The sequence below is a fragment of the Ornithorhynchus anatinus genome, chromosome 1, assembly GCF_004115215.2.
Source record: "Ornithorhynchus anatinus isolate Pmale09 chromosome 1, mOrnAna1.pri.v4, whole genome shotgun sequence".
Classification (NCBI taxonomy): Eukaryota; Metazoa; Chordata; class Mammalia; order Monotremata; family Ornithorhynchidae; genus Ornithorhynchus; species Ornithorhynchus anatinus.
In genome coordinates, this window is record NC_041728.1 from 70,831,004 (window position 1) to 70,975,182 (window position 144,179).

Sequence of the window (144,179 nt, forward strand, 5' to 3'; positions counted from 1 at the left end):
CAAATCAGACAGACTACCACTCTCTCCATTTTCAAAGGTCTACTAAAATCACATCTCCTTCTAGAGTCTTCCCTGACTAACCTCTCATTTTTCTACCTTATCTTCCCTCCTTTCTGTGTCATCTGGGTATTTGCATCTGCATCTCTTTAGCACTCTGTTACTAACTTCATCTTATGCAATACACTCTGCTGCTGCCTCTTTCTATAATTTATTTTAATGTCTGTATTCCCCACTAGACTGTAAGCTCCCTGAGGGCAGGAACTGTGTCTCGCAACTTCACAGCATTGTGCTTTCCCAAATGCTTAGTACAGTGCTCTGCACACAGCAAGTACTTGACAAATACCACTGATGGATCAAATTCTTGACTGTCCCACACAGAACTCACAGTCTAAGAGAGGATACAGGTTTCTTATCCCCATTTTTGCAGATGATGAAACTGAAGTATAGGGAAGTTAAATGACTTGCCCAACGTCATGGCAGGATGTGGTGGAGATCCCAGGTTCTTAAACTCCAAAACCTGTGCTCTTTACATTAGGCCACACTACTCTTCAGCGCTCCTTCCCTATCAATTATAAAATCCTGCTTATTTCTCCTATTTTTTATGATATCTATCAAGCACTTACTATGTGCCGGGCACTGTACTTTGTGTTGGCATGGATTCAAGATAATCGAGTTGGACAGTCCCTGGTTCACATGGGGCTCACAGTCCTGATCCCCATTTTACAGATGAGGTAACAGAGAAGTTAAATGACTTGCCCAGAGTTCTTGGATCAGTTGTCAGGTTCTCTTCTTCACTCCACCTCCCCAAAAGAAGGAAGGAACACTGGAAGGCCTCAAGCTACAACATGCTAGCATTAAACAGAACACATTATTCTAAAATTCTTGGCTGAACAGACTAGTTAGTTTTTATCTCCTGGAGATAAGGAATCTGTTTGACTCTCCTTGCTTCAATTCCTCATCTTAGAAGCTAGGATGACCACCAGGAAGGAACTGACTCTTCGACGGCTCTCTCCATTCTCTTCCCTCAGCTTTCGAACTATCTCCCTATCTGCCAGCCTCTCCCTTTAGATTAAAAGCTCAATAAGAGCAGAGGCTCTATCTTTCACTCTTACTGTTCTCTCCCAAGTGCTTAGTACAGTGCACCACACTCAGTGGGCACTCAATAATTATTATTAGCTAGTTGATTGTTTGGCCCTTTCTCTGCTGCCCTATCATTTTACTATATTGAAAGACCAAGCCCAAATCATATTTGAAAAAACCCAGTACTAATGTGAAATAGAAGCAGGCTAGGGTAAAAACTTTACCCACTCCAATTTAGAATTTTGGGACCCCAATATAAACTTAGGACTCCAGTACAAAATGCAGACAGGCAGGCAGATCCAGTGTCCTGGAGACAATATTATCATCAATAACCCCTCAGCACTGTACTCGTCCGCTCAACTGTATATATTTCCATTACCCTATTTATTTTGTTAATGAAATGTACATCGCCTTGATTCTATTTAGTTGCCATTGTTTTTACAAGATGTTCTTCCCCTTGACTCTATTTATTGCCATTGTTCTTGTTTGTCCGTCTCCCCCGATTAGACTGTAAGCCCATCAAACGGCAGGGACTGTCTCTGTTGCCGACTTGTTCATTCCAAGCGCTTAGTACAGTGCTCTGCACATAGTAAGCGCTCAATAAATACTATTGAATGAATGAATGAAAATAGGGCTAAAACCCTTCCTAAACTATAGTGAGGCAAATTCCTTACTCTTTTCTATTCTTACAGACTCATCTGAAGCAGCAAGCCAGAGGCAGCATGGACTAATGGATAAAGCACAGGCCTGGGAATGTTAGGACTTGAGTTCTAATTTCAAGTCTGGCACTTTTCTGTTGTGTGACCTTTGGCTAGTCACTTAACTTCTTTGGGTTTCAGTTACCTCATCTGAAAAATGGGAATTAAGATACATGGGACATGGACCACATCCAACTTGATTAGCTTGTATCTACCCCGGGCTTTCATCTCTTAGAGTCGCACCTGGAGAGTTTCCAGTACTCTACTAGTCTTGACTATGGGAGGGAGAGTCAAGCATAGGCCAACCCATTCCATTACTGGCTTGGCCAGTGGCTAGCGAGTGGAAGGCAATCTGCTATGAGTCAAAACTCACCTGTGTGGGGCAGCAGTGGCATGAGAGAGAGTTGAGGGTGGAGACTCAGGTTAACTGCACAGGAGGCAATGGTAAACCACTTCGCTATTTTTACTAAGAAAAGTCTACGGATCCACTACCAAAACAATTGCAGATGGAGAGCAGGGATTTCTGGGAGAGATGTGTCCATGGCGACGCTATGGGTTGGACACGACTCGAGAGCATAAGCCAACAAACCCCAGCTTTTAGGACAGTGCCTGGAATATAGTGTTTTGTGGCATCACCTGAAAGGCAGACATCTCTGATCCGTGGCTGTCTGCTTGCTTTCTGCCCCTGGCCCGCTGGAGCTGGTTGAGGACTGGTTGAGGATGAGGATAGCATGAAATGGTGCTCCTACATCCCTCATTTTCCTTTCGTTTTGATAGCTGGGGGGAGAGGAGACAGAAATCTAACAGGCTCTCCTTGCTCCCCATATAGGTGGGAAATTGAGGAAAAAGGATTGTAATTATAACAACTGTGGTATTTGTTAAGCACTTACTATATGCTAAACACTGTTCTAAGCAGTGGGATTTATTCAGGATAATCAGGTCGGACCCAATCCCTGTCCCACACAGGGCCCATAGTCTAAGTAGGAAGAAGAACAGGGATTAATCTCCATTTTCAGATAAGGAAACGGAGGCACAGAGAAGTCAAGTGACTTGCCCAAGTTCACACAACAGGCAGGTGGCATCAGTGAGTTTTCAGACTGAGACAGGGATGGTTTGGGATTTCTTTAGGAGTCTTTGAGTGTGATAGGATTTCCAGGCTAAGCCGAATAGTAGTAATTGTGATATTTGCTAAGTACTTACTATGTGCCAAGCACTGTATTAGGCACTGGGTTAGATATAAGATAATCAGTCTAAGTAGGAGAGAGAACAGGTATGGAATGCCCAATTAGCAGATGAGGGAACTGAGGCACAATGAAGTTAAATGATTTGCCCAAGGCCACACAGTAGACAAGTGGTGGAGTAGAGATTAGCAGCCAGGTCCTGTGACTCCTAGGTCTGGGCTCTTTCCATGAAGTCACCCTGCTTCCCATAGCTGAAGCTGGGGAAACACTTCCAGATTTTCTGCCCTTAAAATGGTGGCCACCCAGTGCCATAGAAGAACAGTGTGCTCTTGCAGGGAGTGAAGACTACATGCTGAATGGATAACTTGGCAGCGTGAGCTGCTGAAGGTCAAGTGAGAGCCACTAAAGTCACAGCTCAGTGGCCCTCTTGCTCCTGCTGAAAAAAAATCTATCAGTGGCATTTACTGACTGTTTACTGTATGCAGAGCACGGTACTAAGTGGTTGGGAGAGTGTAATAAAACAGCATCAATAGACATATTCCCTACCCACAACAAGCTTACAGTCTAGATGGGGAGACAGACATTAATAAAAATAAATGTATTACAGATAGGTCCAAAAGTGCTGTGGGGCTGAGGGAGTCTGGCAAAGTTCCCTTGATGCATCCTGTTCTTTGGCTGAGGTTTTCATTATAGAATGGGCATGGAACTTACAGCTGGAGCTTTCATTTCAAAGACAAAGGGCCACCTTAGTGACTGACCCCACTGGGCTGCTGGCCAACGGTTTGGTCTTGAGCTGGAATTGGATAATTTGCAGCATTTCTCATGTCCTCCCTGCTCCTCACCAGGCCCCCTCTCAGCAGCCCGTTACTTATGGCTCTTTGGCTCAACGGGAAGCAGCTGTTACCTCAGTTTCAGGCTCTGCCCCTGTTCTGAACGCTTTGCTGGGATGAGCTCTCACTCGGAAGGGAGCCTCTCCCTTGGTGTAAGCACTGAATGATCCTTTGAATGATAATAATGATAATAATAATAATAATGGTACTTGTTAAGCACTTACTATAGGCCAAACACTGTACTAAGTGCTTGGGTAGAAACAAGTTAATTAGGTTGAGCACAATCCCTGTCCCACATGGGACTCACAGTATAAATAGGAGGGAGAATCCCAATTTTGCAGATGAGAGAACTGAGGCACAGAGGAGGTGAGTGACTTGCCCAAGGTCACACAGCAGACAAGTTGCAGACCCGGAATTAGAACCCAGGTCCTCTGACTCACAGGCCCTGCTTTATCCACTAGGCTAGGCTGCTTCTCTTAAAATCACTAGTGATCTAGTCCTTGGACTTTGCGTAGACCGCATCTGTAAAATGGGGATTAAGACTGTGAGCCCTATGTGAGACAGGGACTGTGTCCAACCCGATTATCTTGTACTTAACCCTAGTGCTTAGTATGGTGCCTGGCAAGTAATAAGTGCTTAGCAAGTACTATTCAACACACACATGCACGCACACACACATGTATAAATATGCTGAATGGGAATTTCATTCATTGCTCTTGATCACATTATCAGTTTTTTGCCTGATTTTTGAAACAAACCAGAGAGGACCTTGCAGGGTTTATTGAGAACGTATGGCGATCAATAACACCACACACAGAGAAAATGAAAAATCGAAAAGCAACATCCCAACCAGTCAGTACAAAAATAGGCCCGTCCGTGGGCTGCCTGGCTATACTGCGGGTGGGGGCAGTGAGTGTAGCTACCACTGCTGATCAAGATCTACTGGGCCGGCAGTCAAGCGGGAAGCCACCCAGGTAGAGGCCGGGGACTGTGATGTTGGCAGAGGAAGTTGGGCATTTCCCTCCTCACACGTGGCCTGGGTAGCTCCCCACAGTAGGTTCTGAGTAGCACTGCTCCTTGGGTGATATCCAGGTGATAGATAATTCTGTGTCCGTGCCCCAGCTGATGGTAGGGGCGATACCCCAGACATGAGACATATACCCACATATATTGGTCCTTATTTAAAGATCAGGCTGTTGACGGTGGACTATGAGTACATGTCTGGCCGAAAAGGACCACTGTGGGATCACACTGCCATACCGGGCACACAAAAAGGTTGTCCCTCCTTGTATTGTTTTGCTGTTGAGAAAGGCCCAGGAGCACTGTAATCCCCCAAGAAGCAGCATGACCCAGTAGGAAGCAGCATGGCGTAGCGGATAGAACACGGGCCTGGAAGTCAGAAGATCATGGGTTCTAATCCTGGCTCCACCACTTGTCTTCTGTGTGGCCTTGGGCAAGTCACTTCTGTAAAGTGGGGATTGAGAGTGAAAGCCCCAAATGGGATAGGAATTGTGTCCAACCTGATTTGCTTGTATTCACCTCAGCAGTAAGTACAGTGCCTGGTACTTACTAAGTTCTTAACAAATACCACAATTATTATTATAGATCCTGGGCCCGGAGTCTGAGGACCAGGGTTCTAATTCTGACTCCTCCAACTGCTTGCTGGGTGACCTGGGGCAAGTTGCTTAATTCTCTTTGCCTCCGTTCTCCTGTTCTCCCTCCTACTTAGGCTGGGAGCCCATGCAGGTCAGGGACTGTGTCTAACCCAATTAACTTGCTTCTAGTGCAGTGGATAGAGCATGGGTCTGGGAGTCAGAAAGTCATGGGTTTGAATCCCAGGTCCACCTTTTGCCTGCTGTTTGACCTTGGGCAAGTCACTTCACTTCTCTACGACTCTGTTACCTCATCTGTAAAATGGGGATTGAAACTGAGAGCCCCATGTGGGACAGGGAATGTGTTCAACCTGATTTCCTTGTATCTACTCCAGTGCTTAGAACAGTGCTTGGCACAAAGTAAGCACTTACCAAATACCATTATTATTATTATTATTATTACCCCAGTGCTTAGAACAGTATTTGACACATACTAAGCACTTAACAAATACCAGAAGAAGAAAAAAGGGTTGTGTAGGAGAGATAGTTGCTGGAATTTTATTCCTCCCTTGAAGAAGCATCATCCTGCAGGTTTCTGTATGCTACATCCTGCCTCGGCCTTGCCCCCATGCATGGAAAAAAAATAAATTTTCTTAGGGGCTCTGGCTAGACAAAAATCTTTGTGGGACTCTGGAGGGGTGGGATAGAAGAAAAAACAACTTCTCTCTCCCCTGCACTAGTGGGAAAACAGTTGCAAAGACAAAGCAGTGGGAAATTCCTTGGACGCTGCAGAATCCATTTCCAAGCGGCAGCCACGAGGACTGAATACGAGAGTACCTACAGACCAGAGCATCAATCAGCCAGGGCAGACCGCAGTACTTTTCAAAGGAAATACTGGGGGCAGGGAAGCAGGGAAGCATTCCTGTTTAGAAATAATGAACCGAATGAACTCTTGAACCCGTGAATGCGGGCTCTGGTTTCTGCTGTTACCCCAAAAGGATTTGCTCTGATTTTCTGGGCAATTTATGTGGAAAAGGCAAGGGGCATTATTACCAAGAAGCTGAGATCTTTCTAGAGCCAGGCAACGCATAGGAGCCCTGAGGAGTCCAAAGGTTAATATCGGTCATTTGGAAGATCACCCCAAAGGCAGTCTAAGAGATTGGCTTGAAAGGATGGGATTGTGTTTGGGATAGAACTGTAAAAATCACGTTTGAGAGCTGAAATCCAAGGGAAGAGGTTTAACGAAGGTAGGGGATAACTCACCTGAAATTTGAGCAGAAATTAATGTGTGGTCTCTTAGACCCTGAGCCCCAGGCGGGACAGGGACTGTGCCTGAGCTGATTGCATGCACCAACCCCAGTTCTTGGCACAGTGCTTGGCATAGTGTTTAACAAACACCTCAAAATTAGTACTATTAGTATTAGTAGTATTAGTACTATTATTATTTAGTAGTTCTCTGCACATAGTAAACAATAAATTCAACCGATTGATAAATAAATGTTGGTATTTGTTAAGTGCTTACTATGTGCCAAGCACTGTTCTAAGCACTGGGGTAGATACAAGGTAATTAGGTTGTCCCACATAGGGCTCACAGTCTTCATCCTTATTTTACAGATGAAGGAACTGGGGCACAGAGAAGTTAAGTGACTTGCCCAAGGTCACACAGCTGACAAGTGGCAAAGCCGGGATTAGAACCCATGACCTCTGATACCCAAAGCCGTGCTCTTTCCACTGAGCCGGCTTGATTGATTGGATTGCTAGGAGCACTGAACTGAGAAGTCAACCACTCCAGATTTCTAGGATTCATGGTTCTTGGATGTTTCTTTGGGAGAGTCACCTAAATTCTCTGTGCCCCAGCTTCCTTTTTAACAAAATAGAAATAACCACCTCACCCCTGAGTCTGTTAGGAGGTAAAGTGAAACCTGAATAATTTGGGGATGAAAGGCAGCTCTAAAATTCAAGGGGTCCCTCTCAGTCCTCTCCTATCACCTCCCCATGGGGCCTAGCCCCATTGGACCCTCTAATCGGGGAGGGCTAAGAGCCTTCTCCTTGGGCCTCCTGGTTGTCACTAGCCACTGGGTGGTGAGAAGGGCCTTGTAAGCGCCATGCAATTCTTACCCAGTTCAGAGTTCTTCTCTTCCCTCAGGTAATCTTTCACGTCCACCAGTTAAATATTAGCCAACTTCAACAGAAATTCTGAAGACATAATGAAAATCAAATCTGTTCGACCATTCCGCCTGCCATAAATAGCTATTTGACTGGGATTGTTTGAAGGGCCACAAACAGTTTAGCCCATCCAGTTTTACTGGGAGAATGTTTCAGGAAGTTTTATTGATTGGGTCATTGCCTCCTGTGAGAATGAAAACCAGAAAGGTGGGGCAATAGGGATAAAGCAACCATATTTTTCGGAATATGGGCCGAGGATAGGACTTTGGAGGGGTGAGGCTTAATGGCGCGGGATGGAGATTAGAGGGTAGAAAAAAGCAGGAAAGAAAAACAGAAAGAGAGTTAGATAGGCAAGAGAGGAAAAGAGACAGAAAGAGGGTCAAGGGAGAGGTATAGGGGGAGGAAGAGACAAAGGCAGATAGGAAAGTGCATGATCTAGTGGAAAGAGCATGGGTCTGGGAAACAGGGGACCTGGGCTCTAATCCTGGCTCTGCCACTTGTCTGCTCTGTCATGTACTTCTCTGGGCCTCAGTTCTCTCATTTGCAAAATGGGGGATTCAATACCTGTGCTCCCTCCTATTTAAAACATAAACGCCATGTGGGATTTGATTATCTTTTATCTAGCCCAGTGATAGTACATAGTAAGCACTTAAAAATTCCACAATAATTATTTGATAGAGGCAGGGCCAGAGCAGAGAAAAGACAGAGAAGGGAGCAGAGGTTGACAGAGAGAAGGGGTGGCAGGTAATAATAATAATAATGGTATTTATTAAGCCCTTACTAAGAACCAAATGCTGTGCTGAGCATTGGGGTTGTACAAAACTATCAAATCAAGCATAGTCCCTGACTCAAACAAAGCTCCCAGTGTAAGAAGGTGGGAGGACAAGTATTTAATCCTCATTTTACAGATGAGGAAGCTGAAGCACACAGAGGTTAAGTAAACTGGCCAAAGTCACAAAGCAGACAAGTGGAGGAGCTAGGATTAAAACTCCAGTCTCCTGAATCCCAGTCCCATGCTCTTTCCAGGGCTTAGTACAGTGTCTGGCACATAGTAAGAGCTTAACAAATACCACAGTTATTATTATTATTTCCACTAGGTCACACACTACACATAAACACACACACACACACACACTCTCTCTCTCTCTCTCTCTCTCTCACACACACACACAGATAGCCACAGCTAAAGGATTTGTCTTGCTTCTGACTGTCTAAAGGAAGACCCTTAATAAACTGTTAGAGCCCAGGACAGAACCCCCCACACTGGGATAGTACCACCCAAATCAGGACTTCTGGTCACATTACCCATGAAGGATTTAGGGGAAGCAGAGAAAATGGAGGGAGAAGGGGCTGGAAGCGAAAATGGAAGAATACAAAATAGAAATTGAGCATCAGTCATGGCTGCCGCTACCACCTTTGCCAGCTTTACAGAGCCCTGTTCAGATCCTGAGTGGTCCTGCCCAGGCTCAGTAGGTTTTATCCTGAGGTAGGGCCATTCCGGGATCGAGCTGGATCCAGTGCAGGAAGGGAGAGCTGAAGGGATGGAGGGAGGGTAAGGACTCCTATGTCTTAAAAATTTCTGGGACATGTAGACATGTAACCCTGTCCAGAGAAAAGACAGAGTTTCTGATCAGTCGGTCAGTAGTATTTATTGAGCACTTACTGTGTGCAAAGCACTGTACTAAGAGCTTGGGAGAGTACAGTATAACAATATAACAGACACATTCCCTGCTCACAGTGAGCTTATAGTCTAAAGGGGGAGACTCCCCATTCTAGAAACACACAGAGCTGAGCCCCAACATTTTATTACAAAAGCAAAAATATTTGAGTTGGTAGAGCTCTGTGTCCCAAGACTCACGCCTCCTTGGGTTCACCTGATAATAACTTGGCTCTGCCTACTTCACAGGAATGTTGTGTGAACAAAAGGAGATAAGTATATTAAAGCTTGTTGGAAAAAAATAAAAAGGCTATACAAATCTAAAGTATTATTTTGACACTAGCCTGGATCCCAAAGAGCTGTCTGGCTTAGAAATAGTAACCCTGATCGACAATATTATGACTTTTGGCATAGTGGAAAGAGTACGGGTCTGGGAGTCAGTAGACCTGGGTTCTAATCCTGGCTCTGCCACTTGCCTGCTATGTGACTGTGGGGGAGTCAGTCATCCAGTCAATCGTATTTATTGAACACTTACTGTGTGCAGAGCACGGTACTAAGCACTTGGGAGAGTACAATATAATAACAGACACATTCCCTCCCCACAATGCACTTACAGTCTAGAGGGGGAAACAGATATTAATATAAATGAATAAAATTACAGATATGTACCTAGGCGCTGTGGGGCTGGGAGGGGGATGAATAAAGGGAGCAAGTCAGGGTGACATAGAAAGGAGTGGCAGAAAAAGGAAAGAGGGCTTAGTCAGGGAAGGCCTCTTGGAGGAGATGTACCTTAAATAAGGCTTTGAAGGTGGGCAGAGTCTTTCGGATATGAAAAGGGAGGGAATTCTAAGGTAAGAGGTCAGTGGCTAGGTAGACAAGATCGAGGGACAGTGAGATGGGTTAGCATTAGGAGAGAGAAATTTTTGGGCTGGGTTGTAGTAGGAGAGTAGCAAGGTGATGTAGGAGGGGGCAAGGTGATGGAGTGTTTTAAAACTGATGGTAAGGAGTTTCTGTTTGTTGTGGAGGTGGATGGGCAACCACTGGAAGTTCTTGAAGACTGGGGAAACGTGGACTGAATGTTTTGTAGAAAAATGATCTGAGCAGCAGATTGAAGTATGGCCTGGGGTGGGGAGAGACAGGAGGCTGGGAGGTCAGCAAAGAGGCTGATAAAATAATCAAGGTAAGTGTTTGCATTAGTGAGGTAGCAGGTTGTACGGAGAAGAAGGGGCAGATTTTGGTGATGCTATGAAAGTAGAACTGACAAGATTCTACTGACAAGATTCTACTGACAAGACAATAGTGATGAATTAAAAATGTGGGTTGAATGAGTCACTTCTCTGTTTCTCAGTTTCCTCACCTGCAAAATGGAGACTCAATGCCTGTCTTCCCTCCTACTTAGACTGTGCGCTTCATGGGGCACCTGTTGATCTTATATCTATTTCAGCGCTTAGTATAGGTCTTGGCACATAGTAAGTGCTTAACAAATACCACAATTATTATCACTATTATACGTTGGGACAAGAATAAGTTACAATGGCCACCCCAAGTTAAAATCGTCAACAGTAAAAACACCTGGATATCGGTTGACCAAATGGATGTCATCAGTTCATCATCAGCCAAAAGTGCCACAGTCCCAGGGAGATTTTTTTCCGTAGAGCTCTGGGAGTTGGATTTTCCATCAAAATCAGATAATCTGCAAGGTCAGGGCAGTAAGTAAATGGGTACACCTGCATGTGTGTCCTCCAGCAGCCTCTGCCAAATGGCATTAATCAATCAATCGTATTTATTGAGCACTCACTGTTCCCAGAACACTGTACTAAGTGCTTGGGAGAGTACAATGTAACAGATTGGGTAGACACATTCCCTGCTCAAAATGAGCTAAACAGTTTCTTGACTCCCGAGCCACTAGGCCAAACTGCCTAAAGGCAGACCGCATAAACTAGAAATTTTGAGACTGCATTAGGCAGGCCCATCAAAAATCCTCTCTGTTAGGGCTTCAGCAGCTTCTAACCTCAAATTAGCAGTTGTTGGAAAATCTTACTGCTGCTGCATTCTGTTGTGCGGTGGATCAGCCGACTTAATCAGCCTCATATGCTTCCTCCCAAATAAAGTCACACATTAGAGCAACTGGGGAAGGGAAGGATGGGTTCGGACAGCTATTGTGAAATATTGGTTAGGGTTGTTTCAACTTCAACCTATCAATGAGGCATAGGATTTCCCTGGGGATCTTCTGCTCTTGTCACCACTGGAACCTGGGAGGTTTTATTTTCAGTTCATCATCACTGTGGTATTTGATCAGTGCTTACTACTACTAATAATAATGTTGGTATTTGTTAAGCGCTTACTATGTGCAGAGCACTGTTCTAAGCGTTGGGGTAGACACAGGGGAATCAGGTTGTCCCACGTGGGGCTCACAGTCTTAATCCCCATTTTCCAGATGAGGTAACTGAGGCCCAGAGAAGTTAAGTGACTTGCCCACAGTCACACAGCCGACAAGTGGCAGAGCTGGGATTCGAACTCATGACCCCTGACTCCAAAGCCCGTGCTCTTTCCACTGAGCCACGCTGCTTCTCATGCAAAGCACTGTACTAAGGGCCGGGGCAGATACAAGGTAATCACTTTAGACCCAATCCCTGTCCCCCCTGGGGCACACAGTCTAACTGGGGAGAGAGAAGAGTTTTTTCTGCCTGTGAGAGAGGTAGGCTTTTCAAATAGGCCAGCTCCAATTCACATCCGGATCTATCCTGGCAGAGACTGGAAGCTTGTTGTGGGCAGGGAATTTGTTTATTGTTATATTGTACTTTCCCAAGCAATTAGTACTGTGCTTTGCACACAGTAAGTGCTCAAAAAATATGATTGAATAAATGAATGAATGAGCCTGCAGACAAGGCTCCAGGCAGGGAAAGGCTCAGAAGCAGCATGGCCTAATGAGTGGAAAGAGCACGGGCCTGGGAGTCAGAGGACCTGGGTTCTAATCACAACTCTACCAATTTCTTGCTGTGTGACACTGAGCAAGTCCTCGAGTTTCTCTGGGAATCAGTTCTCTCATCTGCAAAATAGGGATTCAATGCCGCTCACCCACATCCTGCCTCTGGCCTTGAATGTCCTCCGTCCTCATATCCGACAGACAATAACTCTCCCCCCTTTCAAAGCCTTATTGAGGGCCCATCTCCTCACAGAGGCTGACTAAGCCCTCATTTCTTCTCCTACCACTCCCTTCTGCATTGCCACTTCACTGGGATTTGGACTGTTTAGTCACCCTTCCCTCCGTCACACAGCACCAACATACATATCCATAATTTAGTTATTTATATTCGTGTCTATCTACCCCTCTAGACTGTAAGCTCTCTGTAGACAGGGAATGTGTCTACCATTTCTGTTATATTGTACTCTTCCAAACTGTTAGTACAATGATCTGCTTGCAGTAAGTGCTCAATAAGTACCATTGATTGATTGATTGGTTGGTTTTGTGGAAAAATGATACAGGCAGTAGAGTGAAGTATTTCGAATGGGGATAGGAGGCAGGGAGGTCAACGAGGAGGCTGATGCAATAATCAAGGTGGAGTAGGATAAATGCTTGGATTAATGCGGTAGCAGTTTGGGTGGAGAGGAAAATGTGGATTTTGGAGCTGTGAAGGTTGAACTGACAGGATGTGGTGACAGACTGGCTCTGTGGGTTGAATGAGAGGGAGGAGTCAAAGATTACTGGCTTCTGAGGAGGATGGTGGTGCTGTCTATAGTGATGGGAATGTCATGGGGAGGACAGGGTTTGGAGTGGTCATGTTTGGGACATGTTAAGTTTGAGTTGTCAGCGAGACATCCAAGTAGAGGTGTTCTGAATGCAGGAGGAAATGTGAGACTGCAGAGAAGGAGAAGGATCAGGGCTGGAGATGAAGATTTAGGAGTCATCCTTATATAGACGAAGCCACGGGAGCAAATAAATTCACCAAGGGAGTCGCTACAGATGGAGAATAGAAGGGGACCCAGAACTCAGCCTAACTATGGGAGTGGGAGGTAGAGGAGGAGCCCACAAAAGAGATTGAGAAAAAGTGGTCAGCTACACAGGAAGAAAATCAGGAGGTGTCAGTGAAGCTGAGGTTGGATAATGTTTCTAGGAGAAAGGGGTGTTCCACTTTATTGAGGCAGTTGAGAGATGGAGGAAGATTAGGATAGAGAAGAGGCCCTTGCATTTGGCAAGAAGATCATTTGTAGCCTCTCAGAGGGTTGTGGATTGAAGGGGACAGAAGCTGGATTGGATGGGGATGGGGATAGAATTGGAGGATCAGAAGTGGTGGCAGCGGGCTTAGACAACTCGCTCAAGGAGTTTGGAGAGGAATGACTGGAGGGAGATGGAGCTATAACAAGGATCGCCCACTTGACAAGCATGGATTCCAACTGTTTTCTATTTAACCAAGTTCCCTAATATCATCATCACCATCATCGTCATTTCAACTGCTCACTTTGGGACCTCGCACCACTGTGTTTCTGGCTGATTTTTTCTGAGGCCTCTCGGGGCCTCTCTCCACAGTGGGGCAGCCCTGTGGTTTCACGCCATCGCCTAGTAACCGTGGGAAATAGATTGGGTCTCACTTATCCAGCAGGGATTCCCGGTGCTTCCCAGAAAGCATTCGGGAGAAATGAGTCTGAGGGAGGAAGGGGATGGGCGGCAAGTCAACCCAGCACAGGAGTGACTGATTCATACCGGTAGCCACTCCTTGATCCTGGCCCGGTTCTCCATCCAGCAGAGGCTACGGTGGGTCTTGAACATGGGAGCTGGGGAGGCTACCAAGCCAAAACTCATGTACATATCTGTAATTATTTGTATTAATATCTGTATCCCCCTCTGGACTGTAAGCTCATTGTGGACAGGGAATGTTTCTGTTTACTGTTATATTGTACTCTCCCAAGTGCTTAATACAGTGCTTTGCGCACAGTAAGTGCTCAATAAATACAATTGAATGAATGAATGACAAACTTGGATCATCTTCTCCCTGCCCTCTTGGGTCTGCCTAGAAGCTGCATTGGCAAGTGGAAAGGGCAAGGATCTGGGAGTCAGAAGACCAAGGCTTTTGTCTTGGCTTTGCCCTGGCCCATTTGGGTGACCTCAGGCAAATCGCCTAACCCCTCTGGGCCCCAGTTCTCTCATCCTTACAAAGCAGATACTTATATCTGCGTCTCACAGTGATGACTAATTGTGGTCAATAATAAAAATTAAAGATTCAAAGCATTATTATTACTTTAAAAGGGATAAGTAGTGTGAGGGAGGCAGGGGCAGGGTGGATGGGAAGAAGAGATGGGTCTTATTGAGTCATTGAGGGCTTTTTACCTTCCTCAGGAAGAAGGGTTTTTCCTGGTTTTCAGTAGCCTCCTTCCTGGCTTCTTCATACTGGCCTCAGGGCTTGAAATATCATATTTAACCTCATACAGGGCATTGTTTCCCAGCCATATATAACATAGAAGGCACCTACTAATGCTGAATCAGTGGGACAGAAAATTACTTAATAACTGTGGTATTTGTTACATGCTTATTAGGTGCCAGATTCTGCACTAAGCACTTGGGTAGATACATTATAAAGTTGGACACATGTTCTATGTGGGCCTCAGAGCCAAAGGGGAGGGAGAACAGGCATTTTAATCCCCATTTTACCAATGAGGAAACTGTGGCAGAGTGAAGGGATTTACCCAAGGTCCTGTAGCAGACAAGTAGATTTGAATTTGCTCCTTCCCCCCGACCCCGTCCCTCAGCCCCCCTCACTTATGTACGTATCCATAATTTATTTATATAATAATAATGTTGGTATTTGTTAAGCGCTTACTATGTGCAGAGCACTGTTCCAAGCGCTGGGGTAGATACAGGCTAATCAGGTTGTCCCACGTGAGGCTCACAGTTAATCCCCATTTTACAGATGAGGTAACAGAGGCACAAAGAAGTGACTTGCCCACAGTCTCACAGCTGACAAGTGGCAGAGCTGGGATTCAAACCCATGACCTCTGACTCCCAAGCTTGGGCTCTTTCCACTGAGCTACGTTGCTTCTCATCAATGTCTACCTCCCCTTTATAGTGTAAGCTCACTGTGGGCTGGAAATGTTTCTACCAACGGTTATACTGTACTCTCCCTAGTGTTTAGTACAATGCTCTGTGCACGGTAAGAGATCAATAAATATGATCAATTAATTGAAGTGGTGGAATCAGAATTAGAACCCAGCTCCCTTGACTCCCAAGACCATGTTTCTTCCAGAACAGGCATCTGACATCATCAAATTGCAAACCTTCCAGTCTTCCAGAGGACAAGTGGGAAGTGGAGATTAATTCCCTAAACTTGGAGACATAGGAAATGTTGAGAGAGACAAGAAAGGCAATATGATGCCAAGGGTTCCTGGCTTCATCACCTCCCCGTTGTTGGGTAAGGATTGTCTCTATTGTTGCTGAACTGTACTTTCCAAGCGCTTAGTACAGTGCTCTGCACACAGTAAGAGCTCAAAAAATACAACTGAATGAATGACACAACATTGAGCACTAACCAGTCTCTGGAGAACCATGCTAGTCAGCCCCTGCATTAGATTTCCCTACTCCAGGTTTGGGCTGCTGGAAAATTTCTGGAAACACACTTCTCCATTACTGTTTTCCCTGCTCCTCATGTCTCTGGACTTCACTTTGGACTTGTTGAGGTTTCTCATTCCTTAGGTCAGGCCTCTCACATCCCGCCAGGAAGATCACAAGGCTTCTGCTTCCTTTCTTTTCAGCCCTGGCCAGGAGCCCTGGTCACTGCTGACCCTATGACCAGGCATCTCTGGCTCCAGGTGAGATGGCCCCAATGTCCAGCAGCTAGGCTACCACTCCCAGCACATGCTACCCACTGCTGGAAAGCAGCACGGCCTAGTAGAAAGAACACTGACTTAAGTTCTAATCCTGACTCCATCCCTTGTCTGGGTGACTTTGGGCAAGTCATTCAAATTCTCTGGGCCTCGGTTTCCTCATCTGTAAAATGGAGATTAAATCCTATACCCTCCTAGTTAGACTGTGAGCCCCATGTGAGAGACGGACTCTGTTGTATCTACCCTTATGCTTAGTACAGTACTTGGCATATAGTCAGCGCTTACCAAGAAACATAATTATTTTTATCCTGGCTCCTGGCAGCATGCTAAGAAAAATCTACAGCCATAGCAAGGTGGGAACTTATTTTTTACCATAACAGATTCGAGTGAAATCAAGGAAAACACTGCTCTAGGCCACCCTTCTTGAGAGGGAAGCTGTTGGGGTGAAGGGCCCCTGAATCTGCGTGTTCAGATAGAGCACCATGTCATGGAAAAGTAGGACTGCATCATGAGACTTGTCTGCTTGGTTCCTCTGGGCCACTGTCCCCAGAAGCAGTCCCAAGAGCTTCACTATATGTCCCGGGAGCACGACCTCTGACGGGGAGTCCTAGGAGTCAGGCCTGGGGGGAGCCCCGGGAGTCCGGTCTTGGGTGTTGGTGGTGCAGGGTTGGGGGGAGAAGGTGGAAGTCCCAAGCGTCTGGCCTTGGAGGTTGGGGGGGCGATCCCGGGAGCCCAACCTCGTCTCTTGCCTCCGGTGGCCTGGCAACTATAGCTGCCACTCAACCAGTCACTGATTCATCTCCCTCAGAGACCACCCCTATGACAACAGCACTGACTATGGACTCCCTGGCCTCACAGGAGAGACCTCTCCCTGTCTGGCTGGAGTTGGTTACCCCTATCTCTGGCCTGGGCCCTCACTCTCTGCAGCCACAGGTTTTCAAGGAAACTAGAATAATGGTAAATGAAGGGGATTGGGCAAATAAACACTTTAGACACAAACAATAAATAGGACTTTTAGGGCAAACAGGAATATTGGATGCAATATACTTCAGATGATGAAGTCACAGATCATTTGTATTGTGGGTTATCCAGGCCCTTCCTACTGCAGAGAGTGGGTGTGGTAGGAAGAACTTTTCTACCGCAACAGGACAGTGGACCAGGTGACACATCAGAGCCAGGAGGTTACCGGCTTGCAGGGAGGTGCCGTGCGGTTTGCCGGAGGTTGAGCCTGAATCTTGGCAGGGCCGGCAGTGATCAGTTGGACCCATGGGTCCCCCCTGGGTGACCCTGAGCACAACCCTGGGGATTTGGTGGCAGGGGAGTTATTATTTGGGAGTTGGCCTGGCGGCCTCAGGGCTCCAGCTTGGCAGGGAGAAGGGAAGGGGAAAATGAAGATCACAGCAGGGCTGGAGGCCCAAGGTTCTATTCAACTTGGTAACTAATGGGCCCCCAGGGACAGGTTTCTTACTTCCGGCAGCTTCCGCTTCCACAGCCAGGAAGGGAACCTATAATCCTCTAGCTAGCCAACGAACCTGCTCCCCTGATACCACACTACAGAGTCTGCTTGGGCCCTCACCCTTTACCCCCTCCCTGGGGTCTTGGTGGCCCTAATTGGCCAAATAATCCGAGAGAAGGAAGACCACCCAGATCGGCTCCTTGCTTGGAGGTTGGGTTATCATGTTGGAAACCTCTTTCCATTCCCTATCACAAGTCACTCTCCTTCTGGACCACAGTGCCACTGTACTTTTGGGATCCAAGCGTGGAAGAGATCCTCTTTCCAAAGACACTCCCCGACGCAGTCTCAGAGCCTGCAGTGTCCTCTTGGAACCAAAGGGCTACTCTTAGAATTGCGGAATTTGTTAAATGCTTACTATGTGCCAAGCCCTGGCTACATACAAGATCATCAGGTCCCACGTGGGGCTCACAGTCTAAGTAGGAGTGTGAATAGGCATTGAAACTCAATTCTGCAGATGAGGAAACAGAGGCACAGAGAAGTTAAGTGACTTGCCACAGCAGATAAGTGATGGAGCCAGGACTGGAACCTACAACCTCTGACACCCAGGCCAGGGGCTCTTTCCACTAGGCCACACTGCTTCTCTACTACCACTATGGAACCCACTCCTGGATGAAGTTCTAGACCTTCGGTTGCATTCTGTCAACGGGTACTTTCCCAAGCACTTAGTACAGTGCTCTGTAAGCGCTCAATAAATACTACTGATTGACTAATCCCTTGGAAATACTCTCTCCAGGTGTGAGTGCTCCTTCTAGTCGAGATCTCTCCTGTTTATGTTTGCCTTGCCTTTAACCTACCATGATTTACTCTTTAGCTTATCCGTTTCCAGCGCTTCAGCCACCCCCAAGTTCACCTATGGTTGGTGGTGGATTTTATATTCCAGCAAGGCTTACTCATTGAATGAGTATTCACAGATGGCTAGCTTCAGGGTGTGACAAAGATCTCCTTTGGGGACTCCACCGTAGACAGACGCAGAGGAGACCAAAGCACAGATAATCAAAAATGTTTTAATGATTAATGTTTGACACTGTTTGACAATGTGTGTGTGTGTATACGTGGACACATATATACACACACGCATATATATCCAGATGAGCTATGGATTTCCAGCACACTTATCACTATTTTGAATATTACAGCTGCTCTACTGAAATATGTAAAGACTTTGCAAACTGGTACCTAGAAATGAAGTCAAATACTAAAAACACACGTACACACACACGCGCACGCTCACACGCACGCACACATCCCCAAACGTCTAGCTTGGATAGGATAAATGTAAACAGACGCTGTGTCTCCTTCCGAAGAAGAGTAAAGCAAACCCACACGATTAATAAGAGAACTGAACAGTTCCCTAAATACAGATGTGCAAAACTGAAGCATGATCAACTTGATAGACACAAATACCAAAAGCAACGGTTAGTCTACACACTTAGATCAGTAATGACTAAGACATTGTGAGTGGTTCAATGGACTCAGAATTCAATGAATAAAGTATTCATTAGATATACTTCAACACTATAAATGACATATTAGCTCTTACCTGTTTTACCACTGACTCAAGTGTGAGGCAAGGGTTCTATTGATTAAATGGTATATAATTTTAAATGAGCAGTTCTAAACAAACTGTTATATACCAAGCAGAAAAATGGCGATAGTTCTAGAAGACTTACACTAAATAATCATCTTCATCAAATTTCAAAGCTCTCATACTGCAGCTATCTGTTTAATTTTACCTTATTATTCATAATCATTTTTAAGTTTGGAAAGGTTTGTTTTTGGTACACTAGGCACATTTTTAAAAGCAATTCTGCATCTGAACAGAGAGCAATATAGAAACTAACCTAAACACGACCCTTGTGTTAAATGTCACAGAATAACTCTTTAACTCTATCTACAGGAACTATGCTAAATCAAAAGTATCTAGTCGGCTTTCGAAAATGCAGGCCTCCTACCCAAGATGCTCAGAATGAAGCTGGCACTGTCCCCGACTATGAAAACACCTTAGCATGTAGAGAGAGATTTGGAAATTACAGATGGTGGATCTACTCTGGATGCTCAATAACCTTTAGAGAGAAAGAAGCTATATTTAAGTCTTATCAAGACTGATTTAACACCAATTTTATTTTACGTTAACAACGGCACTCAAAATAAAAAAATAAGATTTGCTAAAAAGGTCAACCAACTCTTCCAACAGGACTGCGTTTGCTCAAAGCCAATATTACTAAAGTGGAAAGTGGCCATTTCTGCTTCCCCTTGAGTGTGTACTAGCCACTGGATTTACTCATTTTAACCATCATGATCTGAGATTTCTCTAAATGAAACTTTTTAAAACAAACAAAAAACCCGAACCTATAAACACAGTCTACTTTTAAATTAACAAGAAGCTTTGGGCCCTGCTTTTTAAATCTTAAGGCATGTGTGTTTATCTCTACTGAAACGTCATACAAATTTACATTTATAATCACATGCTTAATCTACAGTAAAAAATATGAGTTTGGATTACAGTGTTTTGAAATTGTGAATCACAATTCAGCACCTATCATATTGACTAATAAGGCAACAGCAGTGTCATATACTACAATACTACTCCCTTCCACAGTCTCTAGCAGGGTCAACGAGAGCCCATAATTATTAAAATCTTTAGCCTACTTTTGTTATCTTTTATACATGTTCTAGGGTGTTTGCACTGGTTAAGTCCTACAGAAAAATCGCACTATTGTAGGCAGGAATAGTTACAGTAGCTGTTAGAGTATCAGTGCACAACTCATATTGTGCTTACAATCAGATGATTTTTGTTTTCAGGGATTGCAAAAAGCTCTGTCTTCAATCCTTCCTTTGTTTTCTCGGCTTCACGTTGTTCTCATGGGAAGAAAAGCTGTTTGTGTGCCCATTCACGACTAGAGCAGAGCCATTCTGATAGTCTTTCCTTCGGGCAGATGCCTTGTTGTACGTCTGAAAAGAACACAGAACCTCATTTGGGGTGATTGGATCTCTTTACGTGGCAGTAATGTGAGATCTGATTAAGGGAATGGAATCACTTCCCTACAGAAACCGGGGTTGCTGTTAAAACAAAAGAAAAAAACAAAACGCAAAAAACAACCCACCACTAAAAAAAAACTACTCAGCTTTTGGTCGATAATAGGCTAGTTCCTAAAGAAACCTTTGCACGGGTGGGGGTGTGAACATCTGATTTAATAACCTCTAGCCCCAATTTTCCCTCTAGTTTTCAAGCTCCTTGTGGTCATGGAATGTCTACCAACTGGGTTGTATTGTAGTCTCCCAGGAGCTAAGTATGGTGACCATGACCAAAACTGAGCTCCTCATCTTCTCTCCCAAGCCCGGTCCTCTCCCTGACTTCCCAATCACCGTGGATGGTACAGCCATCCTTCCTGTCTCTCAGGCCCGCAACCTCGGTGTCATCTTTGACTCGGCTCTCTCGTTCACCCCACACATCCGATCCGTCACCAAAACCTGCCGGTCTCACCTTTATAATATCGTCAAGATCCGCCCTTTCCTCTCCACCCAAATGGCTATCTTACTGGTACAGGCTCTTGTAATATTCCAGCTAGATTACTGTGTCAGCCTGCTCTCTGATTTCCCTTCCTCCTCTCCCCGCTCCAGTCTATTCTTCACTCCGCTGCCCGGCTCATCTTCCTGCAGAAACGCTCTGGGCATGTCACTTCCCTTTTTAAAAACCTCCAGTGGTTGCCTATCAACCTCCGCACAAAACAAAAACTTCTCACTCTAGGCTTCGAGACTCTCCATCACCTTGCCCCTTCCTACCTCTCCTCCCTTCTCTCTTTCCACTGCCCACCCCGCACGCTCCGCTCCTCTGCTGCCCACCTCCTCACCGTCCCTCGGTCTCGCCTATCCCGCCGTCGACTTCTGGGCCACATCCTCCCACGGTCCTGGCACACCCTCCCTCCTCACCTCTGCCAAACTAACTCTCTTCCCCTCTCCAAAACCCTACTTAAAGCTCACCTCCTCCAAGAGGCCTTCCCAGACTGAGCTCCCTTTTTCCCTCTGCTCCCTCTACCCCCCCTTTCTTCTCCGCAGCTAAACCCTCTTCTCCCCTCTTTCCCTCTGCTCCTCCCCCTCTCCCGTCCCATCTCCTCAGCACTGTACTCGTCCGCTCAACTGTATATTTCTTCATTACCCTATTTATTTTGTTAATGAGATGTACATCACCTTGATTCTATTTGCTATTGTTTTAATGAGATGTTCTTCCCCTCGATTCTATTTATTGCCATTGTTCTCGTCTGTCCGTCTCCCCCGATTAGACTGTAAGCCCGTCAAAGGGCAGGGACTGTCTCTATCTGTTACCGATTTGTACATTCCAAGCGCTTAGTACAGTGCTCTGCACATAGTAAGCTCTCAATAAATACTATTGAATGAATGAATGGTGCTCTGTCCATAGTAAGTGCTCAAGAAATACCAAGGATTGAATAGCCTTGTTCTTTTCCCCAGCTCTTAGCCTTAGCCCAAAGCAAAAACTCAAGTGCCACTAGAACTGATGAGACGAGCACTGGTTTCTGACAAACTGAAAGCTGATTTCTCACCATTAACAGTGTAAAGGCACATGCAATCTGGAAAACTTATCCAAGGCATTTTACGCTATTCCCAAACCTATACAAGTAGACAAGAGATTTGAAGAAAGAATTGAGAGAACAAATCTCTAGCCTCTTTAAGGCATCTTCTAATTAAATGAAGGTGAAATCTGTCTTTAGTCTATAAAGAGGGGAAAAGAGAGAGCAAGGGTATAAAATGTATTACTTTTGAATAGTGCTGTCTGAAGTTCCTGACAAGACTCTGAGTAATTCTTAATACTTTATATGAATTTCACCCTCAAACATATATTTCAGAGCACATAATCAAACCAGAGCAAAAGGAAGACTTCCACTCCTCAGTAGGCCACAGAATAATCTCCCACCCCTCACTAAACCACACAAAAACTGGCAGGATCAATGAAATCGGGATTATTTATAGAACACTGACTGTGCAAGGGCATTGTTCTAAGTGGCTGGGAGAATACAGCAGAAATTGGGAGACATGAGACTTGCATTCTGATCTTGGCTCTGCCACTATCTGCTGGGTGACCTTGGGCAAATCACTTAATTTCTCTGTGCCTCAGTTTTTTCATCTGTAATATGGGGATTAAATACCTGTTCTTCCTTCCTACCTCCCTTTAAAGTGAGTCTCATGAGGGACAGAGACTTTGTCTGATTTGATTATGTCTACCCCAGACCTCAGAACTTAGTAAATACTTCAATACTTCCCTGTCCTCGAGGACTTTTACAATCTGGGGGAACAGGGCCATAACATGGCAACAAGGACATCACAGCACCAAGAACATCTTTTTTTGCAATACTGATGGAGGGTCTCTATAGATAACAGGTCTCTGTTGAGGCCCCACCTTAGTTCACCTTGATCAACCTATTTTAAAACTGGCATGGTTTTGAGGGATAGTTCAGTTTGGGGCACAGGGGCTGAAACTGATTACATAAAATGCTGCCACACGATCATAGATGTATGGTCAACAAGGTAAACCTCCACCTTATATAGTGGTCCTGGTTTATAGGAAGGAGGGAGAGGGGGGGAGAGAGAGACAGAGAGAGAGAGAGAGAGGGAGAGAGTGTGTGTGTGTGTGTGTTGGGGGGAAAGGTTGCAAGAGTAAGGAATGAATGAGTTAGAGATTTTATCTCAGCTCCCAAGCTCTCCCACAGATACTTAGAAATACATTTTGACCGGGTTCTAATGGCCAACTGACAGGTGGATAGGAGAAGATAGGATTTTTACCTGGATGTAGAAGTTTGTGAACAGGGTAATGAGAGAAATCATGTAGCAAATCTGGAAGTATAGCCAACCCATTGGAAAGGAACAGGGCCACACAACACCGCAGCTGGTCTGAACGATTGTCAACACGAACTGGACCTGGAAAGAGAGTCATAGAGGAGTCACCACGAGAGCCAGATGCCACCACATGACTGGAGTTGGGTCAGTCACAAATATGTCCTGTCCATACATTTAAGCTTCTGAGTCGACCTGAGTTCTCTAAATCTCTCCTTAGATATGCACACAAAAAGATCACGACTTTGCTAAGGAAGCATCATGCGCTCTTCTAAACTAATTTAGAATGCCTGCATCAACCCCTTAGTGGTCATTTCTGGGCTTTGCCAAAGGCGTCTCTGAGTGCAGAAACACAGGCTGGTTTACAGGAGGAAGGAAAGAGGAGGATGGATGTGGGTAGGTACAACGAGGTGTCAAGGCAGCGAGACCCCATTTTTTTCCCCTCATATTTGCAGCCTTTGTTTTAATATCACACTTTGGCTAGAACATTTTATGGGGAAGTTCAGATAATCGAGGCTTACAGGGTTAGGGTGAAAACTGAAGAAAAAAAACAAAACCACACAACGGTTACCGGAAACAGTTCAAATACCTTTGGGACTGCCTAAAAGACTCTTATTTGGGTAGGCTGCTAGCAGTAGGTAGGAGTGGAACTAACTCAAGAGTTATCACGCTTTTGAGCATTATTTTTAAGATGAGTGTTTTGGTTATGATACAATCACTCAGGCGAATTCTTAAAATAAAGGTAGGGTCCAGGGGTGCCACTTCCTGCCCAAATGGAGCTCAAATTCTTGCAGCTGCCTGATTTCCTGCCTGTAAACTTGAAACCTGTGAATTTCAATTCTGGTTCTGCCAGGAGAATATGCTGTGTGACCTTTTACAAACCAGTGTCTCTCTGTTCTGTATTCCCAATGGCTGTAATACGACGATGAACACTGACCACTTCAGAAGGAGATTAAGAGGAAAAAACCAGTAAGGATTCAAAAACAGGGGACTCCAGACGTTACCGACACTAATCCTACAAACTGAAATCATTTCGAACCTGAAAAAAGCCCTAAGCAATAACTTAATACGCACTTACAAGGTGTGAAATGTGTAGGGGGCAAAAAAAAGTAATTCTAGAAGTGTTATGCTTCTCCTATTCCTGACCCCACATATATCGTGCATGAAGATTCCTCTTGCTTCCCAGGCCTTAGTTATCTTAGTTATCTTTAGAACAGTGCTTGGCACATAGTAAGCGCTTAACTAATACATTATTACTATTATCTGTTAACAAAAGCTTTACAGCCACCTACTTTCTTACAATATGGTGCAAATGGGAGAACGACAGAAACATAATCACCAACTGAGAAACTGTCTCTGGAAGTCTGATCATTACTCATCAATCCACAGTCTGCTGCCTTCATCTCGTGTTTATATACACCGTACACCCACATCTACCTCTCCCTTGTGGGCAAAGATGATGGTAAGATTTATATTCACGTTTGTGACTGAAGAGATCAATGAAAATTCTTTCCACACCAGGGCCCCAGAAAGATCATCTCTGCTGTGGCATTGCATTTTCTCTTTGCAAGACTGGGGGCTGTTTTCAGTGCTGCCTGTTGTGAATCAGATCGGTTAAGTGCCCCCCCACCTAATTTCTGACAGCTGTCTGAGCTGTCGAGTCTCAACCACCCACATACTTGTCTGCACTGTTTGAGTTTCTGCTTCTCTGTGCCTTTAAAATGGTTTATCTGCCTTCCTTGCCTGATGAGTGCCCCCCTGCATGAGCCATCTGCTTTCATCCATTCTCCTCAGATGCCCGCTCCCCAGAGTTAGATTGCTCTGAGCACTGCTTCAGTGCTGGTCGACTGACTGCATTTCAGGACCTGGTTATTTGAGGTCTTGCCTTCCAGATGGGCGATGCTGAAGGAAACGACATCATTATGACAACGCTTAGTAAATCTTGATTTTGCTCACCACACCACCCCAGCACTCCGTTTAAGCGGCATCGTGATTCTGGGACTGCACTGTATCGCTCTTCTCCACCTGTGAGGATTCTGTCCACAGGAAGATTGGTTCTATGCCATGACGGTTGACACGAACAGCTCTCGTATTTAACCTTGAGGCCCCGGGACTTCAAAGATGCCAACATTCCTTTGGGGGCTACTTCCCCATATGCTGAAGACAGAAAGTACTTTGCCAGTGGTTGAGGAGTAAATGCCCTCTCTGCTGGTCGTTCTCTAAAAAAAGATACACTAGGAGAGCTTTACTGTATTATAGCTCTGTCTCACCTGGTGAATCCCTAGGAATTCATTCCCTAAGTTGGAATGAAGGCCACATCTTTGCCAGCTGGCAGGTCCACTGTATTTAGTAGCATCTCGACAACAGATGAGAACCAGTGTAGCCCAATGAACAGAGCACAGGGCTGGGAGTCAGGAGATCTGGTTCTAACCTTGGTTCTGCCACTCGCTTGCTGTGTGATCCTGGGCAAATTACAAATTGTCTCTTTGCCTTAGCAAAACAGTTCAATACCAGTTTCCCCTGCCCCTTGGACTCTGAGCCCCATGTGGGACAGGGATTTTGCCTGATCTGATGATCTTGTATCTATCCCAGTGCTTAGGAGAATGCTTGGCACATAGTAAGTGTTAAAAAATACTGCTATTATTATTATTATGATTATTGTTATTAATGGGGAGGGGTACTCAAAAATGGCTAAACTCTTGTTGCCACTTTCACTGGATGCATTCCTTGTCCACAGCCAAGGCAGAAGTAGCTGCATCCTTCAGTAGAACTCTGGTAGAGCACAAAAGTCGGAAAAGCTTCTTCCAAAACACAGACAATTCCTTTGCTTGCTAGCAGTCTGTCTGTAAAGCCCCTTAACATCTCACCACTGGACACAAATGTACCTTACGTTGAGCTGTGTGACAAGATGCAACTTCGCTTTTGTTAATATCATGAGCTTTAGGGTTGAAGAAGCATCAATGTTTAGCCACAAGTAGCTATTTGATTTCAGAGCCCTTTTCGTGGACCACATCAATTAATGAGACCCATGATCATAATGGCGACCTATAGACTGTGTCTCAGAGAGGCAGGCACTGTTCTAAGTTGGGGGTAGATCAAGGTAATCAGGTTGGACACAGTCCTTATCCCACATGGGTTCACAGCCTTCATCCCCCTTTTAGAGATGAGGGAACTAAAGCACAGAGAAAGGAAGGTACTTGTCCAAAGTCACACAGCAGACAAGTAGTAGAGCTCAGATTAGAACCCGTGCTCTATCCACTAGGCCACGCTGCTTCTCAAGAGTTGCTCACTGTTCACGATGGTCTTTTCTTACAGGGGATTTTGGTCCAGGGCTACTAGCAGAACTCTTGGACATTAAGCCAAAAAATAGGTGTGGATATCACTTTTCCCTGCCTTAGCACAAGGAAATTCTTGCCCAGCTGCAGTAATCCAAACAGCCTTCAAGTTCCCACTGCCAAAACACTGCATAACCTCGACAGACATCTGTCTCGCCCACGGATGGAGCCATGGCATTTTTCTCTGAATCGGCAGAGGAAGTCAATGCCAGCGACGACTGGTTGATGCGTGGAATCTTTGCCGAACAGGCGCTCTGGCCGATGGTTTAAGTAGGGAAGATGGAGTTAGGTGGGGCAACCTACAGACAGTCGAAAACCGAGTCAGCAGTATGCGCCTTGGAGCCGGCCGGCTACCGGGAAGAAACAGGGGGCAGGAGAAATCAATGATTTACAGAGCTTCGACGCCATGGCCCTGAAAGAAAGGAAATCAAAAACTCACCAGCTGTCCCTGGGTGATGTACTTCTTCCACCACAGATAGGGACGCATGGCTGGAATAGCGGACAGGCCATAGTAGGAATACATAAGGACGTGAATGAAGCTGTTCAGTGTGGCTCCAAAGTATGCTACATGAAGAGAAGCGGACCAGAGAGGAGAGGAGAGGCACGTTAATGACTTTGTATTCTGCCATCCCTGAAAGTTCAAGCTGCTTTTTCCCCCGTTAAATTTGAATGCAATGCTGAATCTGGAAAATAAACCCATCAGGCCCCGTAAGCAAGAACAGCTGAAACATGCCACTAGAAATCCATTTCCACTTAGGCGGCCTGCCACCACTGAACTAATTCTCTGGAAGTGCCAGGATGGGCGGGTGCCCCATCAGCTCATTTGGCACACTCCCCAAGCTCCTGACAACATTCCCCTCACCCATTCCATGCTCCACCCCTTTGTGACCGGCATCTGTTATGACCAGTGCCACAACTGCAAGTGTCATGTGGTGCCACGAAGAGCCTGGGAAACGATAACTGCTTTTAATAATGTTTTGGTTCCAAGTGTCTCTTCTCTTTTGGGAGGGCACGCTGCCACTTTTCGGCAGGAGCAGAGGGCTATCCTTAGGATGGAGAGGTTGATTCCAAAGGGACCATTCTGGCTCTACGTTAGACACCCAGGAGTCACGGGATCAGTGCAAAACCAGTCGCCTGAAAATCATATTTTAGTAACTCTGTGACGTTCTCTTAGTCCCTCACGCTGGAACAGAAGAATTAAGCTTTTGCATATTTAGGAAAGCTGAGCCAGCTAAATAAAGAGCAGGGGTAATTAAGGGTGAGGTGACTCAAGGTCTAGCTACCTAAGGAGGCAATCAGAATTCCAAAGGAAAAGGAGGAGCACAAAAGGAAGGCTAAAATAAGTCTTGCACTCACTTCGCATTCCCGGCCGCAGCATTTGCAAACATTACTCTAAGAGTTCGTCCTGTGGGAACTGGAGAGCTAATCTTGGATTTTCGGGGCTGAGGAGGAGAGCCAAACAAATTGGGAAGCGAGCATCCCATTTGGTGCTTGGGAATGATGGTTTCTAAGGAGTTTGTTTTTGGGGAGGTGGGTTGTAGAACCAGCCTTGCAGATGGTGGGTGGTGGGGAAGGGCAGGGGGCTCCTCTTGCCTCTAAGGGACCACCAAAGTAGTTGCTTGACTCACCTGGGAGAGAAAAAGATGGCCTCAGAGGGCCCAAGTGTCTGTGTGGAACAACTCTGGGGAATGCCCTGCATTCAACCCTCTCCACCAACAGATAATCCCTCCGCCCACCCACACCATTCCAGCCTTCAAGCCTGAAGGCTCTGGGTCCAAGGTCTTCTACCACTTCCTAGTTTCAAGTTCTCTACTCCACCAATGTCAACTATCACATTCATCCCCACCCACCAAAGGATTTTCTAGCCCTCGCTCTCCCCGAGCCTCACAGTCTGCAATTTGCACTGCATGCTATCAAGATCTAAAGGGATAAAAATGATGCTCTCGACTCCTGGCTTGTCTTCCATTCTTACTGACCCTAAGCACATGAAGACTGTCCCACCCAGCGAGAAAGTCTCACTCCTGAAGAGCTCACTCAGGGGATTCAGTGTCTTTTCCAAACACACTTTACACACGGACCCCTCTTTCCCCCCGACCTCCGAACTACTTACAATGACCACAAGGCACCCAATTCATGACAAACCACCAGATATTCAGCATCGAGGCGTGATGGTAGACATGCAGAACGGTGATCTGGTGGTTATTCTTTCGTAAAATGAAGAAGAAGGTGTCCATGAATTCAATGAGCTTTGAAAAGTAGTACCACCAGAGGACTCGGATGATCTGATGGGAGAGGGAGAAAGACTTGAATTACCGGTGCGGTGTTTCTGGAGATGGCTCTCTAATGGCTGTCACACTTGCTACTAAGAAGGTAATTTGGTTTCATGAAAGCCGGGAAAGATCAGTGAGCAAGGAGACTGGCTTTCTCTGACACTTACATGCTGTGTCTTCAGATGAGTCCTTTCACCTGTCTATGACTCACTGTCTTCTAGTATAATGGAGATAACAATACCTTCCTCACAGATCACGTGAGGACAAAAGGAGATCACAATATCAACCCGTCAATGATATATATTGAGAGCTTACTGGGAGCACTGTACTAAACACTTGGGAGAGTGCAACACAATAAAGTTGGTACAACATGATTCCTGCCCACAAGGAGCTTACAATCCAGAGAGGATTTAGATATTAAAATAAATTATAGAGTATAATTGATTACAAAATATTCAAACACAGTATTTTCAAATACTGGGAGTAGTAGGAAAAACAATGGAAGTGCTTTGGAAAACATAAAAAAAGTTCTGTGAAAATTCACATTTTATTGAGATGGCTAATTTTTCAGACAACCAGGTAAAATTCCTCTGCAGGTTTAAAGACACACAAAGTGCCAGGTGTGCCAGGATGGGATCTAAACTATGGCATCAAAAGGAGGTCAAACCACCCAGCAAGCACTGCTTTAAAGAAATTTTATTTAAAGCTTTAAATAAAAGACTCAACAGAGACAGTTTTAATGGGGCCAGGAAAGTCAGAGTGCACATCAGAAACCCGGAGGCTGACACCACTCTCCCTGCCTGATATCTCCAGAAGTAAGTCTGAGCAGGAACAACTGGGTTGTGAAACTCCCCATTAAAGAGACGTTTGATTTCAGTGTGAGCCTTGGATCACAGGAAGCAGCCGAGAAGGGGACCCACCAAAAAAAAAAAAAAGAGAGAGACCTGAATTTCAGATTCAGGGAGTCTTTTCGGCCGAGCAAACATCAAATGTCTTTCTCGCAAGACAGCCTATCAAACTGGGCTTCGACTAGCATGGCACTGATTAATATCCGAAGGCTTCTCCCACAGAAAACTTTAAATTGGTATCGAGACTCCCTCTGCTCCCCTATGACCTTTACATGGCAGCAACTTAGGCAAGTTACTCAAGGCTCCAGAACAAGGGAGGGTCATTACCTTCATGTCTGCATCACCGCCACTGTGCGTATCCTGGCAGTAGAAGTTGTAACCGCCTTCCCACACTCCTGTCACCAGCTAAGTAGAGGAGAGAAAGCAAGTCATCAGTGTTTGAGGGCCCGGCCACATTGAACACCGCACGGTCAAAGTAGTGATCCAGTTGGCGATCCTAGATTCCAGAAGGCGAGAAGAAATCGGAGGAGCTTGGGTGTCCGCCAAGTTTCCAGGTATAACTTGGGTGTCGTGATGTCTACTGAGCTCTGGGTCCAGATTTGAGATGTCAGAAAGACAGGGTTGTTGTCACTGTGGTTCTACATTGCTCTCCATCCTCCCCTCTCTCTGACCCAGGTTCGCTGTTTTCCTCCTGCATGGAGCTCCCTTCCTCCAGCTCAAATAATGATAATAATTGTGGTATTTGTTTAGCACTTACTATGACCCAGGCACTGCACTAAGAGATGGGGTAGAAAAAAGCAAACCGGGTTGGATGCAGTCCCTGTCCCATGTGGGGCTCACGGTCTCAATCCCCACTTTACAGATGAAGTCCCTGAGGCCCAGAGAAGTGAAGTGTCTTGCCCAAGGTCACACAGCAGACAATGGTGGAGCCGGGATTAGAACCTATCACCTTCTGACTCCCAGGCCTGGGCTCTATCCACTATCCTGTGCCACTTCTCAAATCCACTAAACCATCCCTCTTCCCACCTTCAAAGGGCTCCTAACAAATCACTTCCCTAGGAAGCATTCCCTGATTAACCCCCTCCTTCAGGGCTACGTTATCTGGGTGTTTTGGACTAGACTCGTTTATTATATGTTGAATTGCTTGCTTTCATTTTCACAGTTTGTAATGAAAACGATCATGGTAGTATTTGTTAAGTGCTCATTTTATGTCAAGCACTTTGTACTCCACAGTGGGGTAGATACAAGGATCAGGTTGGACACAGTCTCTGTCTCACAAGGGGATCACAGTCTAAGTAGAAGGGAGGAGAGGTATTGAATCTCCATTTTACAGAAGAGGAAACTGAGGCCTGGAAAAGTGAAGTGACTTGCCCAAGGTCACCCAGCAGGCAAGTAGCAGAGCCAGGATTAGAACCCAGGTCCTCTGCCTCCCAGGCCCAGGCTCTATTCACTATTGTATTCTATTTCCTGATTCTTTGCATTTTCCATTTTATCATATTAATTGGAGAAAAAGAATAAACATATTAAACTGAAAGAAAAATTAAAACCTTTTACTGAGTGACCATGGAATTGTGCACTTTTTCAGAATCAGGCGGCTGCATGCGAGCAAGTAGGTTAAGCAATTTCTTCTCATTGCAACTTCTCATTGCATCTCTCACAGCACTTATGTCCATATCCATGGCCAAGCCTAGAGGATATAGCATGGGCCTGGGAGTCAGAAGGATCTGGGTTCAAATCCCAGTTCTAGAACTTGTCTGTTGCGTGACCTTGGGCAAGTTATTTAACTTCTCTGGGCTTCAGTTCCCTCATCTATAAAATGGGGATTAAGACTGTTTAGCCCCATGTGGGACAGGGACTGTATCCAACCTGATTAGCTTGTATCTACCCCAGCACTTAGAACAGTGCTTGGCACAGTAAGCACTTAACAAATACTATCATTATTATTATTAGTTATTTAAATTAATATGTTTCCCCCTTTAGACTGTAAGTTCCTTGTGGGCAGAGAGCATGTCTACCAACTCTGTTACATTGAACGCTCCCAAGTGCTTAGCACAGTGCTCTGCACATAGTAAGCACTCAATAAATATGATTGATTAGCTGATTGTTTGCTCTCTTTCTCGACGTCTGCCCATGTCCCTGTGCTGGCTTGGCACAGGTAACAGTCGGGGAGGGGTTCTGATGTGGGATTCTCCTGCTCCATTCCTCCTGTCAAATGGAGAATAGTGGAGCCAGATCACTTCACCACAGAGGGGTCACACACGGAGGGGAATGGAAAAGAGAGAGAAACAATACTACATCAGCCTCCTTGCCGACCTTCCTGCCTCCAGCCTCTCTCCACCCACCCCAGGACACACTTTACAGATCATTTTCTTATAAAAACCATTCTCCACACATCACCCCACTTCCCAAAAACTTTCAATGGTTGCCCATCCACCTCCACAACAAGCAGAAACTCCTCTCCATCGGATATAGGGCACTTGATAAGCTCTCTTCCTCCTATCTCTGTCCACGCTCATCTTCCATCTCCCACTACAATCAAGCCCGCATACATCAATCAATCGATTTTATTTATTGAGCACTTATTATGGTTGCCCATCCACCTCCACAACAAGCAGAAACTCCTCTCCAACGGATATAGGGCACTTGATATGCTCTCTTCCTCCTATCTCTGTTCACGCTCATCTTCCATCTCCCACTACAATCAAGCCCGCATACATCAATCAATCGATTTTATTTATTGAGCACTTATTATGTTACTATGTGCAGATCACTGTACTAAGCACTTGGGAGAGTACAATACAAAGGAGTTGGAAGACACGTTCCTTGCCCAAAACGGGCAAGAAAATGGAAGCCACTGGTAGTAGACTACTTCATTGAGGTTCTACCAAGTGAGTGAAGGCTTTGTGGTTTCTGCTGATTTAAGGACTCAGAGACCTTCCCTGCCTGGACTAGCCTTAAAACCATCTCCCTATCAGACACTTCCCAATGAATGTTGCTGGGACTGGGGTGGGGGAAAGGAAGAGGCGGGAGGGGCAGGTGGGAGAGACTGACGTCTCGACATAGACCAAAACCTACTTAGAATGGGTCCGACCTGATTATCTTGTATCTACTCCAGTACTTAGTTCAGTTAACAAATAACAGTTATTATTGTTATTATTATTACTAACAATAACTCATGAACTGTTGCCAGTGGGAGATTTCCCCTCTTAACCACCAGTGCCAGAGCCATGCTCAATCAAATGGCAGGGCAAGGCCAGAGATGGGGCATTACTGCATTTTTGTGGACTCGGTGCCTAAGTCAGAGGACGTGAGTTCTAATGCCGGCTCCACCACTTGCCTGCTATGTGACCCTGGGGAAGTCGCAATTTCTCTGTGCTTGTTATCTGTAAAATGAGGATTAAGACTGCAAGCCCTGTGTGGGATATAAACTATTCCAGTGCATAGTACAGTACTTGTCACACAGTAAGCGTTTAAAAAGCACCATTACATAAAAAGTCATTCTCTCTCAAGGACATCCTCATTCCCAGATGCCGGGGATATCTGAGACATCGCCGACAGCTTCATCCGTGAACCAAAGGGCAACTCTACAACTACCACCGGAGTTGCTTTTTTTGGCTTTCTCCCTGAGTCGGGCAAAGCAACTGGTCTCACAACTCTATTCTTTGATGATAAGGGTGCATCTTTTCATTTTTCAGAGTTCCCTGCACCTGGTGTCAAAGAGTCAAACTGTTGTACATTTCAGAGACTGTTTTACACACTCTACTTACAAAACTGCTCAGGTTTTCTTCGACTGATTTTTTTGAGCACCACCTGGAACATCACTGAAACCGTCGGCCTACAAAAGCATCCATGTGTCTGCTCGCATTGAGAGCTGCCTCTACTCCAGCTGTCTGCTGCTAGTGGGGTAATAATAATAATGATAATGATGGCATTTGTTAAACGCTTACTATGTGCCGAGCATGGGAGTAGCTACCAAAACCCCTCCATGTTCCTACTTTCTCAAGTCTTATTAATGATGATGACAATAATAATAATTATAGTATTTGGTAAGAACTTACTGTGTGCCATGCCCTCTACTAAATTCTGGGGTAGACACAAAATAATTGAGTTCGACAGAGTCTCTGGTCCCAAATGGGACTCATAGCCGCAGTAGGAGGTAGAATAGGAATTAAATCCCCATTTTACAGATGAGAGAACTGAGGCCCAGAGAGGCTAAGTAACTCACCCAAGGTCACCAGCAGGCAAGTTAAAAGCAGTGTAACCTAGTGGAAATAGCACAGGCCTGGGAGTCAGAGGACCTGGGTTCTAATCTAAGCTCTGCCACTTGTCTGCTGTGTGACTGTGGGCAAGCTACTTCACTTCTCTGAACCTCAGTTTCCTCATCTGTAAAGTAGGGTTTAAGACTGTGAGCCCCATATGGGACAGAAACTGTGTTCACCCCTTTTGTCTTGCATCTACCTTAGCACTCAGTATAGTTATTAAGTGCCAATGAGTCGTTTCCGATTCAAAGCGACTCCATGGATATACTTTCTCCAGGGTGTCCTGTCCTCTGCCATAATCTGCACCCTTTTTAATGGTTCTTCCGTTATTCTTATGGTTTCTACCCAAGTAGCTGCCGATCTGCCTCTTCCATGTTTCTCCTGGACTTTTCCTAGCATTAGTGTCTTCTCCAGAGAATTAGTCCTCCTGATGATGTGTCCAAAATATGCTAATCTAAGTCGAGTAATTTGGCCTAGCAAAGACCACTTTGGTTTAATTTGCTCTAAAATCCATTTGTTTGGTTTTCGGGCAGCCCAGGGTATTTGCAAAAGCCTTCTCCAACACCACATTTCAAAAGAATCAATGTTCTTTCTATTTTTTCACTGTCCAGTTTTCGGATCTATACATTGTCACTGGATGCTTGACCCTTAAGTGCTTAACAAATACTATTATTATTTTTATTATTATCATTTATGATTATGTGGCAGAGCCAGGATTATAACTCAGGTCTCTGACTCCCAGGCCTTCTGCTTCTCAGCTTGGATCCACCTTGTTCTAGGGACTCTATCCCTTGGGAACTCTTTCACCCTTTGCAGGTCTCTGTCATCCCCAGTACATGTTTTTTCTATTCAGGTAGGTCCTGTCTCTCCCAACAGATTGTAAACTCCTTGAAACTGGGACTGAATCTTCTCCATCCTGCCACCCCCGAGCACTACATTGGTGCCCTGTAAAGAGTGGGCAATCAATCACTGCCTCCTAGGGTTTCCCCTCCAGATGCCCAAGATGAGTTCTAGGACAGACAGGCTCATCTACAGGGAGGGGCATGTCTGCTCTGGGTGGTCCCAGCTGCTTTTTGTGGAAGAGCCAAGGAGCGTTCCCACCTAGGTCCATTTATCTTGGCTCCCCTTTCATCTGTGGTTTGAGGATTAGGGAGGCGAAGCAGAACAGAGCACTCTGGGATAAATGTTTGAGGGCGTCGGGGCAGAAATTGCTTCCTCACAGTACTTCCACCCACCTCACACCTACTCAAGGTTCAGAGGTGGACTGGTACCCAGAAGCGTGATGAGGCAGAGCTTTCCGTTTTGCTAAAATATTCTTCACCTGTGGTCTCTTTTCACACAACTCTTCCCCTACATCCTAAACCTCTAAAAACAGGTGTTACACAGTTAGGAAAGGGTCCTTCATTTTATAGACTCATATGAAGAGCGACAGTCATGAGCTGAAGGGTGACTAAGGCTTAAAAGGACTCCCTTAAATGGCACCTAATTTCAGATCAATCAAGAGTATTTATTGAGTGCTTACTATGCGCAGAACACTGTACTAAGTGCTCAGGAGAGCACAATTTTACAGAGTTGGTAGATTTATCTCCTGCCTATGAAGAGTTTAAAGTCTAGAGAGGGCAACAGACATTAAAATAAATACATTTCCAAAAGGAAATCTCTCCCTTCGGAAGAGAGATTTTGGAAAAGTGTAATAAGCAATTCCCAAGGGCCGCAGGGAATACAGTCTTCACTTATCATGGGTCCTTAGTAGCCAGAGCATGAAGAGGTGAGGAAATCTCCCCTGCCCATGGCATACCGTAATAATAATACCAATAATAATAACAATTATGGAATTTGTTAGGCACTCACTATACGCCAAGCACTGTTCTAAGCGCTGGAGTAGATACAAGGTAATCATGTTGGTCCCGGTCCAATTCCCCACAAGGGGCTCACAATCTTAACCCCATTTTACAGATGAGGTAATTTAGGCCCAGAAAAACTAAGTGACTTGTCCAAGTTCACACAGCAGAGAAGTGGTGGAGCCGGAATTAGAACCCAGATCCTTTTGACTCCCAGGCCCATGCTCTATCCACTAGGACATGCTGCTACCCTAGTGACAGAGAACCCTGAACAAAAATACACTATGTGATATTTCCAAGGATCAGTCTGCCCTCAACTTCTGAAATAAATCCTTACTTAATCTCCATGCCGGGACAAGGGCTGGCAAAAATAGATGGCACCAAATTGAAATGACTGTCCGGGGAGGACTTTTTTTTCTACTCTAATTTGACCTCGATCTTTCCGTTTTCATCTTAAATACCCTCAAAGACCCTTACTTTTAATAAACATGACTTCACGAGGCCACAGAGCCGAGTCCATACAGCAATGTATAGGACATCCCAAATACAAAATGGGCAATTCATAGAAGCTGCACTAAACAGTCTTACAGATTGACTCATCCTGTTTGGCAATCTCTAATACCGAAAGGGATATAATCTTCCATCTTATTAACACCCTCTTCCAGAAGGCAGGACCAGACTCGTGCTTCTCGAGGTGACATACCAAACTTCTCCAAGGGGGATATCATGATAAATAAATGGTCGCGAAACCAAAGAGAAGGAGAGTTGATGCCTTCAGAGGGGCTCACTGGGTGGGAGAGGTAAGATATCTGCGACAGGATGAGCTAGGTGTGACCCTCCTCTTGTGGCATGACAGAGGCCAGTACCTCCAATCCCAGCCGTGCTCATTAAGTTCCACACAGCAGTGGTGTCTCACTCCCTTTGTTCACTCATTCACTCACTAGGTTTTATTAATAGGAGAGATGGGATGACACAAAAACTCAGAACCTAAAAAACCAACTGGAGAGTACATATGCTCAAATCCTCCTATAATACAGGAGATGCATTCATGCAAAACCTCTTTCATTAATCAATCAATCATACTTATTGAGCACTTGCTGTATGCAGAGCACTGTACTAAGCATTTGGAAGAGTACTATAGAACGATATAAGGAAAACTCACCCTGAGGTACTCCCCCATACCAAAGCCAGGAGCCTGTCAGCAAGCAGCTTGTTCAATACCGCGTTATGGCGAGCCCAAATAAGATCTCGTGGCCAGACCATTCCCTACTTGCCTAATCGTGCTCTAGCCAGAATGTCTATTAAAGACTGGAAGCTCTTTGTGGATAGGGAATACACCTACGAACTTTGTTGTACTGTACTTTTCCAAGTGCTTCGTACAGTGGTCTGAACACAGTAAGCATTCAATATATACCACTGATTGATTAGAAACACATTATGGCAAACTGAATGTACATGTAATTCTTGGGGGAAAAGCATGTCAAAAAGGGAAGAGAAGGGAGATGGAGTAAATAGTAAATAGTAATAGTAAATGGAGTAAATAGAGGTGGGATTGGAAGGAGATGGGAATAGATGCGTAGCAGAAAATACTCAGCATGGATGTGCTCCCTTTACTTCACCCATTCCTCAGCTCCTCAGCACTTATGTACCTATCCATAAATTCTTAACAATAATGTCTTTAGTGCAGTGCTTTGCACACAGTAAGCGCTCAATAAGTATGATTGAATGAATGAATGAATGAATGATGTGGGGTTAACCCAATCGCAGGAACCCTGGTGGGACCATCCCATCCCACCGCCTCCCCTAGAGCCCCTTGAGGGCAGGAATTGCAACCACCAACTCTATTGTATTCTATTTTCCCAAGTGCTCAGTACAGTGCTCACCCAGAATGGTTGATTGATCCCAGCAGCATGGATAGAGCACAGCCTTGGGAGTCAGAAATAATAATGTTGGTATTAAGCGCTTACTATGTGCCGAGCACTGTTCTAAGCACTGGGGTAGACACAGGGGAATCAGGATGTCCCATGTGGGGCTCACAGTCTTAATCCCCATTTTACAGATGAGGTAACTGAGGCACAGAGAAGTTAAGTGACTTGCCCACAGTCACACAGCTGACAAGTGGCAGAGCTGGGATTCGAACTCATGACCTCTGACTCCAAAGCCCGTGCTCTTTCCACTGAGCCATGCTGCTTCTCCAGAAAGTTATGGGTTCATTCATTCATTCATTCAATAGTATTTATTGAGCGCTTACTATGTGCAGAGCACTGTACTAAGCGCTTGGGATGAACAAGTCGGCAACAGATAGAGACAGTCCCTGCCGTTTGACGGGCTTACAGTCTAATCGGGGGAGACGGACAGACAAGAACGATGGCACTAAACAGCGTCAAGGGGAAGAACATCTCGTAAAAACAATGGCAACTAAATAGAATCGAGGCGATGTACAATTCATTAACAAAATAAATAGGGTAACGAAAATATATACAGTTGAGCGGACAAGTACAGTGCTGTGGGGAGGGGAAGGGAGAGGTGGAGGAGCAGAGGGAAAAGGGGAAAATGAGGCTTTAGCTGCGGAGAGGTAAAGGGGGGATGGCAGAGGGAGTAGGGGGGGAAGAGGAGCTCAGTCTGGGAAGGCCTCTTGGAGGAGGTGATTTTTAAGTAAGGTTTTGAAGAGGGAAAGAGAATCAGTTTGGCGGAGGTGAGGAGGGAGGGCGTTCCAGGACCGCGGGAGGACGTGACCCAGGGGTCGACGGCGGGATAGGCGAGACCGAGGGACGGCGAGGAGGTGGGCGGCAGAGGAGCGGAGCGTGCGGGGTGGGCGGTAGAAAGAGAGAAGGGAGGAGAGGTAGGAAGGGGCAAGGTGATGGAGAGCCTTGAAGCCTAGAGTGAGGAGTTTTTGTTTGGAGCGGAGGTCGATAGGCAACCACTGGAGTTGTTTAAGAAGGGGAGTGACATGCCCAGATCGTTTCTGCAGGAAGATGAGCCGGGCAGCGGAGTGAAGAATAGACCGGAGCGGGGCGAGAGAGGAGGAAGGGAGGTCAGAGAGAAAGGAAGGGAGGTCAGTCCTTGTCTGCTGTGAGATCTTGGGCAAGTCACTTCACTTCTCTGTGCCTCAGTTCCCTCATCTGTAAAATGGGGATTGAGACTGTGAGCCCCACGTGAGTCAGGGACTGTGTCCAACTCGATTTGCTTGTATCCATCCTAGCACTTACGATGGTGCCTAGTACATAGTAAGCATTTAAATACCACAATTATTATTATTATTATTTATCTTTCGAGATAACAGCATTCCCCAGGAAGGGGTTCCCCCTCACCTCTACCCTGTTCAAACCCTGCGGCCCCTCCTGGGAGGCAGAAAAGTGACATCGAGAGCCCTTCTTTACAAACTGAGAAACTGAGGGCTGAAGTCAATTGATTAATCACATTTATTGAGAGTTTACTAACACAAAATTAACCTGAGCTCCATGGGTGAAGCTGGAACAAAAACTCTTGACTCTCTCAAGCCAGACCACCTGATTTCCCTGACCTTCTATCCCCATAAGGTTCAGAGAAATCTCATTTCATTCTCACAGGGTGTGAAGGAGGATACATGCCCTATTCTCCTATTTGTCATTTCTGCTTCCAGAGTGCCTTAAACAAAAGAGACATTAATTTCATACCAAACAATTATTCTGTTCTTCCCCAGCGCCTAGTACAATATATTGCATCATTCATTCATTCATTCATTCATTCATTCATTCATTCATTCAATCGCATCTACTGAGCACTTACTGTGTGCAGAGCACTTTACTAAGCACTTGGGAAAGTACAATAGAGCAATTAAGTGAGACAATCCCTGCTCACAATGGGCTTACAGTCTAGAAGGGAGAAGACAGACATTAAAATTGAACAGGCACTCAATAAATATTATTACTACTAATTCTACCTGACTCTCAGAAATGCTTAGAATTTATGTTCTTTATGCACACAGTAAGTGCTCAATAATAATGATGGTATTTATTAAGTGCTATGTGCCAGGCACTGTACTAAGCGCTACGGTGGATACATGCAAATCGAGTTAGACAGAGTCCTTGCTTTTTGTGGGACTTACAGTCTAAATCCCATTTTACAGATGAGGTAAAGCCCAGAGAAGTGAAGTGACTTGCCCAAGGTCACACAGCAGACAAGTGGCGCCTGGATTAGAACCCATGACATTCTGATTCCCAGACTTGTGCTCAATTCACTTCACTATACTGTTTCCTCTGATAAATACTATAGATTGATTTGAGGCTAGTAAAGAGCCGGTAAGCTCTAAAGGGTAAACCAAGTCACGGCACTGTATCTGGGTCAGCTGTCATAGAAGGCGACCTGGGTGCTATTCTCCCGATGGCCGGGCCCTGCAGAAGAAGGCAACAGCATCATTTGAGCCCAGTGGCTGGCATCACAAGGCTGGCACATTTGGGAGGAGCCTAGAGTGAAGGGAGTGGCATTCATGCCCCAACAGGGCAAGGAGGAAATACTTCTGAGGAGGTGTGCCGCGCAGCTTGTCCTCATACATGCTAGATGGCATGTTTTCAGCCAGTCAGTCAATCTTATTTACTGAGCTTTTACTGTGTGCAGAGCACTGTACTAAGTGCTTGAGAGAATAAAATATAACAATAAACACATTCCCTGCCCACAACAAGCTTACGGTCATCATCAATGGCATTTACTGAGAGCTTACTATGTGCACAGCACTGTACTAACTACTCGGGAGAGTTCGATACAGGAGTCAGCATGCGGTGGGAGCCCGTCAGTCTCAGTCAGTCAGTCAATCGTATTTATTGAATGCTTACTATGTGCACAGCACTGTACTAAACGTGAGCCAGGGTGGGCAGCTTTCCCTGACAGATAGGCCTCCCAACGGTTTCTCCGGCAACTCAACACCAGGCAGGAACACCTCTGACACCGACAGCCCTCAACAAACTTAAGGAACTGGAAGCACGGAAGGGAATTTCAGGGCATTTTTACCCTTCCATGAGCACCCCTCAGCTGCTTCACTTCTTTTAGGGACCGATCGGCAACTATTCAGAGTTTCCCAGAATCCTAAAAATAAAATAAATAAATGGGAGTTTGCTGCTTATACGACAGATCTTCTAAATGATGAAAATTAGTCTGTCATTACTACTTACACCCTATTCTTCATTCTCCTCAGTTTTGTCTTATGCTGTTGAGTCATTTCAGACCCATAGTGACACCAGGGGCACATCTCTCCCAGGACGCCCCGCTCTCTAGCCATAGAGTTTTCTTAGTAAAAATACGGAAGTGGTTTACCGTTGCCTCCTTCCGCAAGGCAAACTTAAGTCTCCACCCTGACTCTCTCCCATGCTACTGCTGCCTGGCATGGGTGAGTTTTGACTTGTAGCAGATTGCCTTCCACTCCCTAACCACTGCCCAAGCTAGGAATGGAATGGGTAGGCCTCTGTTTGACTCTCCCTCCTGTAACCGAGACTGGTAGTTTACTGGAAACTCTCCAGGTGCGACCTTGAGAGGGGCTTCTCAGAGTAGTTTGTTCCTAATTATAACTCTAACTACCCTTAATATTAAACCTGGCATCAAGTTTTCTCTCCTGAGGTGACAAATTAAGTACACAAGGATGTGTGCGTTCAGGAATCAACCAGTTGTATTTACTGAGCACTTACTGTGTACAGAGAGCACTATACTAAGTGCTTGGAACAGCACAATATAACAGGATTAGTAGACATGTTCCCAGTCCACATAGAGGTGACAGTCTATGGGAACAATAACTACAACATCTAATCCAACATTTAATTAGAGAAGCAGCGTGGGTTAGTAGAAAGAGTACAGGCATGGGAGTCAGAAGTCGTGGGTTCTAATTCCGGCTCCATAATTGATCAGCTGTATGACTCTGGGTGTGTCACTTAATTTCTCTGTGCCTCAATTAGCTCATCTGTAAAATGGGATTAAGTCTGTGAGCCCCAGGTGGGGCAACCTGATTACCTTATATAATGTTAATAATAATAATGTTGGTATTTGTTAAGCGCTTACTATGTGCCGAGCACTGTTCTAAGCGCTGGGGTAGACACAGGGGACTCAGGTTGTCCCACATGGGGCTCACAGTCTTAATCCCCATTTTACAGATGAGGGAACTGAGGCACCGAGAAGTGAAGTGACTTGCCCAAAGTCACACAGCTGACAAGTGGCAGAGCCGGGGTTTGAACCCATGACCTCTGACTCCAAAGCCTGTGCTCTTTTCCACTGAGCCACGCTGCTTCTCTATCTACCCCAGCGCTTAGAACAGTGCTTGGCACATAGTAAGTGCCTAACAAAGAGCATCATCGTCATCATCTGATCTGGAACCACCTCAAGAGAACAGTCCAATGTGTCAGGTCAATGCCTGTACTGAAGAAACTAGGCTTGAACACACTAGAATTTCTTCTGCTCAAAACAATCACATAGAGGTTTGCTCTTAATTTCTCTGAGTCCACCTGGCCAGGGGCTAGCCACCATCACTGCTGCAGCAGGAGGGCCTAGTAGATAGAATTTGGGCTCTGCCACTAGTCTGCTGTGTGACCATGGGCAAGTCACTTTACTTCTCTGTGCCTCAGCTACCTCATTTGTAAAATGGAGATTAAGACTGTGAGCCCCCTATGCGACAGGGACTATGTCCAACTGATTAGGTTGTATTTACCACAGCGCTTAGTACTTGACATAGAGTAAGCGTTAACAAACACCACCATTATTATTATCATTTCCCAAATATCGCAAGTTTCTTTGGGGCCAAGGTCGGTTTCAAAATTGAGATTAAAAAAAAAAAAGAAATTTACCTGAGCCAAGAATTTCCATTCTAACGGATAGTGGTGGGGCAATCTGACTGCCCACCTCTACTCTCCAAACCAAAAGGCTGCTGGGGCCACTTGATGAGGGCTACTGAAAGGAAGCAGTGTGGAAAGAGCATGGGCCTGGGAGTCACATAATATGGTTTCTAATCCTGGCTGTGCCATGTGTCTATTGCATGACCTTGGGCAAGTCACTTCACTTCTCTGTGCCTCAGGATTAAGACTGTGAGCCTCTTGATGGCATGGACTGTGTCCAACCTCATTAGCTTGTATGTACCCCAGCACTTAGTATAGTGCCTGGCATATAGTAAGCAATTAAATACCATTAAATAAAAAAAGAGAGAAACAATGAAAGCAAAGTGGGGGCAAAACCCAGATGAACAACGTAGGGGCCTGAGCTGCTGTACTAGAAGCCCAGGAAAATTTTGTTTCTCTTTTAGAGCCCAAGCAGGTACAGATCAGACACGCCTTGTGTTTTCAACTGGAAACATGCGGCTTTCTACAGCCACTCTAGCTCGATCTCCCCTGGTATGGCCATGGCCTCTGCCCCCTCCCAAGCCCCTTGATTACAGTTGAGGGGTGTCACAAATTTCGATAGTCTCGGGCTCCATGTACTTTCAGCATAAATCTTGCCTGAAACAAGATCAGTAGCCCCAAGATAACGGTGTCCATTTCCTTCTGAAATACAATTGTCTAGGGCCAACTGACCGTGGCAACACATCACACGAACAGGGTCAGGTAAGAGCTGGTGGTTTCTAGTTACGAGTGGAGCCTGCCCAGAGAACAAGGATATACATAAAAATCATTTGGCAGCAGTGACCCCCAAGAGTTCTTTTTTTTTTTTGCTGCCGTTACCAGGAACTGCTCTCCCTAGTTAGCCTGCTCACAGTAGTTTCTTGCAAGAAGTGAGGACAGATTTTGTTTAAGACAGGAGAGGGCAAAGAACAAAGAAATGGCCTCTCCCAACCCCAGGCTGAATCAGATATATCTGGCACAGGCCCTGGGTGGCTAAGGCTATCCCATAAAGCTTGCACCAGCTCCTTTCCTACTTTTTGTATTTACTAAGCATTTACTGTGTGCTAAGAATTGTGGCATTTTCAGGGTTAGCAGACTGTACACAGTACCTTTACCATCCAGGACTCACTCACTGAAGTGGCAAGGCCTAGTGGATAGAGAATAGGCCTTGGAGTCAGAAGGATGTGGGTTCTAATCGCAGATCCGCCACCTGTCTGATGTGGGACCTTGGGCAAGTCGTTTCATTTCTCCAGGCCTCAGTTACCTCATCTATAAAACGAGGGTTAAGACTCTGAACCTGATTTGCTTGTATCCAACCCAGAGCTTAGGACATTGCCTGGCACTTAATAAGCACTTAGCAAATACTACCATTACTATTATTATTATTATCTATTCCATGTCCATTTTACATTTTCCTCATTTTACAGATGTGGAAACTGAGTTCAGATGGCCAATGGCAGAGCTGGGACTCAAACCCAGTTCTCCCGACTCCCAACCTGATGCTCTTGACCCTTGGCCACACGGTCAGCTCTTTTGCCATCTTCTAGGCCCCTCTCCTCAGGTAAAGTTCTTACAGATGGCTGCATTCATTTGCATACTTGCCCCACCCCGGTTTTTGAGGAGATAAAAGATTGGTTTCATAACTGGAAGTGGCAATAGTTATGTGATGGGGTAGGAGGGGGATCAGAGAGTGAGAATGGAACAACATTGGTGAGGTATTTAATTCATCAAGACTACCAGGGTCTCGGTAGGAGGGGCAGACTGGTGAGAACACACAGCATTCAGCTAATTCATTGAGAGTCTACTGTATGCAGCACTTGGGAGAAGGCTAGAGCAGTAAGAAAAGTAGTCTCCTGTACCCTTTTTCCTTCTCCCCTCCTTTCTTTGATCTTTTTTTCTCCTTTGTACTTACTGCTTGACTTAATTCCCCGAGTAACAGTCTACTTTGGAGTTACAAAAATTATGAAAAATAGTTGAGCAATTATATGAATAAATAAGATATTGGAGATATACTTTTGTAGCCAGGAATCTGACAGGGGGTGGATCAACAATGGGGATGGGTCAGAAGAGAAAGACAGCAGGAAAGTGCCCGTTCCCAACTCTGAAGGATCTGAGTCCAGACCGCAGGCGGACGAGACAACTGACCCATTCGGAGACAGTTCCTGAAACAATCCTGGAACTGACCTGGAAGTGCTCTACTCTGCCTTCTGATGTCGCCTGGGTATGTGACAAGCTAACAAGTGTACATGGATTCAGAGATCCAGGGCTTGAAAGACATCTAACTTGGCTTCAAAGATATTGGGCTGGAGGGGCAAAAAGAATTCAAAAAAGAAATGGTGCTCACTGACAGAATTAGCCTTCTTCAGTCAATGGCGAGCCTGGGAAGAGCTGAGGAAATATTACCAGTTAACTTAAACCAGCCATTCAGATAGGTTTTAAAGTTATCACTCCTGTCCCTGGCGGTCACCCGTTCATTTGGAGTACAGAAACTAAAACAGAGCAGGAATTTCAGAGGGTGGGACATGATGTGGATTGGGATGGGACAGGTTTCAAAGAGATAAGAGGGGCAGAAGGCCTCTTTTCAGCCCCTATTGAAAGCTCTCAGGTTTTGTTAGACTTTGGAATGAGCAAGCTGGGTGTCTAGTTCAAAAAGCTGGGGAAGGAAAGGGTGGAATTGCCATATATGACTCTTTTAATGAATTAACATCTGAACTGCTACTCTATGCTGCTACTCTAAAAGCAATCATGCTTCTGCCCACAATGCCTTGGGGGGGGAACAGAAAGGGGTGGAAATCTTTTAACTTATCTTTGCCTCCATTTGGTTTGTTAAAAAAAAAAAAAGGGGTTCGCCACTTTCAACCTACAGTTGGGATTAAACCAGCTGTCAAGTCAATGCAAAATCCACAGTCATTTAAAAATAAAAACAAGGGAAAAAGAACCAACTTCTTTCAGTGATCCAGATGGAATTCTAGAATAACCCCCCTCAAATCAGGAACAACCCAATCAGATGCTGAAGAGTTTTCAAAGTTACTTTAGTTTTAGTTGTGCAAACCACTATCACCATATTCAATTCCTTCTTGCAGGTAGGTACTCGAGGTTCACCTGTCCTTCTCGACAGGAGACTCCATCAGCATTTTTTAGCTAGCAGCTTTCAAAACATGCAGTCAAAGGAAAGCCTGGTAAATTCGAGCCCTCCTGATATCTCTTTCTCAGGCTCGTCTCCCTTGCGCCTTCTTTGGTGGTACCTCAAGGTTCAGTTCTGAGCTCCCTTCTAGTCTCCATCTATGTCCACTTCCTTAGAGAACTCATTTGCTCCCACAGCTTCAGCTCCCATTTCTATGCAGATGATTCTCAAATCTACCACTCCAGCCCTGACCTCTCTCCTCTGCAGTCTTGCATTTCCTCCAGCCTTTAGGTCATCTCTACTTGGATATCCTGCTGACACCTCTATCAGGCCCAAAACAGAACTTTTCAACTTCCCACCCAAATACCGTCATTCCCCCGATTTTCCCATCAACACAGACAACTCCATCATCCTGTCTCACAAGCAACATTACCTTGCATTATCCTTAACCCATCTCTCTCATTCAACTCACATATTCAATCTGTAACAAAATGTCACTTCTACCTTCACAACGTTTCTAGAATATGCCCTTTCCTCTATCTCCCAACTTGTACCACGCCAATCTAAGTACTTATCCTATCCCACCTGGACTGCTGCATCAGCCACATCAACATGTCACTGTGCTGACTGGATCATTTTTCTGAAGGACCATGGCCAAGTAAGAAGAACACCAGCCTGGGAGTTAGAAGGACCTGCGTTCTAATCCTGGCTCCACCACTCATCTGTTGTGACCTTGGAACAAGTCAACCTCTCTGGGCCTCAGTTACCTCAACTGTAAAATGGGGATTAAGACTGTAAGCCCTATGTGGGACAGGGACTAGGTCCAATCTGATTAGCTTGTATCTACCCCAGAGCTTAGTCTCTGCTCACGGGGAGTTTGCCGTCTAAAGGGGGAGGCGGGCATCAGTACGTATGTGCCGTGGGTGGTAGAGAAGCAGCGTGGCTCAGTGGAAAGAGCACGGGCTTTGGAGTCAGGGCTCATGAGTTCGAATCCCAGCTCTGCCACTTGTCAGCTGTGTGACTGTGGGCAAGTCACTTAACTTCTCCGTGCCTCAGTTCCCTCATCTGTAAAATGGGGATTAAGACTGTGAGCCCCACGTGGGACAACCTGATTCCCCTATGTCTACCCCAGCGCTTAGAACAGTGCTTGGCACATAGTAAGCGCTTAACAAATACCAACATTATTATTATTATAGTGCCTGGCATGTAGTGTTTACCATAAAGCATTAAAAAAAAATTCAGTCCTTATTCCTCCACTCCTCAAAAACCTCCAGTAGTTACCCATCCACCTAATCAACATCAACTTTAAGGCCCTCAATCAGTTCTCTCCCTCCAATCATACACTATTCACCTATGACAACCCAGCTCACATACTCGTTTCTGTAATGTCAACTTTAGCTCAATCTCATATGCCTTACCAGTGATTACCTGCCCACATTCTCCTCCTGACATGAAACTCTGACCCACTTCCTATATGATAGAGCACCACTCTCCCCACCTTCAAAACCTCATTAAAATCATATCTCTTCCAAGAGATCTTCCCTATCTAAGCCCTCATTTCCACTATTTGCTCTCCCTTCTGCATCAACCTATGCACTTGATATTCACCCTACTCTCAGCCCCACAACACTTCTGTACATATTCCTATAACTTGCTATTTCCCCTACCTGTAATTTATTCCAATGTCTGTCTTCCCCTTTAGACTGAAAACTCCTTGTACACAGGGATCATATCTATCAACTCCATTGTATTGTATTCTCTAACAAGTGCTTAATGCAGCGCTCTGCACACAGTAAGTGTTCAATAAACACCATCGATTGATTTGACACTTTATGACTATTTTTTTCCTACAGTTTTAGAGAGGAACAGATTTAACTGCAGAGTAATGCCATAAATTATGCATGCCAATAAGTATTCTAATTTTATCTAGATTTACAACAAAAACCTGCGGATATACTTTGGGAGATTCAGATAGTGGTGACTAATCTCTTGACCCACAACTCACAGGTGTATGGGCACTAAAGTGGTCATGAACAATACTTTCAAACATTTTAAAATGTTAAAATATTTAGATGCTTCATTTGAGTACATACTGTTCTTAAGACTTAAGAGCAAAAGCAAAAAAACCTACCAAAACCCCCCCAAAACCAGTGCTTTCTGCCATGACTCATATGGGTAGTCTGAAAAACTAGAAAAAAATGTACTGAACCTCACTGACAGTGATGAGAAATGACTGATTGATTAAATTAATATTTGCTGCCTACATTTTTTTAATCTAAAAACTCTACTTTGCAACCTTGGCTCCAACTTTGACCTCATTGTTGGACAAACTCTTCACTAACAATGGAGGGCAAGAAGTTTTTTCTGTCATTTGAATTATTTCAACCCTGCAAATATGCACAACTTACCTTCAACTACAGACAAAATTCACATAGTGCTTTAAACCAAGTCTTTATAAGTTTTCAGTTGAAAGCGGTAGAGTGATAGGGTAATGCTTGGGAGCATGCCCATTTCATATTTTTAAAAGTTTTTTTATTTTTTACATTGTTGAGAGCTAACTAAATGTCAGGCACTGTACTAAGTGGCGGGGAAGATAGATGCAAACCAATCTGGACACTGTCCGTGCCTGACAGGGGCTCACATCTTAATCCCCATTTTGCAGATGCGGTAACTGAGGCACAAATAAGTTAAGTGACTTGCCCAATGTCACACAGCAGACAAGTGGCGGAGATCCTTTTGACTCCCAGGCCCGAGCTCTTTCCACTAGCCATGCTGCTTCTCTATAGAAGGTTTGTGGATGTTCCATAAAACCCATATTGTCATCTAGTGCTTATTCTTTTGTACTTACAAGGTTTAAATGTTGTCAGAATTTACTAGCTGCCTCCTCCTTCTACATCACTTCTATCTCCAGCTCAGCACTCCTGGATATGCCTTCAACACACCACTGGGAGTCTGCTTTTCTGGTTGAAATCAAGGGCCCTTTCCTATTTTTGAGAGTGATTTATGTTAACTTAGAAAAATTTATTGCTAATAATAATAACAATAATAATTATGGTGGTATTTATTAAGTGCTTACTATGTGCCAGGCGCTCTACTAAGCACTGGGATGGATACAAGCAAATCAGTTTGGACACATTTTAGAGAAGTAGCAAGGCCTAGTGGCTATAGCATAGGCCTGGGAGCCAGAAGGATCTGGGTTCTAGTCCTGACTCTGTGACTTGCTTGCTGTGTGACTTTGGGTAAGTCACTTCACTTCTCTGGGCCTCAGTTTACCTTATCTGTAAAATGGGGATTACGGCTGTGAGCCCCATGTGGGACATGGACTGTAACCAACCTGATTACCTTGTATCTGCCCCAGCACTTAGAGAAATGCCTGGCACATAGTAAGTGCTTAACAAATACCATTTTAAAAAAAAGTGTGTTCATGAACCCAAATTTAGTAAAGAAACAATTCACGACTATTAAGTTAATTTTTCAAATGCTATCTGCACATGGAGCACATCAGAGAAATAAGCATTAAAAAAGTGCATTATGTAGCCTGGTGCACCATGGTAAACAGAGAGTATTGGCTGAGTATTTCAACAGTTAACACTGAACATGAGTTGGATTATCTGTCAAAGCCTGAGAATCAAGAGACAATGAAAGTAACTGTGATCTCCTCAGCTTCTGAGCTGTTTTCCAAAATCCTTCATTAACTACCCACACTCTAACGATAAAAATCAGAAAACTGTTTTCTAGGATTTGACAGTGAAGTGAGGCCTATGAGTCAGAGGACTTGAGATGCAATCCCAGCTCTGCTGAGTGCTTGCTGTGGGACCTTGGGCAAATCACTTCACTTCTCTGTGCCTCAGTTTCCTCATCTGTAAAAAAGGGACTAAATACCTGTTCTCCCTCCCCCTTAGACTGTGAGCCCCATGTGAGTCAGGGACTGTGTCCAAGCTGATTAATCTGTACCTTCCCCAGAGCTTAGAACAGTGCTTGACATGTAGTAAGCACTTAATAAATGCCTTATTAAATATTAACAGAACACTGGGGAAAAAAGCCATAGAATCTATAGTGCTTCTAGCAATTTATGTCACTTTGGCACGGAGGGTTGAAAATCATTATATTGGGCTTGGTGTACTTTTGTCTGTGCCTGCGGGCCTCCTCCTTGGTCCAGAGGCCTCTTCCTTGGTCCAGAGTCTGTCTGAGGGACAGGAACTGCCCAGGAAAACTGGGGAGGAGGGGGGAAAGAGAAGGAGGGGAGGGTTTGCACTGCCCTTCTCTCTTCTTTGTCAGCCTGGATAGGTCCACCCTGAGGCTGTTTAGGGCTACAATAGGATTCGGGAGAGGGCAAGGTCTGTTAATCAGGTGACTGAGCCACTATGTCCACATTCTTGGGACCAGGGAGGGGAAAAGATCAGTGGTACTTGGCTCCTGGAATGTTTGTCTACACTGAACAATCCCTTCTAAAGTCTACACTGAACAATCCCTTCTGAAGTCTACACTGAACAATCCCTTCTAAAGTTGAGTTAGTATATAATGCTCAGTATTCTGAGTGCAGTAAGCAATCAATTAGTAGATATGATTCAGTCTCCCCCTGTTTTGTATTCCCTACGGGCCCTGCTAAAAAACTTTTAAAACTAAATGTTTTCGAACATGCAGCGTGAAGCAGCATGGCCCTGTGGAAAGACCAAAGGCCTGGGAGTCGGAGGATGTGGGTTCTAATCCAAACTTTGTGGACAGGAGGTTGGGGGTTGGAGGCTGATGCAATAATCTAGGAGGGATAGATATGAGTGATTGTATTAACTTGGTAGCAGTTTGGATGGAGGTGCTGTGAAGGTGTCAACTGTCAGCTCCTTGAGGGCAGGGAACGTGCCTATCTACTCTGCTGTACTGTGCTCTCCCAAGCATTTAGTAGAGTGCTCTGCACACAGTAAGAGCTCAATACATAGGTTGGCTCCACATATGCCTGTGGTCTGGAATCCCCTCCTTCCCTTGGCACCCCAAATAATATTTGCCATTTAAGCACCAACTGGTTAAATTCCAGCTGAGTTGCGGAAGTGACGGAGACTGGCACCTGCCCTCCTCCCTCATACCACATCCACTGCAAGCACCACTCTTTCTGCACCCTTGGCATGGCAAACGCTTTAAAGCTTGGCTTTTTTAAGTTGGCAGAAAACCTTACAGACCGCAAAAATCTTGCTGACAAAGAGCAGTGTTGTACCTGGATTTTTTTTTATAAACTGAACAGACCTAGTTTTTTTTGTGTTTTTTTTAAAGCACGAGTCACAGAATTGAGGAGAATTTATCTTTGGCAAGATGTTGATTTTTCAATCAGATCTAGTCTCAAGGACACCAAGAACTTGATTCTGACACATCCTGCTTCTTGGCCCCACCTTAAAAAACTGATCCTACACCACAACAAGGAATCTATTCAGATAACCACAGAAGCACATGGACACGTTTAATTCTTAGGGTTTCTGGGTGACGATCTACTTTCATACTTTTAGAAACCAAACTACCCCACCTGTGTTCATCCAGAGGAGCAAATACTAACAATGATTTTAGCCAAATACGGATGACTTCTCCAAAGCACTCAAAATCTATAGCTCCTTACAAGTGCTCTTTCCACTAAGGGAAACAGCACAGGCCTGGGAGCTGGAGAACCTGGGTTCTAATCCTAACTCTGCCACTTACTTGCTCTGAGATCTTGGGCAAGTCACTTAACGTCTTGGTTTCTCAGTTCCCTCATCTGCCTAAAGGGGATTCAATACTTGTTCTCCCTCCACTTACACTGACTGCCCCGTTTGGGACCTGATGATCTTGTATCTACCCCAGTGCTTGGTTACAGTGCTTGGCATGTAATAAGCATTTAATAAATATCATAGTTATCATCATCATTATTATTACTATTTAAAGTCAGTTCTGCTATAATACAGGTTTTCATTTTGCTATATGGCTAAAACACGATGGAAGAATTAGGGAGCGTTCTTCCCACAGAACGAGACTACATGAAATGTTTCACATGTTGGTGCAACTGATTTCTGTAAAGGTAAAATCAGTTGTGTGCATGTATTTGGCATCTTTCAAAGTGCAATGCTCTTTGCTTCCCAGATTCTGCTTCAGATTTACGGTACTTTGTGTTTTTTGCAAGCTTACAGTATTTCAGTAAACTAAATTACAAACGGCTAAAACAGTCTGTTAGTGGTGGACAACATCAGGAATCTGCATTGAAAACTGTCAGTTAAACCAACTACCCCCATAATCTACTAATCCCCGCAGAGTAAATGGTCCCTAAATGAGATCTTCCCAAAACCCAAGGTTCTTCAAGAACACAAATACCCTGTTACAGTAGAAATTATTTTACCTGCTACTTATCTGAACTTTAAAAACCATTCTGAGATTCTTAAAGGGAAATGAGTGATGAGTAACTATAATTACAGGATAACTTTTTAAAAAAATCTTGCTTCATAACTTTCAAAATAAAATGGACCAATGCTTTCAAAGAGCTTGTGAACGTTTCATTTGAGATAATTATTGTGAAAGTGCTTTGGAAAATAAAAACATCTTATATGCCTACAGTGGTAGGTTTGTTTTGTTTTTACTAAATTGTCTCTATATTCGACTCAAAATGATTCATTTGCAAGATATGACAGTGAAATGAAGTGATTCTGTAAGTTATTTCTATACCACTAATATCATTTTAAAAAGTGTCTTCAATAAAAGCAACAAGAAAAAACCTTTTTCTCTGTCCTGTCAGCTCTTAATTCTGTAACTTCCTGGTGTTTTGACAAAACCTTTCAAAGACACGATTACTTCTTTCTGCAAAAACAGCGTGAGAACAGCTAGGACATATGGGCTACAGTCAACATACACAATGCACCCCTTTTTAATGTAAGTGAAAGAGGAATTAAAGTAGTGGTGAAGAATAAAAAATAAGTCTCAAATAGTTTCCTACCTCATAAAACATATAGAAAGACAGCAGCGTAAGTCCAAGGTTATAAACCACTAGAATTCCCCTGCAAGAATATGGCTGTTTATTCTGCATGTATTTTGGTCCCATCCATACTATTAGCAAGTATAGGACAGAGAAGATGAAGGTAGGCATATAATTATCCAGAAGAAGCCATCCTTTTACTCTGGGATCTGAAACAGAATGAAAGCACAAAAAAAGGGACACTTTGTTAATACATTCTTTCTGCAGGCATTCACCTAATTCTATCAGTATTAGATAGCCAGTAAGGAAGGAAGGTTTTCCCCTCAGCCCTCATAAAATTTTTTTAGGAGGTCTCAGGAACCGGGCAGTTAAGGAGGCAAGACCCGTCAATGAGGTCTGCCGGAAGTATTTTGGGTAGGTCCCAAACGCAGACTGTCCTGCTGTCCCACGTCCTCCCTCTGGCCTGGAATGCCCTCCCTCCTCAAATCCGCCAAACTAGCTCTCTTCCCCCCTTCAAAGCCCTACTGAAGGCTCACCTCCTCCAGGAGGTCTATTTATTTATCTTGATGCTACTGATGCCTGTCTACTTGTTTTGATGTCTATCTCCTTGTTCTAGAGTAAGCCTGTTGTGGGCAGGGATTGTCTCTATTGCTGAATTGGACTTTCCAAGAGCTAAGTACACTGCTCTTGGCTTCAAGGTTCTCCATCACCTCACCTCCCTTCTCTCTTTCTACTGTCCACCCCGCATGCTCCGCTCCTCTGCCGCTCACCTCCTCACCGTCCACTGTTCATGCCTATCCCACCATCGACCTCTGGTCCACGTCCTACCGCTTTCCTGGAATGCCCTCCCTCTTCACCTCCGCCAAACTCTCTTCCCCTCTTCAAGGCTCTACTGAGAGCTCACCTCCTCCAAGAGGCCTTCCCAGAATGAGCTTCCCTCTGCTCCCTCTCTGCCCCCACTTCAGCTCTCCTCAGCTAAGTCCCCTTTCCCCCCTTTCCCTCTGCTCCTCCCCCCTCCCTTCCCCTCCCCTCAGCACTGTGCTCATTTGTACATATTTTTATTACCCTTTTTATTTTGTTAATGAGGTGTACAACCCCTTGATTCTATTTATTGCGATTAAGTTGTCTTGTTTTTGTCCGTCTGTCTCCCCCGATTAGACTGTAAGCCCATCATTGGGCAGGGATTGTCTCTATCTGTTGCCAAACTGTACATTCCAAGCGCTTAGTACAGTGCTCTGCACATAGTAAGCGCTCAATAAATACTATTGAATGAATGAATGAATGCTCTGCACACAGTAATTGCCCAATAAATGACTGAATGAATGAACGAATGAGATGTGGAGGGAAGATTTATTTATGCTCCACTGCTAAAAACGGCAGCATAACCTCTTCCCCAAAACAAGTGTTTCTTTCAGAAATGCTTCTAAGAAGTAGATAGAGAAGTTGAAGCTCCCTTTCCAGACCAGGTGTTTAGAATTATACCTGAGTTGAAGACAAGCTTGTTGTAGGCAGGGAATGTGTCCATTTATTGTGGTATTACACTCCCCCAAATGCTTAATGCAGTGCTCTGCACATGGTAAGTGCTCAATAAATGTGACTGAATGAATGAATGATATCCCAAGCTGCCATGAGAAACCCACGGACTGCACTCTACCTGACCTATGGGTACCCACGGCAATGTGCTGCCATGGCTTGCCAACATGAAGAAGATTTTTACATTGGGTCAAGCAAGGTTATGGGCACTAAGTGGCTTCTAGCTGCCACCTTTTCAATCCTGAGGCCCCACCTAGTTGCTCCATATTTGAACAACACGACCCACACCTGAAAGGGAGAGGTATCTATTAATCACTTACCATGTGCCAAACACTGGGCTAAGTGCTGGGGTAAACACAAAATAAATTAAAATTGGGCACAGTCCCTGTCCACATGGAGCTCACAGTCTAAGGAGGAGGACAAGTATTTTCCTATTTTACAGATGAGGTCATTGTAGCACAAGGAAGTTAAGGGGCTTACCCAAGGTGTCACAGCAGCCAAATGGCAGAGTCGGGATTAGAAGCAGGCTTTCCTATTTATTGATAGTAGTGCGATTAAGCCAATCACTATATGAAACAGAAAGGCAGTGCTGGTGGCTGAGAGGCTGAATGAGGTAGAAACTCGGTAACGGAAGCTGAAGCCATGTGCTCAGGGTGGAGGGAAGGGACAGAAAAGGAGATGCAGGGATCACCAGGGCCTAGCAAACCTCTCTGGCTCTTTCCAGCCTGGAGGTAATAAAAATGATTAGGATTAGAACCTCTGACTTCCAGGCCTGGGCTCTTTCCATTAGGCCATGCTGCTTCCCATTTGAGGCCTGCTCTGTTCACACTCTGTTTACGATTATTCTACTTTCCCTAAAGAGGGAAAAGGAAGAATAGGGCCCTCAGGGGATAATATCCTTCCACTAACAACTGGTATTGCCTTCCGCCTGGGCAGCATATTCCAATAGATAGAGCATGGATCGAAGAAACAACGAAGAAGATTTTGGTCCTTGCCCTGCTGTGATACCTCAGGTAAAACACTTAACCTCTCGGTGCCTCAGTTTCCTTATTTGAAAAATAGGCATAATAATACTTGTCTCTTCCTACCTCACAGGAATGTTGTCGGGCTAAAGTGAAAAAAAAACAACTGATAAGGGCTTTGGAAAAGTGTTCTAAATTTCAAGATATTGTTATTACCTCCATCCTTAATTTTCTCCTAAATTTTTAATAAAAATACAGTGCACCCAGTTCTTCCATGAAATTAAAGAGTGTTCTTTGAACAAAACACATCCGCCTGGAGAGAATGAAAATGATGCTGGAAAAAATGGTTGTGTGTGGGATCAGTCAAGGGAAGCAATGTGGACTAATGGATAGAGTGGTGACCAGGGAGCCAGAGGGGCTGCGTTCTAATCTCGCTTTGCCACTTGCCTGCTGTGTGACCTTGGGCAAATCCCTTGACTCCTCTGTGCCTCAGTTTTCTCTTCAAAATGATTATTTGATATTCATTCTCCCTCCTACTTAGACTGAACCCCATGTGGGACAGGGACTGCATCTGGCCTGATTAACTCATACCCACCCTGGCGCTTAGAACGTCCTCAACATATAGTAAGCACTGAACAAATACCGTAAAAAAGTGGAGTGCATACTAGAACATGAAGTTTCATTAAGGTAGAGTTCAAAGGGAGCCTTAAGTTATAGGAGAACTGAGTGCCCCGCAGATCATAGAAATACCAGCCTTTTTCTGACAAAATGTATGGTTATGCCCAATTGAAAGTAGGTTCCTTATAAATTGGCTTCCTCTGTCCATTAGCACTGTCTTGGGAGTCAGAGGACATGGGTTCTCATCCCAGCTCCACCACTTGTCTGCAGTGTGACCTTGGGCAAGTCACTTCACTTCTCTGCACCTCATTTACTTCATCTGTAAAATGGGGATTAAAAGCATGAGCCCCAGGTGGGACAACCTGATTACCCTCTATCTACCACAGTGTTTAGAACACTCCTTGACATATTAAGCGATTAACAAATACCATAATTATTATTATTATTATTAGCATATGAGCTCCTTCTAAGGCAGGGAACATGTCACTTCCTCATTTGGCATGTCCGACTGACACACAATAAACACTACTGCTCTGTCTTATCGAACAGTCATCCTGGTCCATCCATTTATATAAATATTTAAATCCCAGAGAGTGCCTGGTAGTCATAACTGCCCAAAGTTAGCCAACAGATAGATGACAGAGAAGAAGCTACCGGCGGTGACCAGTGCCCTTGGGATGAACTGGCTCTCGCTCTGGGCCTTCTTACCCCTCCACTCACCAAAGAAGAAGTGAGAAAAGAGCATGTGACATAACTGGCAATTTGGAAGAAAAATACATGAGATGGTGTGGAACACATGGGATGGTTTTTCATGGTGTGGAACGGTCACGTGAAAGGCCAGCGCTCTTTGCAGCTCAGCTTGCACAGCCTGAGAGAGAAGACGCGGCATGGTCTAGTGGATAGCATGGGCCTGGGAGACTCAAAGACCTAGGTTCTAATCCTGGCTCCACCACTTGTCCACTGTGTGACCTTGGGCAAGTCGCTTCACTGCTCTGGGCCTCGGTTATCTCATCTAAAATGGGGATTAAGACTGTGAGCCCCATGTGGGGACTGTGTAAAACTAGATTAGCTTGTATCTACCTCTGTGCTTAAGACAGTTCCTGGCATGTAGTAAGCGCTTAACAAATACCATTGATCAACAAAAAAAAAGAAACGGGCAGGGACCATTCCTGCTAGGAAGGTCGGGGGGGGAAACTAACTGGTCTCCTTCTTGTTAAAGACCCTGAATGACAGCCTCATTCTCCATCAGATCTGCGCTTTAGTACCATCAAGCATAGAAGCAGTGTGGTCTAGTAGAACGAGCATGCCTAGTGGAATGCGCAGGGGTGTGGGAATAAGAGGACCTGGGTTCTAATTCTAGCTCCTCCATTTATCCACTGTGTGACCTGGGGTAAGTCACTTAACTTCACTGTGTCTGAAATACCTCATCTGTAAAATAGGGATTAAGACTAATCCCCATGTAGGATATGGGCTGTGTTCAACTTGATTAGTTTGTATCTACCCTGGCAATCAATGCAGTGCCTGGCACATAGTAAGTGCTTAATAGATATCATAAAAAAAATCTTAAACAAAGCACATGCATGCATCACCTTACCTCTTGGTCCAAGCAGAATCTCCGAATAACTATTGATGGTTGCATCCAGGAACTCCATTTTAAAATCTATTAAGAAAAAAATCCACATTCCATTAGATTGTACTTGTAACAGAAGTCTTTCCCCTGCCAGAAAAAAATTTATTTACAAAATACCATATAGTCAAAGTGAAACCACCTGCTTGTTGCTTTTTCAATGCCCTCCAAATTCACAAGGTTAAATCCTTGAGGATGAGCCTGCTAAAGAGAAGCAGCATGGCTTACAGTGCTCTGCACATAGTAAGCGCTCAATAAATACTATTGAATGAATGAATAATGGAAAGAGCCCAGGCTTGGGAAGCAGTGTGGCTCAGTGTAAAGAGCCCGGGCTTGGGAATCAGAGGTCATGGGTTCGAATCCTGGCTCTGCCACTTGTCAGCTGTGTGACTGTGGGCAAGTCACTTCACTTCTCTGGGCCTCAGTTATCTCATCTGTAAAATGCGGATTAACTGTGAGCCTCATGTGGGACGACCTGATTACCCTGGATCTACCCCAGCGCTTAGAACACTGCTCTGCACATAGCCAGTGCTTAACAAATACCAACATTATTATTATTATTATTAATCCTGGCTTCACCGCCTGTCAGCTGTGTGACCTTGGGCAAGTCATTTAACTTCTCTGTGTCTCAGTGACCTCATCTGCAAAATGGGGATGAAGACTCCCAAAATGGGCTTGGGGGTCAGAGGTCGCAGGTTCTAATCCCAGCTCCACCACTTGTTAGCTGTGTGACTTTGGGCAAGCCACTTAACTTCTCTGTGCCTCAGTTACCTCATCTGTAAAACGGGGATTAAGACTGTGAGTCCCACGTGGGACTGATTACTTCGTATTGACCCCAGCGCTTAGAACAGTGCTTGGCACATAGTAAGTGCTTAACAAATACCAACATTATTATCATTATTATTATTACTATTAAAATATCAGCTTCCCAAAATGTGCTCTGCAGCACAGCCCAGTGTGTGAAGTAGCATGGCCTAGTGGAAAGAGCATGGAGCTGGGAGTCATGTCATGGGTTCTAATCCCAAATCCATCACTTGTCCGCTGAGTCACCTTGGGCAAGTCCCTTCACATCTGTAAAATGAGGACTGAGACTGTGAGCCCCATATGGGATAGGAACTGTGTCCAACCCAATTTGCCCATATCTAACCCAGCCCTTTATAAAGTGCCTGGCACATAGTAAGTGCTTCAAAAATACCACAATTATTATTATTATTATTAGTCCAACACTCTTTCTCTGAAGCTGTCAGTGAGTGACTCGGTTCAGTAAGAGGAGCACTCACCAAAGCACCAGAAGTGAAGCTCGGGAGAAATGAAAGGAGACAAAACTGCACCACAAAATGGGTCATACTGAGGGGGAGGGTAAGGGAAACAAAATACTTTTACTTCAAAGCCTAGAACACATCCCCTCACTTGCTAAACATGTCAGGGTACTGAATGCTTTAAAAACCAATGGCAGTTCTGCTGCTCACAGGTGGTTATTTTAAAAAGGTGATGAATGAAGGTTGAGGTTTGCCTCACCTCCAAAGTCGCCACATAACCCTTTTCAAATAAGGATCACACCGGCAGCAGCATCATCTTTAAAAACAACTTACTGCCAGTTCCACTACAATATATATAGATAAAAATGACTACCTACCATTACTCATTTTGTGGTTTTTACCACAAAATTTTTCAGGGTTAGCAGATATCAGACACCAAGTTTCTTAAAGCACCCCACCAAAAGCTCTTACAAAGCAATTTTCTGCAGTTGAGAAGTTTTGAAGTGTAACCTTCAGTGCACACCCCTCTCCAACCCAAAGGTCTTCAAAGTGTAGGGTGTGAGCCTCAACCCCAGGAACTTGACACTTTGTTGGTGTATCGATCAATCAATGGCATTTACTGAGCACCTACTATGTTTGGAGCACTGTACTAAGCACTTGGGAAGTACAATATAACAGAATACAGGTGAGTCTACCACCCTCCAACCATATTGGGCTGTTCTTCCCCTGTGTATGGGCTTCCAGGGACTTTATTTTGCTTCACTGGAGGCTACCAATTATATTTATTGAGCACTTACTTAGGACAGAGCACTGTCCTAAATCCTTGAGAGAATGGTATAACAGAACTGGTATATACCTTCTCTGCCCAGAAAGAGTTTACAGTCTAGATGAAGAGATTAAAGGAAACCACTCGTCCCTCCCCTCTTCACTATCCCACGAGCCCCCTCCCTTATTAGAGCCATGAAGAGCGGTCTCGGAAGAGCCAAACCCCAGGTGGACAACGGTGCACCCCATTAAGGCGTGTTAATAAAGTGGAGGGACCAGAGTAGAGCGGCAGTGATGGGGTTTGCCAAGGGAATCGCTGAGGGCATGTGCCTGCCATCCAACTCCTGGCGGTGCCCCATATGGTACTCAAAAAGGCCTCGGCTTCACTTGTAAATGGTGGGGGCACCCAGCAGGGCTGGCGGAACCACCAACCTACCCCGGGGCTTTCTTTCTACAGCCGGGGCTGGGCAAGAGGCAGAGTGAGCAGCTGCTTACCTAGAATGCTTTCTGGCAAACCAGGCAGGTGGGCTGGCCAAAGTACCAGCAGTCACTGTCGTCTGTGGTACGCAATCCCATTTACAGTTTGGTTTGCTCTTTGAAAATCCTGGGGAGAGCAGGAAGGGGAAGGGGGGGGTGGATTTTCTTCCCCATATGCCTTTCAAAAATAAATCTGTCCAATGTTTTGAACCTCTGATCCACAGTAATCACCTGACTCTTCCAAAGATGATGGTGGAAAAAAGATCAAACGAGAGATCAAACAAGGTTGTCTCGTCATTTAGACTGTAAGCTCGTTGTGGGCAGGAAATGAGTCTACCAACTTTGTTATATTGTTATACTGTACTCTCCCAAGCAGTTAGAACATTGCTCAGCACACAGTAAACACTAAATAAATATGATTCATTGTTTGAGCAGGCAAGAAAATGGAGAATTCTGTTGGGTCAATTACAACTGGTGCTTTTTTTATACGATGGCAGAATTAGGAAATGTTTTTCTTACGCAGGAAGTCTGTTTTGTGGATATGCACAATCCACAAGTTGACACAAGCAGAATCAGTGCAGGAAGAGAAGGCTGCACGCCCAGCATGGGTCAAGATGTAATCCGTCTACACTTCCCTGTCTCTGCACTAACCTTGCTAGTACCTTGTGATTTTGCAACTTTTCAGTATTTAAAACACTAAAATAATAAGTAGCAAGCATAAGAAGAACATTCTGCAAGCGGTGGAAGATAACTCAATTGCTACAGAAAAATGAAATGGCATTGAAATAGAAAAACAGAAATGGCAGCATCTTTGAATCATCTACCCCTGAACTCATTAATTCCGCTTGAATCAAAGATTACAGAACGCGATTTTGCCATAACCCAAGCTTCTTCAATAACAAAATTACTGCATTTTGGCAGAAATAATTGCACTTAAAAAAAGTGGAGCCCATTCAAATCAACAAGGCTGAGGACACATATTCTATCATACTATCCTATCCTTCCCAGACTGAGTTCCCCTTTTCCTCTGCTCCTCCTCCCCTCCCCATTGCCCCACCTCCCTCCCTCTGCTCTACTCCCCCTCTCCGCCCCACAGCACTTGTGTATATGTATATATTATCTATTTTGTTTTATTAATGATGTGTATACATCTACAATTCTATCTATTTATATTGATGCTATTGAGGCCTGTCTACTTGTTTTGTTATCTGTCTCTCCCTTTCTAGACTTTGAGCTCATTGTTGGGTAGGGATTGTCTCTGTTGCTGAATTGTATTTTCCAAGCGCTTAATACAGTGCTCTGCACACAGTAAGCACTCAATAAATATGATTGAATGAATGACTATCCTAAGATGGTTTGACATTGGTAGCCATTTTCTGTCTTATATTTAGCTTGTGGATCACTATCCATCCAGATCTCTGCCAAATTAGACTGGGAGAGAGAAGAAGTCAGAAAATGAAGTGAGTTTCCCTTAAAAAAAAAAAGTGTGATGAGATAGGGATTGATTCTGGTCATTGCAAACCGGTCTTCTTAATACCAGACATGAGGAGACAGTAAAGCAAATCAAACAATCAAATGCAGTCTCTGGCATGGTCTAGTGGATAGACCACAAGCCTGGGAGTCAGAAGGACCTGGGTTCTAATCATGCCTCTGCCACTTGTCTTCTGTGTGATCTTGGGCAAGTCACTTCACTTTTCCGGGCCTCAGTTACTTCATCTGGAAAATGGGGATTAATATCATGACCCTATGTGGGACAGAGACCGTATCCAACTCAATTACCTTGTATCTACCCCAGTGCTTAGTCTAATCCTGGTTCCGCCACTTGTCTGCTTTGTGACCTTGGGCAAGTCACTTCATTTCTTTGGGCCTGAGTTACCTCATCTGTAAAATGAGGATTAAGTCTGTTAGCCCCACATGGGACATCCTGACTACTTTGTATCTACCCCGGCGCTTAGAACACTGCTTGGCACATAATAAGTCCTTAACAAATACCACAGTTATTATTATTTCAGTGCCTCGCACACAGTGAGTGCTTAACAAATACCACAGTTATTATTACAATTATTATCAACAGCAGATCCACCAAATATGCCATGCCAGACAACTTTAATTTCCTTATATGAGGGAGAGTGTAGATAAGAGGGAAGCAACAGATGTAATCTGTCTGAGCTACAGAGCTACAGAAGATATTGGATGCACAGACTGACAAAGTAGAAAACAAAATCGAATCCATCCTATGTTACATTTCAGGGCCTCCAGGACACAGTGGACAGAAGTGGGGTCCCCAGCAGCCACAAAGGGAGGTCCCCAAGCCCACCCTGAAAGTGCCCTGCCTGCTCTGTCCTGAGGGGTTGCAGAGGGCAGGACCTGGAGAGCAACTACTCCCACTTCTCCTTCGGCAAGGGGGGGTTGCATTCTTGCTGAACCCCACACTGTGGAAAAGTTGCCCAGAAGTACTCACTCAGGGTCGGACGAAGTGCGCACACATACATGGACGCTTCTTCCAACACCATGTCGCGCTATGCCCAGGCGGAGGCCTGTGCAGAAGGTTTGCTAATTCCCAAACAGCATCCTATCCACCATACACGGTGAAAATATGCAACTGGACAGAACCGACTGTGTTAGTTGCTCCCTTTATTAAGGTTACAGAATTCAGACCACGTGTATCAGGCATGGTGGGGCCGCAGGGCAAAAACAATCACGACTGAGAGATCTTATAAACCAGAGAAATAAAAATGACCCAACACCAGTAGGATCAGGTGCTAAAAGGATAAGTGAAGGGTGCTACATTTAACCACATAGAAACCCTATTTATAATATACAAACTGGGAGAAAAAGTTGGTATGGGGCAAGTGATATGAGAAGCAGTGGGTCTCCTGGAAAGAAGCTGGGAGTCGGTTCTGGGTTCTAATCCCAATTCTTTCATTTGCCTGCTGGGTAAACTTGGGCAAGTCACTTAACTTCTCTGTGCCTCGATTTCCTCACCGTAAAACAGGGATTCGATCCCTGTTCTCCCTCCCTCTTAGACCGAAAGCCAACCCCAAGTTGGAGATGAACTTGTCTGCCCTGATTATGTTGTATCCCGACCAGCCCTTAGTACATTTTTGGTGAATGCTTAACAAATAAAATTATTATAATTTGGAAGAAAGGGATCTGGATGGATAGTGATTCACAAGCTAAATCTAAGGCAAAAAATGTACTTAAAATTTCAGCTCATTTGAAAACCAATAGATAATCTTTTCTTAATACTACTGATTTTTTATGGAATTTGTTATGTGCTTCCCATGTGCCAGTACCTACAAGCTAATCTACATTCCACCTGGGGTTCACAGCCTTAATCCCCATTTTACAGATGAGGCAACTGAGGCACAAAGAAGTGAAATTACTTGCCCCAAGTCACCCACAGCAGACAAGTGGTGGAGCTGGGATTAGAACCCAGGTCCTTCTGACTCCCAGGCCCGTGCTCTATCCCCTAGGCCATGCTGCTTCTCTTGATCATTATCACCCTTATTCTTCTCCTTAAAAAGAAACAAAAGCTTGCAAGTCCGATCAAATCCCGAGGCGGGTACTCACGGATGCCAGGCGTGCTGTGACCTGAGGGTTCTGAAAGGAGCAGGCAAAGAAGCTACTGCAGAGTCTGGTGAGTTACACGGATCTGAAGGGAGAAGGGGAGACGTCATGAGATAAGCCGAGGCGGGACCTGGAGGAGGTGACGTTCCCTCAAGTATGCAATATCCCGTGAGCCAACCCCGACTCCGAGAGGCTTCTGATACCATATCCCATAGATAAGGGACTCAGCAGAAGCCTGTCTCACATTGGCATGGAGGACCTCACTAATGCCATCCAAGCAGCATGGCGTACTGAGCATGCTGACAGAAGATGCATGCTGTCTCCTAGAGCACAGGCCTGGGAGACAGAAGATCATGGGTTCTAATCCCCCTTCTGCCTCTTGTCTGCTGAGTGAGTTTGGGCAAGTGACTTTACTTCTCTGGGCCTCAGTGACTTCATCTGGAAAATAGGGACTGACATTGTGAGCCCCCATGTGGGACAGAGACTGTGTCCAACCTGATTAGCTTGTATTCACCCCAGTGCTTAGTACAGCACAAAGCACTTAACAAATACCATCATTATCATCATTATTACTATGAAGGATAGTGTTTACTGCACACTTATTCTGCGCAGATCACTGGCCCCATGTATCCCAGAACGGTGCAGGTGGAAGCGGAGGTGAGAGATGGAGAAGGTCAAAAAAGAAAAAGAAAGCAGAGTCCACCTCGAGTTTTTCGATCTCTGCTGCTGTCTGCAAAACATCCAGAGTTACACTCCTGGAACGTTTCCTAAACTGGTTTTCGGAACTGGGTCAGAAGAAGTCAACAAATTACAAGGGCCCAGATTATATTTCTTCCACAAATCACGAGTACTGCTTAAGTTTCGGGAATAAGAACTCACAGTTCCCCATGGGAATGGAACAATGTACAAGTGTAGCAACTATCACGGTGACCAAAAAATAATAAAAAAATTAGTTGATGCCTTTCTCATGCAAGGACAATAGGCATGACAGTGCAACAATGTTCTTACTGGTTAAATGCGCAGTCACTCTACCTTCCTCAAAATCCACTGTACTATATAACAGAGAGAGAATGGCACTGTGGGAATCCAGGAAATCTGGGTTCTAGACCCAGTTCTGGCCTACTGGGTGACCTTGGGCAAATCACTTAACTTCTCCGGGCCTCGGATTCCTCTTCTGTAAAATGAGAGCCCTGTTTGAGAGACAGGGACTGTGTTTGACCTGATCATTGGAATCAATATAAAAGTCTTTATAAATACAGTAACTGTATATTAAAATGGAGGGACAGAGCCCGATTAATGGCAAGAATCTTTGCAAAGGAGGAAATGGGGACTCTTGTAGTACTTAAAAGGATGAAAACTTGGTTTCCAGAAGACAACCAGCTGAAAACTGGAAAACTGAAGGGTCCTCCAAGGGATTTATTCCAGGGGCTTCCTGTCTCTGCAGCTGCAGGGTATATGTTCACTTTGATCTAAGAAAGGTTGCACATCATGCATCTTGGGTGGCCTCCCTCGGTCAGCAAGAATAAGAACAAAGATCAAGGGGAACTGCAAACGGCATTAATAAAGGGCCTCCATGAAATGGGGAATTACGTAGTTTAGAGACAATTCTAGAAGCAGAATAACTACATAAAACAGGCACATAATAGCAACTGAAGACATTTCCAAAGACAGACGTGAAAACCAGAGAGCTAAGCATAAGGGTGCATGCATTCACATGCATCTGCTTATCCATTCTCTCTCTCATATGAATGCAGATCACAGAATTTTATTTATTTAAATATATATGTACACACGTTTGTATGTGTGTTTGTGGGTGCATGCCAGAGCTTACGATATCCTTTTAATAACCTTTGACTCTGAATAATTTAATATTGGAGAAAAATTAATAATAACTAAGGTTCTCCCTCCTACTTAGACTGTGAGCCCCATGTGGGTCAGGGACTGCATTCAACCTTAATTAACCCGCATCTACTCCGGCGCTCAGAACAGTGCATGGCACATAGTAAGCGCTTAACAAGTACCATAATTACTATTATTTGTTAAGTGCTTACTATGTGCCAAGCACTATGCTAAGCACTGGGGTACTGTACTCTCCCAAGTGCTTAGTAGAGTGTTCTGCGCATAGTGAGCACAATAAATACTACTGATGATTGATAGTGTACCTGAAGGAAAAGCGAGTTGGTAAAGTCCTGCCCAGCTGATCTAAGTTTTGTTCTCTTGAGCAAGGCTCTTCAATCAGTGCCCCTGGGAGGAAAATCTCCTCATCACAAAGCCAATGGATTTGGTGCAAAAGCGGTTGTCAGTTAATAATAATAACAATAATAACAATAATGGTATTTGTTATGCGTTGACTATGTGCCAGGCACCATACTAAGTGCTGGGGTGGATACAAGCAAATAGGGTTGGACACAGTCTGTGATCCATGTGGGGCTCACTGTCTCGATCCCCATTTTACAGATGAGGGAACTGACGCAGAGACATGAAGTGACTTGCCTAAGGTCACATAGCAGACAAGTGGTGGAGCCGGGATAAGAATCCATGACCTTCTGACTCCCAATCCCATCATCTATCCATTACACCATGACGCTTCTCTGCAGCAGCCTCCCAGAGCCTAGGTTAACTGCCAGACGATACCCTTTCCCATCCCCCAAACAACCCGTGCCCCCCCAACCTCGTTCTGTTTCTCTTCCTGTTCTTGCCCACAGCTAAGCCAGCTCCCAGACCAAGAATTTCGGGCAGTGTGGGCGGCATAAACTGGCACAAGGGAGGCAGGTGGAGAGGCTGGGTTTCTCCCCTTCCTTTTCCCCACCATACAAATTAAATCCCTTTCAAACAATCTGCTCTTGTTTCCCAGGGCCATGGGAACATTCTTCAAGTTTGCTGCCAATAACTCTCCCAAAATCAAATGCTACTGGGATTCTACAGTCGTAACACGGAGTCCTCATTTTCAAAAAGCAGTTTGCTACCAAGTCAGGAAAGGCAGCTCCCAAGAAGAGAGGAGACAGGAAAAAAAAATTCCCAAGTTCTTTGTGGGATTGCAAAAAGCATGTTTCCAAGCAAAGGAATTTCAATGATGGAATAGCAATTAACCTCTAATTACTAGCACATTATTCAGATACAGGGTGCATAAAGAGATCAAAGTAAGAATGGAGGCTTTTTGCACTGCTGTGTTTCAGATACAGAACAGCAAATCTGAATCCTATCACTGCCCTGGGAAAGAAAGTGCTTGAGAGGAAGAAGAATCACTACTTTTTGATGGGCACACACCATGACACAGCAGAGTTTTACGTTCTCTAAACATGTAGCATGTTTTCCCACACACTCATGTTTATAAATTAGGATCTGTTCCAGAACCCCAACAGTATGATCAAATTAGCACCTTAGGTAAGGTTATCCCTCCTTGCCCCTCACCTCCCGGCAACCTGCCCCCTTCCCCTCCCCTGTGGCTTTTCTTTCCTTTTTTTTATTAACACACACCCACACCAACAAAAAAAAAAAAAAACCAACCCAAAAAACAAACAAACCCAAAACCACAACAACAAAGAAACAAAACAGCTTGGTTGGCACTGGCAGCTCACCATTCTACCACTTCCCCTCATTCGGGCTTTTTTCTGTTTTAAAACCAATTGTACAAAATTTAGTAGTGGAGGCCCCCAACTTCTCTTTCTTCTGTTTAATAATGTTGGTATTTGTTAAGCGCTTACTATGTGCCGAGCACTGTTCTAAGCGCTGGGGTAGACACAGGGGAATCAGGATGTCCCACGTGGGGCTCACAGTCTTAATCCCCATTTTACAGATGAGGTAACTGAGGCACAGAGAAGTTAAGTGACTTGCCCACAGTCACACAGCTGACAAGTGGCAGAGCTGGGATTCGAACTCATGACCTCTGACTCCAAAGCCCATGCTCTTTCCACTGAGCCACGTTGCTTCTCTTCTTTGTGGTGGCGATAAGGACGGATTGGTTGTGGAAGGAGGGGAGATACCAGGGTTGGGGGGAGAGTTTGGCCCAACAGCTATGGATAGGGATGGAAGCAACATAGATAAGTTAAAAAATTAAAGTTTAAAATTTTAAAACTGCTGAGAAGGTTCTAGGGGCTTGGTTTCCCCCAGTTCACATGAGAGCCATGAGGATCCTAAGAGGGCAGGGGGAGGATCTGTTTGGTTCAGTTCCAGGTGGGCAAATCAATCCATTAGACTTTGACAAAGAAACGGAGGCAGAAGAAGAACTGTAGGGCTCAGTAATTTGACATATACATTAGTTGAAAGAATTAATGGTATTTATTGAGTGCTGACTGTGTGCAGAGCAGTGTACCAAGTGTTTGGGAGAGCATAATATATGTCAGAAGACATGTTCCGGTAGACATGTTCCCTGCCCATAATGAGCTTACAGTCTAAAAGAGGAGACAGATATTAATATAAATACATTATGGATGTGTACACAAGTGCTGAGGGGCTTGAGGGTGAGTAAATAAAGGGAACAGATCCAAGTGCACAGTTAATGTTGGTATTTGTTAAGCGCTTACTATGTGCCGAGCACTGTTCTAAGCGCTGGGGTAGACATAGGGGAATCAGGTTGTCCCACGTGGGGCTCACAGTTTTCATCCCCATTTTACAGATGAGGGAACTGAGGCACAGAGAAGTTAAGTGACTTGCCCACAGTCACACAGCTGACAAGTGGCAGAGCTGGGATTCGAACTCATGAGCCCTGACTCCAAAGCCCGTGCTCTTTCCACTGAGCCACGCTGCTTCTCATGCATCTCACAGTTGATGCAGAAGGGACAGGAAGTCAGGAAAAAGAGGGCTTAATCGGGGAAGGCTTCATGGAGGAGATGTGATCTTAAATAAGGCTTCGAAGATGGGGAGAGTGGTGGTTTGGCATATATGGATGGTGGCGGGGGAGGACATGGAAAAAGTGTCGGCGGTGAGATAGACAAGTTCGCAATGAGCAAGCTGGCACTAGAGGAGTGACTTATGCAGGCTGGGCTATGGTAGAAAATCAGTGAGGTAAGGTGTGAGGGAACAAGCTGATTGAGTGTTTTAAAGCTGATGGCGAGGTGTTACTGTTTGATGCAGGGATGGACGGACAACTACTGGAGGTTCCTGAGGAGTGGGGAGATGTGGGCTGAACTTTTTTTTTAGAAAGACAGCATAAAACAACATAAAAGAGAAGTATGGCCTAGTAGAAAGAGCATGGGCCTGGGAGTTAGAGGATCTGGGATCTAATCTCTCCTGTGTGACTTTGGGCAAGTCACTTCACTTCTCCATGCCCCAGTTCTTTCATCTGTAAAGTGGGGATTCCCTAGCTATTCTCCCTCCTACTTAGACTATAAGCCCCATGTGAGACAGGGAATATGTCCAACCTTGTTAATTTATATCTACCCCAGTGGTTAGAACAGTGGGTGACACTCAGTATTGCTTAACAAATACTAACATTATTATCATTATCATCATTAAAACTGAAGCGGCTCCAAGGATAGACATTATAATGTGAAGTTGGCATAATCTGCCGAAGAGGTCAGCTGCCAATTCAACTAAGAAACTGAATTTTCACCCACTGTCCCTGAGCATTTTTTCAATTTTGTGCTAGGATCTTTGGTACATCGGTAACTTTTTATAGCAGTTCCGGGGACTTCTCAGTCAGTGCTGGAGGGAGAGACTTAGAACTGCTAAAGGACAAAAAAGTGACACTTTCAGGATTCTGGTTTTCTACAGACCTATTTGGAACAATTATTATTATATTTGTTAAGTGCTTACTATGTGACAAGCACTGTTCTAAGCACTGGGGTAGATACAAAGTCATCAGGTTGTCCCACGTGGGGCTCACAGTCTTATTTCCCATCTTACAGATGAGGTAACTGAGGCACAGATAAGTTTAGTGGCTTACCCAAGGCCACACAGCAGACGAGTGGCAGAGCCAGTATTAGAACTCAGGTCTTCTGACTCCAAGCCATCCTCTTTCCACTAAGCCATGCTGCTTCTCTAACTATGTTTCCTAAGAGGTTAAAGATTTGACCAGAAACATATGCCTTCAGGCCCGCAACCTTGGTGTCATCCTTGCCTCTGTTCTCTCGTTCACCCCACACATCCAATCCATCACCAAAACCTGCCGGTCTCACCTTCACAACAACAGTCTCACCTTCACAGCATTGTCAAGATTCACCCTTTCCTCTCCATCCAAACTGCTACCTTGCTGGTACAAGCTCTCGTAATATCCCAACTGTAGTATTGTGTCAGCCTCCTCTCTGATGTCCCAACCTCCTGTCTCTCCCCGCTTCAGTCTATACTTCACTCTGCTGCCCAGATTATCCTTCTACAGAAACGCTCGGGGCACATCATCCCCCTCCTCAAAAACCTCCAGTGGTTGCCTTTCAACTTCTGCATGAAACAAAAACTCCTCACTCTTGGCTTCAAAGCTCTCCATCACCTGGCCCCCTCCTACCTCACCTCCCTTCTCTTCTTCTACAGCCCACCCCGTATGCTCCGCTCCTCTGCTGCCGCTATCCTCCTCACTGGGCCTCGTTCTCGCCTGCCCCACTGTCGACCCCTAGCCCGTGTCCTACTGCTGTCCTGGAATGCCCTCCCTCCTCACATCCGCCAAACTAACTCTCTGCCCCACTGCCCCTCCTCTCCTCCACATTCCCCCTATTCCCTCCCTCTGCTCTACCTCCTTCCCCTCCCCATAGCACTTGGGCATATTTGTATATATTATTTATTACTCTATTTTATTAATGATGTGTACATATCTATGATTCTATTTATCACATGGGACAACCTCATGACTTTGTATCTACCCCAGCGCTAGAATAGCGCTTGTCACATAGTAAGCACTTAACAAATATAATAATAATAATTGTTCCAAATAGGTCTGTAGAAAACCAGAATCCTGAAAGTGTCACTTTTTTGTCCTTTAGCAGTTCTGAGTCTCTCTCTCCAGCACTGACTGAGAAGTCCCCGGAACTGCTATAAAAAGTTACCGATGTACCAAAGATCCTAGCACAAAACTGAAAAAATGCTCAGGGACAGTGGGTGAAAATTCAGTTTCTTAGTTGAATTGGCAGCTGACTTCTTCGGCAGATTATGCCAACTTCAGATTATAATGTCTATGCTTGGAACCGCTTCAGTTTTAATGATAATGATAATAATGGTGGTATTTATTAAGCAATTACTGAGTGTCACACACTGTTCTAAGCACTGGGGAGATATAAGTTAACAACGTTGGACATAGTCCCTGTCCCACATGGGGCTCATAGTCTAAGTAGGAGGGAGAATAGGAGGGAGAGGGAAGAGAGTTAGTTTGACCAGTTGTTTTGTTTTGTTGTCGCTGCCCCCCTTTTAGACTGAGTCCGTTGCTGGGCAGGGTTTGTCTTTATCTGTTGCCAAATTGTACATTCCAAGCACTTAGTACTGTGCTCTGCACATAGTAAGCGTTCAATAAATACAATTGAATAAATGAACGAACGAGCATGTGGGAAGGTGTCATTGGTCAAGAGCTCAGAGGCTCAGGCTTGGACATTTTGGGAGAAGCACTCTTTATGATTTAATTTGCTTGACATATTTACTGACAAAAAAAAAAGGCTGGATGGTGGTACCAGCCTTGGGTTCTACTGTTAAATGTCTGGATAATCAGCAGCAGTAGACAGGCAGTGCTAGATGGACAAGACCAGATGGAGCCTCTCGGCAGAGACAGGGTTGGGAGCTTTAAGGCCACAGAGTCCAGGGGTAGAACGGTTCAAAAATTAATCATTTCTGATGGGAAATGAAGTGGAAACAGAGGTTGCCAGCCCCTGGGCACGACTTCAAGATCACTGAGTTCCTAGAATGGAGACTCTAAAAAAGTTTTTTAAACGAGCAACGAATGGCCAAGAGGAGCCAACCTCTTATTCTTCCAAATTGTAAATTTAAGGTCCAAGGTAAGGGGATCAGATTTGTCCCCATTTGGACAGCTGGGCTGATGGGAGGGGAGATGTGGAGCAGGGAATAAGGAGACTGGCCTGAATTTCGAGGTCCAGTGCCTCTGAGGAGCCATGAGATTGGTGCACCACAGCTCTGGGTTGGCTAGCCACTAGTCAGCCCAATACAGTCATGGAAACAATCGAGGAAGCTTCTCATCATACCCCACCAAAACAACACCCTTTCACTCACCCCTTCTCCAACCACTTCTCCCCTCACCCTTCCAACCTCACCCCCTTTCTAGAGACTGCATCCCCTTAACCCTAAATTCAGACTTTGCTGGGGGCCTACCCGCCCCAGTTCTCCTCCTCCTTCCACTCTTAGAGCTATATATATATACACAATATATGTATTATATATATAACTTATTAATAAAAATTCCAGAATATGTATGTTCTCTCTCTCCTCGCTCTCCCCCACCGCCCCCTCGCACACACACACATCTTATGCCCTGGGGAGAAATTAATTGAGTCTTCCAGACTATAAGCTTGTCTTCTAGACTGTAAGGTCGTTATGGGCAAGGAACATGTCCACTAATTCTGCTGCATTATATGCTCCCAATCATTCAATCATACTTATTAAGCGATTACTGTGTGCAAAGCACTGAACTAAGTGCTTGGAAGAGTACAATACAACAGACACATTCCCTGACCACAATGAGCACTTAGTACAGTGCTTTGCACATAGAAAGCACTCAATAAATACCACTGATTGATTGACTGGTCCATTAGATAGTAGGATTCCTTAGAGAAGCAGCGTGGCTCAGTGGAAAGAGCCTGGACTTGGAGTCAGAGGTCATGGGTTCGAATCCTGGCTCGGCCACTTGTCAGCTGTGTGACTTTGGGCAAGTCACTTAACTTCTCGGAGCCTCAGTTACCTCATCTGTAAAATGGGGATTAAGACTGTGAGCCCCACGTGGGACAACCTGATTCCCTTGAGTCTACCCCAGCGCTTAGAACAGTGCTCGGCACATTGTAAGCGCTTAACAAATACCAACATTATTATTATGATTCACTTCTCTGGGCCTCAGTTTCCTCATCTGTAAAATGGGGATGAAGACTGTGAGCGTCACGTGGGACAACCTGATGACCCTGTATCTCCCCCAGCGCTTAGAACAGTGCTCTGCACATAGTAAGCGCTTAACAAATACCAATATCATCATCATTCCATTTTAGGGAATAATAATAATAATAAATGATTGTAGTACTTGATAAGAACTTACTATGGGCCAAGCACTGTACTAAGTGCTGGGGTAGATAACAAGACATTCAGGCCAGACATAGTCCCTGCTCCATATGGAGTTCATGGGGAAGGAAAACAGGTTTATTTCTCCATTTTAAAAATGAGGAAACCAAGGCACAGAGGAGTTAAGTGAGTTGCCCAAAGTCACCCAGCAGGTAAATGACAGGGGCAGGATTAGAACCTAGACCCCGAGATCGTTTCACTAGGCCACAGTGCTTCTTTAGGCAGGATCCGATCAAGTTTTAAGAACTTTGCACTGACTCAGATTGTGAGTTTCCCGATGGACAGGGATCATGGCTAATTCTCACCTGTGTATCCTCTCCCAGTGCTTAGTACAGAGCTCTGCACATAGGAAGTACTTTATATTAGTACTACTACTATTACTAGTACTGTTATTGACTCTACTGGAGGGTGGCTCCAAATGGGGGCACTGTTCAGACCCCTTCTAGAGGATAGGGAGAGGACTGGAACTCTTTGTAGGCAGGGAATGTGTCTGTTTTATTGTTGGGTTTTACTCTCCCAAGAGCTTAGTACAGTGCACTGCACACAGTAAATGCTCTATAAATACGACTGATTGATTGATTGATTGATTGATTTGTCAGGGTAGTCCAGCCCACCTCACACATCACCAAATATGGGGGTGGGGGGTGGAGGGTGGGAGGTGGGAGGGCTGGAAGAGGGCTGGAAAGGTAACGAGAAGTCTTAAGTAACTTACTACTGTAAATCAGTCTTCCAAATCTTAGCAAGAAGATTTCCCAAGTAAGTCTCCAATTCCTCCTGATTAAGGTCCTCATTTCCTTTCCTTTACTAGTACTCCCTTTTACTCCACCACCCCCACCCGCCTTCCTGACTGTGAGCCCGTTGTGGGCAGGGATTGTCTCTGTTGTTGAATTGCACTTTCCAAGTGCTTAGTATAGTGCTCTGCACACAGTTAGTGCTCAATAAATATGATTGAATGAATGAATCATCCTTGCACTTACTAGGCTTTGCACCCTTTATTCACCCGTCCCTCGGCCCCAAAGCACTTATGTAGATTACTTATGATTACGCTGTGAGTTCGTCAATGGGCAGAGATTGTCTTTATCTGTTGCCGAATTGTACATTCCAAGTGCTTAGTACAGTGCTCTGCAGATAGTAAGCGCTCAATAAATACTATTGAATGAATTGAATGAATGTAAATATCCATAATTTACTTACTTAATGTCTGTCTCCTCCTCTAAACGACAAGCTCCTTTTGGGCAGGGAATGTGTCTGCCAACTCTATTATATTGTTCTCTCCCAAGGGCTTAGTATAGTGCTCTGCACACCATAAGCACTCAATAAATACAACTGAGTGATTCCTTCCTCCCATTCTCAAAGTCTCATCAGTCACCACCGTCATCATCAGTGATATTCATTGAGTGCTCACTGTATGCAGACCACTGTACTAAGCATTTGGGAGGTTCGATACACAGAGTTGCAGCCACATTCCCTGTCCACAATAAGCTTACAGCTTCAAGGGGATGACGGGAACAAGAAAAGCCACCCTAGGCCATGGATCCGTGCAGAGGATACCCTGTGCAGGGTCTGTCCCATGTTTGCGAAGGGCTAATCATCATTGCCCCTCGGTCCAGTGGGGTCCAGCTTGCTCCCAAGGGACAGCTAGTGGTGATCCAGTCACCCTCCCCCGGTAGCCGCAGCCTGACCTTCTGAACTTTTTGCTATGCTCTTCAACTCTGGATGCTTTAGACTGAGACTGAAAGCTTCTTGAAGGCAGGGATCATATTTACCAACTCGACTGTACTCTCCCAAACACTTAGCAGTGCTCTGCATATAGCAGCTGTTCAATAAATGCCACTGATTGGCTGACTGAATGTGGGCCCCTAGGCCTGAGGACAGTGCTATAAAAAATAAAAAATAAATGGTGGTATTTGTTAAGCACTTACTATGTGCAAAGCACTGTTCTAAGTGCTGGGGGATACAAGGTGATCAGGTAGTCCCACGTGGGGTTCACAGTTTTAATCCCCGTTTTACAGATGAGGTAACTGAGACACAGAGAAGTTAAGTGTCTTGCCCAAAGTCACACAGCTGGCAAGCAGCAGAGCTGGGATTAATAATAATAATAATGTTGGTATTTGTTAAGCGCTATGTGCAGAGCACTGTTCTAAGTGCTGGGGGAGACACAGGGGAATCAGGTTGTTCCACATGGGGCTCACAGTCTTAATCCTCATTTTACAGATGAGGTAACTGAGGCCCAGAGAAGTTAAGTGACTTGCCCACAGTCACACAGCTGACAAGTGGCAGAGCTGGGATTCAAACTCATGACCTCTGACTCCAAAGCCCATGCTCTTTCCACTGAGCCACGCTGCTTCTCTATTGCGTGGCCTAGAGGAAGGAGCACAGGCCTGGGAGTTAGAGGTCCCGGGCTTTAATCCTGGCTCTGCCACTGTACCTGCTGTCTGACCTTGGGTAAATCACTTCAGTTCTCTATGCCTCAATTCCCTCATCTGCAAAATGGGGACTTAATACCTGTTCTCCCTCCTACTTAGACTGTGAGCTCCATGTGGAACCTGATTATGTCGAATTCACCCTAGCGCTTAGCATGGTGCTTGGCACAGAGTAAGCGCTTACAAATATCACAATTATTACACAACCCGATGGTGCTCATAAATATTTCCGAACGGCCCACAGGTCTGACGAGCGCTGGTTGAAAGTAGACCGGCTCCAGTGGGCAGCTCACTCTTAGCCAACCACCAGCTAACAGTGAATGGTCCCCTGGCCAAGAAAATGCCAACCCTTCCACAAGGCCCTCAGAGGGTGATAATACTTCCAAGACTGTGCCAGCTGGACTTGGAACTCAGCACTCCCCAGGATTTGACAAACAAATACTAACGAACCCTCCAACGGCTGTGGGGAGAAAGTCTGGAAAGGCCCGGGCGGCCCTGGCACCAGTTTACTTCTACAGTGAACACAAGCACCTTCGGGTCAACTTCAGCATCAGTGGGGTCGTCTTCAAATCGGAAGGGTGGGTCTACACAGAAAGCTCTCGAATTTCCAGCTTGAGCATCCTGGAAGGGAGTGGAAAAAGCTGGAAAGACTCTCTTCACATGGTGAAGGTTTCCCAATTTGGCTGGGTAGCCCAGGTGGCCAGACCCTGTGACACCCTGGAGCCGAAAGGTTGCCAGCAGCTTCTTCGGCAGGAGCCGTGGCATCGGGCAATCTATCAATGGTATTTATTGGGTGCTTACTGTGTGCAGAGCACTTTACTAAGCTCTTGGGAAAGTACAATACAGTGGGTTGCTATGTTCTCCTGCCCACAAGGAGGTTATAGTCTTAAAAGGGAAGACAGATCTTAAAATAAATTGTGGTTATGTACATAAGAGCTGTGGGGTGACTCTCAAGGGCTTTTAAGGGTACCCTAGCCAACAAAGAAGGGAGAGGGAGTAGGGGAAATGAGGGCTCAGTCGAGGAAGGCTTCATGGAGGAGATGTAATTTTAATAAAGTTGGGAAGGTGGGGAGAGTGGTGATCTATCATATATTCATTCATTCAATCGTATTTATTGAGTGCTTACTGTGTGCAGAGCACTGTACTAAGCTCTTGGAAAGTACAGTTCGGCAACGGATAGAGACAATCCCTACCCCAAAACGGGCTCACAGTCTAGAATGGGGAGACAGATAACAAAACAAAACAAGTAGAAAGGCAACAATAGCATTAAAATATATGGAAGGGGAGGGAGTTCCCGGCCAGAGAGAGGATGCAGGCAAGGATTCAGAGGCAAGATAGATGAGATGGAGGGACGATGAGTAAGCTGGCATTAGAGGTGCAAAGTGTGCAGGTCGGGTTGTAGAAGGAAACCAGTGAGGAGAGATAGGAGAGGGAGAGCAGGCTGAATGCTTTGAAGCCGATGACAGGGAGTTTTTGTTTGATGTGAAGGTGGACGAGAGAATACTGGAGGTTCTTGGACAGTTCTGTATTGTACTCTCCCAAGGAGCCCGAGGAACCCGAAGCGCAGATAAGTTAAGTGACCTGTCCAAGATCATAGAGCAGGTAAGTGGTGGAGTTGGGATTAGAATTCAGATCCTCTGACTCCCAGAACCATTTCCCCCTGGTTCTCATGTGCACAACGCCCTCAGGACCCCAATGCCCCCAGAGCTGGTACCATAAAGGGTGCTAGCATCCTCAGGTCGAAACCATCGCGTTACAAGCTGAAACAGGGTGCCCATTTTGAAATATAGAGTGCCACTTGCCATAAAGGGAAAAGTCTTTAGGCAAGGACTGCCTGCGGTTCATTTACGGAGTGAAACAGACAGAGGAAGAGGCTTTGGTGATACCGCGTTGAATGTAAAATTAGCAAGGTCACTTTGACTCTGGAGTGCAAATTCAGGTGGGAATAAATAAGTGTGCGGTTGGGTGAGTTGGAAAATGAAATCTTTCACTATACTCAGAAGTAGCCAGGACTTCGATAGAAGCACGACACCCCATTTTCATCCTCCAATGGGGAAAAAATGAACAAGAATCCAGAGAAAAGACAGTAAAAAGGCAGCAGGAGTGAAATGGAACACAAGAGGAAAAGAGAAAAAGGGTCAAAGTGATTTCAAGACATGGCAGTCATTTTCACTCCACCCCTCCATCCAGCAACTGAAGGGCAGTTAAAAACAGTGTGGTTAGGCAACTGTTTGCCCTCTTCAAAAACAAATAAAAATGATAACATGGAGCTCAGGACAAGTTGGCCTACACGGACTGTGGTCGAGGTGGGAATTAGCTAATAAGGAGCAGAACCACTTAGGAGTGCAGGACTGCATTTCCACAAATTACCCTCCTCTCATTTGCCCTCTTAAGGGGAGGCCGGGGTAACAGTTTTCTTAAACACCACTGGCCCATTAAGACCTCTCCTTCGATTGACATTTAATCTTCAGACGACTAAAACATTACCCTAAACAACATGACCTACGGCATACATTAGTAAATTCTGAGCTATTTCTTTACCCTCAACACCCTTTGGGAGATCAAGGGTTTTTTGTTAATGCAATCTAAGTGGCCAAGACAAACCCCGCAGATTCCTCCTCTATGAAGCAGCTAAATCGTTGCTAATCTCCCCATGCAACATCTAGGCTGAGTTGCCAAAGGGCAACTCACAGCTAGACAAGACCTTGGCTTTTTTTAAAAAACAAGAATAGCCAGGAGTGGCAGGATTAAGCAGCCTTTTCAGACTGAAAGCTTTCATTAGCGAGATATTCTACCAGAGCAGTAAAGTGGTAGGTGAGAAATCTTAGGAGACTCTCATCGGCTGCTCTGAGAAGAATTTAGCTAAGTACAGCCACGCAGCATTTCTACCAGAACCTTTCACATCCCCATGGACTCTTGGGGGTCTTGCAGGGGCGGGAGGGGATGGACAAGTGATCACTAGCTTGAACCTACTGCTCTCCTAGACCCTAAGTTCCTTGTGGGGAAGCAACTGTGTCCCATCTGATTATCTGGGACCGACCCCAACCTTGAGCACAGTGCTTAGCACTTAACTGGCATTTAAGTGTTTACTATATGCCAAGCACTGTTCTAGGCGCTGGGGCAATTTGGTAATCAGGTCAGATACAGTCCCTGTCCCACAAGGGGCTCACAGTCTTAATCCCCATTTTATAGGTGAGATAACTGAGGCACAGAGAGGTTTAGTGACTGGCCCAAGGACACGCAGCAGATATATGGTGGAGCCGGGATTAGAAACCACATCATCTGACTTCCAGGCCCATGCTCTTATATATACCATGATTACACGTTGGAAGAGAAGACACAAGATCAGCCTTAAATGGGGATTATGACTGTGAGCCCCTTGTAGGACAGGGACTGTGTCCAATTCATTCATTCAATCGTATTTATGGAGCACTTACTGTGTGGAGAGCACTGTACTAAGTGCTTGGAAACTACAATTCAGCAACAGATAGAGACAATCCCTACCCAACAACGGGTCCAATTTAACTTGCATCTACCCCAGTGCTTAGTACAGTGCCTGGCAAAAAGTGCTTAACAAATACCTCTCCCACCCCCTGCTCCCCACCCCAAAAAACGGTCTGTTATCTGCTAATGAATTTCGGTTACAGGGAAATCAACTATTCCAGGACTTTTCAATTGTCCTTTTTAGTAGGGGCTTGTTTCAACTAATAATGATAATAATACTATCTAAACTGCAAGCTTCTTGTAGGCAGGAACGTGTCTACTAACTCTGTTGTATTGTGCCCTCCCAAGTGCTTAGTACAGACCTCTGCATACAGTAAGTGCTCAATAAATATCACTGATTGAATGTTGAGCATTTACTAGGTGCCAAGCACTGAAGTAATCACTGGGGTAGATAGAATTTGATCAAGTTGGATACAGTTCTTCTCACACATGGGGTTCAGAGTCTAAGCAGGAGAGACAACAGGTACTGAATACCCATTTTACAGATGAGCATTCTGAGGCAAAGAGAGGATAATAATTACGGTTTTTGTTAAGCGCTTACTAAGTGCCAAGCAGTATTCTAAGCGCTGGGGTAGATGCAAAGTAATCAGGTTGTCCCATGTGAGGCTCACAGTCAATCCCCATTTTACAGATGAGGTAACTGAGGCACAGAGAAGTTAAGTGACTTGCCCAGAGTCACACAGCTGATAAGTGGCGGTGCCAGGATTAGAACCCACGACCTCTGACTCCCAAGCCTGTGCTCTTCCCACTAAGCCATGCTGCTTCTCAAATGACTTGCCCAAGGTCACCCAATAAGCAAGTGGTAAGTAAGCAAGTGGCAGAGCTGAGAATAGAACCCAGTCCCCAGGTTCCCAGGTCTATGCTCTTTCCTCTGGGCCATACTGATTCCCCATAATGGTTTTGCTTTTTTTATACAAATTATCCAGGAGTCCGGGAAACCTTGGACCTTCCAAGTCTCCTATAGTATAGTTTGAACTAGGGAGACAGAAAAATACCATGAAATCCAGTGAAGAACTCACTCCAACTGATCTGAATCTTAAGTGTCCTCTTCCCCCTCCCACCTCTCTACATTTCAGTCCCCTATGGAAACATCTGAGGCCAATAGCTTTGGATATTTTCAAATGTTTCCACCTTTCTTCAAACCCTGTTTAGGAAAGGGAACGATGAAAAACCTGCTTAAATAATGCAGTTTCTAGGTCGATGCTGTTTGATGCACTCAGTATTATTTGTCTTCATTCTGTCACAGACAGTGAAAAGAGGTGATATTTAGAAAGCGATTTCACCCTCAAGGCTGGCCACCCCACCACTGGACTGGTTTAATGAGTAAAAAATTACTTGGGCCTGACAAATTGGCTTTATACCTGGCCCATTTGTTGTCTACAGAGGGATCGTGTCCAACTTGTGCTGATTCAACAGGTCAAAGTGCGGCTGGGTGTTTTCCAGGGGTCTGGGACCTAGACTCTTTGTTCTGTTAATGCTAATCTTCTCACTGTACCTTGATCTAGTCTGTCTTGTCACCGACCTCTCAGCCACGTCCTGCCTCTGGCCTGGAATGCCCTCCTCATATCTAATAGACAATTACTCTCCCCCCCCCCCCATTCGAAGCCTTATTGAAGGCACATCTTCCCTGATTAAACCCTCCCTTCCTCTTCTCTCACTTCCTTCTGCGTCACCCTGACTTGCTCCCTTTAATAATAATAATAATGTTGGTATTTGTTAAGCACTTACTATATGCAGAGTACTGTTCTAAACTCTGGGGAGATACAGGGTAATCAGGTTGTCCCACGTGAGGCTCACAGTCTTAATCCCCATTTTACAGATGAGGTACCTGAGGCACAGAGAAGCTAAGTGACTTACCCATAGTCACACAGCTGACAAGTGGCAGAGCTGGGATTCAAACCCATGACCTCTGACTCCCAAGCCCAGGCTCTTTCCACTCACCCTCCCAGTCCCACAGCACTTATGTACATATCTGTAACTTATTTATTTATATTAATGTCTGTCTCCCTCTCTAGACTGTAAATTCACTGTGGGCAGGGACTGTGCTGATTATATTGTTATACTGTACTCTCTCAAGTGCCTAGTGAAGTGCTCTACACACAGTATGTGCTTGATAAATACGATTGAGTGAACAGTTTTTTAAGTCACGATCAGACAAGGTCACGTCCACGAGCCATTATAAAGTGCCGGTGACATCAAACCAGCCTGCTCTCCCATACAAAAGTAGCTACTCTTGACTTCACACTCAGATGCCTTGAAAGATGCAGATCATTGCTTTGACAAGAGCCTGAATGGCCACTTTAAAAATCACGGCTTTCAAGGAAGGCATTCAGTGGAACTGCAAATTATTTGAGCAAATTCAGATAAAATGTAATCTAGTGGGCAGGCTGGTTACAGTGGCAGGTTCGGGTAGTAAGTGAAAAAGCTGAGAGATGGGGAGGGGCTTTGGAAGGGCAAAATGTCCAATCCTCTGCCTCCAGGCAAGCCTGGGATAAGCCACTCCTAGAATGACAGACTGATGGTCACTCTTTCCTTCACTGAAGCTCCACCACTCAGTTCCTGCCCTCCAACACCCCCCAAATCAGGGCATTATTCACAATTAGCTCATCATGCGTGGGGAACGTGTCTGCCAACTCTTACTCTCCCATGCGCTTAGTACAATGTTCCTCACATAGTAAGCACTGAATAAACACCATTGAAGATGAATGACACAGCGAGCTGGGAAAGCACATAGGTAAGCGGAAAATGCCATGACCCAGAAGAACCCAATCCAGGGAAAGTAAGCAGTGTTGCCCAATGGGAAGAGCATGAGTCTGGGAATCAGAGGACCTGTTTTGTTTTGAAATGGTATTTGTTAAGGGCTTATTATATGCCAGGCACTGTAGTAAGAGCTGGGATAGATACAGGGAAATCGGGTTGGTCACAGTCCATATCCCACATGGGGCTCACAGTCTTAATAATCCTCATTTCACAGATGAGGCAACTGAGGCATAGAGAAGTTATGCGACTTGCCCAAGGTGACCCAGCAGACCAGAGTTGGAGTCAGGAACCCAGATGCTTCTGGCTCCCACATCCATGCTCTATCCAGTAGACCACACTGCTTCCAAGACCTGGGTTCTAATCCCAGCTCTACCACTTGTCTGTTGTGTGACCTTGGGCAATTCACTTAGTTTTCTGTGACTTGGTTACCTCATCTACCTTATCTGTAAAATGAGGATTAAGATTGTGAGCCCCTTATAGGACATGAATTGTGTTTAACCTGATTATCTTGTACAAACCCTGGAACACAGAAAGCACTTAATATAATAAAAAAGTGAAAAAAGAGAAAAACAAATGCTTAAATGGTGGCCAGACTGTTTCTAAGGATTCGAGTTGATTTACCTGTTCAAGGGACATTTAGAGAATTAGCTCACAGCTCAGATAAGAGAAGTTGGGCCAAATTAAACAGATGTCCATGTCATAGCAGGCATGATTACAGGTAATGATAAAAGCTTATTTAGCTGTCATCGTTCAGTCTGGGAACATGTCTGCCAACTCTGTTATATCGCACTCCCCCAAGAGTTCTGCACATAGTGAGCACTCAATAAATACCACTGATTCACTGTTGACTTGATGAAGTAGCCCTAGATTTGCCATCTCACCCAGATCACAGTCTCTAGCCCAACAATGAACCACATGAAAGCCGATATTCACGAAAGACTAATGGAATCTAACTGTGATCACATTTTCAGAGTATGGTGTAATGACACAGTACATTTTACTTCAATAAACTTCTTACAAGGACATCGCTGGGATCTAGATTTCACAATAAGGTCAATATTGATCATTCAGTGAGATCAATGACTCATCTCTAATCTCTTCCTCGTAGAGACTGAGGTTTCCTCACTGTGGAACTCACGATGAGAGAAGTACCCCAAGGAAATGGACAGTCATGGGATCTGTGTCAGTTTCTCTGAAGAAGACGATGAGAAAAAAAAGGATTAATAGACATATCCTTCATCTGAGCACTTTACTCCACATACAGGACCAGAAGAACAGGATCAAAAGGTGGGCAGTGAATGTGTCAACTACCTCTGTTGTACTGTACTCTCCAAGCGCTTAGTACAGTGCTTCATGTCAAGTGATTAGCAAAAGGGCCTGGCCTGTAGGCTCTTATTAAAGGCTCATAAAGTTGCCTTTCCTAATCCAGGAAATCTACTTTAAGAAAATGTGACTTTATAGAAAAAGGTTCTTACCAGAGATAATAGTTAACTGGATGGATTGTGGATGGACAGATGGATCCTGCCTCATGAATCGGTAAAGAGGTCAGTCGAATTCAGATTCCATAGTTATCAGCTTCCATATAAAGTAGCAGGAGATAGCTCGATGTTTCCATTCCCAGGCGGGAATCGGAGAACGAGTCGGTTGAAAAAAAACCCTAATATTTTGACTTGCATCCTGAGAAATTTTGCGTGGGTGTCACAGGGAATAAAAGGGTAACGGCACAACATCTTTGTAGCTAAACCATTTCCCCATCGGCACACTTGGAACCAAATGAAGTGACTAAAGCACAAGGCAGTGTGGGATTAAGTCAACACCTACTTATGCTTTAATAGCAACACGGATGGCGATTTGGCAGACAACTCCAAATTTCAATTAATTCAGGCTCGCTTAACTGGGCAGCAACTTCAAATGCATCAGTGGGAGCCGAACAACTGTTGGGAGGCTGGAAAAATCCTTCTGAGGCTCTGATTGGCTGATCCTACATCGACATTATTGAGTGTACTGGCTAAGGCAAGCCAGAGAGAAAGCGATAATAGAATAAGATGGATTTTAACTCTTCACTAGCTAGCTAGCGCACTCAAGGACTTGGTGGATGCTTTTGCTGAGTGTTTAACAATTTTGGGGGGTGGGGGTTGGAGTGGTAAGAGCAGAAGGAAGGGGAAGATAAAATTTATGGAAAATTGAAAAAAGAAAATGAAAGGCACCTGAATTACAGATCATTCAGTTCAATTCTGGTACATGGTAAGATACTACAATTAACCAACAATGTTTTTTTGTTTGTTTTTATGGTATTTGTTAAAAACTCACTGTTGCCAGGGACTGTGTACTAAGAGCTGGGGTAGATACAAGATAATCACGCTGAAGACAATCCATGACCCAAAAGGGGCCCACAGTCTTAATCCCCATTTTACAGATGAGGTAATTGAGGCACAGACACTTAGCCAAGATCACAAAGAAAACAAGTGGCAGAGCTGGGATTGAGTCCTGGGCAGGAATTGTCTCCATCTGTTGCTGAATTGTCCATTCCAAGCGCTTACTACAGTGCTCTGAACATAGTAAGTGCTCAATAAATACTATTGAATGATTGAATGAACCCAGATCCTTCTGAATCCCAGATCTCTACTCTACCTGCTAGGCCACGACTGCTTCTGCAAAAACCTATAAGAGCTTAAGGTACCGAGTGAAAAGCTACTCATGTAATAATTCAGTTTCTTCCTACAATAAGAGTGACACGAATGACATAACGAATCTGGGCTTCGATAAACCTGGATGTCACGCTACGGCACACTCATTATAAACTAGGAAGACAGGTTCTCTACTACTATTGGCCGGAGCAAGTTGGAGGATTAAACCGCCCAATGGGTAGTGATAACTCTAAGTACAAATGAGTGGGGTGTTATCATCTTTGCCGATGTCATGGAGGGGTGGAATGCAAATGGTGTCCGTTTTCTTCATTTGCAGAACTGCTAATACCTCAAATAACAACAGAGAGACAACTCCCGACAGAAAAACAGTCTGTGAAAAACGGGTGTGAAATCCAATCAGGGCCAGGTGTCAGTTGAAATGTCAAAGGAAATGCACTGAAACAAAATGGAAAATGACCGAGTGAGCAGAAGCAGAAGAGATCAGAGGGGAGAGTGATTTGAAAGGTGAATCAGAGTCAGGCACTGAAGTGCTATTGCTACAAAAACCTTACGAGACACAAGAATGGAAGGATAAATGTGGAGCGCTTAGTGTGATTGGCTAATCACTCTAACCCTCGATCCCTTGCTCACACTCTCCCCCAAGCCTGGATTCCCTCCTCCTTCACAACCAACAGACCATTACCCTTCCCTGACTAAGCCCTCATTTCCTTCTTTACCATTCTCTCCTCTGTTGACCTGATTTGCTTACTGTATTCACCCCTCCTTTAGCCCAACGGCACTTATGTACATAGCTGTACTTAATTTATATTAATGTCTGTCTCCCCTTCTAGACTGTGAGCTCGTTGTGGGCTAGGAATGTGTCTACCAACTTTGTTTCATTGTACTCTCCCAAGTGCTAAGTGCAATGCTCTGTGCATAGTAAGTGCTCAATAAATGACTGACTGTTTGATCTTTACAGCCCTTCAAAAAGCACCGTGGCCTAGTGGGAAAAGCACAGGCTTAGGAGTCAGAGGACCTGGGTTCTAAACTTGACTTTGCCGCTTACCTGCTGTGTGACCTTGGGCAAGTCATTTAACTTCTCTGCACCTCAGTTTCCTCAACTGTAAAATGGAGATTTGAAACTTAGACCGGGAGCATCATATGGACCAGGGACTGAATACAACCTGATTATCTTGTGTCTTACCCCAGGACTTCGAAAAGCACTTGACTCACACAGTAAGCACTTAAAAAAATCATTGAAAAACCAAAAACAAAGCACCTCCAGGAAGTCTTCCCTGAACCAACTCTCATCTCCCCCATCTTATTTTCCCCTCTCTACTGCATCACCCACACACTTGAGTCCATGCACCATAAACACTTAGGTACTCACTCACCCCTTCTTCTCCACAACCCTAGCCCTGCTAGAGGGAGTGACAGACATTAAAGTAAATTACACATATGCACATAAGCCCTGTGGGGGCCGAGGGAGTGGTGAATAAAGGGTACAAATCCAAGGGCAAGGGCACGCAGAAGGGAGAGGGAGTAGGTGAAATGAGGGCTTAGTAGGGAAAGGCATCTTGGAGGAATGTGATTTGAATCCAGTTAATGCACTGCACTCAGTTCAACTGGGAAGGGGAAGTGTAGAAAACGAGACGATAAAAGGGCCGGAAGATTGAAGAGAGGAAAAAGGTATCTTCAAAAAGGAATATAGTCAAGTCACCTTAAACCCATTTCCAAAGCATCTGTGCTTGCATATATGTGTTGATGTTTATGACAAGAAATACTAGGATAAAAGCCTGGGTGTAATGTGCCTTATTTAGTCATGTTAATGTCTGTCTTCCCCTCTAGACTATAAGTTTCTTATAGACAGGGAATACGCCTGCTAATTCTGTTGTATTGTACTCTCCCAAGCACTTAATATATTGCTCTGCACATAGTAAGTGATCAATAAATACCACCGATTGATTGATATAGCACTGGGAGGCAGAGAAAAATTGAGATATGAACTCTAATTGCTAGCTCCTTTTGGGTAGGGAACATGCCTACCAACTCTATTAAGCTATACTCTTCCAAGAGCTTAGTTTGGTGTCCGGCACAGAGTAAGTGCTCAATAAATACCACTGATTGATAAGACACCCAGCAAAAAAGAGCAAAGCAAGAAATCAAGCAAATAGGCCAGAGAGCCCACACAGAGGCAGAGGGTTCTTGTTTTGACTGCTACTGCTGATGATTAATGTAGAAGTAAATGGCCATGTTGAGTTATCTACTCATGAAATATGAATCAGCTGCTGAAAGTCTGTTTTTCAAAACTTAAAATGTGAAATGCTCAAATCAAGAAAGACTCAGTTTGAGTTAAGCTACAAAATAGGAGAAAGTGAAATGTGAAACTCAAGCGGGTAATATCTCAGAAGATTCTTCTGATTCTGATCAAATGAGCCCCCATAAAGAAGTCTTTTGGCACAAAGCCCAAAAGAAATCAAGTCAGGCATAATTGAGGGAATACAGGAGACTTAGCTGAGTCGTGTATTTATTTAGTACTGCCTGCAAACTGTGTGAAAAGCACTGCCCTGGGCACTTGGAAGAGTACAATAAAAGTATAAGACATGGTCTGGTCCTCAAGGAGTTAATAAAGTCTCCTCTCACTTGCTTTTTGGTGAGATCCTCAGCACCTGTGTGCAGTAAACTCCAGCTGAAGAACAAAATCTCACCCCAGAAACCAGCAGAAAAAGGCATGGCAGTCTGAATTTTGATAAAAATAGATGGAGGGGCAATGGAATATTTTCACCAGTATTGCACAAGTGGGCAGATTCATCCACTCGGGGCCCATCTTTAAGGTTGATAAGAAGGTACTGAACTTTCTCTACCAGTTAAGAAAGGACATTGAGTACTTAGCTAATCTTTTATTTCTATATAAATGTCTCCATTGGTAAGCTGACTGGCCCGGTGCCCCTGCAGAGTGCTGAGAAGTGAAAAAAAAATCCTTAGGAAATGACATTCGCTTATAAAAGTCAAAGCCATGGGAACTGGCTTTGGTTTGGGTCCAGGCCTAGATCACTTAGTCTATTGTATTTATTGAGTGCTTATTGTGTGCAGAACACTGTACTAAGCACTTGAGAGAGTACAATATAACAAAGCCCACAATGAGCTTACGGTTAGAGGGGGAGAGAGACATTAATATAAATATATAAATTACAGATATGTACACCAGTGCTGTGGGGCTGGGAGGGGGAGTGAATGAAGGAAGCAAGTCAAGGTGGCACAGAAGGGAGAGGGAGAAGAGGAAAGGAGGGCCTAGTCAGGGAGGGCCTCTTGGAGGAGACGTACCTTCAATAAGGCTTTGAAGGAGGGGAGAGTAATTGTCAGATTTGAGAAGGGAGGGTGTTCCAGGTCAGAGGCAGGACAAGAGGTCAGCAGGAAGATAATTGAGATCAAGGTACTGTGAGAAGGTTAGTATTAGGGGAACAAAGTTTGCAGGATGGGTTGCAGTAGAAGAGTATCGTGGTGGGATAGGAGGAGGCAAGGTGATTGAGTGTTTCAAAGCCCATTTTGAGGAGTTTCTGTTTGATGTGGAGGTGGATGGGCAAGCACTGGAGATTCTTTTAGAGTGGGGAAATATGTCCTGAGCATTTTTGTAGAAAAATGATTCGGGCAGCAGAATGAAGTATGGACTGGAGTGGGGAGAGACAGAAGTGTGGGAGGTCAGCAAGGAGGCTGATACAGTAATCAAGGTGGGATAGGATAAGTGATTGGATCGATCCTTTTGCTCAACTACCTGACATAGGATAACACTCCTCAGCCCCAGAAAAGGAGTACCACAGCTTATGGTAAATGAAACTAACTGTTAAGTTTTTTCAAGCCAGTAACCAACAATGTTCCCTGACCAGTCCTGAACTTCGGCAGACTGCTTTCAGGCTGTCCTTTTAATGATAGTGTCCTATCAAATTTTGTTTCCTTTGATGAGCAGAGCTTTTCTGACACAAAAGTTGATACCTCAAAAAAGGTGATTCTGTCAGGAGCAATCACCATCAGCTAGTGGCTGTCAGTGGTCCAGTAAACACGTTTCTCATCCGTTCAACCCCTGCCCCCAAAACATCAGGCAGTGATGCTTATGACAACAAATATTAGGGTATAAGCCTATGGCATAGGGCACCCAAAAGGTCCCCTTGGACAGCAGGCACCTCAGTTCAGCTTCAGCATCAGGCAGAATTAAACCCTGACTCACCTACCTGCCTTTCTCGGTGAGTGGGGCTGACTGCACGTCACTAATACCACAGAGCCAGCGGGAGGCTGGCTGGGCTCTGTTGACTGTAAAACCTCACAGGGTTCACGTGATGGCAGCTCTCTTTGGAGGAGAATGGGACCTCCTCAAAAAGTGAGCTCCCTGAAGCCATCACCCCATTTGCCTCACTTGCTTCTCAGTATCAGATTTGACCCTGAAAATCTGCACTTTGGGCAGTGCTTGGTGACTGAAACTGGTCTGTGAGTGTGTAGAGTGTCTTACAAGAAGCAGCATGGCCTAGTGGAAAGAGCACAGACCTGGGAGTCAGAAGACCTGGATTCTAATCCTGGCTCCACCACTTGTCTGCTGTGTGACAGTGGGCAAGTTAATTCACTTCTCTGGGCCTCAGTTACCTCATCTGTGAAATGGGGATTAAGACTGTGAGCCCCATGTGGGGCAGGGACTGTGTTGAACCCAATGATCTTGTATCTACCCCAGGGCTTAGTATAATACCTAGTAGATACTAAGCATTTAACAAGTATCACAATTATTATTGTTATTATTATTACTACTACTAGTAGTTTCTTTGCATCACCTTGCATCACCCCTATGGAGATGCCTGTAGCCAGGACACAGACAAGTGCCATACATGGGCAGAGCAGGGAGGGGATGGAAAAAAAAAATTACAGCTGGAAACCATTCTCTGAAACAAATAGAACTGTCTTACTTTGGTAAAGTTACGGTACTGCCTTTGGCTAGCAAACGAAATACCAGCTTTCAGCTTGAAGTTAACACTGAACTTCAGTTCCAACATGGGGCAGTGCGGATCCACAGCCGGGGGCCAGAAGTAGTTTTGGAGAAGACATTTCTAGTGGAAAACTCCTTGTGATTGGAATCAGGGAGGTGACCCATCACGCAACAGCTAAAACTTGTAAACTGCAGCCAGATTCCAAGTTTTGCTGTTTCCAAAAAATCAAAGTACACTGAAAAACAACATAAGGTCTGGAGTTAGGGCAAGGGATGGGGAGGAGATCTACGACTGGACTGTCAACAGTTGACCTTTAAGTGTTTGATTTTTGCCAAATTGTTCACTGACTTTAATTCCACCTAATCCTGAAGCTAAACTGAGGTGCCTGCTGTCCAAGGGGATCTCTTGGGGGTCCTATGCCATTACCAGGGTAACTTCCCAGGCTTTGCCACCCTGCTGAATCACCAGGCCAAATTCAGCCTCCACACCTAGGCTGGCTGGAAGGGGTGACAGAACCCTTTCTGGAGTCACCAATACTTATTCAAGTGTGCTCAAACAGGAACAATTAATGGTATTTAATGAGTGCTTACTATGTGCAGAGTGCTGTACCATGCACCTGGGAGAGTACAACAGAGTTGGTAGACCTGCTCCCTAACTGCAAGGAGCTTACAGTCTATAGGGGAACACCAATCACTTGGTCAGAAAATCCACATCTGCTCAGGCTCAATGGGCAAGAGTGACTGTCTTTTTTTAGTCTGAGTGAAAGGTCAGCAGGGTGTATTGGCTTTTTTTTGGGGAGGTTTGAGAATTTTTCAGAAATGATGAATGTGGTATTTCTCGGTGTGGAAGAGGCCAGTGAGTCTTTCTTGGCAAATTTTTTTTTTGTCTCTGAATTTTTGTTCCAGGAGAGGCACTGACTGGCTGAACTGAGGACAAATTGACTTTCTGAGCTTGTGCTCTCTCTTTCTCTCTCTCCTCACCACCCCAAGTAACCTTAGGCAAGTCACTTCACTTCTCTGTGCCTCATTCACTTCATCTGTAAAATGGGGATTAAGACTGTGAGTACCATATGGAACATGGACTGGGTCCAACCTGATTAGCCATATGTACCCCAGCGCTTAGTGGAGTGCCTTGAATGTGGTAAGTGCTTAAACACCATAAAATAAACAAAAAGGCTTAGGAGACTCAGAATAAAACATTTCATTCATTCATTCATGGAATCATATTTATTAATCACTTACTGTGTGCAGAGCACTGTACTAAGCGCTTGGGAAAGCACACTATAACAGACACATCCCTGCCCACAATGAGCTTACAGTCTAGAGGGGGAGACAGGCATTAATATAAATAAATTACAGATATGTACATAAGTCCTGTGGGCCGGGGAGGGGGGATGAATAAAGGGAGCAGGTCAGGGTGATGCAGAATGGAGACGTGGAAGAGGAAATGAAGGTTTGCTCAGGGAAGGCCTCTTGAAACAGATGTGCCTTCAATAAGGCTTTGAAGTGGGGGAGAGTAATTTGCCTTGTGCCACAGCTGAAGTGTTCTTAATTTCTTGCTTGTGGGGTATGTGGATAAGGGAATTCCAAGGCAAAATATCCCCATGGTAAACCCTTTGCCTCTACTCTCCTCACACTCAAACTTGGAATAATTTGGCTGGACAAATTCCATGGGGGGGAGGGCAATTACAGCAACCCAAAAACATAAGGATGAAAATCATATTGCACACTGTAAAATGGGGACTTTAGAATGGACCGAGGTTTTGCCTTCTTATTCTGGGCTGGCAAATGCTTCTCAGTAGCCCTGCACAAGAACAGTGAACAGCAGGGATTCATTTACGCTAACAGATTTTTTTGTTCTCCTTTTATCTTCCCCTCCCACATAACTTATTCTCTGAAAATAAAGTCCATCCATTTCCTAACTGTGTAAAAGAGCTATTTAAGCTAAGTTCATTTTTTAAATTGGTAATATATTCCTGACAGGGATGAGTGAGAAAGGAATCAGGGAAAATCATCCTATTGGCTGCATCATCAGGAAAAAAAAGGTAAAACAAGAGAAAACAAAAACCAAAGAACATTTTATGATCAGTTCCTATGTGATGGCTCTGCCCTTCTCATTAGTAGTACAGACACCAAGCTGTGTCCTCTAGGAACTTCTAATCAAAAAAAGGCAGAATAAAGGCTTGAGGAAAATCATCCTATTGGCTGCATCTTCAGGAAAAAAAAAAAGGTAAAACAAGAGAAAACAAAAACCAAAGAACATTTTATGATCAGTTCCTATGTGATGGCTCTGCCCTTCTCATTAGTAGTACAGACACCAAGCTGTGTCCTCTAGGAACTTCTAATCAAAAAAAGGCAGAATAAAGGCTTGAGGAAAATCATCCTATTGGCTGCATCTTCAGGAAAAAAAGGTAAAACAAGAGAAAACAAAAAACAAAGAACATTTTATGATCAGTTCCTATGTGATGGCTCTGCCCTTCTCATTAGTAGTACAGACACCAAGCTGTGTCCTCAAGGAACTTCTAATCGAAAAAAGGCAGAATAAAGGCTTGTTAGCAAGTGTGAACATAAACATATGGGCCTCATGAGTTGGATTATAAACATATGAATGAGAATCCCTGGAGCTAGGAAAATATGCCTGATTGTCTCTTAAATAAAACTTTCCCTCATTAGCCTTAGAAGAGAATCCCTTTTGGAATCAGGCTTGTGAGCATATAACTGCCTTGCTCTTAGCCTCTACCTGCTTTCGGAGCCCTGGGTGGGGATGGGGCAAGCTACCTTGAATACCTCTCACTTGTTGCAAAAAGCTGGCCAGCAGGTTGCTGTCACCGGAAGTGCCAGCAGAAGCTCAGTTGTGGACAGGAAATGTGTCTACTAGCTCTGTTGTATTGTGTTCTCCCAAGGGCTTAGTACAGAGCTCTGCATACAGGAAGCGCTCAATAAATACCACTGATGAAACCAACACCTCCCTTGGCTTTCTAAAATACCCCATTTACTGGCTTCTGCATTTCCCTGTGCTGGTTAACATTTTCTCTCTGCCCTCATCCCCATTGGTGATTCTAACTTGAGAATGGTCAACTACCTTCCTTACTGGATGCTTTATGCATGGTAAGCATTCAATCAATACCACACTGACTGATAAGGAAACAGTATTATGTGAAGAGGTGCTGATTCTCTTTGGAGAACTTGCAGCTGGAAGCCAGGAGATCTGGGGTCCAGAATGTGGGCAAGTCGTTTAACCCTTTTGAGTCTTGGCCTCCTCATCTGTAAAATGGGGGTAAGATACTTGTTCTCCCATCCTCTTAGATTGTGAGTCTTGAGTGGAACAGGGAACTGTGGCAAACCTGATTGTCTCGACTATGGAAGGGAAGAGTCGAGCAGAGGCTTACCCATTCCATTCCTAGCTTGGGCAGTGGCTAGCGAGTGGAAGGCAATCTGCTCCAAGTCAAAGCTCAACTGTGCTGGGCAGCAGCGGCATGGGAGAGAATCAAGGGTGGGTACTCAAGTTTACTGCAAGGAAGGAGGTAATGGTAAACCCCTTCTGCATTTTTACCAAAAAACTCTATGGATACACTACCACAACGACTGCAGATGGAGTTGGGGCATTCTGGGAGAAATGTGCCCATGGCACTCTTATGGGTCACAGACAACTTGACAGCATAAGACAAGTCAAGATTGTCTTTTAACTCCCCCATTCCCTAAGCACAGAGTAAGAGCTTAATACCAAAACTCATTCATTCAATCATATTCATTTAGTGTTTACTGTGTGCAGGGCACTGTACTAAGCACTTGGGAGAGTACAATATAACAATAAAAAGACATTTCCTGCCCACAATGAGCTTACAGTCTAGAGTGGGAGACAGACATTAAGGTACATAAATACATTACAGATATGTACATAAGTGCTGTGGGGCTTGGGGGGGGGGGAGGGGTGGTGAACCAGGGGAGCAAGTCAGGGTGATGGAGAAGGGAGTGGGAAAAGAGGAAATGAGGGCTTCTTAGTCACGGAAAACCCGTGCCTTTGATAAGGTTTTAAAGGGTGAAAGAGTAATAAGAGTAATTGTCGGTTGGATATGAAAAGAGAGGGCGTTCCAGGGCAGAGGCAGGATGTGGGTGAGAGGTCTGCGGTGAGTTAGACGCCAATGAGGTACAGTGAATAGACTGGCATTAGAGACGCAAAGTACGTGGGCTGGGTTGTAATAGGAGAGTAGCAAGGTGAGGTAGGAAAGGCAAGGTGATGGAGTGCCGATGGTAAGGAGTTTCAGTTTAACACAGAGGTGGATGGGCAACCATTGAAGATTCTTGGAGGGTGAGGAAACATGTCTCCCTCTACTCCCTCTGCCATCCCCCCTTTACCTCTCCGCAGCTAAACCCTCTTTTTCCCCTTTTCCCTCTGCTCCTCCACCTCTCCCTTCCCATCCCCACAGCACTGTACTCGTCCGCTCAACTGTATATATTTTCGTTACCCTATTTATTTTGTTAATGAATTGTACATCGCCTCGATTCTATTTAGATGCCATTGTTTTTACGAGATGTTCTTCCCCTTGACTCTTTTTATTGCCATTGTTCTTGTCTGTCCGTCTCCCCCGATTAGACTGTAAGCCCGTCAAACGGCAGGGACTGTCTCTATCTGTTGCCCATTTGTTCATCCCAAGCACTTAGTACAGTGCTCTGCACATAGTAAGCGCTCAATAAATACTATTGAATGAATGAATGAATGAACATGAACTGATCTTTTTTTGTAGAAAAATGATTCGGGCAGCAGAATGAAGTATGGACTGGAGAGGGGAGAGGCAGGGAAGTCACCAAGGAGGCTGACACAGTAATCCAGGCGGGATAGGACAAGTGCTTGGATTAACACAGTAGCAGTTTGGATAGAGGACAGATTTTAGTGATGTTGTGATGGATGAACCAACAGGATTTAGTGATAGAATGAATATGTGATTTGAATGAGAAAGAGGAGTCAAAGATAATTCCAAGATTACAACCCCTTAAGACAGGATGGACGGTGGAGCTATCTACAGTGATGGGAAAGTCATGGGGAGGACAGAGTTTGAATGTTTTGGATATGTTAAGTTTGAGGTAATGTCAGGACATCTTGAAGGCAGGAGGAAATGTTAGAGAGCAGAAAGGAGAGAGATCAGGTCTGGAGATGTAGATTTGGGAATCATCAGCATAAAGGTGGTAGCTGAAGCCACGTGAAAGAGTTCTCCATAGGGAGACTAGAAGGGGATCCAGAACTGAACCTAGAGGGACCCCCACAGTTAGGGGGTGGGAGGCAGAAGAGGAACCTGCGAAAGAGACTGAGAACAAGGGGACAAGGAGACAGGAGGAGAACCAGGAGAGGACAGTGTCAGTGAAGCCAAGGTTGGATAATGTTTCCAAAGGAAGGCAGTGGTTGACAGAGTTGAAGGCAGTTTCTGTGGCGTGAAGGAGACGGAAGCCAGACTGGAGAGGGTTAAGGAGAGAATTGGGAGAGGAACCTGAGACAGCTGGTGTAGACAAACTCGCTCAAGGAGTTTGGAGAAGAATGGTAGAAGAATGAATCCTGAGAACTCTCTAGGTCTGTCTGTTCTGGGAACTAGCCAACTTCCTCCGAGTTCCGCCCTTTTAAGTAACTACAAAATTACATTTATTAAAATTCGTTCATTCATTCAATTGTATTTACTGAACATTTACTGTGTGCAGAGAACTGTACTACGTGCTCAAAAAGTACAATTCAGCAATAGAGACAATCCCTGCCCACATTGGGTTTACAGTCTAGAAGGGGTGAGACAGACATCAAAACAAGTAAACAGGCATCAATAGCATCAATATAAATAAATAGAATTATAGATGTATATGCACATCAGAACAAGTAAACAGGCATGAATATAAACAGAATTATAGATATGTACACAATTACAGATATGTATACACAAGTGCTGTGGGGCGAAGAGGGGAGAGAGAGCAAAGGGAGAGAGTCGGGGTGACGTGGAGGGGAGGGGGAGCTGAGACAAAGGGGGGGCTTAATCTGGGAAGATGTCTTGCAGGAGGTGAGCATTCAGTAGGGCTTTGCAGGGGGGCAGTGTGTTGAGAGGATTTGAGCAGGGAGGGCATTCCAGGCCAGAGGTAGGAGGATGTAGGCCAGGGGTCAATGGCAGGACAGGCAAGAATGAGGGCCAGTGAGAAGGTTAGCACCAGAGGAGTGAAGTATGTGGGCTGGGATGGAGAAGGAGAGGAGGGAGGTGAGGTAGGAGGGGGCAATGTGATGGAGACCTTTGAAGCCAACAGTGAGGAGTTTTTGCTTGATATGAAGGTTGACAGACAACCACTGGAGATTTTTGAGGAGGGGGGTGACATGCCCAGAACATTTCTGTAGAAAGATAATCCGAGCAGCAGAGTGAAGTACAGACTGAAGTGGGGAGGGACAGGAGGTTGGGAGGTCAGAAAGGAGGCTGATGCAGGAATCCAGTCGGGATAGAATGAGTGATTGTACTAACACGGTAGCCATTTGGATGGAGAATAAAGGGCGGATCTGGGCGCCAGCAAGCTTTGGTGACAAACATTTAGCATACACACACAACTAGTTCCTGCCCTGAAAGGAGGGAGTCCAGAGACACGGGGAACGCAGGGAATGTGTCTTCCAATTCTGATTATTGCACTCTCCCAAGTGCTTAGTACAGTGCTCTGCACACAGTAAGTGCTCAATAAATACCACTGATTGATTATTCTGAAAGATCTTTATGATTCAGAGAGGTTACCCAAAGCCCTAAAGCTGGCTGCCTGAATGCTTTGCTTCACTTGCTGAACCAAGGTCCAAATGGTGAAGTGTAGTGAGAAGAATGCTAAATATCCCCAAAACCAAAACATGCGGGTCTCCTCAGAAAAGCAGAGTAGGAGGTGCGGGGGGAGGGAGCTCTTAGATGTTTTTTCTTGTGCAAAAACTCACTCAACTTGAAGAAATGAATTAGGGGTGGTTGGGTTAGGGAAAAGAAGTGACCATAATTCCAGCCACGAAAAGTATGAGGTCACATAATGCTTAGCAAAGTGATCACAAACAAAGAGGAAACTGGGTATTCTAAAAAAAAAAAAAAGCTTCTAAAGTCAATGGAGCGAAAAGCTCACACAACCCTAAAGCAATACATTAAGGGGAAATATCAATAGAGGGATAAAATGAACATCAAAACAAGTTATTTTTGTTCCAGAAGGCCTTGGTTTGACCTCATCTAAAGTAGTACTTTCGGCTTTGGTTTCTGTTTCAAAGGAAGATCATTACTGCCCTTGAGGAGGGCTCTCTACATAATTATATGTCTTCACAAATATCCCTAAAGAAGATACGAATTGGCCTTCATGATGAGGACAGGCCCTCTGGGTCATGGATCCATGGATCCCATAGTTATAGTCAACAGTTGTGACCAAAACAACCAAAACACCTAATACAGTGCCAAGTGCATGGTGAAACTGATCTGCTGCAACTACGTTGTCCGGGCTGATTATTTTGTCTCTGCCCCAGCGCTTAGTATAGTGCTTGGTACACCGAGCTGCCTGGAGAAGCATGGGCCTGAGAGTCAGAAGGACCAGCTTTATTGATTTGAGGTTTGAGTAACTTGGTCTGCCTAACCAAGGTCCTTAGAGACAATTCTCTCCACTGCTAAAACCCCAACTATCTGTCCAATCTTTTCAAGTGAATTTGGTGAAAAGGGAAGCAGGGTTCAGATGAAGAACAAAAGACCAGAAAATTTCCATTTTGGGTCCTCTCCATCCTAAATGGAGACTCTCAGATCTTGGCTAAGAACTGAGAGGAGTGAGATAGGGTGTGAGTCAGTCAGTCAATTGTATTTATTGAGCAGAGAAGCAGCATGGCTCAGTGGAACGAGCATGGGCTTGGGAGTCAGAGGTCATGGTCAGTTTGAATCCTGGCTCTGCCACTTGACAGCTGTGTGACTGTGGGCAAGTCACTTAACTTCTCTGTGCCTCAGTTACCTCATCTGTAAAATGGAGATTAAGACTGTGAGCCTCACGTGGGACAACCTGATTACCCAGTGTCTACCCCAGCGCTTAGAACAGTGCTCTGCACATAGTAAGCGCTTAACAAATACCAACATTATTACGTGCAGAGCACTGTACTAAGCCCTTGGAAGAGTACAATATAACAATATAACAAACACATTCCCTGCCCTCAAATAGATTACAGTCTGGGTGGGGGGGGAGACAGACATTAATATGAATAAAGTACAGATATGTACATAAGTGCTGTGGGGCTGGGAAGGAGCATGAATAAAAGGAGCAAGTCAGGGTGATGCAGAAGGGAGTTGAAGAAAAGGAAAAGAGGGCTTAGTCAGGGAAGGCCTCTTGGAGGAGATGTGGCTTCAATAAGGTTTTCAAGATGGCCAGGGTAAATGTCTGCCAGACACGAGAAGGGAAGGCTTTCCAGGCCAGGGATAGGACGTAGGTGAGGGGTCAGTGGTGAGATAGATGAGATCGAGGTACAGTGAGCAGGTTAGCATCAGAGGAGTGAAGAGTGCAGGCTGGGTTGTAGTAGAAGAGTAGTGAGGTGAGGTAGGAGGGGGCAAGGTGACTGAAGGCTTTAAAATCAACAGTGCCCAACTCCAAAAGTGGTCAGGGCGAGTGCCGCAGCGGCACTGAGTGTTCATCAACCAGGATCTCCTGGAGTGGGTCCTGGTGATCCTTGGTACCCAAGCCATTTCCAGGGCCCCTGCTCTGCCTGGGCTCTTCAGTGGGCAGGCCCTGGAGCCTGAAACCAGGGGAGAAGCAGCAGGTGAAAGCAGAAGCCCCAGAGCCAACTCCCAACCCTCCCTCCCTCCCTGGACACAGCACAGTAAGTGAGGCATGGGGTGCGGAGGTAGGGATGGGCGGAAGCAGTCCTTGCTGATGCTCATCCTAGAGATGGTACCGACAGCATTAAAAATACTTTCCGATGGTACTTGCTTGGCCTGGCCACGCGGTCTCGTAATAATAATAATGATGACAGTAACAGTTAAGCGCTTACTATAATAATGTTGGTATTTGTTAAGCGCTTACTAGGTGCCGAGCACTGTTCTAAGCGCTGGGGTAGACACAGGGGAATCAGGTTGTCCCACGTGGGGCTCACAGTCTTAATCCCCATTTTACAGATGAGGGAACTGAGGCACCGAGAAGTGAAGTGACTTGCCCAAAGTCACACAGCTGACAAGTGGCCGAGCCAGGATTCGAACCCATGACCTCTGACTCCAAAGCCCGGGCTCTTTCCACTGAGCCACGCTGCTTCTCTTACCAGGCACTGTACTGAGAGCTGGGGTGGATACAAGCAAATCGGGTCAGACACAGTCCCTGTCGCATGCTGGGCTCAAAGTCTCAATCCCCACTTTACAGATGAAGAAACTGTAGTTCAGAGAAGTGAAGTGACTTGCCAAAGGTCTCACAGCAGACAAGTTGGGGAGCTGGAATGTGAACCCAAGACCTTCTGACTCCCAGGCCCGCACTCTATCCACTATGCCATGTTGCTTCCCTTCTTCATTGGAAGGAGGACGGGACAGAGGCTGTGGATCAGTTTAAAAGTCATAAATTAAGAAGGGGGTCCAACCAAGCAGGAATCATCATCTACCTTCTGTACAAGTTAAGGGTAAATGCTGGAGCTTTAGGAATGGTGCAGAATTAGAAGCTGAACACACCCAGGGCATTTGCTACCTACATAAGGTCAAACATTTGGAGGAAATCTGCTTATCAACAGCGGCACTAGGGCTGAAAATGTATGACTGAAGCGTTGCTTTCTCATTTTCTATGCTTGCCAGTTTTTGGGAGGCAGCTGGACCTAGTGGAAAGAGGTCAGAACTGTGACTCAGGAGATAGTAATTATGGTATTTGTTAAGCGCTTACTATGTGCCACGCGCTGTTCTATGCACTGGGGGAGACACAAGGCAATCAGGTTGTCCCATTTGGGGCTCACAGTCTTAATCCCCATTTTACAGATGAGGGAACCTAGGCACAGAGAAGTTAAGTGACTTGCCCAAAGTCATACAGCTGACAAGGGGCAGAGCTGGGATTAGAACCCACGTCCTCTGACTCCCAAGTCCGTGCTCTTTCCACTAAGCCACAATGCTTGTACATTTCTATAACTTATCTTCACAGCACTTATGTCCTATCTGTAAATTACTTATTTATATTAATGTCTGTCTCCCTTACCCCTAGACTGTAAGCTTGTCTTTAGACTGTAAGCTCTTTGTGGGCAGGGAACATTTCTACCGACTCTGTTATACTGCACTCTCCCAAGAGCTTAGTACAGTGCTCTGCATACAGTAAACACTCAGTAAATATGAATGATTGATTCATTCATTCAATCGTATTTATTGAGCATTTACTGTGTGCAGAGCACTGTACTAAGCTTTTGGCATGTACAATTTGGCAACAGATAGAGACAATCCCTGCCCAACAACGGGCTCACAGTCTAAAAGGGGGCTACAGAAAACAAAACAAGTGGTCAGGTATTAATACCATCAAGATAAATAGAATCATAGATATATACACATCATTAATAAAATAGAGTAGTAAATAATACATACAAAAATGCACCAGTGCTGTGGGGAGGGAAAGGGGGAAGAGCAGAGGGAGGGACTAGGGGGAATGGGGAGGAGAGGAGGGGCAGAGGGAAAGGGAGGGCTCAGTCTGGGAAGGCCTCCTGGAGGAGGTGAGCTCTCAGTAGGGCTTTGAAGAGGGGAAGAGAGTTAGTTTGGCGGATGTGAGGAGGGAGGGCATTCCAGGTCAGCGGTAGGACGTGGGCCAGGGGTCGATGGTGGAACGGGTGAGAACAAGGCCCAGTGAGGAGGACAGCGGCGGCAGAGCAGCGGAGTGTATGGGGTGGGCTGCAGAAGGAGGGGGCAAGGCGATGGAGAGCTTTGAAGCCAAGAGTGAGGTGTTTTTGGTTCGTGCGAAGTTGATAGGTAACCACTGAAGGTTTTTGAGGAGGGGAGTAACATGACCAGAGCGTTTCTGTAGAAAGATGATCTGGGCAGCGGAGTGAAGTATAGACTGAAGCAGGGAGAGACAGGAGGTTGGGAGATCAGAGAGGAGGCTGATGCAATAATCCAGTCAAGATATTATGAGAGCTTGTACCAGCAAAGCAGCAGTTTGGATGGAGAGGAAAAGGTGGATCTTGGCGATGTTGTCAAGATGAGACCGACAGATTTTGGTGATGGACTGGATGTGTGGGCCCAGGTCAGCTCCACAACTTGCCTAGGGTGTGACCTGGGAAAAGTCACAATCTCTCTGTGGTTCCGTTTTCTCATCTGTAGAATGGGGATAAGGTCCCTGCTCCCCTTCCTACATCGTGCACCCCGTTTGGGCCAAGAACAGTGTCCGATCTGATTCTCTCTCATCTACCCCAGTGCTCAGCACGTATTATGTGCTCAATAGATGCCATTATTAACATTATACTTTTCCGCTGGCCTTCAAATTGTCAGTGGTTTTCTAGAAACTTACATTTGGAATAAAACTCCCAAGTCCCAAACCCCAATTTAAAAGCACAAATAGAAGGAATCTGTATTTCCTCCATCAAGTGAAAGGGGAATTGGCAACCAGTTCTATTTTGTCCGCAAATCTCTAATTAGAGGAGAAAGCCTTTTGTTTCAGTCTGTGGACTAGGATTCTAGTCCTTCTGCATGACTCTTGATTGGACAGCAATGTGACTGACAGCTGCCAACCAGGGGTGCTGAGGGCTCCAAATGGCTCAACTTGGGCAAGTGACGGTAGGGCTGGACTCTGGGCAAAGGCCATGAGGCCTTCTCCCCACCCAAGCAGGGATGCAGCATGGCTTAGTGGCAAGATCACGGTCTTGGAAATCAGAAGGATCTGGACCAGAAAGACCGTCACTTGTCTAATGTGTGACCTTGGGCAAGCCACTTCACTTCTCTGTGCCTCAGTTATCTCAACTGTAAAATGGGGATAAAGACTGTGACGCCCTAGTGGGACAACCCAATTACCTTGAATCTACCCCAGTGCTTACAACCGTGCTTGAAACATAGTAAGCGCTTCAAAAACACCATTATTATTATTATTATTAGGGATGACAATGGGGAGGGAGATCGCCTGGAGTGCACCAAAAATGGAACCCGTCTGCACCGTGCTCTCCCCACCAAACCTGATTTCACACACACATACACACACACAAAAAAAATCATGCTTCCTTCTCTGCTGACTCCAGTCAAATCACTTATTCCTCGGAAATTCCCTTCAACAAACATCCCCTGCCACAGGCGGTATTGAGGGAAACTTGGATTTAACACGGCTGTTGGAGAAGCAGCGTGACCTATTGAAGAGAGCATGGGGTGGGAATCAGAAGGTCCTGGGTTCTAATTCTGGCTCCACCACTTGTCTGCTGTGAGTCCTTGGGCAAATTAGCTTCTCTGAGCCTCAGTTACCTCATCTGTAAAATGGGGATTGAGACTAGGAGCCCCACATGGAACAGGAACTGTGTTCAACTTGATTTGCTTGTATCCACACCAGTGCTCAGTACAGTGCTTGGCACACAGTAAGCGCTTAACATCATTATCATTAAGTGTTTCCTTGTTTAACCTACCTCTCCTACTCCACCCAATTCTCCTCTAAACACAATGGTACTAATGCTCTCCTGGAAACAGCAGTTCTGAGTCATGAAAGTTTGTAGAGGAGAAGTTTCATAGAGGGCAGTAACGGAGCAGGACAGATGATGAATTAAAGCCACCCCATTGGCTCCCTCTCCCCCGAAAGGCAATTTCCAAGAGTGCTTGAAGTACGGAAAAGGGCCTCACCAAACTGGTAATGGTAAATGACGTTTTGCTCCGCCTGCAACTGCTCATGCCATCTCCAAATCTGACATTTTGGAACTCTGGTTTCCATTACTTTGTCTAATCGGCTCCAGACGGGTTGAGCTGACTCCTGTAATGCTATTTTTAAACCTAAGTTCCATCAGAGCTAAATCTCAGCTCCCTTGTTCCAGGGCAGGCGTTATTGGGGCCGAAGGAGCCTGGTCTCATGGACAGAGTCCGAGCCTGGGAGACAGAAGGGCCTGAGTTCTAATCCCACCTCTGCCATTTAATAATAATAATGGTATTTGTTAAGTGCTTACTATGTACCAAGCACTGTGCTAATAGCTGGGGTAGATACAAGGTAATCACGTTCTCCCAAATGGAGCTCACAATCTTAATCCCCATTTTACAGATGAGATAACTGAAGCACACAGAAGTTAAGTGACTTGCCCAAGGTCACACAGCAGATAAGTGGCAGAGCTGGGATTAGAACCCACATCCTCTGACTCCCAAGCCTGTGCTCTTTCCACTAAGTCATCCTGCTTCTCAGATTTGTCCACTGTGTGACCTTGGGCAAGTCACTTCACTTCTATGGGCTTAAGTGTAAGTGCTTAAATAGTGCCAAGCACTATTCTAAGTACTAGGATAGATACGAAATAATCAGGTTGGACCCAGTCTCTGTCCCACATGGGGCTCACAGTCTAAGTAGGGGGTAGGATTGAATCCATTGTTGGGCAGGGATTGTCTCTGTTGCTGAATTGTACTTTCCAAGTGCTTAGTACAGTGCTCTCTAAGCGGTCAGTAAATATGATTGAATGAATGAATGAATCCCATTTTACAGATGAGGTAACTGAGGCACAGAAAAGTTAAGTGACTAGCCCAAGGTCTCACAAGAGACAAATGTTCTTTCCACTAGGCCACGCTGTATCTTCAAAGGTGGGCAGAGCCTCGTACTGAGCGCTTGAGAGAGTACAATTGAAACTGTGAGTTCGCTGTGTGCAGGGAATGTGTCTGCCAACTCTGTTGTAGTGTACTCTCCCAAGTGCTTGGTACAGTGCTCTACATACTATAAGTGCTCAATAAATACCATTGATTGCTACAACAGAGTGAGCAGAGATGATCCCTACCCTCCAGATCTTACCTTTTAGCAGGGAGACAGGCACTACAGTAATTTAAGCTCCTCTCTAGACTGGAAGCTCGTTTTGGGAAGGGATCACCTCTACCAAATCAATTATATTATACTCTCTCAAGTCCTTTGTACAGTGCTCTGCACACAATTGAAAAAAACACTCCATGAATACCACTGATGCATTTATGTACCAAGAAGTGGTACTTCAGGGAATGCTAAAGTAATAGAGTACCTGCACAGAATGCCACAAGGAGTCGGACCTCAGGTAGGGCGTGATGGGACTTGGAGAGATCAACAGTATTTACTGAGCACTCAATGTGTGCAGAGCACTGTACTAAGAGTTTGGGAGAATACAGTAAAACAGAGTTGGTAGACCCATTCCCTGCCCACAAGGAGCGCACAGTCTAATAACAACAATAATTATTATTATGGTATTTGTTAAGTGCTTACTATGTGCCAGGCACTGTATTAAGTGCTGGGGCAGATACAAGTAAATTGGGTTGGACCTAGTCCCTAGCCCACGTGGGGCCCACAGTCTCCATCTCCATTTTACAGATGAGGTAACTAAGGGCCAGAGAAGTGAAGTGACTTGCCCTAGGTCACACAGCAGACAAGTGTCTCTGTTGCCAAATTGTACTTTCCAAGCACTTAGTACAGTGCTCTACACACACAGCAAGCACTCAATAAATACAACTGAATGAATGAATGAAAGTGGGGGAGCCAGGATTAGAACCCATGACCTTCTGACTCCCAGGCCCGTGCTCTATCCACTACACCACGCTGCTTCTCTAGGTATGTGAGCTCACAACCTAGCTCTCCCTGCACTAGTCCCGAAGGGCTCTAGGAATTTGTGTATCTAACTCCTGCTCCCTCACCCTCTGCCAAGTGCCCAGTTGCACCCTAGGTCAAAGACCTCCAGTGCAGGAAGGGAGGGGAGTCAAGAACCACGTCTGCTGGATGCCAAGGGACATTCGAGTGAGAGATTTTAAAAGTTAATTTAAAACAGGAACACCGGACTGCCTGAGAGAGCCAACATTTGAATTTCTAAGTGTTGAACTTCTTTGCTCTAATCCAAAAAAACCCACCACCCAAAAAAAACAAGGTCACTGAGAAGCAAATTTTATTTCTCCAGGGTGAACTCTTTGGTATTCAGAATGTTTGCTTCAATATGAATTTCAAGGGAATACTTGTTTCCTTCCAAAAGAATTGAACAGCACAGCATTTATGTACATACCTTTATACTCATTTGTTTCCCTTACTTGTAATTAATTAAACCCATCTCCCCCTCTAGGTTTTAAACTCCCTTAAGGAGGGGACCACATTTTCTTAATAATGATAACTGTGGTGTTTGTTAAGAGCTTACTAAGAGAAGCAGCTTGGCTCAGTGGAAAGAGCCTGGCCTGGGGAGTCAGAGGACGTGGGTTCAAATCCCGGCTCCGCCACTTGTCAGCTGTGTGACTTTGGACAAGTCGCTTACCTTCTCTGGGCCTCAGTTCCCTCAACTGTAAAATGGGCATTAAGACTGTGAGCCCCACGTGTGACAACCTGATCACCTTGTATCCTCCCCCGTGCTTCAAACAGTGCTTTGCACAGAGTAAGCACTTAACAAATGCCATCATTATTATTATTATGTGCCAGTAACTGTACTAAGTGGATACAAGCTAGTCGGGTTGGGCACAGTCCCTGTCCCACAAGGGGCTCACAATCTTAATCCCCATTTTACAGATGCGGTAACTGAGGCACAGAGAAGTTAAGTGAAGTGACTTGCCCAGGGTCTCTCAGCAGAGAAGTGACAGAACCAGGATTAGAATCCAGGTCCTTCTGACTCCCAGGCCTGTGCTCTTTCCACTAGGCCACACAGTTTACTGTACTCTCTCACATGCTTAGTACTGTGCTGAACATACAGTAAATGCTCAAAAAATACCACTGATTGATGATTGAAGACCAGGGTGAAGGTGAGCTATAAATGCAGGGACTCCCCTTTCCCTTTCTTGTGTCTAGTCTCCTAGCGAAAATCTGATTGTCACAACCTTGCTGGCACATGGTTTCTTCCTAAACTATGCTGCAAGAGAGACAGAGCCAAGAGATTTATTCTATGCGCTCAAGATGAAACATGAACTTAATCCCCACCCCGTCAGCCAGAATGTTCAGTCCTGTTTTCTGACACTAAGCCCCCATTCTCCCCTTCTGTTCCTTTCCCTACCTTCCTTTAAGGCTGGACCTCGGCAGATTTGAACCCAGATCACACAATGCTGTCAGTCCAATGGAAAGCGCACTACTCTGGGAATCGGAAAACCCAGATTCTAATGGCTGCTGCCATGCCGTTAATGGAGACAGTTTCCACCAGAAGAAAAAACCTGTGTTTCCTTCCAGCAGGAATCCTGTGAGCTGACTAATACGGGCAGGGAAGGCCAATGCGTCTAACAAGGCCACCGCCCTCCATGTCCTGGTGCCACGGCACAAGCTCGACACTCTACTTGGCATCACTTTTGGTGGTAAATGAATCCTGGATGGGAAAAGCCTTCAGGTGCACTTTAACGGGAAGGACTCCTGCCAGCCCACTCCCTCGTGGCACTCCCCGCCCCAGTGGGAACGGGTCCGGCATGGTCAAATAACTGCGATATTTGCTAAGTGCCTACCGTGTGCCGAGCACCGTGCTAGACATCGGGGCAGATACAACACAATCAGATCAGACACAATCCCTGTCCCCCGTGGGCTCACAGTCTAAAGGGGAGGAGGGAGAACAGGTATTGAATTCCCATTTTATGGTTGAGGAAACGGACACAGAGAAGTTAAATGACTTGCCCAGGGTCATACAGAAGTGTCAGGACCAAGGCTTATCCATCATCATCATCATCATGCTGGGCAAGTCACTGCACTTTTCTGTGCCTCAGTTCCTTCATCTGTAAAATGGGGATTAAGACTGAGCTTTATGTGTGACAGGGACTGTGTCCAACTCACTCTGCTCATATCCACTCCAGTGCTTAGTATGGTGCTTGGCACATAGTAAGAGCTTAACTAATACCACAATTATTATTACTAAGCCTGACAAGAAAAAAGCAAAAGTGTGTGAACATGCCTCCAACTACAGGAGAGGGGACAGACAGCTGGGAGATGAGGGAATCAAGGAGAAAGAGCAGGAAGCCAAGGCCAGGAGTTCCTCACTAACTCTAGGAGCTCACCACTGTCCAGGTCTCCAGGCAACTTGCCACTGGGATGGGGCAAGGAGGGGGCCGAAGGCTTGCAACCAGACCAGGTGCTGAAAAGATGATCTGAGGTGGGAGTCACAGGGAGACATGGCGATGGGAAGATGGGTGGCAGGGGTATAGAGTCACTGACGGGTCACTCCCGGCACAAAGACATTTGGAGAGGATGACTTCCCCTTTAGATTGTAAGCTCGTTGCGGGCAAGGAGTGAGTCTACTAATTCTGTTGAACTGTACTCTCCCAAGTGCTTAGTAAAGTGCTCTGTACATAGTAAATGTTTAATAAATACCACTGATTCACTGATGAGCTGTCGACTGAGGGCAAAGGGGCACGGCAGAACCAAATGTTTAAAGAGAAAGAAAGAAAATGGTCAGCCCAGAGCGGGGCTGCTCTGCAAAATGGAAAGAGGTCTTGTGGACTGTAGAAAGTCCCAGGGTTGTGACTTCCTTATTTCCCACAGGTTTTCCTTATTGTTGGTCCACACACTGTTCTAATCTACTTCTAACAACTGTTTTTTTATTGTATTTGCTAAGAGCTTACTATGTGCAGGCACTCTACTAAGATAATTAGGTTGGACACAGTCCCTGTCTCCCTGTCCCACATGGGGCTCGCAGCCTTGATCCCCATTTTACAGATGGGGTAACTGAGGCACAGAGAAGTGAAGTGACTTGCCCACAGTCACAAAGAAGACAAGTTGATGAGCTGGAATTTGAACCCAGGTCCTTCCAACTCCCGGGCTTGAACTCTAGCCACTAAACATTCTTCTGTTTCATCTACTTCCTAAACACCGTGTTCCTTTTTAAATATAAACTGTTTGGATGGAAAAATCCTATCTGCGGCAAGAAACTCTTTAATGTTCTTTCCTTTTTAAGATCCAGGAGAGGTCTTGGGTTCTGGAATGAAACTTCCCTCTCTCTCTCTCTCCATGCTTGACCTTCTGAAGCAGGGAGGGCATAGGTCCTGCAGAAGCCAGTGGCCAGTTGACTTGGCATCCATTTCAGGACACCCCCCTCCTGACAACGGAAGTCAAAAGGGGCTGGTGTGGGGGGTTTGATTCCCTCACGACCCAGACATCCATATGTCTGTCCCTTGGAGACATGTATTTGTCGAAAACATTACTTTAGCACGCCAGTCATGGAACAATGTTTCTTGGTTAATCCTCACCACTTCCCTGCTCAGGGCATTCCATTACCCACCCTTTGCAGTTGTGTGTATTTGGTGTACTTTGTTTATTCATTAATTCTTTCCATTGCGTTTTCAACTCCTTGAGGACAGGGATACGGTCTTCTACCTCAAAATGCTTATTTAGTACAGTGCTCTATTCAGAGTTTGCACAATACTATTGATCAGATGCTTAACTTCTGTGGTTACTAGTTGTATGTGTTCCCTTTGGTTCCCATTGCTGGCCTTCCCTACTGGACTGTAATTAGAACCCCAGTGGGTTCTAATCCTGGCTCTGCCATTTGCCAGCTGTATGACCTTGGGCAAGTCACTTAACTTCACAGGGCCGCATTCATTCATTCAGTCACATTTCTTGGACGCTTACAGTGTGCAGAACACTGAACTAGCAGCGTGGCTCAGTTGAAAGAGCACGGGCTTTGGACTCAGAGGTCATGAGTTCGAATCCCAGCTCTGCCACTTGTCAGCTGTGTGACTTTGGGCAAGTCACTTCACTTCTCTGTGCCTCAGTGACCTCATCTGTAAAATGGGGATTAAGACTGTGAGCCCCACGTGGGACATCCTGATTCCCGTGTCTACCCCAGCGCTTAGAACAGTGCTCGGCACATAATAAGCGCTTAACAAATACCAACATTATTATTATTATTAACTAAGAGTTTGGTAGAGTACAATACTGCAATAAACAGTCACATTCCCTGCCCACAATGGATTTACAGTCTAGAGTGCCTCAGTTTTCTCATCTGTAAAATGGGGATTCAATATCTGTTCTCCCTCCTACTGAGATTGTGAGCCCTATGTGGGACAGGGATGGTGTCCCACCTGATTATCCTGCATCTACCCCAGTGCTTAGTTCAGTGCTTTGGCACATAGCAAGTGCTTAACAAATACCCACAGTTATTAGCTTGTTGGGGGATGGGAATGTGTCTACCAACTCTGTTCCACTGTTATACTGTGCTTGCCCAGGCGCTCAGTACAGTGCTCTGCCCTCAGTAAGTGTTATTGTAAACTGCTGGAGGGTGGGGACCTCACCTTTTATTGTAAAGCTCTCAAGAATCCAGCACAGCTCTCTTCCCACAGTAGGGGCCCAGTAAACGCTGATGAGGGTATAATCTACCGCACAAATTCAGAAGACCCTGGCATGCACCTCTCTTCTCAACTAGCAAAGGGGAAAGAAACACTAATGCTTGACCACATCAATGCGCTCGGCTTCATTCCACTCCCTGGACCCCTTTCCCGCGATTGCCTGTAATAGAAGCAGGCACTGGTGAGCCACAGAATAACTTTCAAAAGACCAAGAAGTTCTCTACATGGACTTAAGTTGCAGTGGGAAGAATTTGATTCAACACCAGGGAAAACTCCCTGACCTTGGGTTGAAAAACACTGAAACTCCTTAGGAAGAGCAAGTGTGGTGATGGAAAAGTGGGGGAGGATGAGCCTTGAGGGATCCTTTGTAACTGGGGCTGAAGGGCGAGGAAGAGGATGAGGACAACCTTAGCCTATGATGATGCCTTTGTGGGCACCCCCTTTCTCTTCTTTTTATGAGAAGGTCATCAGGAGTGGTTAGTTGGCTGGTTCTCATGCAGTGGAGAGATCTGCTGGCCAGTCATGCCAACAAATCGGAGCTCACCACACACACCACCAGGCAACCTCCAAAGCCTGAATGGGTACCCCCATGGGCACGGTGAAATCGAAAGACGGTAATGCTCCGAACCGAGGTGCCCCTACCCAAAGCGGTTGCAGATCTAGCTGATCTGTCAAGATTGACTTCCTGTTCTGAAACCAAAATTCTGCAAAGGGAGATGCCAGACATCATTGATATTTAGCAAACACCTGGCATTTTTTAAGAATAATTTTTTATGGCATTTAAGTGCTTACCACATGCCGGGCACTGTAGAAACAAGCTAATCAGGTTGGACAAAGTGTATATCCCACCTGGGGCCCACAGTCTTAATCCCCAATTTACAGATGAGGTAACTGAGGCCCAGGGAAGTGAAACGACTTGCCCAAGGTCACAGAGCAGGCAAGTGGCAGAGCTGGGATTAGAACCCAGACTGCCATGCTGCTGCTCACAAAAACTGTGTATTTGTTTAAGTACTGACTATACATCAAGCACTGTACGAAGCACTGGGGTAGATACAAGATCCCACGTGGGGCTCCCAGTTTAGTATTTAGTAAACACCTTCTATTTTGGGAGAATAGAATGAGATCAAAAGGCCATATATGTACTCTCTAAAAGCTTCACATGCTAAAGAGACAATGTCAATTAATACATATGCTCATAAATGAAAAGAAATGTCCACTAGTAGATGTTTTCCCCCGAAATGGTCCACAATTCAGTTATGATAAACCCCCTTCCCAACCTAATAAAGATAAAAAGCAAGCTTTCCGGGGAATTACACTCACTGCTGGAGAACTGACGTCTGAAGTTCCAACGCCAAAAGCCTTGTGAATTGCAACAGTAAAAACTGCAACGCAAAATCACAAAGATTCTAAAGTCCAGACTTATCTGGCAACTGTTTAAGTTACAAAATAGTGAAATAGCAAAAGTACAAAAAGCGAGTTTTGAGACTTAACTGTCAAGCAAGCTTTAGTACCCACCGGAATGTAAGTCATTTCCAGCAATGCCAATTTAAAACTATAATCCAGTCATCATTTCTGACATTCGTTTCGGGACCCGGCCAGTCATCATTTCTGACATTCGTTTCGGTACCCGGTATCTCCCAGATTTTGAAAAATGTCATCCAAACCTAACGCCGACGATTTTTGATGATTCTAAAATGCAGCTGTTTCACCAAGAGACCTGGCCTCTTTCAAATCAGATTTCGAATTTTAAAATATGAGATTGGGAGAAACTGAAGGATAAAAAGCTCTTTGAATCAACATTTTCTACTGTGGCCAACCAACTATAATTCTTAGCTGATTGCATCTCTGACATGATTAACTTGAATATTCAAATTTAATTAGGCAAGCTCTCCTGGCTAAATAGTGCTAAATAGAGATGCAGTAGCCTGACCCTCCCTAATCGAAAAAGCAGGGCGACAGTTCTGTTTACTAAAATAAGTCTCTGAAGACTCCTCTTCAACCAACTATACTCCTGCTTGACCTTCAGACCCTGACCCCACCCCCAGGAGACACTTCAACCAGATGGTGAGGAGACCAAGCCAGGTCAAGACCACTGACAGGGAACAATGAGCCCAGCTTTTTCCTTTTTACCCCAACTCTCACATCCTGTATTCTCCACAGGAAACCGGGAGAGGTTTAAAAATCTGCAAAAGTCCTGCTGGGCTCTGAATTGGAGATCCAGGGTTAGATTAGCCAGGATTTCTCTGCAGAGATAAGATTACTGTTTCTAGAGCCACAAAACAAGCATTTCTCCTCTAGACCACTGTGGGCTCAAATAAGCTGTTTGGGCCAACCCCCAAACCTTACAACATTCACTGTTTCCCAGTCCTTGGTGCAGCTGAAAAAGACAGATAAATGCACTGTTAAAAACAGGCACTTGGAGGAAGAAAGGGAGGAAAGAGAAAATGATTCCAGGCTTACCCCTCATGGATTAAAGTGAAAGGTCTCTGTCCCCTTTCTCTGGGAGTACAGATGCCTAGAGTATCTATAAAACTATAAAACAATAAAACTACAGTGTACAGTGCTCTGCACACTGTTAGAACTTAATAAATATACTGAATGAATAAAAGGGTCCAGGCATATCAGTACTAGTGATAGAGAAACCAAAGACCGTGGAAACACGTGGGGCCCAGCCATGCAATCCATCGAGGTATTGATTGAGCACTTACTGGGTGTGGAGAGCTGTGCTAAGTACTTGGCAGAGTTCAACAGAGTAGGTAGACAGGATCCCCTGACCTCGAGGAGTTTACAATCTTCCTCACCATGAAAAACTACATTTCCATAAGGTCAGAACAAAGATTAAGGTCAGAACAAAGATGATGGGAAAAGATGAAAAACCCTTACTTAGCACCAACTAAATTACGGGTTAAAAGCCAGTAAAAGAGAAAGGGGGGGGGGGGGGAACATCACAAAGAGCCCGAAGGAAAACAGGAGGATTTAGAAACCTTCCTTTAAGATGTAGTACTTGCAACTGGAACCATGTCTTTTTCCCTTTTTCAGATGGGGAATATTCTAATCATTTATTAGGCCAATTCAGGACTCGCAGTAAGAGACAGGGTAATGTCCAAGATGCTCTGATGTGAAAAGAAAAATGAACTCTGGAGCAAAGCAGAGATACCCTCAGCCCTATGGAGAGGGCTCATACTCCTGGGAAGCAAATAAATTAAGGAATGTAGTGGCAGGCAAGTTATTCCAAGGGGGAAAAGGAATTCACAGGAATACCTCTGATGCAGGCAGAAGGAGAAGCAGGGATTCCAGCTACAAATAACTCAAGGACGGGAATCGGACTGGCGGAGGGAGATTGGGGCCAGGTCCTTTCAGGAAGCTTTCAAATGATGCCTTCCTAGGACTTGTCTTTGAAGATTGGGTTTTGGGTGTGGAGAGGGGGGCAGGTGAGGGTCTGAAAAAGGAAAGGAGAGTGCAACAAGGACTCGAATCAATTCTGCAGTGCAATCTCTCCAGAAAGACGGTCACTCCCAAGTGGGTTTCAAAGACATTCTCTCCTTGAGAGGCAGTGGCGGCGCAGAGCTGAAGAGGCAAACTGATACTCTCTCCTTGATCTCCCCATCCCTCCCTACAGCCCCAGCAACAAGGAAAAGAAGAGACTCTCCCTAGGGCACGCTCTACCTCCCTTTAGACTGTAAGCTCCTTGTGGACAGGGAACAGGCATATACCAATTCTGTTGCACTATACTCTCCCAAGGGCTAAGCAGAGTGCTCAGCCCACAGCAAGAGACTCCACTGATTGTACTCTGTCACACCTCTGTTCTAGAATAAGCCCAGAATTTAGCTTGGACTCCTAATAGGTTTTTAGAAATGCTCGTTAAATAATTGTGTACATCAAAGCCACGTAATCACAAAAACACATCGATTTGAGCCAACTCGGGAGAAAAAATAAAAACAGCATTCCCACAGCACATGCCAATTCCCAGTGGGAGTTGAGCAGTTTGGGAAGGCTAACACTGAAGGATGGCCGTGTGCTCTGGGGAAATCGGGTCAGGGCCTCCTGACTTTCATTCACCACTGACTTCACTGGGCCAAAACCATCTACGCGTGCCTGCTTTCAAAGAGGCAGTCAAGGGTTAGCGCCACTGCTATTATCATCAGTGACTTTGAGGCCTACCTAATAACAGCATGTACTTGGGTTAGCAGGTCGCGGCTTGTGTTGCCCCATTATGGCAGCTCGGAGCAAAAGGATTTCTGAAAGGGAAGGGAGTGCTGAACAGTAAACTGGCCAACAGCAAGGTTCACAGCAGTAACCCAGGGCGCCACTCCCCAAACCACTGCAGATACAACCATCTTTTTTTCCTCTGAATTAGGTGCTCTTGGATTAGTTTGCCAATTTTTTTTAATAATGGGATACGTGGGCCGAGAACGCATCTACCAACTCTGTTGTATTGTTCTCTCCCAAGGTCTCAGTAGAGTGTTCTGCACGCAGTAAGGGTGCAGTAAATACGACTGATTGGATATTCAAAAACTACGCAGAATAGAGAAATGTCTCAACCATATCTACTGATGGCTTACTGCGTGCAGAGTGTCACTGTTTACTGTTGTAGAATGCTTTCCCAAGCATTTAGTGCAGTGCTCTGCACACAGTAAGCACTCAACAAGTACAACTGAATGAATACTAAGTGCTTGGGACAGTACAATGTCAGAGAGTTGGCAGACACGTTCCCTGCCTACAAGGAGCTTACAGTCTAGAGAGGGAGTTGTTAATATAAATAAGTTATGGACCCATTTCCCTTGGTTAATTAAAATGAGATGCCTACACTTCCAAACACTAGGGCAGGGGCTAAATGTGGTATCTGATAAAGAGTCGTTCTTGGGAGGGGGAAGCAGCATAGTGGATAGAGCACGAGGCAGAGTCAGAAGGTCACGGGTTCTAATCCCAGCTCTGCCAATTCTCTGCTCTGTGGCCTTGGGCAAGTCACTTCACTTTTCTGTGCCTCAGTTACCTCCTCTGTAAAATGGGGGTTAAGATTGTGAGCCCTGTGCACGACAGGGATTGAGACTGTGAGTCTCACGTGGGACAGGGGCAGTGTCCAACCTGATTTGCTTGTATCCACCCCAGTGCTGGCACATAGTATTCATTCAATTCAATAGTATTTATTGAGCGCTTACTATGTGCGGAGCACTGTACTAAGTGCTTGGAATGAACAAGTCGGCAACATATAGAGACAGTCCCTGCCCTTTGACGGGCTAGCACTTAATAAATACCAGAATTATTATTACTAATAATAATAATAAAAAGGAGGCCCAAAAGTGAATGAAAATGGGGGAGCTGAGATACAATGACTGTAAGCCCCCGATTAGACTGTAAGCCCATCAATGGGCAGGGATTGTCTCTATCTGTTGCCAAATTGTACATTCCAAGCACTTAGTACAGTGCTCTGCACATAGTAAGTGCTCAATAAATACTACTGAATGAATGAAAATAAACATCCTAATGCCTGCCCCCGGCACTTGGACTGGTGTGGTATAGGCCCAGCTAGGATCTGCAGAGGGGCTTGCTAATGAGGAAGACAGTGGCAGCTGGGAGGAAAGTCTGAAATGGGGAGACAAAGAAAGTCTGGGACTGATGGATTTTGTCTCCTTGGGGCCCTAAAGAATACACACTTGAGACACCCCCCCGAAAGAAGTAGCCTGGTTCAGTGGATAGAGCACGGGCCTGGGAGTTTTGTTTTGTTGTCTGTCTCCACCTTTTAGGCTGTGAGCCCGTTGTTAGGCAGGGACTGTCTCTACTTGTTGCTGAATTGTACATTCCAAGCGCTTAGTACAGTGCTCTCTGCACACAGTAAGCGCTCAATAAATACAATTGAATGAATGAATGAGTCCGAAGGTCATGGGTTCTAATCCCAGCTTCGACACTTTCCGGCTCTGTGACCTTAGGCAGGTCACTTCACTTCTCTGGGCCTCAGTGACCTCATCTGTAAAATGGGGATTGCAACTGTGAACCCCAAGTGGGACAGGGACTGTGTCCAACTCGATTTGCTTGTCTCCACCCCAGCGCTTAGTACAATGCTCGGCACATAGTAAGCGCTTAACAAATACCATCGTTATTATCTTTGTTAGAATAGCGAGTAGCACAGCCCTATTTTTTTGGATGATAAAAGTCCATCCCAATACGGTCATAAACGTTATTCACACTGGAAAAGTGTGTCATAGGAAATAACTAAATTTTCCTATTTAGAGGCCCTAAGCTGTAGCTGATCCCTAAATCGATCCGAAGCTGATCCCGATTAGGAGTTGGGAAGCTTAAGTCGTTAAGGTGCTGGAAAGGAAAACCTGAGAGGGATTGAACTCCTTCAATAATACCTGTGCCTCAACAGAAAGCTGGTACGTAGGCGAGGAGTTTCATCTTTGGGGAATTCATGGAGTTCCACTGTAGGAATTTCAGAGGAATTGAAAGGTAATGCAGTTGACATGGTGTGAAGACTTTCAGTAACTTTCTTACTCCCGCACACACATTCTCTCTCTTTTTCTCTCTCGTCACAAACCATGGCTAGCAGCTAGCCCAGGTGCAGTTTGTCTACCAACTCTTTTCTAGTTTCCTCAGGGGACCTCCTAATAGAAATGATCCTTTCATTTTAGTTTTCAGCTTCTATTCCCGTCAATTCTTGCATGTGAGACTATGTGCTTGGCTGTGTACCCCTTAGGCACTTTGATACTCGGCCCCGCACTTATGTTCATATCCTTATACTCTATTTCCCCTACCTGTAATTTATTATTTTACCGTCCATCTCCCCTGTAGACCGTAAGTTCCCTCTGGGCAGGTATTGAGTCTACCACCTCTAGATATTGCACTTTCCCATGTGCTTAGTACCGTGCTCTGCGCATAGTAAGTGCTCAAAAAAAAAGCACTGATTGATAATTAACCCAAACATTTCTTTTATTAAAGTCACAGATAAGAGGGGAATAAATAGAAGGAAGGGATGAGAACAAACCTGACCAATGAAAAACAGCATCATCAGTTCGAATACATTTGAAGGAAAAGACAGATATAGTTTTCTTTTTTTTCCCCCACCTAACCAGGGTCTTTTTGGAGGATAGCAACTTTGAATTAATAACAATAATAATAATAATAATAATTATGGTATTTGTTAAGCATTTACTAGATGCCGAGCACTGTTCTAAGCACTGGGGTAGATACACAGTAATCAGGTTGTCCCACGTGGGACTCACAGTCTTAAGTTACCTCAGATGAGGTAACTGAGGCACAGAGAAGTTAAGTGACTGCCCGAGGTCACACAGCAGACAAATAGTGGATCCGGAATTAGAACCCACGTCCTCTGACTCCCAAGCCCGTGCTCTTGCCACTAGGCCATCTGTTACAAACAGCACTTCGGGAACCCTGGGTGCAAAAGCTGTGTAGGTCAGTAATAAGGAACGGTTATGCACACCCGTACCCCACCACAAAATTGCCCAAAACCTAGTTCCTGCAGAATTCTGGTAAACGTCCATAATTGATACAGCACACGACGCTCACAGGACGCAAAAGGCCCAGGGAAACGGGCCCTCTGACGAGTGAACAAAGAAAGTTGTGGAAGGCCGAAACCTCCCAAGCGGCAGGTCTTCTGTACGACCCCTGTAATTCACCTTGCATCGCTGTGAGCAGGCATGCTACAAAATGCGACCAGCCCGTCCGCCCGGCCACGAAAGCAACCTCTCAGCTGTCAGTTGCTCTGCACGACTCGACTCCCCAGATGGGCACCCTGCACAACGTGCCTCCCCCAGATGGGCACCCTGCACAAAGTGCCTTCCCCAGGTGGGTACCCTGCATTCAATCGTATTTATTGAGCGCTTACTATGTGCAGAGCGACTCCCCAGGAGGGCATCCTGCACAAAGCGCCTCCCCCAGACAGACACCCTATACCACGCGCCTCCCCAAGGTGGACACCATGCACAACGTGCCTCCACCCAGGCAGGCACCTGCACAACGAGCCTCCCCCAGGAGGGCATCCTGCACAACGTGCCTTCCCCCAGGAAGGCACCAGCACAACGCGTTTCCCCCAAGAGAGCACCCAGCACAATACCCCTCCCTAGGCGGGCACCCTGCACAACACACTTCCCCCAGATGGGCAGCCTGCACAACACCCCTCCCCGAGACGGGCACCCTGCACAACATGCTTCCCCAAATGGACACCCTGTACAGTGAGCTTACACAGGCGGGCACCCTGCACAACAGGCCCCCTTCCCCCGCCCCTAGGCGAGCACCCCGAGAGGCACAAGACTGAAAAGAGAAATTTCCCCACCTCAATTTGGGGTGAGAAAATCGCCTGCAGCCCTTGCAGCAGACGGATGGTCGGTCCGAGGTGAACCAGTCTCCCCTGCCGGGAGGAAGGGAGTTAAGAGACAGCGTTGCTTTTTCCCTTTTGGTGGTGGAGGGAAGGGGGCCCGAAAAGAGGCCGCAGTGGCGTGGGTCGGGTTTTTGGGGTCTCATCCCCCCGTTTTTATAACAGAGTAGCAAAGTTGCGTGATCCCTTGCAGTTTTCCCGTCCCACCCCGATGCCTGTCGGAGGGATGCCAGCCAACCAGCTCTGGCCGCTCCCATGGGCTGATGCAGGGGGCTGGCAGCTGGACAGCTGGACAGCCGAGGGGCAGGGGGAAGGGCAGGGATCGGCCCTTGGCTCTCAGCCCCCCAGAAGGACCGGCTTGGCCTCTCCTTCCCTCCTCCCTTGGGGCAGAAGGGAGTATATCCCAATGGCTAGCACACGGGCCTGGGACTCAGAAGGTCATGGGCTCTAATTCCGGCTCTGCCGCCTGTCTACTGTGTGACCTTGGGCAAGCCACTTCACTTCTCTGGGCCTCGGTTGCCTCATCTGTAAAATGAGGATCGACAATGTGAGCCCCACGTGGGACAGGGACTGTGTCCAACCCAATTATCTTGTATCTACCCCAGCTCTTAGAAAAATACCTGGCACTTGGTAAGCACTTAACAAATGCCATCCTTATTATTATTGTTTACATTCCCCCTCCCCAAAACAAGCACGCTCATTACAAAAAGGAACAAAACAGTTGGGGGAAGGGGGTCTACACATCCCCCCACCTCGATGTCTATCTCCTTGCACAGCCCGCAGCTGGGGCATCCACCTCGCTTCTCCAGCTCGGCCATGCATCCATCCATCCTTCCGCCTGGCAGGGGCATGCATGGAAGAGGAATGCATGGCAGAGGAAGGCATGGCAGGGGCGTGCATGGCAAGGGCGTGCATTTCACCCGGGCATGATGATGTATTTGTTAAGCACTTACTATGTGCCAAGCATTGGCATGCATGCATCCATCCATCCATCCATCCATCCATCCATCCACCCATCCATCCTTCCACCCGAGCAGGGGCATGCATCCATCCACACATCCATCCATCCTTCCAGCCAACCATCCATCCTTCCACACGGGCAGGGGTATGCATCCATCCACCCATCCTTCCACCCGGGGAAGGGCCATGCAGGCATCCCTGCATCCACCCATCCCTCCACACAGGCAGGGGCATGCATCCATCCACTCACCCATCCATCCTTCCACCCGGGCAGGCACATGCATGCCTGCACCCATCCACCCGGGCAGGGGCAAGCATGCATCCACCCATCCTTCCACCCTGGCAGAGGCATGCATCCATCCTTCCAACCACCCGGGCAGGCGCATGCATGCCTGCACCCATCCACCCGGGCAGGGGCAAGCATGCATCCACCCATCCTTCCACCCTGGCAGAGGCATGCATCCATCCTTCCAACCACCCGGGCAGACGCATGCATGCCTGCACCCATCCACCCGGGCAGGGGCATGCATGCATCCACCCCTCCATCCATCCACCCGGGCAGGGGCAAGCATGCATCCACCCATCCTTCCACCCTGGCAGAGGCATGCATCCATCCTTCCAACCATCCGGGCAGAGGCATGCATGCCTGCACCCATCCACCCGGGCAGACGCATGCATGCCTGCATCCACCCATCCTTGCACCCAGAGAGGGGCAGAGGAGAAAGCACAGGTGGCAGCCGTCTCCACCTTCCCCTAGCTCCCCGGGTGGGGGTGGGGGGGCGGGTCTGCCCCCTCCCCCCGTCCCTAAGCCTCCTTTTGCCGCCCCCCCCCGCTCCCAACAGGTGGCACGTTGTGGGGGGGAGGGGGGGACGACCTTCCTTGGCTGATGCCAAGCGAGGCCAGGGCGGGCGGGCTGGCAGTGCCCGCGCGGGGAGCACGAGGCCGGGGGTGGGCAAGGACCGGCCCGATGGCAGAGCCGGGGGGAAGGAAGGGAGGCAAGGAGAAGTTGGCAGCGGGATAAGGCTCACCTCGTTAGCAGCAGCGGGCGACCCTCCCGCGGGCTGCGGCGCCGGAGGGCAGGGCCGGGGCCGGACCGGGATGGGCAACCGGCAGGGAGGGGGGAGAGGCCGGCCGGACGGGAGGGGGAGGGGGAGGGGGGAGGGGGGAGAGGGAGGGGGAGGGGGAGGGGAGGGGAGGGGAGGGGAGGGGCCGGACGCCGCGCCGCCCAGGGGAGCCCCCTAGCGGCCGCCCTCGGCCACGCGGGCCCGTCGTGACGTCACAATGGCGCGGAGGCCCAATGGGGAGCCGCCCCCGGACGAGCCCCGCCCCCTACGTGACGTCACGGCGCCCCCGAGCCAATCGGAGGGCGGTGGAACTTTCGTGATTGTCAGTTGGGGACCCCCCCGCCGGGCCCGGGGGAGGGGGGGAGGGGCGGGGAGGGGGGAGGGGCGGGGAAGGGGCGGCGTCATTTGATGCCACAAATCATTCATTCGGTTCGTATCATTCCACAAATCATTCATTCGTTCGCATTCAGGGAGCGTTTCCTGGGGGGCAGAGCACTGCGCTAAGCGCTTGGAAGGGACAGTTCGGCCACACAGAGAGACCATCCCTGCCCCACAACGGGCTCATTCATTCATTCATTCAATCACTCATTCATTCATATTTGTTGAGCGCTTACTGTGTGCAGAGCACTGCGCTAAGCGCTTGGAAGGGACAGTTCGGCAACCGAGAGAGACCATCCCTGCCCAATGAGGGGCTCATTCATTCATTCATTCATTCATTCAATCATTCATTCAATCATTCATTCAATCATTCATTCATTCATATTTGTTGAGTGCCTACTGTGTGCAGAACACTGTGCTAAGTGTTTGGAAGGGGCAATTCGGCAACCGAGAGAGACCACCCCTGCCCAATGAGGGGCTCATTCATTCATTCATTCATTCATTCATTCAATCACTCATTCATTCATATTTGTTGAGTGCCTACTGTGTGCAGACCACTGTGCTAAGTGTTTGGAAGGGGCAATTCGGCAACCGAGAGAGACCATCCCTGCCCAATGAGGGGCTCATTCATTCATTCATTCATTCATTCATTCATTCATTCATTCATTCAATCATTCATTCATTCATATTTGTTGAGTGCCTACTGTGTGCAGAACACTGTGCTAAGTGTTTGGAAGGGGCAATTCGGCAACCGAGAGAGACCATCTCTGCCCAATGATAGGCTCATTCATTCATTCATTCATTCATTCATTCATTCATTCATTCATCCAATCACTCATTCTTTCCTATTTGTTGAGTGTTTCCTGGGGGCAGAGCACTGCGCTAAGCACTTGGAAGGGGCAGTTCGGCAACAGAGAGAGACCATCCCTGCCCAATGATGAGCTCATTTATTCATTCATTCATTCACTCATTCATATTTGTTGAGTGCCTACTGTGTGCAGAGCACTGCGCTAAGCGCTTGGAAGGGACACTAGCCCTCTCTTCCCCCCTTTCCCTCTGCTCCTCCCCTTCTCCCTTCCTCTCCCCTCAGCACTAATAAGAATAATGTTGGTATTTGTTAAGCGTTTACTATGTGCCGAGCACCGTTCTAAGCGCTGGGGGAGAGACAGGGTCATCAGGTCTTCCCTCGTGGGGCTCACAGTCTTAATCCCCATTTTACAGATGAGGTAACTGAGGCCCAGAGAAGTGAAGTGACTCGCCCACAGTCACACAGCTGACAAGTGGCAGAGCCGGGAGTCGAACTCATGACCTCCGACTCCCAAGCCCAGGCTCTTTCCACTGCTCGTCCGCTCATTTGTATAGATTTTTATTACTCTGTTTATTTTGTTAATGAGATGTACATCGCCTTGATTCTATTTATTTGTTATTGTTTTAATGAGATGTTCTTCCCCTTGATTTTATTTATTGCCATTGTTCCTGTCTGTCTGTCTCCCCCGATGAGACTGTAAGCCCGTCAAAGGGCAGGGACTGTCTCTATCTGTTGCCGACTTGTTCATTCCAAGCGCTTAGTACAGTGCTCTGCACACAGTGAGCGCTCAATAAATACTATTGAATGAATGACAATATGGCAACAGATGGAGACGATCCCTGCCTATTGACGGGCTCGCTCCTTCCTTCCTTCCTTCCTTCCTTCCTTCCTTCCTTCCTTCCTTCCTTCCTTCCTTCCTTCCTTCCTTCCTTCCTTCCTTCCTTCCTTCCTTCCTTCCTTCCTTCCTTCCGTCCATTTATTGAGCGCTTACTATGTGCAGAGCACTGCGCTAAGCACTTGGACGGGACAATTCGGCAACAGATGGAGACGATCCCTGCTCAATGATGGGCTCACTCACTCACTCATTCATTCATTCATTCATTCATTCATTCATTCATTCATTCATTCATTCATTCACTCATTCATTCATTCATTCGTTCAATCGTATTTATTGAGCGCTTACTATGTGCAGAGCACTGCGCTAAGCACTTGGACGGGACAATTCGGCAACAGATGGAGACGATCCCTGCCCAATGATGGGCTCATTCATTCATTCATTCACTCATTCATTCATTCGTTCAATCGTATTTATTGAGCACTTACTATGTGCAGAGCACCGCGCTAAGCGCTTGGAAGGGACAATATGCCAACAGCTGGAGAGACGATCCCTGCCCAATAACGGGCTCATTCATTCATTCATTCAATCATTCATTTGTTCATTTGTATTTATTGAGCGCTTACTATGTGCAGAACAGTATACTAAGCGCTTGGAAGGGACAGTTCGGCAACAGAGAGAGACAATCCCTGCCCAGTGACGGGCTCATTCATTCATTCATTCATTCATTCATTCATTCAATCGTATTGATTGAGCGTTTACTGTGTGCAGAGCACTGCGCTAAGCGCTTGGAAGGGACAATTCGTCAACAGATGGAGCCAGTGCCTGCCCAGCAACGGGTTTGCTCCGGTCCCCTCCCCGCCCCGAGGCTGGCGGGCCGGTTCCCGCAGCGCTTTGCAGCACGTGGCGCTCCGGTCCTCGGCTCCCCCCACCCGCTCCCATCTGCCCGCCCCCGAGCGATGCGCATGCGCGCCCTCGCTCGCGCACCGGCCTCCCGGCGCGCTCCCTACCCCGCCCCGTTGCCCTGGAAACCGCGCGCGGAAAACAGCCCTCGCCCCCCCCCGCTCGGGTGGCCCGCGCAAAGTACCCTGGGAGGAGGTTTGGCGGCACATGCGCAAAGCCTACCTGCCCCCCCCCCATGTGATGGGGGAGGGGGGGGGGTCCCTCCTGAGGGACTGGACTGTGTCTAATTCCTAACTTTTTCCTTCCCTCCCTCACTCAGTCATACCTGTTGAGCTTTTATTGTATGCAAAGCGCTTTAATAATAATAATGATAATGTTGGTATTTGTTAAGCGCCTACTAGGTGCAGAGCACTGTTCTAAGCGCTGGGGGAGATCCAGGGTCATCAGGTGGTCCCACGTGAGGCTCACAGTTAATCCCCATAATAATGTTGGTGTTTGTCCATTCCAAGAGCTTAGTACAGTGCTCTGCACATAGTAAGCGCTCAATAAATACTATTGAATGATTAAGCGCTTACTATGTGCAGAGCACTGTTCTAAGCGCTGGGGGAGATCCAGGGTCATTGGGTGGTCCCACGTGAGGCTCACAGTTAATCCCCATTTTACAGATGAGGTACCTGAGGCCCAGAGAAGTGAAGTGACTTGCCCACAGTCACACAGCTGACAAGTGGCAGAGCGGGGATTCGAACCCACGACCTCCGACTCCCAAGCCTGGGCTCTTTCCACTAAGCCATGCTGCCTTCTCACTTGGGAGAAGTGCTAAGTGCTAAGCACTTGGAAGAGTACAATAGAACAACACATTCCTGCCCACAAATTTTCTCTCCCAGTGCTCGGTACTGGACTGTTCAATTAGTGATTGATTGCTATGTATTGAGTGCTTACTATGTGCAGAGCCTTGTATTAATTATAAGAATGATGGTATTTGTTAAGCGCTTAATATGTGCCAGGGACTGTAATTAGCGCTGGGGTGGACACAAGCAAAGCGGGTTGGACCCAGTCCCTGTCCCACATGGGGCTCACGGTCTTAGTCCCCATTTTACAGACGAGGGAACCGAGGCACGGGGAGGTGAATTGACTTGCCCAAGGCCACACAGCAGACAAGCAACAGAGCCAGGAGAGAGGACAATACAGTAGAATTAGCAGACACATTCCCTGCCCCACGATGATGAGGTTGCAATCTAAAGGGGGAGACAGCCATTAACATGAATAAATAATTTATAATATATAACCTAAAGATATGTACATAAGTGCTGTGGGTTTCAGGATGGAGTGAATATTAAATGTTTGCACCCAGTAAGCACTTTATAAAACAAGAAGCAGCATGGCCTAGCGGAAAGAACCTGGGCTCCAGAGTCAGAAGAACTGGGTTCTAAAATCGGCTCAGCCAATTGTTTGCTGGGTGACCTTGGACGAGCCACTTTGCTTCTCGTGCCCCTGTTTCCTCAACTGTAAAATATGGATTAAATACCTGTTCTCCCTCCAGATTAGACTTTGAGCCCCATGGGACTCTGTCTGACCTGATTAACTTGTATTAGAGAAGCAGCGTGGCTCAGTGGAAAGAGCACGGGCTTTGGAGTCAGAGGTCATGGGTTCGAATCCCAGCTCGGCCACTTGTCAGCTGTGTGAATTTGGGCAAGTCACTTAACTTCTCGGTGCCTCAGTTACCCCATCTGTCAAATTGGGATTAACTGTGAGCCCCAAGTGGGACAACCTGATTCCCCCGTGTCTACCCCAGCGCTTAGAACAGTGCTCGGCACATAGTAAGCGCTTAACAAATACCAACATTTACCTTCTTCAGCGCTTAGAACAGTATTTGCCACAGAGTAAGCACTAATACCATTAAAAATTACTATTGCAACTATTCAGGACCTGCCTACTATAATAGAGGGGACAATGAGAGGTAGCGTGGCTTAATGGATAGAGCATGGGCCTGGGAGTTGATGATGATGATGGAATTTGTTAAGCGCTTACTATGTGCCAAGCTCTGTTCTAAGGGCTGGGGTAGATACAAGGTAATCAGGTTGTCCCACGTGGGGGGTCACAGTTTTAATCCCCATTTTACAGATGAGGTAACTGAGGCACAGAGAAGTTGAGTTACTTGCCCAAAGTCACTCAGCTGGTAAGTGGCGGAGCCTGGATTAAAACCCACGACACCTGACTCCCAAGCCCGGACTCTTTCCACTAAGCCACGGGAAAGAGCTCGGTTCTAATCCTGATCCACTACAAATCTGCCGTGTGACCTTGGACAAGTCAATTCACTTCTCTGAGCCTCAGTTATATCATCTGTCAAATAGGGATAGGAGTGTGAACCCCATGTGGGACAGGAACTTTGTCCCTGCTGATTAACTTGTATCTACCCCAGTGCTGAGAACTGTGCTTGGCACATAGTAAGTGTTTAACAAGTACAATAAGTATTATTGTTAGAACTCTTGCAGGCAGAGTGCTTGGGGAGGAAAAAAAAACCCAAGGAGGATGGTTGAGTGTGTCTCAAGAAGAAAGGGAATAAACCGCACTATAGTGTGGAAGTGGAGAAAGATTCCAGGGCTCTGAGAGAAAGAATGACAGGGAGAGCCAGAATCACTCCAAAGAGAATAGATCCAGAGGATGAGGACAGAGCCACTCTCCCAGCTTCAGAAAAGTGCAAATCCACACTCCCTAGGATGAGAGAGAGAGAGAAATAATGAGGCATGAGGCCAGAGCCCAGCCTCGAGGGCTGGCAGACCTGCTCGGTTTGTAAAGGCTGTCACAAAACCAAGACCTCCTAATCATACTCTGAAATCTGTAATTTGAGGTGGCATAACTGGCCCGCAGGATTAAGATCAAAAGCCAACAATCAGAACGTGCAATAAAATCAGCTCATCTTGCCCCATCAATTATGGAAGAGAAAACACTTGATAAACTTGATAAAGAGAAATGAATGGGTTTGTACAGAAGAGAGATCTTGCGGTATGTAGCTTAGATAGAGAGCGGAATAATAGAAATTCTGGTATTTGGTAAGCACTTACTATGGGCCGAGCACTCTCCCAAGCACCGGGGTAGGTACAAGACTATCAGATCCTACATGGGGCTCACAGTCTAACTAAGTAGGAAGGAGGACAGGTATTGGATCCCCATTTTACAGATGAGGGAATTGAGGCACAGAGAAATTGTAAGCTCTTAGGCAGGGAACGAGTCTGCCAACACTGTACTCTCCCTAGCATTTAGTATCATTTTCTGCCCATAGTAAATGCTGAATAAATGCCACTGATTGTTGCTTGATTAAGTGACTTGCCCAAGTTCACACAGCAGATAAGAGGTGCAGTTGGTATTAAAACCCAGGTCCTCTGAATACCAGGCCTGTGATTCCATTAGGCCACACTGTAATAGAGAAGCAGCGTGGCTTAATGGAAAGAGCACAGGCTTGAGAGTCAGACATTGTGGGTTCTAATCCCAGCTCCGCCACTTGTCAGCTGTGTGACCTTGGGCAAATCACCTAGCTTTTCTGTGCCTCAGTTACCTCATCTGTAAAAAAAAATGGGAATTAAAAAATGTGAGTCCCATGTCGGACAATCTGACTACCCTGTATCTACCGCAGCACTTAGAACAGTGCTCTGCACATAGTAAGCACTTAACAAATACCCTCATTATTATTACTGCCAACATCCAGCCCCATTTCACAACCAGACATGAAGCCGAAGCGGACAAACTTGAATGCTACGAAAAGCTGTTTGTTCGTATTCCAAAGTAATAATAATAATAATACTTATGGTATTTGTTTAGCACTTACTGTGTGCCAGGCACTGTACTAACGCTGTCCTATGTGGGGCTCACAGTCTCGATTCCCATTTTACAGATGAGGTAACTGAGGCACAGAAAAGTTAAGTGATTTGCCCAAGGTCACACAGCAGACAAGTGGAGGAGCCAGGATCAGAACTCATGACCTTCTGACTCCCAGACCCGGGCTCTATCCACTATGCCAGGCTGGATTGTCTCTCTCTGTTGCCGAATTGTACATTTCAAGTGCTTAGTACAGTGCTCTGCACATAGTAAGTGCTCAATAAATACTATTGAATGAATGAATGAATGAATGCTAGCTTTTTTTCTGCATAAGTTTTAAGTTACATTAAAACTCTTCCCATCTAGACTGAAAGCTCCTTATGGGCAGGGAACGTGTCTACCACCTCTCCCAAGTGCTTGGTCCAGACCTTTGCACACAGTAAGGGTGTTCAAGTGCTCAATAAATACCACTGAACTCCAGATATGCTTACAAAAGTTTTATAGATGATGAATCTTACAGTTGTCTTCTCGTGCGGAGGTGGGAATCTCTTGATTTTATAAGTAAATAAAATTGCCTATATACTTACTCTATTAAGGCAATAGTCTTCTCAGGCAGAATTATTCTAAACCAAATAGAAGACATGCCAACAGAACAATTGGTCGAGAGTCTATGACGGAGCAGCTACTGCATGCGTAGCCCTGTACCGATTGTCTGAGAGAATATTCTTGAGGATCACAAACAAGGACGCTGTGGAACGTGGGCAGTGTATTAACACTGTAGTTATACTCCCCTTGACCCAGCTCTGCCGGCACCTGAGGAGAATAAGTGGCAGCAGGATCCCTAAACAACTACTGTAAGGCGAGGTTGAAATCGGGAAACCAAAAGCGAGGAGGGCGGAAGAAGAGTTTTAGGGACCCAGTAAAACAAAGCCCCACACACTGCTGCTTCCCAGCTGAGATCTGGGAGTCGATTCCTGAGGACAGAGCTGTAGGGTGTGCTGTTATTACAAAAGGAAGGGCTCTTGTTGATCAAAAGCTTTGAAACGGGTGAGACAAGGAAGCAAAAGAAAAAATAGCACCATACGTTGCAAACGATAAACATAACACAGCGACACAACAACAGGACAACCTTTTGAGTGCGCTCTGAGGCTGGGAGGGAGGGTCCCGCTTTGGTCTTTACAGCCAGAGATGGATTTCATCAACCGGGGCGGGTCTTTTTTTTTTTTTTTATGAAGTTTGTTAAGAGCTTACTATGTGCCAGGCAATGGAATAAACACTGGGGTAGATACAAGATAATCAGGTTGACACAGTCCCTGTTCCACCTGGGGCTCACAGCCTTAATTCCCATTTTATAGATGAGGGCATCAATCCATCTATCAGTGGTATTTATTGAGCACTTACTATGTGCAGAGCCCTGTGCTAAGCACTTGGGAGGGCATGATACAATAAAATTAGCAGACACATTCCTCTCCAACGAAACTGCTACCTCGTTAATACAATCACTCATCCTATCCCGCCTGGATTACTCCATCAGCTTCCCTGCTGATCTCCCAGCCTCCTGCCTCTCCCCACTCCAGTCCACACTTCACTCTGCTGCCCAGATCATTTTTCTACAAAAACGTTCAGGACATGTCACCTCCCTCCTCAAAAAACTCCACTGGGGGCCCATCCGCCTCCATATCAAACGAAACTCTCATGATGGGCTTTAAAGCACTCCATCACCTTGCCCCCTCCTACCTCAGTTTGCTTCTCTCCTTCCACAACTCAGCCTGCACACTTCGCTCCTCTAGTGCTAACCTTTTCACTGAACCTCTATCTGGCCTGTCTCGCTGCCGACCCCTGGCCCACATCCAGGCTGGAATGCTCTCCCTCCTCAAATCCGCCAGACAATTACTCCCTCCCCACCTCAAAGCCTTATTGAAGGCACATCTCCTCCAAGAGGCCTTCTCAGACTAACCCCACTTTTCCTCATCTCCCACTCTCTTCTGCCTTGCCCTGACTTGCTCTTTTTGCTCCTCCCCCCCCCCCCCCGCCAGCCCCACAGCACTTATGTACAGTACTTATGTACATATCTGTAATTTCATTTGTTTGTATCGATGTCTGTCTCCCCGCTTCTGGATTGTAAACTCATCGTGGGCAGGGAATGTCACCGTTTATTGTTGTATTGTACTTTCCCAAGACCTTAGTATAGTCCTCTGCACACAGCAAGCGCTCCATAAATACGACTGAAGGAATGAATGAATGAACAAGCTTACAGTCCAGAAGGGGAGATAGATATTAACATAAATCAGTAATTTATAATATACAATTTAAAGATATGTACATAAGTGCTGTGGGAATGGGGCAAATATCAAATGTCCAAAAATCACAGATCTCTGTGCATAGATCATGCAGAAGGGAGAACGAGACGGGTAAAATAGGGCTTCCTCGGGAAACTCCAAGAGGACATAAGACCCTGATAATGTTTTGAAGATGGAGAGGGTGGTCTGGCATATATGGAGGAGGAGGGAGTTTCAGGCTAGGGGTGGGTGGGAAAGGGGTCAGCGGTGAGATAGACGAGATTGGGGCAGTGGGTAAGCTGGCTCTAGGGGAGCCCGACCTGTAGTAGATTAGTGGGGTGAGGTAGGATGAAGTGAGCTGATTTAGTGCTTTAAAGTCAATGGTAAAGAGTTTTTGTTTGATACGGAGGTGGGTGGGCAGCCACTGGAAGGGTCTTGAGGAGTGGAGAGGCATGGACTGAACGCATTTCTTGAAAAATGATTCAGGCATCAGAGTGAAGTATGGACTGGAGTAGGAAGAGATAAGAGGTTGGGAGGTAAGCGAGGAGGCAGATGCAGGAGTCTAGACAGGATAGGATAAGTGTTAGGATCAGCATCGTAGCAGTTTGAATAGAGAGGAGAGGGGGGATTTTAACAGCGTTGTGAAGGTAGAACCCACAGGATTTGGAAACAGACCGAATATTTAGATGAAAGGAGAGGCATGGAGAAGTTAAGTGATTTGCCCAAGGTCACAGAGCAGACAAGTGGTGGAGCCAGAATTAGAATCTAGCTCCTTCTGACTTCCAGGCTTGTACTCTATCCACCAGTCCATACTGAAAGGAAAACTACTATAACACTAGAAGAAGAAGTTATAATTCTGGCCACAAGGAGTTTACAATCAAGACAGGTCATTCAATCGTATTTATTGAGCGCTTACTATGTGTAGAGCACTGTACTAAGCACTTGACATGAAACTCAAAACTTTCAAAAGCTTAACGTGATGAGCTCCACTTGAGAAAAAAGTATAGATATAAAAGCTTGCTACATTGTTTTATTATTTTGTCCCTGGGGAGGTTTGGGGGCAACTGCTAGGGAAGCAGCATGGTCTGGTGAATAAAGCATGGATGTGGGTGTCAGAGAAGATCTGGGTTCTAATCCCAGCTCTGCCACTATGTGACCCTGGGCAAGTCACTTAATTTCTCTGTGCCTCAGTTTCCTCAGATTTAATACCCGTCCTCCTTCTTTAGACTGTGAGCCTCTTGGGGGACAAGGACGGTGCCCTTCCTGATTAACTTGTACCTACCCCGGTGCTTAGAACAGTGTATGGCACATCACAGTAAAGTGCTTAACAAATACCATTTTTAAAAATGACTACAGTTTTGTTCTGTGTTATTTTGAGCAGAACAGAAGCCACTAGCATGTGGCTAATGTACGAGCATTATTGCTGGATTGTACTTACCAAGCACTTAGTACAGTGCTCTGCACACAGTAAGTGCTCAATAAATATGATTGAATTGAATGAATGACTGACTAGCATACTTAATGTGGTCAAAGGCTTCTTTATCAACATAAACTGACCTGGCCCCAGTTTTCTGCTATCATAAGTGCATTCACTGTCATTATTAAGATGACATTTATTAAGCACTTACTCTGTGTTAAGTAGTGAACTAAGCACTGAGGACACAAGGATATTACTCCAGACATAGTTCAGGGCAAACTGCTGGCACACCCACAGAAAGAAGTGACCAAGTAAATATAGCCCAAAAAAGAGTCAACAACAATAGCACATTAATTCCAGCTGAAGGGACTAACTCTTGAACTCCCCCAAACCTCCAACAAGGTAAAAAGGATGTGCAATACTTCTGGGAACAGATTGGATATTGTTAGGAGATTCTATTACAGTATTCTATCAAGAAAATCTGTGTACTAAGATCTCAAATTCTGATTATTTAAATCACCACGATAATTTATGAAAGTATTAAAACTTTGTTCATTCCCTTTCAACAGATGATTGTTTGGCATTTCAAGTGACATAGAGATTTTTAACCAGCACTTTGGGTGGATTTAAGTACTCAAATGATTTACAGTTTGTCTTAAACCCACTGTGCCTTTTTGTAGAAAAAAGGGGTTGTTATTATGTAGACTTCATTGAGGAAAAGTAGTTAGCTGTACTTGTGTTTCTGACACATCACACTTACAAGAATATTGTACTAGGATTATGTGAAGTCACTTGTGACTGAAGATGCATTTTCATTTCTGTGAGCCCTAGCAATTCTGCAGAAAGTGAAAATTTAAGGGGACTTAAATGACTAAAACCTTCTGTCATCTGAAAATCAAAGTTGAAATTACGGTGAGATGAGTTTCAAAATGACACCCTCAAAATCATAACATAGCGACACATATAGGAAGAAACAAAGTGTTTGCTTTGTGGCCGGCTTTTGGAATTAGAGTACAAGCAAGTCAAAGGCAACTCCTGCCTGTGTCATACTGTCCTATTGCTCCTCCTACTTTTCTCAACTAAGTTCTGGCACTCCAAGTTCTGAAAAGTAGATATTCGGGGATTTTTGTCCAAAAATATTGCCTATCTCTGACCTAAAACAAGGTCTCCATTCTAAAAATTGTACAGTATTTACATAACCTACGGATGCCTGTCTACTTGTTCTGTTTTGTTGTCTGTCTCCCCCCTTCTAGACTGCAAACCCGTTATTGGGTAGGGATTGTCTCTATTTGTTGCTGAATTGTACTTTCCAAGCACTTCGTACAATGCTCTGTACACAGTAAGCGCTCAATAAATACAAGTGAATGAATAACTCATGCCAAAGGGAATGAATTTGACCCTGGGCTTTGGCAGATGGATTTCTTATCAAGCCCCATGCTACCAATCTCATTTTGGAAAGGCAAGAAGATTAATTCATTCATTCATTCAGTCGTATTTATTGAGCCCTTACTATGTGCAGAGCACTGTACTAAGCATTTGGAATGTATAATTTGGCAACAGAGTGTCTCTATCTGTTGCCAAATTATACATTCCAAGTGCTTAGTAGATAGAGACTACTTATCAGAGGTTCAGATAGAGACTAGATGAGAGGCCCAATTGAAATGTCTCCTAATCCTGGGCATGGTATTTGCTAAGCACTTACTATGTGCCAAATACTGTACTGAGCACTGGGTTAGACAGAAGATACTTAGGTTGGACACAGTCCCTTTCCAATCTGGGGGCTCACAGTCTAAGAAGGAGAATTTAAACCCCACTTTACATATGAAGAAACTGAGGCATTGGAAGTTAAGTCCCTTGCCCAAGGACACACGGCAGACAGGTAGTGGAACTGGGAATAGAACCCAGGTCCTCTGATACCCAGGCCCGTGCTCTTTCTACTAGGCCATGCCATTTCCCTATTGTTCTCTCTCAAGTGCCTAATACAGTGCTCTGCACGTAGTAAGCATTCAATAAATGCCATTGTTTGATTGACCTAAAGGCTTGCGTTTCCTTTAGAGTCCAGGCAAGCTGGCAGAGAGAAAGCTGCCCCGTCCAACGTGGGTTGCCTTGTACCGGGAGCTAGGCTTAGCTGGGAGGAGGTGACAGTGGCGGGGTGGCCACCGTAGAGCCAGGGCCGGCCCAGGGTAGTGGCTTGGGCCCAAAATTCAGGTCCAAGTGAATAGTTTGGTTTGGACTTTCCGGCAATTCTTCCAGCAACAGGCCTCTCCTTTACGGACAGCTAAATTTAAAAAGGCCACTGTGCATACACACTGTTAGAGAGGACAGGTGTTGGATGTTGACGACTGCAGGCTGATAATAATAATGTAGGTATTTGTTAAGTGCTTACTATGTGCAGAGCACTGTTCTAAGCACTGGGGGAGATACAGGGTAATCAGGTTGTCCCATGTGAGGCTCACAGTTAATCCCCATTTGACAGATGAGGTAACTGAGGCACAGAGAAGTTAAGTGACTTGCCCACAATCACACAGCTGACAAACGGCAGAGTGGAATTCGAACCCATGACTCTGACTCCCCTTGCATGTGCGGCAGCCATTTTGCGAAGGTGATTTCAGGCACCATCTCCCTAACCTCTCAAGCAGTGGCCATGCTGGCGAGGTCAAGAGGTGAGCAGTTGCCCGTGGCGTTTCTGGGCGGGATCCTAAGGACCTCTGGACTTTTAAGAACCCCTGTGTTATTAAGACAGCCCCGGTTTGGAAGAAATGGTCTTTACTACAATAAATCTATATTACGCACTGGGATGGACAGAAGATACTTAGATTGGACACAGTCCCTTTCCAACCTGGGAGCTCACAGTCTCAATAGGAGGGAGTAGAATTTAAACCCCATTTTACATATGAAGAAATTGAGGCATTGGAAGTTAAGGGTCCCTGATGGAAAATTCCTCCCATTCCCACGATAACTTTTTTTTTAAAGGCTTTGGTATGGAACCTTGATAAAGACTCTATTGTACCAAATGTGTTCCCTTCTATCTTCATGCTTATTGAACCCCTCTGAAATCTCAAACAGATTAGTGAGGCATGGTTACCCCTTATATAAACCATGCTGGCTTTTCCCCAGCAGTTGTGTTTTTCTAAATGTTCACTGATCCCAAACCTAATCACGGATTCTGCTAACTTGCCAGATACGCAAATATGGCTGATTGGCCCAAAACTCCTCTCTGGCTCTTCTTATTATACTGGAATTATCTTGGCAATCCAGCTGCCCTCTGGAACATTGGCCATGTATAACAAGTCATGTATAACAGGTCATCTTAGGTTACACACTCTCACCAGGATTCACTTCACTTCCTCTCTACATTCCTTCGGCCTTCTCAGCCTGGTGCCATCCAGCCCCGATCATTTGTCTGAATTTGGTCTAAAACACCCTGAGAACCAACAGTGCAGTTCCAGAGAAGCAGTGTGGTACAGTGGAAAGGGCGCGGGCTTGGGAGTCAGAGTTCATGGGTTTGAATCCCAGCTCCGCCACTTGCCAGCTGTGTGACTTTGGGCAAGTCACTTAACTTCTCTTTGCCTCAGTTACCTCATCTGTAAAATGGGGATTAAAACTGTGAGCCCCACGTGGGACAATCTGATTACCTTGTATCCCCTAGCGCTTAGCACATAGTAAGCACATAGTAAGCACATAATAAGCGCTTAACAAATACCACCATTTTTCCTTTGATGTACCGGCTTCAAAAACTACCTGGCTTTGGGAATCCCTACAACACCTCTGTCAGCAAAGACTGAATTTAAGAATTCAATCAATTTCTCGGCTAGTTCTTTTTCAGTCTTGAGGGCACCTCTCCCCATAACCGTCAGGTGGCTCTGCTGATTGTCTACAATGAATGTCCCTCTTAATGTGTTTAAAGAATCCTTTTTTGTGTTTTGGTATTTCTTATAGAGAGTTCTTCAAACTACTTTTTGACCTATCCGATTTCCTGTGAGCATTGATCCTGTCACTCCTCCCTGTTCTCCTCCCTCTTGGGAGCTAGTCAGTCAGTCAGTCAGTCAGTCAGTGAATCGTATTTATTGAGCACTTACTGTGTGCAGAGGACTGTACTAAGCACTTGGGAGAGTACAATATAAAAATATAACAGGCACGTTCCCTGCCCACTCTAGAGGGGAAGACAGTTATTGAGATAAATAAATTACAGATCTCACATAAGTGCTGTGGGGCTTGGGGGGTGGGGAGAGGTAAATGAAGGGAGCAACACGGGGTGACACAGATGGGAGCTGAAGAAAAAGAAAAGAGGCCTTAGTCAGGGAAGGCCTCTTGCAGATGTTGTGCCGTCGATAAGGTTTTGAAGAGTGGGGAGAGTAATTGCCTGTTGGAGCTAAAGGACTCATGTCTCATTCCCCAGGGTCTAGGCCTCTAGAGTTGGCAGTACCCCACACAATTTCTACCTATAGCTCCATGGGTATACAGACAACTCTATCCTCCCTTTCAGCTTTGAACTTCGGCAAGAGGGGATAGCTCAATTGTTTTTGACCCTGGGGGAGTTCAGGGGAGTGTCCTAGACTCCACCCCAGGAGCATCAGGTTTTGGGGGGCAGAAAGAAACACTGCACCTCAAATGTGCTTTCACAGTCCAATCCCCTTCCCTCTTAGCAATTGATCAATCAGTGGTATTTATTGAGCCCTATCTGCAAAGGACTGCCCTAAGCACTTGGAGAAGAAAAATAGCGTGGTCTAGTAGATAGAGCATGATCCTGGGAGTCAGAAGGAGCTGGATTCTAATTCTGACTTCTCCACTTGTCTGCTGCGTGATCTTGGGTAAGTCACTTCACTTCTCTGTGCCTCAGTCACCTCATCTGAAAAAATGGAGATTACTACCGTGAGCCCCAGTGAGACATGGACTGCGTCCAACTTGATTAGCTTCTATCTACCCCAGCGCTTAGTACAGTGCCAGGTCCTTAGTAACTCCTTAACAAATACCATAAAAAAAAGATCCCAGGCCCTAAAGGATCTTACAGTCTATTAGGGGAGGGAGACAGACATTAAAATAAAGTACAGAGTGGGGAAGCAGCAGAATATAAGGATATGTAAATAAATGCTCTAGACTGCAGGTCACTGTGGGCAGAGACTGTGTGCACTCAATACAGGGCTCTGCACACAGAAAGTGCTCAATAATGTTAGCAGAGCAAAGTGTGTAGGCTGGGTTGTAGTAAGAGATGAGCAGAGTTTAGCAATTAAACCCAGAGATGGGGAAACATTTCATTAAAAATGTTCTGAAATTTGGCATTTTTCTCCCACTCAGATTTTTTAATTCTCCTAAATATCTAGTTCATTATCTGGAGTCTATCATAACTCAAAGTCAAAACCGAATTCATCTGAACTTTATCTTTCAAGACTCCCTAGATCCTATTCAAAAACTGACATTTTTCTTCAGCTGACTATTTTAGCATGATCCGTATCTGACAAATTATACAAAAATAACTTTCGTACATTAGGCAAAAGTATAGAGAATTGTTAATGAATTGTACATCGCCTTGATTCTATTTAGTTGCCATTGTTTTTACGAGATGTTCTTCCCCTTGACGCTGTTTAGTGCCATTGTTCTTGTCTGTCCGTCTCCCCCGATTAGACTGTAAGCCCGTCAAACGGCAGGGACTGTCTCTATCTGTTGCCGACTTGTTCATCCCAAGCGCTTAGTACAGTGCTCTGCACATAGTAAGCGCTCAATAAATACTATTGAATGAATGAATGAATGAATATAGAGAAGTAAGAAAGTTATCAAATCGTAACAAAGTCTAGAGTGGTAAGAAAATGGCTGCCAATGGAGGAATATGTTACAAATACCATAAAAGGGAACTTTTTATCAGAAGAGATTGGAATTTACTTGAAGATACTTATTCACTGGATCTTCGGTCCTGTATTGCTATCCCTGTTAGTGTTCTATCATTTGCAACAATAGTTTGTTTTCTAAAAGTCACGGCAAAAAATAATTAATCACTTCAGATCACGATAAACTGCATGGCTTCGTAAATTCAGAGTTACACATTTTAAGTCTCCTTTTTTGTGCAAGTGCAATTTGGGGATGCATCCTGAAAGTTTCAATCACAGTTGATTTCACACAATACTTTAGGCTCAAGTTGTACTTAAAGAGCCAAGCACAAATCTAAACGATACCGTAAACTGCAGGAAGATCTTTTGGAGTTCTACTTGTCATAAATTTAACGTGTGGAAAATTGTGCTTATTGTTTGAATGTACAGCAATTTAACATAGGTGAACCCCAAAGGAAAGTCAATCTACGGGAAACCCAAAGGAAGTCGGTCGTTTAAAGATTAAAGTACAACCCTGACAAATCAGCTCTCCTTATGGTCTTTGTCATTTACACCTGTAGTAGTCTTTTGTACTAGAAGACATCTGAAGGTGACATTTACAGAGGTTATCCTGATGTCATGGATTAGTGAAAAATGACTGCTCTCTTATCAAATGGTTTTTGATAGTGGTTCCTGTACCAACAAATGTCAAACTCAAACCGCTGTCGGAAAGCACAAACGTTATAGTCTAGTTGTGTGGCAAACCTTTAATATTGTTTAATATTGGAGAAGCAGCGTGGCTCAGTGGAAAGAGCACGGGCTTTGGAGTCAGGGCTCATGAGTTCGAATCCCAGCTCTGCCACTTGTCGGCTGTGTGACTGTGGGCAAGTCACTTAACTTCTCTGTGCCTCAGTTCCCTCATCTGTAAAATGGGGATTAAAACTGTGAGCCCCACGTGGGACAACCTGATTCCCCTATGTCTACCCCAGTGCTTAGAACAGTGCTTGGCACATAGTAAGCGCTTAACAAATACCAACATTATTATTATTATTATTTAAAACAAAATCCAATAATACAAGAACATTTTAAACAAGAAGATGAAAACAGTTCATTCTATTAGCTCCTGCACATGGTCTTACCATACGTATCTCTTATTTTTCTGACTGCCCAAACCTTTCCATTTTCCAATCTTGTCTCTCAGCATGCACCTCAAGAAAAGTACAGTATGGCCCCTGTCATTTAGAAAACCTTCAGCTAACCTGACCATTGAGCTAAGACACAGGGAAGCAGTTTGTTCAACAGGAAAGGGTGTGGAACTGGCAGTGAAGAGACCTGGCTTCTAGGTCAGGTTCTGCCAGTTGTCCACCTTGAAGATACTGCTTAACCTCCATTTCCTCATCTGTAAACTGGGTATAAAAATACCGGCTCTCCCTCCCTCTTAGACTATGACCCCTATGTGTTATAGGGACTGTAGCTGATGACCATATATCTACCCCAGAGCTTAGCCCAGTATGGGGCACACAGCAAGCTCTTGAAAAAGACCACTATTACTATAAGGCCCAGAGGCTTTAGATAGGGATCTGAAGATTAGGTAAATAATGATTTTATCAGTTTAGAGTACAGTGCTTCCAAGCTCAGAGAACTCTCAATAGTTCAATTGCAATCTGTTGTATTACAGTAAAAGTACATGGATTAAAGGTGTACGCACTTTCTGTTTTTAAACCCCTTAAAGCTCATCTTGTGCCTCTTTCTTAGTCCTCAAAATATCCCCAGTTCTACATTCGCACATCCAGTGATCTCCACTTTCAGGAAAATATCGTATTTATACACCGCGAACCAGCGCATAGCCTCGTGGACAGAACAGGGGCTGTGAGACAGAGACAAATGTCTTGACTTCTCTCTGCCTCGGTTTCCTCATTTGTATAATGGGGATTTTAAAAGTGGTACTTAAGTGCTTACTGTGTGCAGAGGACTGTACTATCTGAGAAGCAGCATGGCCTAATGGCAAGAGCACGAGTCAGAAGACGTGAGTTCTAATCCTGCCTCTGCCATTTGTCTGCTATGTGATCTTGGGCAAGTCGTTTCACTTCTCTGGGCCTCAGTTACCTCATCTGTAAACTGGGGATTGAGACTGTGAGCCCCACATGCGATAGGGATAGGGTCCAACTCAATTTACCTGTATCTGCCCCAGCACTTAGTACTGTCACATAGTAAGCACTTAACAAATACCATTATTATCATTCTCAAGCACTTAGTACAGTGCTCTGCCCCATTAAGCAGCATGACATAGTGGAAACAGCCCGGGCTCAGGAGTCAGAGGTCGCAGGTTCGAATCTCTGCTCCACTACTTGTCAGCTGTGTGACCTTGGGCAAGCCACGTGATTTCTCTGTGCCTCAGTTACCTCATCTGTAAAATGGAGATTAAAACTGAGAGCCCCAAGGGGGACAACCTAACCAGTGCTTGGCATGTAGTAAGCATTTAACAAATACCATCGTTATTAAGTGCTTAATAAATACGATCGATTGAAGGAATGAATGAATGAAAGAAATGAATGAACGAATGAAGAAATGAAAGAATGTGCCTCGTTCTCGCCTGTCCCGCCTTTGACCCCTGGCCTATGTCCCACCTCTGGCCTGGAATGCCCTCCCTCTTCACGTCTGCCAAAATAACTCTCTTCCCCTCTTCAAAGCCCTGACTTTGGGCAAGTCGCTTAACTTCTCTGTGCCTCAGTTACCTCATCTGTAAAATGGGGATTATTAATAGTAATAATAACGTTGGTATTTGTTAAGTGTTTACTATGTGCAAAGCACTGTTCGAAGTGCTGGGAGTATACAAGGTGATCAGGTTGTCCCACATGGGGCTCACGGTCTTCATCCCCATTTTACAAATGAGGTCACTGAGGCACAGAGAAGTTAAGTGACTTGCCCAAAGTCACACACCTGACAAGTGGCGGAGCTGGGATTAGAACCCATGACCTCTGCCTCCCCAGCCCGGGCTCTTTCCACTGAGCCACGCTGCTTCAAAATAAGGATTGCTTCACAAATTTGTGTGTCATCCTTGCACAGGGGACATTCTAATCTTCTCTGTATTATTCCAATTTTAGTACATGTGCTGCAGAAGTGAGCACATGACTGTGAGCCTCACGTGGGACAACCCTCTTACCTTGCATCTTCCCCAGCGCTTAGAACAGTGCTCGGCACATAGTAAGCGCTTAACAAATACCAACATTATTATTACGGAGTGCTCACCTCCTCCAGGAGGCCTTCCCAGACTGAGCCTTCCCTTCCCCCTTCCCCTCCCTACAGCACTGGCGCATATTTGTATATATTATTTATCACTCTATTTTATTAATGATGTGTACATAGCTCGGATTCTTTTTTATCTCTTCGGATGGTATTGATGCTTTGTCTTTTTGTTTTATTTTGCTGTCTGTCTCCTCCCTTCTAGACTGTCAGCCCGGTGTGGGGCAGGGAGCAACGTGGCTCAGTGACAAGAGCCTGGTCTTGGGAATCAGAGATCATGGGTTCTAATCCCGGATCTGCCACTTGTCAGCTGTGTGACTGTGGGCAAGCCACTTCACTTCTCTGTGCCTCAGTTCCTCCATCTGTAAAATGGGGATGAAGACTGTGAGCCTCACGTGGGACAACCTGATTCATTCATTCATTCAATAGTATTTATTGAGCTCTTACTATGTACAGAGCACTGTACTAAGCGCTTGGAATGGACAAATCAGCAACAGATAATAATGTTGGTATTTGTTAAGTGCTTACTATGTGCCAAGCACACTTCTAAGCGCTGGGGTAGACACAGGGGAATCAGGTTGTCCCACGTGGGGCTCACAGTCTTAATCCCCATTTTACAGATGAGGGCACTGAGGCACAGAGAAGTTAAGTGACTTGCCCACAGTCACACAGCCGACAAGTGGCAGAGCTGGGATTCAAACTCATGAGCCCTGAATCCAAAGCCCGTGCTCTTTCCACTGAGCCACACTGCGAGACAGTCCCTACCCAGTGACGGACTTAGTCTAACCTGATGACCCTGTAACTCCCCCAGTGCTTAGAACAGTGCTCTGCACATAGTAAGTGCTTAAGAAATACCAACATTATTATTATTATTTTGCTGTCTCCTCCCTTCTAGGCTGTGAGCCCGTTGTGGGGCAGGGATGGTCTCTCTCTGTGGCCCAATTGTCCCTTCCAAGTGCTTAGTCCAGTGTTCTGCGCATAGTAAGCGCTCAACAAATACTACTGAATGAATGAAATGAATGATAATGAATGACTGAAAGGGGAGGGGAAAGGAGGAGGCTGCTAATCGTCTTTCTCCCCTGCTTTCTTTTCCCTGGCCCTTTCCTTGCTCACAGGGCGGGCTTCCCCTCCAGGCTGCCACGGCCCCTCCTCCCCGCTTTCATTCATTCAATAGTATTTATGGAGCGCTTACTATGTGCAGAGCACTGTACTAAGCGCTTGGCATGTACAAATGGGCAACAGATAGAGACAATCCCTGCCCAGTGACGGGCTCATTCAATCATTCCTTCAATCGTATTGATTGAGAGCTTACTATGTGCACAGCACTGTGCTAAGCGCTTGAAATGGACAAATGGGCAACAGATAGAGATAATCCCTGCCCATTGACGGACTCATTCATTCAATCATTCATTCAATAGTATTGATTGAGCGCTTACTATGTGCAGAGCACTGTACTAAGCGCTTGGAATGGACAAATGGGCAACAGATAGACAGTCCCTGCCCACTGACAGGCTTACAGTCTAATATGGGGGTGGGGGACAGACAAAAACAATTTATTCATTCAATCGTATTGATTGAGCGCTTACTATGTGCAGAGCACTGTACTAAGCGCTTGGAATGGACAAATGGGCAACAGATAGAGACAGTCCCTGCCCATTGATGGGCTCACAGTCTAATCGGGGGAGACAGGCAGACAAGAACAATGGCCCTAAATAGAAAAAAAAAATATGATGATATTTGTTAAGCGCTTACTATGTGCAGAGCACTGTTCTAAGCGCTGGGGTAGACACAGGGGAATCAGGTTGTCCCACGTGGGGCTCACAGACTTCATCCCCACTTTACAGATGAGGTAACTGAGGCCCAGAGAAGTGAAGCCACTTGCCCACAGTCACACAGCTGACAAGTGGCAGAGCTGGGATTTGAACTCATGACCTCTGACTCCAAAGCCTGGGCTCTTTCCACTGAGCCACGCTGCTTCTCTAATAGAATCAAGGGGATGAACATCTCATTAAAACAAGAGCAAATAAATAGAATCAAGAGGATGTACATCTCATTAACAAAATAAATAGGGTAATAAAAATCTATACAAATGAGCACAGTGCTGAGGGGAGGGGAAGGGAAAGGGGGCTTAGCAGAGGGGAGGTGAAGGGGAGGTTAGAGAGGCAACAGGGGGAGCAGAGGGAAAAGGGGAGCTCAGTCTGGGAAGGCCTCTTGGAGGAGGTGAGCTCTAAGTAGGGCTTTGAAGTGGGGAAGAGAATGAGTTTGGAGGAGGTGAGCTCTCAGTAGAGCGAGCTTGCTTGCTTGCTTGCTTGCTTGCTTTCCCTCCCTCCCTCCCTCCTTGCCCTTCCCCTCCTGTCCTTCCCGCTGTCCCGCCCCGCCACTTGTGGCCGCCCAAGGCCAAGGCCGCGCGCCCCCGCTTCTCCTCCTCCCGGGCTCGCGCCCGCGCCCGCCGCCGCCGCCGCCGCCGCCGCCGCAGCCAATCGGCGCTCCCGCCGGGGGCCCAGGGGGCGGGGCTTAGCGGCGCGCCCCCGAGCCCGCCTGACGTTCCCGCCCAGCTGGCCCCGGAGGCCGAGCCGGGCGCCCCCTGCCGGCCGCTGAGGGGAAGGGGGAGCCCACGGGGGCTTGGGGCCTGCTTGGCTCGACACGGGGACCTTCCCTTCCCTTCCCTTCCCTTCCCTTCCCTTCCCTTCCCTTCCCTTCCCTTCCCTTCCCTTCCCTTCCCTTCCCTTCCCTTCCCTTCCCTTCCCTTCCCTTCCCTTTCTTCCCTTCCCTTCCCTTCCCTTCCCTTCCCTTTCCTCCCTTCCCTTCCCTTCCCTTCCCTTCCCTTCCCTTCCCTTCCCTTCCCTTCCCTTCCCTTCCCTTCCCTTCCCTTCCCTTCCCTTCCCTTCCCTTCCCTTCCCTTCCCTTCCCTTCCCTTCCCTTCCCTTCCCTTCCTTCCCTTCCCTTCCCTTCCCTTCCCTTCCCTTCCCTTCCCTTCCCTTCCCTTCCCTTCCCTTCCCTTCCCTTCCCTTCCCTTCCCTTCCCTTCCCTTCCCTTCCCCATTCAACCATTCCCATATATATTATTCTAATAATAATAATTTTGATATTTGTTAAGCACTTCCTATGCACCAAGCACCGTTCTAAGCTCTGGGATAGATACAAGGTAATCAATTACAGAGAAGCAGCATGGCTAGAGAAGCAGCATGGCTCAGTGGAAAGAGCCCAGGCTTGGGAGTCAGAGGTCATGGGTTCGAATTCTGACTCTGCCCCTTGTCATTCATTCATTCATTCGATAGTATTTATTGAGTGCTTACTATGTGCAGAGCACTGTACTAAGCACTTGGAATGTACAAATCAGTAACAGATAGAGACAGTGCCTGCCCTTCGACGGGTTTTGCCCTTTGTCAGCTGTGTGACTGTGGGCAAGTCACTTCACTTCTCTGTGCCTCAGTTCCCTCATCTGTAAAGTGGGGATGAAGACTGTGAGCCTCATGTGGGACAACTTCATTCCCCTGTATCTACCCCAGCGCTTAGAACAGTGCTCTGCACATAGTAAGTGCTTAACAAATACCAACATTATTATTATTATTATTAAGTAAGAGAAGCAGCATGGCTCAGTGGAAAAAGTCCAGGCTGGGGAGTTTAGAGGTCATGGGTTCTAATCCCGACCCCACCACTTGTCAGCTGTGTGACTTTGGGCAAGTCATTTCACTTCTCTTTACCTCAGTTCCCTCCTCTGTAAAATAGGGGTTAAGACGGTGAGCCCTACATGGGGCAACCTGATCCCCTTGTATCCCCCTAGCACTTAGAACAGTGCTTTGCACATAGCAAGCGCTTAGCAAATACCATAAAAAAAAAGTTGGGCACAGTCCCTATCCCACATGGGGCTCACAGTCTCAATCCCCATTTGACAGATGAGGTCACTGAGGCCCAAAGAAGTGAAGTGACTTGTCCAAGGTCACATAGCAGATGCGTAGCAGAGCTGGGATTAGAACCCACAACTTCTGACTCCCAAGCCCGTGCTCTTGCCACTAGGCCATTTGTGCAGATCACTGGGAAAGTACAATACAGCAATAAACAGACATATTCCCTGCCTACAACGAGCTTAGGGTCTAGAGGGGTGAAGACAAACACCAACATAAATAAAGAAATTACAGAAATGCACATAAGTATTGTGGGGCTTGGAGAGGGAAAGAACAAAGGGAGCAAGTCAGGACAATGCAGAAGAGAGAGGGAGAAGAGGAAAGGGTGGTTTAGTCTGGGAAGGCCTCTTGGAGGAGGTGTACCTGCTGCAGAGGGCTGGACCCAATATTAATAATAATTAATAATTATGGTATCCGTTAAGTGTTTACTATGTGCCAGGCACTGTTCTAAGCTCTGAGGTAGATACAAGATAATCAGGTTGGACACAGTCCCTGTTCTGCATGCGGCTCACAGTCTTAATCCCCATTTGACAGAAGAGGGAACTGAGGCACGGAGAAGTTAAGTGACTTGCCCAAGGTCACACAGCAGTCAAGTGGCAGAACTGGGATTAGAATTCACATCCTCTGACTCCCAAGCCCATACCATTTCCAATAAGCCAAGCTTCCAAGCGCTTAGTACAGTGGTCTGCACCTAGTAAGCACTCAATAAACACGATTGAATGACTGAATGAATACCAGGGTAATATTCATTTGTTCAATTGTATTTATTAAGTGCGTACTGTGCAGCACATGGTACAAAGTGCTTGGGGAAGTACAATACAGCAATAAAGAGTGACAATCCCTGCCCATAACTAGTTTCCAGTCTAGAAATGGGGAGACAGACATCAATACAAGTAAACAGACATCAATATAAATAAATAAAATTACAGATATGTACATAAGGGCTGTGGGGCTGGGAGAGGGGGGAAGAGCAAAGGGAGCAAGTCAGTGTGACGCAGAAGAGAGTGGGAGATGAGGAAAAGTGGGACTTATTCTGGGAAGGCCTTCTGGAGGAGATGTGCCTTCAGTAAGGCTTTGAAGCAGGGAGAGGGACCCAGAACTGAACCTTGAGGGACCCCCACAGTTAGGGGATAGGAAACAGAGGAGGAGCCCATGAAGGAGACTGAGAATGAATGGCCAGAGAGACAGGAGGAGAACCAGGAGAACAGAATCAGGGAAACCAAGGTTGGATAATGTTTCCAGGAGAAGGGGGTGGTCCACAGTGTTGAAGGCTGCTGGGAAGTCAAGGAGGATTAGGACGGAGTAGAAGCCACTGGATTTGGCAAGAAGATCATTGGTGACCTTAGAGAGGTTTCAGTGGAGAGAAGGGGACGGTGGCCAGATAGGAGGGCGTCCAGGAGAGAATTGGAGGTGAGGAATTTGAGATAGGGTGTGTAGATGACTCGCTCAAGGAGTTTGGAGAGGAAAGGTAGGAGGGAGATGGGATGCTAATTGGAGGGAACCGTGGGGTCAATGGAGGGTTTTTTTAGGATGGGGGAGACATGGGTTTGTTTGAATGTAGTGGGGAAGGAGCCACTGGAGAGTGAATCGAAGGTCATGGTTCTAATCCTGGCTCTGCCACTTGTGTGCTGTGTGACCTTGGGAAAGTCACTTCACTTCCCTGGGCCTCAGTTACCTCATCTGTAAAGTGGGAATTGAGACTGTGAGCCCCACGTGGGACATGGACTATCATCCCGAATTGCTCGTATCCACCCCAGTGCTTAGAACAGTGCCCTGCACATAGTAAGCGCTTAACAAATACCATAATTACTATGATTACTAGAGCCTGTAATTGAATCTGGACCTCTGAAAAGTATAATCCTATTGAAATGGCCACCAGTTTTTCCAGCCAGCCACACTTTCTGACCAAAATGGCTACACAGTCACAAGTATAATCTGGTTTCACAAAACTACAGAATGAATGCTTTCCAGGTCTCACAGGGAGTAGAC

At 45.7% G+C, this 144,179-nt stretch overlaps 1 protein-coding gene and 2 non-coding genes across 6 annotated transcripts; all 3 read right to left on the reverse strand.

Annotated features, from left to right (window-relative positions):
- Positions 1-18,520: 18,520 nt before the first annotated feature.
- On the reverse strand, positions 18,521-118,866 carry ELOVL5 (ELOVL fatty acid elongase 5). Of its 4 annotated transcripts, none has more exons than XM_029061855.2 (9): positions 116,744-116,919; positions 63,624-63,705; positions 57,517-57,582; positions 52,831-53,018; positions 30,164-30,241; positions 28,829-29,000; positions 27,158-27,282; positions 23,333-23,467; positions 18,521-20,488 (listed from the first exon to the last, which is right to left on the reverse strand). In XM_029061855.2, the coding sequence occupies exons 3-9, from the start codon at positions 57,572-57,574 to the stop codon at positions 20,360-20,362; spliced, it is 885 nt and encodes a 294-aa protein (XP_028917688.1). In that variant the 5' UTR covers positions 57,575-57,582; positions 63,624-63,705; positions 116,744-116,919; the 3' UTR covers positions 18,521-20,359. The 4 variants fall into 4 exon arrangements, with proteins under 4 accessions (XP_028917688.1, XP_028917689.1, XP_028917691.1 ...); XM_029061856.2 differs by lacking the exon at positions 116,744-116,919 and adding an exon at positions 118,774-118,866 and having other exon boundaries at positions 20,281-20,488; XM_029061858.2 differs by lacking the exons at positions 63,624-63,705; positions 116,744-116,919 and adding an exon at positions 118,774-118,848 and having other exon boundaries at positions 20,281-20,488.
- Positions 41,309-41,446, reverse strand: LOC114815923. Its single transcript, XR_003763719.1, has one exon. It is a non-coding gene; the product is annotated as a small nucleolar RNA SNORA7 (small nucleolar RNA).
- Positions 118,867-138,064: 19,198 nt separating the features above from the next.
- On the reverse strand, positions 138,065-138,171 carry LOC114817204. The gene has a single exon (XR_003765041.1). It is a non-coding gene; the product is annotated as a U6 spliceosomal RNA (small nuclear RNA).
- Positions 138,172-144,179: the final 6,008 nt, after the last annotated feature.

What these genes read in the sequence shown, in the direction of transcription:
- ELOVL5 (XM_029061855.2), bottom strand. Translation starts at nt 57,574, where the DNA reads ATGGAGTTCCTGGATGCAACCATCAATAGTTATTCGGAGATTCTGCTT. An exon ending in CTTTCTATATGTTTTATGAG is followed by an intron (nt 30,242 to 52,830) that starts GTAGGAAACTAT and finishes TCCTCTACTTAG; the next exon opens with CTGGTGACAGGAGTGTGGGA. An exon ending in GCGGTGATGCAGACATGAAG is followed by an intron (nt 29,001 to 30,163) that starts GTAATGACCCTC and finishes CTCTCCCATCAG; the next exon opens with ATCATCCGAGTCCTCTGGTG.